Here is a 144,179-nt window from a genome sequence, read left to right as displayed (position 1 = left end):
TCTGATGTGCACGCCCACAAACCTCTGCAAGTATATATATTTGCAGCTGGTCTACTGACCTGGCATTGCAGAGTTCTGCTGTTGGCTTATTTAGGAGTTAAAAAACTGAAGCTCCTTAAAGCTGCATTCCATCTAATGTCCAGCAGGGGGAGACTCCACTGGCTCCAAAAAGAAGTCTGTTTCTATAGAAGTCTATGAGAAAATGAACCTACTTCTCAATTTATTCATTACCCTTAACGTTTTCCTAACAGAAGTTATCTCAAGACTCTTTATAGATAGAGTAGGTCTAGACCACACTATAATTTACAGACCCAACAAGAGCAAGCATTTGGTGCGACAGTGGTGAGGAAAAACTTGGTGGGCGGCCATCTGCCTCGACCATTGGAGGGTGGGGGAGCACAAGGAATCCGGGAAAGAAGAAAGGTTAGTACCATGCATTAATGGGACATGAATGCACACAGATGGAGAGAGAGAGGAAAGAGGAGGTCTGTGTGTCATAGGAAGTATAACAGCATAACTAAGAGCTGCTCCAAGGCAAACCTGAACCAGCCCTAACTATAAGACTTATCAAAGAGGAGGGTGTTAGTGTTACTGTAGCCTTAATACTAATTCACAGGAAAAAGTAAAGCGTGAATGAGGTATTTAAAAGTAATTTGGAGCTGGACACATGATGCGTTTTCATAAGGCTGCTGGAGGTGGACAGAGACCTTTTGCAGAATACATGCCATCTGACCTGAACATCACACACGCACACACACACACACACACACACGCACACACACACACACACACACACACACACACACACACACACACACACACAAACACACACGTGGACAAACAAAGTCACATCTCTCCAAGAAGACACAAACAAGCAAGGCGTGAGGTAACCTTCCTATCTGGTAAATGTTGCTCTATCTGCCAGGAACTGAAGAAACTCATCCTCAACAAATAGACGGCAGCGGGCTGTGGGCTTATCGGGAGAGGATGGACACTTTGCCTCGGGCTAATGAATAGCTTTCTCTTTTGACCTGTGACCATTCACAATATGAATATTTCACACACACATGGAACACAGCCAAAATGTTACAGGCAGCATGCAGCCTGCAGATATCTCTCCCACAGCTTCTTTCTCTCTCTCATTTGTCTGTAAATAAACCAAAACACATACACAAAGTACAGAGAGATATGGAAGCTAGACTAAAATGATGATTTTAGTCCACCGTATTTCTTATAAATATTATTTTTCTTTAGTTGTACTGAGCAATCTGTAGCCTTCAGATGAACCACACAAATCCATTTTGAATTTCTCTGATCAACTCCACTCTGCAACGAATGTAATACAACAGCTGAAAGTAAATGAATCCAGCCTTAAAGGATAGACCTAGAGTCTATCTTAATATTGCAACTATAAATGTGCCCTTTGTTGAAAGAGCGATTGGACGCTGTATTCATTCCCTCTCTCCAGGCTGGCCATGAAGGGAGTCCTTCAGAGACAACTCACTGACGGCTTCAGCAATCTGAAATGGGTACCTTACAAAGTTACAAAGTCCTTACATGTCCTAAAGCTTGTTGTATCATGTTTACATGTGATATGTAAGACTGCAGTGTTGGTGTCCTTTAATGTTCATGACAGATACACTGAGACAGAAACCTGCCTAACACTTCAGTTCAGCTGTATTTACTATAGATTTTATCCTAACCTCATCATAAGAAATGTTTCTTTTCTTTTCTTATTGTAACAGAAATGTACAGCACCCTTTAACAACAGTGTCAATCTGTACACACCTGTACCACCTTCTAAAGTGCCCTATATTATGTGAGTTTCCCCATTGTGGGATTAATAAAGGATTTTGTATCTTGAATCTATATGCCTCTGTGTAGTAGTGCTCTGTTTTCTCTCGTTGTCTCTCTTTGTGTTTTATTTGCAGGGGTTGGAGCCAGGTGTGCAGGAGTCAGGTGTCCAGCTGCTTTTCATCAGCCACAATCAACCTCTGCTTCATATACCCGGTCCTTCTTCCATTCAGCGTCAGATCATGGACAAAACTTCCACAGTTAGTCTCGTTCCAGCCACTTTTTGCTAGTTAGTTCTATGCTCTGTCTCTTTAGTCATTAGCTTGCTGTTTGGACTGGCTCCTGCCACCACTCCACTCCTGCCAAGGTCCCGTTTTGGACTCCCTCAGAAATCCCATTCCCAGGATCCCGCCACCAGCCTGCTCCGCCCCGCTCTTTCTCGGATTACTTCAGATCTTCCCCCTGGAAATCTGGACTTTGCATACTTGAGTACATTCTAATACACCTTGTTATCATTTACTCTCCTGGCTCTGAGTACTGTCTGCATTTGGGTTCTAATAGTCATTCCCATCTAACACTACAAGTACCATGATGTACTCTGTACTTCCTTACAGAATACACAGTAACATCGGCCTTCATTATGTTCCTCACAATCCTCTCTTCCCTCTTTAAGTAGTTAAGTTGTGATTACCCCAAACCTAAGAATATATATTTCTTTAATTTCGAATTGTTTCCCAGATTGTTACGCCTTATATTCCCTAACTTCACATCTTGCTAATAAATAATAATACATGTTTTTGCGGAGCACTTTGTATCATTAAAACCAATCCCAAAGTGCTACAGAGTAAAACAAGATTAAAAACACATTTACATTTACGAGAAGGCTTGCATAAAAAGGTTTATATATAGTATTTTATTCATAATTTATTATGTAATTACCTAATTTAACTGCACTATTATGTCTTTTACTATGTTTTTTTTAATATATAATGAGCATTGTTGAAGGGAGTTTGAGATCTAAGATTGTCATTGCCAATGTTGCTTCTCTGTAACCGCTGTGCACCTGACAATAAAGAACTTGAAACCTGAAACAATCTGACCATGAAGGTGAATTATTTTTCTAGTCATATTTACCTGAGGCGCATAATATTTACTAGCAGGCTAGAATCTTTCAGCTGAGAATTTTTTTCACGTTGGTATGTTGGAGCTGAGCTATCTTTCTCATTTGACCGTAATGATGGTTAGGAGGAGAGAGAGAAGTGTGAGAAGGAAAAGAAAAAGGGAAGATGGAAGTGTGTCTCAAGTGAAATAACCAGAGCTCTCTGTGTCCATGCTTGTTAGTAAGGTAGTAGAATAATCTGGTGAATCAAACAGCAACGTTAAGAGAAACCTCTGCACAGCAGGAGAGAGGAGAGTGTGTTTGTGTGTGTCTGATTAAATGATCTTAGTATGGGCTGTGTTAGTCTTCAAACACACACACACACACACACACACACACACACACACACACATACACACACACACAATTCACACAGACAGACACAGACAGACAGAGAGACAATATATTTGGACTAGCTGGGGTTGGGGCTGTGAAAGTAGGCGAGAGAAGAGAGTCTGAATTTATTAAGCCCACACCAAGCATTCAAAGTACGCCAGCAACAAGCAATGAATCTCCAAAAAGAAATAAATAACTGCTGTGTGTTTGAGTCTCAGGCAGAAATATCAGCAGCGGGGGTGGAAGTATGCTCCGATGAGACAGTGAGGAAGGCAAGGCTTTGGGCAAGATGTTGCAGTAATTCTTAGGAAGCAGCTTTTTTGCTTGGGAGGATATGCAGTGCATTCTGATGACATGGTGGACCAGTGAAGGACAGATGTACAAAATAATCCATTAATTACGCTCTTGCAGATATTGAGTCCTTAACCCATAGTCTGATGTATTCTTCCATTTTAAAGTTCTGTTTTGCTTTAAAACACTTTCACACTAAGAGCTAATTTGCTCACTTAATAATTAACATGCTTAATAAAATCTGTTGAGGGAAATAATTGTCTGACTAGACATTGGTATTCATTGAATCCATGTCTCCTGTCTGCAACTTTCGAGTGATCTACGATCTATGAAAATGGACTGACACAATAACTGCTCTTACCTTTAGCCCAAAAATATGTTTTGGCTTTGGGCCTGGATGGACATCAGAATCAGCTTTATTGGCCAAATATGTGTTTACATACAAGGACTTTGACTCTGGCTTGTTGCTCAGTGTACTGACATAGAAACAGACTAACAGTTGAAACCAGGAGAACCAAGCTGAACAGTGCTAATGTGAGGCTTCATCAGTCTGCGGTACTCAAATCACCAAAGTTTCAGTCTTTTTAGTGCAGAATAGGAGTACTGCTTTTTCTGTCTATGTCCATGGTCCTAAAACATTAGAACCTGGTCTGTCTGTCTGTCTCTCGCCATGGTCCTGAAACATTTAAACATATTCTGCTTGTTTCTCTCCATGGTCCTGAAACATAAAAAAACGCAGAGCGCATGCGCACAAAACAGTGTGTTCAACGCATCCCCCATTTCAGTTTAAAAATACATGTTGCTACGTTTCGTAGGGCTTGAACGTGGCACGTGTCTGTCTCTCTCCATGGTGCTGAAACATTCAAACCCAGTATGTCTGTCTCTCTCCATGGTCCTGAAACATTCAAACCCATTCTGTCTCTCTGTCTGTCTGTCTCTCTCCATGGTCCTGCAACATTTGAACCCAGTCTGTCTGTCTGTCTCTCTCCATGGTCCTGAAACATTCAAACAGTCTGTCTGTCTCTCTCCATGGTCCTGAAACATTAGAACCCAGTCTGTCTGTTCGTCTCTCTCCATGGTCCTGAAACATTCAAACCCAGTCTGTCTGTCTGTCTCTCTCCATGGTCCTGAAAAATTCAAACACAGTCTGTCTGTCTATCTCTCTCCATGGTTCTGAAACATTCAAACTCAGTCTGTCTGTCTGTCTCTCTCCAAGGTCCTGAAACATTCAAACCCAGTCTGTCTGTCTGTCTCTCTCCATGGTCCTGTAACATTAAAAAAGGCAGTGAACTTCCACACACAACAGGGTGTTCAACGCACCCCTGTTTCAGTTTAAAAATATGTGTTGCTATTTTTTGTCGGGGCTGAACGTGGCCCCTGTCTGTCTGTCTGTCTCTCTCCATGGTCCTGAAACATTAGAACTCAGTCTGTGGGATTGAACCGCCAATCTTGTGGTTGAGGGGGGACTACTCTACTTCCGAGCCACAAGCCACCCAATAAGAATATGTAAAATAAAAAAAACGATATCTCTGTTTGTGCTACATTGATTTTGATTCTGTTTTTAAACTGTCCATTGTGAGTCTGACAATGGTACAGGTACTGTTTTATACTTGTTTTTATACCAAATTTTATTTCAATAAATGAGAGAAGGTGCTGTTAGAAACTAATGAAAAATAAATGAACCATAGACCACAGAAATTTTTGAAATGGGACGGACAGCTAGGGGTCTAATTAGGTAGACATCGATAGTTTCACTTGCATGATGCATGATGGGATGGATGCTGACCTCAGATTCTCAGGTCATATCTTCTAGGTAATGAACATGTGTCTCTCCAAGGCATATGTGTGTGTAGGTGCACTTGGGGTATACACATCCCTCCATGTGTGCAAGTGTGTTGTGTGTGTGCCTCCCTTTGCTCTGACCATCGTTACTGCGGCCTGTGTTTTGTATTCAAAGCACATGCACAGACCACAGATCTCTCTTGCCCCGAGGTGCTGGTAGTTTTTTTTCTTCCCTGTTCTATCCTTATTTTTCATTTCAATGTATTTTTGTTGGAGGATTCAGACACAAAAGAATAAATCAGTGTTTTATTTTTCCTCTCCCTCTTGGCTAGAGTTTGTAAGCATAAGGACTGCCCACGCTGGGTTTAGCTTTATATGAACAGCTCAGGACGAAATGCATATATGCATACATTCAAAAAGATCTTGACATGATGATTTTACTCTTACTGTATAAATCTCAAGCATTTCTATTTGGATTTAATTGCAGTCCCATTATGTTTTGCTGCTCTTATTCTGCACACCCTCATGATACTGTGATTCATTCATAATTATCATTCATCATATTCTTTTTTTCCTTTGCTGTATCCTATTATTTTTTAACCTGTGACTGAGTTTCCCAATGAGAACCATTCAAAATTAATCTTATCCACACACACAAACACACAACAGCACAGGCACTGCAGCTAGACACTGCTACTGGTACAGTAGCTACTGAATATGAAGTAGTTTGGGGCAAAAGTGCCTTGCTTTGTTTGAGGGTGTGTAGGCGTGGGTGTGGTCTCCCTTCCTCTTTCTCCTGGCTCCCGGCTCTGCTCATCATGCACACCTGTCTGCAGTCAGCTCATCTTCTCTCCCAGTCTCACCTGCCTCTTATGGGCTAGCAGGTTTTCTACCCCCGCTCTTTGACTATTCCTTACCAGATTGTTTTTTCAACCAGTTTGTTTCCAAGCCAACTTAATTACAGTCAGGTCCATAAATATTGGGACATCGACACAATTCTAATTTTTTTGGCTCTATACACCACCACAATGGAGTTGAAATGAAACGAACAAGATGTGCTTTAACTGCAGACATCCAAATCAGGTGAACGGTATAGGAATTACAACAGTTTGTATATGTGCCTCCCACTTTTTAGGGGAACAAAAGTAATGGGACAATTGGCTGCTCAGCTGTTCCATGGCCAGGTGTGTGTTATTCCCTCATTATCCCATTTACAAGGAGCAGATAAAAGGTCCAGAGTTCATTTCAAGTGTGCTATTTGCATTTGGAATCTGTTGCTGTCAACTCTCAATATGAGATCCAAAGAGCTGTCACTATCAGTGAAGCAAGCCATCATTAGGCTGAAAAATCTAAACAAACCCATCAGAGAGATAGCAAAAACATTAGGTGTGGCCAAATCAACTGTTTGGAACATTCTTAAAAAGAAAGAACGCGCCGGTGAGCTCAGCAACACCAAAAGACCCGGAAGACCACGGAAAACAACTGTGGTGGATGACCGAAGAATACTTTCCCTGGTGAAGAAAACACCCTTCACAACAGTTGGCCAGATCAAGAACACTCTCCAGGAGGTAGGTGTATGTGTGTCAAAGTCAACAATCAAGAGAAGACTTCACCAGAGTGAATACAGAGGGTTCACTACAAGATGTAAACCATTGGTGAGCCTCAAAAACAGGAAGGCCAGATTAGAGTTTGCCAAACAACATCTAAAAAAGCCTTCATATTTCTGGAACAACATCCTATGGACAGATGAGACAAAGATCAACTTGTACCAGAGTGATGGGAAGAGAAGAGTATGGAGAAGGAAAGGAACTGCTCATGATCCAAAGCATACCACCTCATCAGTGAAGTATGGTGGTGGTAGTGTCATGGCGTGGGCATGTATGGCTGCCAATGGAACTGGTTCTCTTGTATTTATTGATGATGTGACTGCTGACAAAAGCAGCAGGATGAATTCTGAAGTGTTTCAGGCAATATTATCTGCTCATATTCAGCCAAATGCTTCAGAACTCATTGGACGGTGCTTCACAGTGCAGATGGACAATGACCCGAAGCATACTGCGAAAGCAACTAAAGAGTCTTTTAAGGGAAAGAAGTGGAATGTTATGCAATGGCCAAGTCAATCACCTGACCTGAATCCGATTGAGCATGCATTTCACTTGCTGAAGACAAAACTGAAGGGAAAATGCCCCAAGAACAAGCAGGAACTGAAGACAGTTGCAGTAGAGGCCTGGCAGAGCATCACCAGGGATGAAACCCAGCGTCTGGTGATGTCTATGCGTTCCAGACTTCAGGCTGGAATTGAATGCAAAGGATTTGCAACCAAGTATTAAAAAGTGAAAGTTTGATTTATGATTGTTAATCTGTCCCATTACTTTTGGTCCCTTAAAAAGTGGGAGGCACATATACAAACTGTTGTAATTCCTACACCGTTCACCTGATTTGGATGTAAATACCCTCAAATTAAAGCTGAAAGTCTGCAGTTAAAGCACATCTTGTTCGTTTCATTTCAACTCCATTGTGGTGGTGTATAGAGCCAAAAAGATTAGAATTGTGTCGATGTCCCAATATTTATGGACCTGACTGTATATCTCTACTGATTTATAATTTATGTGTTTCGTGTGGCTAACGAAACACAAATATGCGTCTCAGGATCATCACCCACCTGCTTGTCTCCCTGCCTTCCTGCAGCTACCTGCTAGCATGCAAGCTAGCCCACTCATTCCCCGCTCACGCCTGCCCTGTCCTCCATTATCTCTATTCTTCCCTGCTGCCACCTGATTCCCATTTCCTGCCATCCACATCCGCCTCTACAATAAAATAACACCACGACCATGTCCGTGTCCTGAGTTTGTATTTATTATACTTCTGTACCTGTGTGGAGTGTAACTACATGAACCACACAACTCTGCATGAGTACACACCAATTATTATGTGTCTTTTTAATTTTATTTCTGTTTGGACTTTGATATAAGGGCACCTCTATTGTAGAAAAAGGAAAAGAAACCATGATTAAACTGAGAATTGAAGGCCATTTGAATTAGTCCACCAAACAGCAGCCATTCCAAGCAGGCGTCGGCTGCTGCATCAGCCAGGCTATCATCTGTTATCTCATCTTAACACACAGATCTGGCAGCAGAACAGCAGGGGCAGGGAGGGGGTGGCAGTGTCCCAGCTGACTGGGGCAAACACCGCCCCCCTCTGAGTAGGACATGGTAGATCACTGTGAGACATTAGACCCACCACAGTTAGACAAGGCCCGGCGGGCGGTGGCTGAGGGTTGCAGACTCTCCTGGCACACAGAGTCATTAATTGTGAGTGATTCATTTGGGGCTCACAACAGAGAGCTGGTGTAGAGACCTTTTTAAAAGAACTGAGGAGGTGGGGAGGGATTATCTACACCATCAAGGGACACAATCATACAGGCACAGGAAATATCACAGTGAATGATTCAGCACAGACAGACAGACACACACACTAACACACACACACACACACACACACACACACACACACACACACACACACACACACACACATCTTATTTCTTATTAGAAATACATTTAGGAAACATATTCTACTTCTTATATGATGAATCAAATGTGGATGTATGTGTGTGTGTGTGTGTGTGTGTGTGTGTGTGTGTGTGTGTGTGTGTGTGTGTGTGTGTGTCGGTCATTCACTGTCCCTCAGGTTGTGCCACGTTGACACATATAAGCAGCAAGATATGCCCTGTCTCCTTCTCCCAGCAGTATTTTGAAATGTGAGAGATCATTCAGCGCTTTGAGATCTGAGGTTAGTGTTGAATGTGTTCCTTCTTTCATTGAATGTTTTACATTGTAAGAGAAAGTGCATCTCTGTCTCACCTGTCCAACAGTGATCACATGTTCTGTCTGTGTAGGTTTCATTGTGAGGAGTGCTGAGCGTTGGTCAGTCAGGTGTTGCTCGGTGAGGCTCCTCTCTGTTCTCAGCATCCTACTTCATGTTGGCTAACTGAGCATGGAGAGCACTGTTCTCCTGTTTCCGTGCCTCTACACTTCCTCTGAGCTTGGATGCTGAGGCCTGGTACTCTCTCTGGAGCTCCTCTTGTGAAAGCAGAGGGAGCTGTGAGGATATGATGAACTACAGTTGATGTGTGTTGTTGTGCTGGCTGTCTCTCAGGCTATGAAATGCACTCATATATCTTGCTGCTTCTACAGCGCTGACATTATTTTCCCCAAGTTCATTTTGCATTCTCTCTCTCTCTCTCTCTCTCTCTCTCTCTCTCTCTCTCGCTCTCTCTCACTAGTCAGAGGGAGTATGGTGGCAATGCTTGCTATAGAATGAGTATTTGACCTCAGTTATACAGGGTTAGGAGTGAACAAACAGAGTCCAAGAGAAATTGGAATTAATAATGTAGACTCTAATATGTTTACTCAACTCAGATGATGGCTTCAATAAAATATGAAGAGTACAGTGTCCATCAGGGTATCTCTATGTTGTGAGAGACATAAAATCCCTCTCTACCCTTCATTGTAACCAAGTAGAGGCAGGAAGATATAGCAGCTCTCCTGTCACCTCAGACCAAATGGAAGAAGGAAGCTGGGGTCACACCATCTATCATTTATATTTGGGAAAGGTTTCACCTTTAGATGGCACTGAGACAAAAGGACAAATGGATTTGACGGCAGTGGCAAATGAATGATGAAACTTAAATGGGATCTTCCGTTGTTACAATCACAATACAGAAGTGGAGAACGTGAGCAGAAGTTTCTGCTGTTATAAAATGGCGGCAGTGGCCTCAGACCCCAGTGGCAGAAATATCAGCATCCAAAATGTGATTCATAGTCACCAAGGGGGATATGATGTAAAAACTGCTCATCTACTGCAACAATATTCTCCATAATATAATGTCAATCAACATCCTAATTGGCAGGAAAGTGTACATTAGTTCCAAAAAAACCTCAGGGTCTTTTTCGCGAGTGAGGGGACAATGAAACTGGTAGAGTGATAAAGTGATAATGGCCGTCCTGTTTTCTTTGTAAAGTACGGTGGCCCTGAAGTGCAAATCACAACAGCAAATAGGAAAACGCAACAGCAAATCATAAAACACAACAGCAAATGGGAAAACACAACGGCAAATAGGAAAACACGACAACAAATAGGAAAACACGACAGCAAATATGAAAACACTTCAACAAATCATAAAACACAACGACAAATATGAAAACACAACGGCAAATAGGAAAACACGACAGCAAATAGGAAAACACGACAGCAAATATGAAAACACGACAGCAAATATGAAAACACGACAGCAAATAGGAAAACACGACAGCAAATATGAAAACACGACAGCAAATATGAAAACACGACAGTAAATATGAAAACATGACAGCAAACATGAAAACATGACAGCAAACATGAAAACACGACAGCAAATACGAAAACACGACAGCAAATATGAAAACACGACAGCAAACATGAAAACACGACAGCAAATACGAAAACACGACAGCAAATATGAAAACATGACAGCAAACATGAAAACACGACAGCAAATACGAAAACACGACAGCAAATATGAAAACACTTCAACAAATATGAAAACACAATGGCATTAACTTCTACCGGAAAAGGTAGGGCCTATCTAGTAGAGGATGGACCCTCCTGATTGGACAGATGGACTGTCTGTCTTTTAACAGGAAGGAGAGGTGAAAAACATGGAAAAGCGCCTACTTTTAACAGAGAGACAGTCCGGCTGTCCTTTCAGGAGGCTCCGTCCTCTGCTAGATAGGCCCTACCTTTTCCGGTAGAAGTTAATGCCGTTTTGTTTTCGGATTTGCTGTCGTGTTTTCCTATTTGCTGTCGTGTTTTCATATTTGCTGTTGTGTTTTCATGTTTGCTGTCGTGTTTTCCTATTTGCTGTCGTGTTTTCATATTTGCTGTTGTGTTTTTCTATTTGCTGTTGTGATTTGCACTTCAGGGCCACCGTAGTAAAGCCCTCTGAGATTACATACTGGGTGTCAAGGAAAAACTTACGATTTAGGAAAACTTAACACCTGACAAAGACGATCAAAAATTATAATTAAAATGGTTGCCATCTGCAAAATAAACAAATTAGTGAAACTGTCTCTTCTTGGTGTAGTCAGTTATTCTGTATATGTGTGTATGTGTGTGTGTATATATATATATATATATATATATATATATATATATATATATATATATATTTTTAATTTTTTTTAATTTTTTTTTAAATTTATATATTAGGGCTGTCAATCGATTAAAAAATTTCATCTAATTAATTACATACTCTGTGATTAATTAATCAAAATTAATCACATACATAATTAACGGTGCCTGAACCGATACTTTTTAAGAAAGTAAAAAAAGGGTACTAAACAACAGTTGGTGGCATTAAAGAACGGCTTGTTTATTGCTAAGGCCATATGGTCAAAATGAAATGATTTAATAATAATGTATAACAATAACAATAACTAATTTCAGTAGTAAATTGCTGTTGAACCATCAGATGGGAAAAGGACATTTACAATAACTTCAAATGCACTACGAGGCTGTAGTTTACCAGTTTCATTGAACGCACCGTTTGTGTTGTTTCTCCGACGGCAGCTGCACATTGTTACGTCCCGGTGTTGAATCCTCTACAGTAAAACACAGTCAAACTTTACACCGTTTAGCGTTAGCTGTCAGCATTTTAATCGTGTTTAATCCAGCTACTAGCTAGAGGTAGGCTAACGTTAGCTGCTGTCGAGTATAGTGTTAACTAGCGTCATGTGCAGCGGTGTTTGTGTTTCAGAGCATCAGAGAGAAGTGCAGACATATCAGTGGCACCAGATTTCGGTAGCCAGGGTTGGCAGGAAGAAGATTTTTACAAGTAAATTAATAATCCAGGCAGAACATTCTCGTCTCCCTCCTTCATTTTACAGTCCAATGGTGGCCAGAATGGCTCCGGGTCAAACGTCAATATGGAATGGATTAATAGTTGGTTATTTTTTTAACGCGTTATTTGTTCTCAGATGAATTAATCGAAATTAACGCATTATTTTGACAGCCCTAATATATTAATATATATATATATTTTTGTATATACATTTATATTTTTATATTTATTATTATTAATAATAATAATTCTCGAAACTAGTAAGATGCACATTGTGGCAGTTTCCTTTGCTGTTGCCTGCTCTTAGTTACTAACCCCAACACACGGAGTCGAGGCAGTTTTATTTGTATAGCCAATTACAGCCACAAGGCAACTCAAAGGGCTTTACATAAAACATTAAATAGCTGTTAAAAACAGTTAAATATATAAACATGGATCAAATCCGACAATAAAAGTTACAGTGCAGTGTAAGGAATGAACAATTACTTTAAAAAAAGCAGCATCAAACAAAAGCCTTCAGCCTTTATTTAAAGAAGTGAGAGTTGCAATGGACCTGCAGTTTTCTGGGAGTTAGTTCCAGATACTATATAGAGCATAAAAAACTGAACCCTGCTTCTCCATGTTTAGTTCTGACTCTGTGGACTTAAAGCAGAACTGACCCAGTCCACCCGAGCGGTCTGCAGGGTTCAGAATGTAGCAGCAGATCAGAAATAAACTGTTCAGTGCTTTATTAACCAACAGTAGTATTTAGAAACCAACTCTCTGAGAGACAGGAAGCCAGTATGAAGACTTTCTTGGTCACAGAGAGCAGCTGTCTGATTTGACTAGTGTTATTTATGTTATTTGAAACAAAGTATATATTTGAAATAGCCTTTGCAGGATTACATGCATAGCATGATTCCCAGAAACTTAATCTAATGGTGTTGTGCCAAAAATCTCCCCCCAAAAGGGGATAGAGTATAGAGCCCTCAGATCCTGGGTCAGACCCAGACAGGCTCCACAGCTGGAGCTTATATACAGAAACGGTTTGGGCTGTAAATGTTTGAATTTTCTGTTTCAGGATGGAGGTGGAGATGCTGGTGGTGGGAGAAGAACTCAGCTGGTCAGTGATCATGATCACATTTTATTACCACAACTGTAGCTCTATCAAAGATTTTCTTTGAACTGAAGTTGGCACATCACACGCTGCACCAACAGTATGAAACCCTCCTCACTTCCTGTCTCCTAAATGGGAGTGGCCTCGTTTGAAAGTGTAGTTAATGTTGTGTGGGTGGATGAATTGTTTGTATAATTCATTTTCTTTTGCCAACATTAGATATTTACAGTTAAAAGTCATATTTAGCACTAGGGACATTAGTTTTGTCAGGGCATTGTGAACGTTAGTTGATGTTAGCTTCTCTGTGTTGCCTGATCTGGAGAGAGTTTGTTCCTGAGACAGAAACGGGCAAAGAAGAGAAAAAAAATTCTCCTGATGTGTCCATCTGAAAAATTCCATTTTAGTGTCAGAATGTTCTGGAGATATGTGGCTTGTGAAGAATGGCTCCAATATTTACTTTGGTGACTACGGGGCGAAAGAATCGCTCATTCACGTTCACTTCTCCCGTTGGAATCGATCCACTCAGGACCTGCTGCTAGTCCCCTAAAGAGTCGTGGACACAGACAGGAAGGTACTGAGACAGAAAGTTACTCTGAGCCGGGCGTCTCGCTTCTAAACTGTCTCTGACTATATATGAACTACACATGGTTAACACTTTTCTCTCTCTGTGTGTATCAGAACATCCTGGCTGGCGTGGAGAAGAGTTTTATTTTTGTTCTTTTAAATAAAATGTATTTTGCTTAACTCTTGAGCTGTGTATCCTGATTGTAAAAGGCTACATGTTTTCTGGACTTGTGTTGGTTGTTTGTAGCAGAGTTAACTGAAGGGGAATAAAAAGGAGCTGAGAGGTGGAGGAAACCCTGCACAGGTTGTTTTCTTAATTTATGGTAACTAACTTCATCTTAAAATGGGTGCTGTTCCTAGTCCTGTAGCCTACCTTCAGCCTTTTTCCAGTGGGGAAAAAAGAAAAGGCAAACAAGCATCTGAGTGAATGCTATAATGCTAACAATTAGGGCTGTCAGCATTAACGCGTTAATCGTGATGTGATTAAGGGCCGAGCATAACACGTTCATTTTTTTTTAATCGCATTAATCGCATGCCGGCATTTATTAATTTATTTTACACTTCACTCGGCTTCACATCGTGCCTAACAGGCTTCTATTTTGACCCTTTCCCGCACCGTTACTTATCATCAAGCTGCAATACTTCCTCCTGCTGCAGGCTGCAGACATGATGGAGAAAGACAGCAGCAACACAATTCTGAATGGTGCTTTTTATTTTCCAAAACTCCCGGACGGCTCGTAGACATGCACATTGTGTAAAGCCGAATTAAAATATCACCGAAGCACGTCAAGCTTGAGCTACCACCTACGAGCTAATTAACATGACTCAGGTTGATGCTACCAGCTAGCATGCTACCCACCCAGGCAAAGCAGTATTTTGGAGAGTGCTACTTGCTGACCTGTGGATGAAACCAAATCCCCAAAAATTACTACAGCTCTTGCGAAACGGGTGGCAACTAACTGCAGACCTGTCAGAATCATAGAGGACTCCGGTCTTAAAGACGTACTACGGCTGGCATGTTCTGACCTGTCTCATTGCCGTCAAGTGGAACAGTAGTTTCACGCATACACAGCCTGTACGACACGGAGAAAGCAGCCACACTGGAACAGCTGCAAAGTGCTGCAAATGCTGTCTCATTAACCGGTTATCACAGTGAGTAATCAACATTATTTAGGAGTTAGGAGTTAGGAGTTACTAAAACTATATTGACTCTAGTAAGGATAGGGATTTTTTGGTTTTTTAGTTAGGTACTTGATTTGTACTTTGGTACTGGAATTGTGCAATAATGACAGATTCACACACTTTTGTTTACAGTAAATAAATAATAAAGAATACAAATCTTAAAGTCAAGTTCATAAAGTAACTTTCTTTGCATTAATTTGATTCCCAATCAAGATACACTGGTAAGAATTGCTTTCGATTGTTAATATGTACTTAAAAACTGTTCTGAAATGCAAAATAATAGAATTTTAATCATGTGATAAAATATGCGATTAATCGTTATTAACTATACAAAAACATTTATTAATCGCGATTAAAAAAAATTAATCGTTTGACAGACCTACTAACAATACATGACAGGCTGATGAAACTAATCTTTTAAAAAAATGTTTTAACGATAGGCCAATATAATGTTTTTAAGCTTATAGTTAATATCAGTGTTGAGATGGCTTTAAAGGTTTTATTCTGCGCCCTAAAGTAGCTACTTTTCTTACCTAAAACATCTTCAATACTACTAAGAATGGGAAGTTAAATTAAACTTACCATAGATTTGTATGCCTTGAATGTCCCTAAATCCGACCCACTGGACCTTTTAAGGTGGGAGGTATTAGTTCTTTCTTTTAGTGTGTTCATGTCAGTTACTAATCAGCGTACTAACACCCTTACCAGTGCATTTTCAACACCCACATATGTCACTACTTTGTGAGTAATGGACTTTCCTGAGCAACTATAAGTAAAGCATTCAGGTTGAGGCTTTGTTTGTTGCTCAGGCCTCAGATTGGGTAAAGTATGGGGGAAGCTGCAGTCAGCTACTTTCTCATCCAGTGTGTGGTAAAAGTTAAGGAAGTGCTGTATCTATGTGGGCGGACAGCTTTCCGATAAGCAGCCAGCCCTAAAATGTTGCCACACTGTGGCTTGATGATCCCCGAGAAACTGAGGGGGAGGAGGAAAAGGAGTGGAGGTGGTGGGTAACTTTCCTTCGTTGCCTAATTGTCTCACCCCCTTTCTGTCTCCCTCTGTGTGCGCTTTTGCTTCCAGACTCATCCAATCTACCAGGAAATGGAGAATTTGTTTAAAAGTGGCAGTAGTTCATAGTCTTGAAGCATCAGGCAACCTGCCAAGAAGAGGGGAAAACCTACTATTGGCAGACTACATGGAAGGAGTTTTGGAGGAACGAAGAAGAATGGGAGAGCAGTGGAGGTATGGTAGCAGAGCCTCACAGTAAGTTGAAAAGAAGTGGATGAATGGATGAGTACATGGCACATTGGCCACCAGAACGCTACCTTTCAGTGGTCTTTTGCTTTGACAACTTAATATTCAGTCTGAATGGCCATTTTGTTTCTTCTCCTTTCATTCAGTCTGGCATTGATTTCTAGTTATTTTCTCTGTGTGTACGACAACAGGTTTTCCACAAACGATTGCAAGCAACTGACTTGCCATGTACATAATTTTCAGCCCACACTGGTGAATTACCAAAGGTCTTGTTGAGTTAACACTAGAACTGCTTGCATTCCATTTACTTCTAGAATTTGTACCCGTTGCCGCAACAGCGTCAGCACTCACAAATATATCATTTCTTGAAGCAGTTAATTTGTTTATCTAATATTAAATTAAGTAATACTTGAAAGTCACTATTTCAAAGTCAGTTTATGGGCTTTACGCTCTTTTGTTACAGATCGAACACACACACACACACACGCACAGATGTTGAGCTGACACTTAAGAATATATATATTTAAAATTAGTTTAGCTAGTGCAGCAACGTTAGCTAGACATTGCTACCTGAGTTATGTCTAACTAGAAGGATGTGTAACATTAGCGCTTGACTGTGGGCCCTTGTCCCGTCAGTGTCTGAGGGCCGCTGTCATGATACAGACGAGGCGGGTGCTCCTCATCCTCAAAAAAAGATTCCGCATCCAATGAAAATGACCTCATTGATCTCTTCCCGATCCAATTGTTAGAAGACGGGTAAACAAAGCATTGCTAGCGCAGCAATATACAGCGTTTTCTATAAGGGGGTAAAAATGACCCGTTGGCAGTTTTATGTATAAATGATCATATTTTCATTTTTCTTTTCATACCACACCCCCTATACTCACTAGGTGATTAATAAACTCATGTTAGGAAAAGTCATGAACTAAGAGATGAAGGGGTTTTATAATAACATTTAGTAATAATAATCAGGGGCATTTCCAGGACTTGAGGAGGTTCAGGGCTTAGCCTGGACCCATTTAAATAAACTGAATGCAATGCAAAACGGCGATTGGCTTGCCCAGCTTGTTAGACAGTGCATGTTCCTTTTAGCTGGCCAGTTTGTAGATGTTAGTTAGATGGCACCAACATTTGGCCTAATCATAACTGGCCTGGCAACCCAAAGGCCAAGGTTATGTTTCTAGATCTGTGTGGTGACTTATGATGTGGGGGGGTCTGGGGGGGTCCACCCCCCAGAAATTTTGAGCATTAAACACTTAATTTCCTGCATTCTGGTGAATTTTTATGCACCTTTTTTCTCATGAATCAATATGCTGGAAATATCTTTATGTAAAGGGAAACAGATTACAATCCAAATATAAAAACATAATAGAATATATTGCAGTAAGGCTCTCAGGCATTCTGTATTGCTTTCATCTATTTATTCTCCTTTGGATTGACTTTTCTAATTATATCTGAGTCAGCACACATGTAGCCTAGGCATAATTTACTCTTTTACTTTTGCATCTTTTGTTGTGGAAGTAACCTCCTTAAATGTGCATATGACAATTATTCACCTCAATAATACATTATTCATTTAAATTTATTAATAAACCCCTGGACTGTAATGTTTCAGATGTTTGAGCAAGTTGCTCATGTCCAAAACTTTGTGCACATTCAAAATATAACTCATCCCATCTCTGTTCTCTGAGGTTTGGAGGAGTTGTGATATTTTGTGAAAAATAAAGTTTGTGAATAAAGTCACTATATTTCAGAAAATAATCTACCTGCACCGTACTCTGCTGTGCATTACGTGATTGCTCTGCTGATACGGTAGATCTCAGACCTCCTGACAGACACAGAGCCCCGTTTGGGTCTCTGGTCTCTGAATGAGACAAAGTTTAGGGTTGTACGCTGCTCTACATCGGAGGTGGAAAACCGAAACTACGACAGAAATACATGGAGCACAAACGCGACACATCTGCTGCAGCATGTCGACAGCAGAGCGCATCCATTATAAACCTGAAGTGCACAGCTTTTTACCGCAAGAGTGGACACTAAGCGACGTCTGGTTTCATATTTGTCAGTCAACTTTTCAAAATACATTCGGGGGTAACACTTTACAATAAGGGTACATTAATTAGCATTACTTAATGCATTAATAAGCATTGATTAACCGTTAATTAAGGTGTCTATTATTAACAATGCTTATTTTTGTTCATGTTAACTAAGGTATTAATTGATGCATTATTTACCATTACTGAATGCTTTAACTAACTGTTAATCTCAGTTAGCTAAGGTGTCTATTTTACCATCAGTTAATGCAGTAAGAAGCCTTGACTAACTGTTAACAACAGATAATTAAGGTGTCTATTATAGCATTAGTAAATGCAATATTAAGCCTTGACTAGCAGTTAATAACCGTTAACTAAGGTGTCTATATTACTATTAGTTCATATAGTAAAAAGCCTGGACAAACTATTAATAACAGTTAACTGAGGTGTCTATTTACCATTTGTTAATGCTTTGACTAACTGTTAATAACAGCTAACTAAGGTGTCTATTTTACCATTAGTTAATGCAGTGACAAGCATCACTTAACAGTTAATCATACAATATTAAACATTAGGTAAATGTTAACAAACGTCTCCTGATAACAAGTAAACCCTTAGTTGATGTTAATAAAGGTATTTCCTAATATTACAAGGTGGCTGATAAAGATGTTTGATAGCATGTATGTCTTAAGGTTCACAGCCAAGCCATTTCATTATGAACTAAACCTGACAAAAAGCCTTGAGGCACACTAGAAAGGTATCCAAATATTGAAAATAAAACCGTACCCAAATCCTATTTCCTCACTCCACACAGAATTGGGAGTTTAGCAGTTTAGTACAATTGCTCAAACAACTTTCTATTGGTCATCACTCACCTGCTTCTTATTTTAATATTTATTAGGGCTGTCAAAATAACGCGTTAATTTCGATTAATTAATCAGAGAAAAATTAACGCGTTAAAAAAAATAACGCAGATTAATCCATTCCATATTGACGTTTGACACGGAGCCGTTCTAGCCACCATTGGACTGTAAAATGAAAGAGGGAGACGAGAATGTGCTGCCTGGATCATTAATCGGAACATTTACTTGTAAAACTATTCTTCCTGCCAACCCTGGCTACCGAAATCTGGTGCCACTGATATGTCTGCACTTCTCTCTGATGCTCTGAAGACGATACAGGCAACACAAACACCGCTGCACGTGACGCTAGTTAACACTATACTCGACAGCAGCTAACGTTAGCCTACCGCTAGCTAGTAGCTGGATTAAACACGATTAAAATGCTGACAGCTAACGCTAAACGGTGTAAAGTGTGACTGTGTTTTACTGTAGAGGATTCAACACCGGTATGTAACAATCTGCAGCTGTCGTAGGAGAAACAACACAGACGGTGCGTTCAATGAAACTGGTAAACTACAGCCTCATGGTGCATTTGAAGTTATTGTAAATGTCCTTTACCATCTGGTGGTTGTTTTTGTCATTCAACAGCAATTTACTAGTGAAATAAGTTATTGTTATTGTTATACATCATTATTAAATCATTTAATTTTGACCATATGGCCTTAGCAATAAACAAGCCATTCTTTAATGTCACCAACTGTTGTTTAGTACCCTATTTTTTTTCTTTTCTTTTTTTACTTTCTTAAAAAGTATCGGTTCAGGCACCGTTAATTATGTATGTGATTAATTTTGATTAATTACAGAGTATGTAATTAATTAGATACAAATTTTTAATCGATTGACAACCCTAATATTTATAAAACCAGAGGGTTTGAAGAACAGCACATCCTTTAAAAGGCTCAACCAGTGAGTGACATCAAGGTCCTATTATGTCTTCCCGCTGCTTATTTTAGATGCTTGATGAACGACAGCAGACGAGATGAGTAGAGAGGAGGAAACTGCTGCTATTCAGAGTCCACCTTCATTGGTTTTGATATATCAAGTCCTCTCATTTACAGCGCCCCAAGCCTGTGCCTGTGCAGTGGAACCACTCAGAGTTAAAGAAAAGTGGAGATCTATAAAAAAGTCCTTTAATAAAGTCATAAGAAAGTCTGAAGCTACCAAATTAGATCTGTAAGATTGGATGGAGACAGAAAGGAGGGACAGAAGGAGAGAGACAGAGAGGGTTTCAGCTTGCAGAGTTGATCAGGAGACAAATTCTCAGTGCTAGCCAGCAATTGGAATCATTACATCTGATGCGTGCAATTCCTAATTTTCTGCTTTAATAGTTAAATTGGTGGTTAGACCAAGCAAACACAAACAAAATATATGAGCAAGTTGCTCTAAGTTTAGGATCTTTCAAACAGAGATGAGTGTCAATAATAACAATCAAATCAATTCTTACAATTGAAAACAATGAGATGTGACCAAATGTATGTAAGCCATGCTGCATCCTCCAACCTTTTTCTTGTCGTATAGTTGATGAAACACTTTGAGTCATTGACCCTATAGATCATTTTGTAAATGAGTATCCTTTTTGGTCATTATGAGCCACCGTACTTGATATTTGCATATATGACAATACCAATGAACGTGCACTAGTTCATTCTGGTTCAGTGTCATTTAAGATTACTTGTTCAATGTTGGATTTGTTCACATGACTTTTATTCTACATAAACTAGTCTCTGTTGAGAGACAATGAATTAATTCTCACCAAAGCCATTGCAGTCTGACGCATTCATGAAATAACGGAGGAGAGTAGCCGCTAGCCACTCAAGCTACCAATGTTGATGCAGTAAGGCCAGTTTCAAACAGAAAGAATAAGTCAAGTCCCAATCATCCTCTCAGACCATCAGAAACTGCAATAATTTTAGAAGTAGTAAACGGGAAAAGCGTCATGCCCTTGGACAACAATGCCATAATTGCAAAAAACTAAATCACTTTAAAATATGCTGCAAGACTAAACCATGTGCCAAAGCAGGTAGTACAGATTGGCCTCAGATCTTTTACAGATGGTAAACACGTCTCCTCTTTCAGGTATCTTCCCACAGGCTCTAAAAAACTGCCATCATCAAGCCACTTTAAAAAACGTGCAATTATTGGCCCATATTGAACCTTAATTAAAATCATTGAAAAGGCTGTTTTTTCCAAAAGCTTAACAGCTTCTTGTCAATAAACAATTGTTTTGATGTCTTCAAGTCAGGTTCTCGACCACGCCACACAACATCGACTGCTCTTGTTAAGGTCTCCAATGCCATCCACTTAAATACAGACAGCGGCAAAATGTCAGTCTTAGTATTACTTGATCTCCATGCTGCATTTGTCACGGTCGACCACAACATAGTACTAGACTAGAAAACTGGGTTGGACTTTCTGGCACAGTACTAATTGGTTTGAATCCTACTTAATGGGACTACTTTGTGAAAAAAGGGACCACTTTATGTCTATAGGTAATTACACATCTGAGTGGACAAATATGACATGCTGCAGGCATGGCTCCAAGGCTCCATTCTGGGGCATCTTCTGTCTAACATCTACATGCTTCCACTGGCTCAGATTATGGAAGACAACAAAATAAGTTACAATAATTATTCAGACCACACACATTTAAATTTGATTTCACCAGGGCACTATGGTCTAATACTCCAATAATCAACTATTATATGTGCCAAAATCTCCAAAACAAAGGTAGTTGTTTTTGGAGCCAAAGAGGAACGATTAAAAGACAGCACTGAGCTTCAAGCGGCAACGTTAAAAACAACGGACATAGCCAGAAATCTTGGCGTAGTCGTAGACTCTGATTGATGTCCAAATAAAGCTTTACGATCCATTAGTTGATAAACCAAAAAAAAAAATCCACCTCCTGGCACTCCACTCAACTCATCGTCTTTACAATTATAACTTCAGGTTTATTTATTATTTTAGCCATTTTTCTTTTTCTGATGTTTGAAAGAATAAAGATTTTAGAAATAGGTGGTTAAATTTATTTGTTTTAACAAACTTTTCAGTTTAACATTGCCTGCATATGAACATGGGGCAAAAAATAACATGGACACTATAACGGAAATGCAAATGTTAATGTAAAAAAAACCTGCAAAATTACATAAAATTATGAATGCTTTTGTTTAGAGAATAGAACATGTTCTGTAGTGTCTGAGACCTGGTTACATCACTTCAGCCATGATATTTATTGAACATGATTGGCCTGACATATTGCATCAATGTTGTCATGTTACAAATCATCATGTCACATGTAGTGCCATAGCTTCAAATTGCAGCAGTTAAAATCGCAAATCTGGCCATATAGGGCTAACAGACATGTTTTATTGTGCTTGGAAGTAGCAGCAGTTATTGCTGGTGTTGAAGAGGGAGAGGTCAGCGTCAATCTGTTGCCTCTTCACAAGCTGCTTTATCTGGGAATCTCATCACAGGGCACAGACAGACGATCAATGGCCACATGGCTGGCCCAGAGAGAGTGGGTGTGTGTGTGTGTGTGTGTGTGTGTGTGTGTGTGTGTGTGTGTGTGTGTGTGTGTGTGTGTGTGTGTGTGTGTGTGTGCGTGGACCAATATGAGACTGATATTGTTTTGGTTCATGGATGTAATTTGATTGACCACATACATTTGGATCATTGCTACACTAAATTGTGGAATTGATCATTGAAATTCTTACCTAAATTGATTCCTATGCCATATTTTATTCAGAACCCACGTACTGTATGTATGAACATTCTTCATAATGCCTTAATGTTAACTGTTTTAGTAGCAGTTAATATTCTCCTAAAAAGACTCTATACCTAAACATCCGTCAAGTAAAGCATAGTGCTCTTTGTAGCAAAGATGCAAAAACAACTGTATGTATTAGAAAGTATTGGGTATCTATAAAGAAAACTAAACATTATATACAACCAATATTATGCAATTTACAATAACCACCTATATCCTCATGTTTTGATGTATATACATGCAGCAAATAGATAACAAATAAAACTGCTGTGAGCTGAAACCTATACACAATTTAAAGGGCATTTCGGCATGTTTCAACCTGTACCCTATTTTTCCATGCATTTGTGTCTAATGTGAACATAAATTGTTGTTTTTGCCATTGACATGTTCAGATTGTCTGACTACATTCAAGCCTGCAATTCAGTATAGCTATTTTTTTTAGCATCCAGCATTCTTCAGAAATTGCATTCTCTAGTTAAATGAGTTATCTGTTGCTGTCAGCTGATATTTCAGTGCAAATCATCGCAAATGTGCAAGGCCACCCACTAATCAATTTATTTGACAGGTGCTTATCTCTGTCTGCACCTATAATTGTATATCAATCTACCGAGATTGTTGCTTCTGGCTTTGCCATGTCTCCGTTAGGCAGATCACAGTTTGAAGTTTGTTTAGTGGGACAGTCTCAACTCAAAACTCCTCAATTTTGTTGTTCCCATAGATCCCACATTTGACACCTCCTGTTGAACCTCTTTTCTTTATTTTTGTTCTTTGTGTTTTTCTGAGTGATTGCTCCGTTATTCTCAAGAATAATATAATAATAATATTGTTATTTTCATACAATATGAAAATGTACAAAAAACCCAGCAAGACTGGATCAGTGTTCTGGAAGCTACAGTATTTTGGCAATCTGAACTATATGCAATTTAGCAGTAGAGGCATTGGTGCTTTGCACATTTTTAGTAACAACGATTATTTGTCAATCTAAGCAAATGCTGTGAGTGTGTCTGTATATAAGTGTTCATTCGCAGTGGATGCATGCTTCTTTACTTGTTCAGCTGCATGTTAGTGATGTGTATGTCTGTGTGTGTACATTACGAGCTCCACAGTGCTGGTTAATCCCCTGCAACTACTTGATCCTGGATGATTGACAGTGAAAGCAGCCTCTAGTGTAGCGTAGAGGGGTTTTTGATCCCAGAACAATATGGGCCAGACCTCAGATGAAGCTGCTTGTTGACTTTACGAGGCCATCTGCCTTTGATTACAATTCCCAACCTATCTGCTATAATTTCAGATGGCAGGCGAAGACATAAAGCTATTGTTCTTACTGCTTTCTGTTGAGGAGACTGCTAATACTTAATGTAAAATATTGCAGGGTTTATAGTGAGGAGAAGCCTGTGTGTGGTCGCTGTAGCTCTTATATATTGTTCCACTTCATCTTTACAAAACATTCAATGAGATCACATTTACCTAAATCCTCAAACTCAATCTGATCAAAAGATATGATAAAAGATGTTTTTGTACATGCTTTAAAAAAAAATAAAACAAGAACAGGAGTACAATGACACAGGTACATTATTATTATTATTATTATTATTATTATTATTAGTAGTAGTAGTAGTAGTAGTAGTAGTAGTAGTAGTGAAACAAAAAGGAGAAATTAGGTAAAGAAAAGACAATAAACAGTGTTTATTCTTTATTATTTTTTTGGATCCCCATTAGTTTCCAAAACGGCAGTTTCCAATCAATCAGGATTTAGAGAGCATCATAGCATAGAGAAAATTACAAATGCTTATTGCTGCAGAGAAAGGACTTGTCTCTGTACTTGTATTATTAGATCTTAGTGCTGCATTTATTGACCATTGCATCCTGTTGTAGAGACTTGAACATTTAATTGGCATTAAAGGAACCACATTAAGATGGTTTAAGTCCTATTTATCAGATTGATTTCAGTTTGTTCATGTTAACGATGAATCCTCCATGCAAGGTAAAGTTATCCATGGTGTTCCGCAAGGCTCGCTGCTTGGACCAATACTATTCACCTTATATATGCTTCCTCGAGGCAATATTATTAGGAATCACTCTATTAACTTTCACTGTTATGCAGATAATACCCAGTTATATTTCTATCGATCAAGCCAGATGAAACCTTTCAGTTAATTAAACTTCAAGCATGCATTAAGGACATAAAATCCTGGATGACCTGCAATTTCCTGATGCTTAACTCAGACACACTGAAGCTATTGTACTTGGCCCCAAACACCACTAAAGCTCATTACTTAAAGACATAGCTACTCTGGCTGGCATTGCCCTGGCCTCCAGCACCACTTTGAGGACTTTCTGTGTTTTGATCATGGTCTTTGATCATGACGTATCCTTAATCGCCCACATAAAATAAACTTTTTTTTTTACATACATAATTATTTTGGCACATACATTAGGCACATCCTGTCTCAAAACAATGCAGGAAAACTAGTCCATGTATTTGTTACTTTGAGGATGGACTATTGTAATTCCTTATTATCAGATTGCACAAGTCCCTTAAGACTTTCCAGTTGATTCTGCAGCACGTGTACTGACAAGAACTAGTAAAAGAGATCACATTTCTCCTGTAATAGCTTCTCTGCATTGGCTTCCTGTAAAATCCAGGATTGAATTAAAAATCCTTCACTATTGGATTGATTGTTATGGCACCCCAGAGGAAGAATCCTACTTTGGTGAATCCCAGGTTTTTCATTTAGCACAACAATGAGGTTGAAATTGTTGGTTCTGACAATTATTACCATGACATTTGGTTCAGTGAAATATGGATTGGCACAGGCTGGTTTCTTCAGATGAATTAGGCAGCTGTGTTTTTTCACTCAGGGCTACTGTGGGTCTGAACAAGGCTTACATCCTGTTATTCCATATAAACATGGAAAAAAGCTTGTCACATTCTCTAAAATGGAAGCCCTCTACTGGAAGTGCAGTGACGGATATTTATTTCAGTTGACTTAAATACGCCGCCCAAATCAATGGCTATTCCAGACGCGTAACTATCGGTAAGCAGGGTAAGCGGTGCTTACGGGCCCGGACCAATCAGGGGCCCGCGTGACTGGAAGATATTGATTGACAGCCGGGGCCCCCTATCGCATTTGGCCACTGACCAAGAGGGAGTGAGAACGAGTCAAATTCATTTCCTTGTTTCAGAGACTGTTCTCTTCACGTGTGTGACTCGAACATCTCACGTTTACCAACAAACCATACAACGAAAGACCGTGCAGAACATTTCAGACCGTCCTGCCAACCTGTAAACATTTTAACATCAATGTACGCTGTAACGTTTTTTCACTCTAAAGTCACTGAAAGCTGCTGCTGTTTACATCCTGTCTGATCTCTGCAGCGGGCGGGGCTGCTGAGTTCCCCCCGCGACTGACACACACACACACACACACACACACAAAATCACACACGGTGGATGCAGGAAAAACCGGAGATGAGACATACAGGATGACCTAAATTGAGGACAGCTACTCTCGTTATTGTAAGTGCAATGCTAAGTTAAAGTCCAATAAGTACTTTATTAAACCGTATGAATGTGTGGCCCAGGCCAGGATAGGAAATTAACTAGCAATGCAGCCTAAAGATCAACAAGCAACTGACACATATGTTCAAATGTGATTCATTCAATAAATTATTACTTTTTGTCTTAAACTCACCAGCCATTTTCATATTATACCAACATTTGCAGCATCCTGAGCCTTTTTGGTAAGGTTACTAGGAAATCTCAGCCCAGAGTAATTCATTAATAGTAATAATTATTATTCTCCCCAAAACAAGTTTCCTTTTTTTTTTTTTTTAAAGGACTATACAAAAAACTTTTTTTGCAGCTTTCGCTGTCTTCTGCAACTTCATTGCAACAAACATACAAAAGACATCGCAACTTTTATCGCAAAATCAGGCATTTTGGGCCACAACAATCTATAAAAAAAAGGCCACGAAATCCTGGAGGGACTGCCCTTGTGTGTTTTTTCATGTGTTATGGTGTTTTTTTGTTGTTGTTGTGGTGCGCGTAGGCTACTCCTGATTTTGTCAGTCATCTCATCTCTTATATGCTGTGTCTCTATGATCCTATCCTGTCCTATTGATGGTAGCCTACTCGTGGACATTGCGCCGTCATCACGTGCTGTAGTAGGGGGGCCCGCCTTGATAATCCTGCTTAGGGGCCCGGTGTTGGCTTGTTACGCCACTGCCCTATTCCATCGTGTTTTTTTATTGATCCACTTATAATTAATACCATACACTCAAGTAACATATATCCAAAACTCCCCTGCAGCTGCAGCACCAACAGCATTTTACTAATTAATATTCTGTCTTTGTTAAATATCACTGATTCAGAGCAGCTGTAAACTGTTAGTTTCTTAAAAAGTTACATTAATTACCACATGCAACTCAGATCTGTTTAAAATGCACGCTCCTTTGGCTATGATTACAGTTTGCTCAGCTGTATAATCTGGCCATACAGCAGACAGCAGAGGTTTTGACTGGTGTGAAACCACCATAAAATGACCCATTTCCACCTCCTCTCTCTGCCATTAATCTGCACTGCTGTAAACGCTGTCTCAACCTTTGAAAGTTATATCACACAATAAAGCAGAAAAAGAGGTCATCTTGAAAGGAATAATATACTGACACAATCATACTGCCTTTTTATTTCATCTATCAAACTGGAATAGCTGCCATATTCATACAGAGATAGAAAAGGTTGAGATATGGGCAGCATAAGATTTGCAGCAGCAGGTGACAGGGGGTTTAGAAATGATTATTATTGTACAGTACTGGCGAATGTAAGTTTTTATCTTCTCTCTGAAAATGTAATTCAATTGATTTAGTGTCCTCTTAAGACTGTCAAATGACAGATGTGCTGTAAGTAGCTAGATGTACACACAGTATGCGTTTGTGGCAATAAAGGCATTCTATGATTACTGCACTATAATGTGAGTTGTGTGTACCGAACAAAACCTTCATTGACAACATATTTAATGTGTTTTCCCTTCAATATCTATCCGTGGCAATGAAGCATGACTAACATCTTGGAAAAAATAATAACTTGGTATGTAGTATTAACAAGAAAAACATTTTGTTATATTATCATATGCCAACTAAAAACTCAATCCGAACAGCGTCTTACTTGAATAATTTGTAAAACTGCAGTCAGAAGAAATAAGCAGACTGAAATAAGGTGACTCATTACTGTGGTTTTATCTTAATGAAGTTGATTGCAAATTACTTTAAAAAAAAAAAGCATGCTGTAATGTTCTGGAATTAAAGAAATATGCTTTGTATACTTTCTCAGGTGACGTTTTCCTTACCACTCATCGAATAGTTGCCTCAGTAATGTATCGTTCCCATTTCTAACACTTTTAAGTGTTTTAATTCATGCATTTTTCTTTTTTCGGCAGAGCTGCTTAAGAAAAGTAAACAAGAGGAAGAAGGCTCATATTAATTTCATTATATTTCCCTTTTTCCAACTGCCAGTGTACTGTTCTTAACCCTGTCTGTTAGAGTCCACAGCATCTCATCCTCCCCCATCACCCTCAGCACCGGGGGAGAACCCTACTGTATACACTGCTGACCTATGACTGCTCAGCGAGGCAGCAGAGGACTTAGCAGAAGACACGGCAGTGGTAGGACTCAACTACAACGATGAGTCCGATTACAGGGAGGAAGTGAAAAATCTGGAGGCCTGGTGCAAGTAAATAACCTCTCCATTAATGTAAAGAAAACAAAGCAGATGATTGCAGACATTAGGAAGATCGGCAGACACATTTTTATATTTTTCGACTCATATTTTTAATTGTGTTTAATTGTGTGCCTTTTTACCTGTTTTTATTACCTGCACCGGGACCTGAGTTCTTCTTTTTGTTCCCTTTCATGTATCACATGTTCTGAAATGACGATACAAATATCATTATACCTATTCCCTTGCCCTTACTCTCACACTCATCCAGGCACTCAGCAGCTGATAAGAAAGATGACCTGCAATCAACAATCTTGGTCCCCACCCAGGCCAGTAGCCCTATTGCTTCTACTTCTCTCTGTCTCACACACACACACACACACACACACACACACACACACACACACACACACACACACACACACACACACACACACACACACACACACACACACACACACACACACACACATAGAAAAGCCTGTGGCCTCTTATCCTGCTCAAACAATCAGAGCATCACCATGTGCTTCAGGGCTGACACTGATTCATTGACGTTTCCCCATTCAGGGGATCTATCTGGGCTGAGTTTGAAGAATGGGCCAGGTGTTATTGGCCTGCTGGCCCGAGCCAAGGTAAATATCAGTGAATAGTAGTGTAATACACAAAATTGAGATAGGCCAGATAAACAAGTGGGAGGATGGTTTTAAGCCCTTCCTGTGTCACAGACACATTAACTTTCCTCTTTAGCTGACCGGTATTGAATGTCCAGGGTATCAGCACCTCCTCAGCTGTGACAAAGTTTGAAATTACCTTACTGTGAGAATATGAAGTGATTAATGAGACAGAACAAAGTACAGTACATCTTTCATCGTTTATTTTTGTGCCTTTTCTTTTCTTTGTTGTTTTTATTTGCATTGGAAAAACTTAAACCTCTTGGGTTTTTTGCACAGATGAAGTAAAAGTGTTTTGGAAAGGTTTACTTGCATTCACATGGGATGAGTTTTCTACACCACCTCTTCACACTGGTCCCATTCTCAGATTTCAGCTCTGCCTGATTTATTAGCGATTGACCTCACATCGCACTAAAGACGGGATCTGCTGCCTCCAAAAGTCTGCTTAACTCATTAAAAAGTACTGGATGTATAATTAATGCACAATTATGCAAATGTTATTACATTTTCATATCTTTTTCTGAGTAGAATTAAATACATCATATTGAAACTTAAATTATTTACAAGGCTGGAGATGTAGTTTCACAGACAGAGAGCCAGGAAGAAAAAGAGATGCATCAAGAGAAAGGAGGAGTGAGATAAAAAGAAAGCGATGCGTATAGAGAGAGAGAGCATGAGAGAGAAGTAGGAGTGGTGGTTCAGCTCGTGGTGACCCTTGGCAGATTTAAATCGCACCTCAAATTCTTTCAGGCCAGCTTGAAAATCAATCTGGTAGCATGGAATTACCAGCAACCAGAACCTTTGGACAGCCCTGCAGAGACATGTAGACATGAATAATTATAAGGAGAATTTTGCGAATATCCAAAATGTATGGAAAATTCAATTTCACACAAAATATGAATGTGTGACTTGGTCCATGTTGTTAATTTATACGACTGTGTTCACACTGATTGGGTCATGATGGTCTGTGTTAGGCCATTTCCATCTACTTAGCACTGGTCTCTGAAAGCCAACTCAGCTGCCAATCACACTGATCATATTATGGGGTTGTACTGGCGGATATCTTACACTTTTGAGATGTAATGTGTCTGTAAAGTATTTCAGTCTACAATATGACATTTAAGCAATTCACTTCCTAAAACGTCGCTCAGGAGCATGTAACACATTGAACATGTGTTTGTGGAAGTGTGTGTAGCATATTATCTTGTTGTTATACTAACCCATATTGAAAATAATCAGTTTTTGCTTTGGATTGAAAATTGAAATAACCGATTGTATTTAACCGAGATAAGAAACTACTACACAGAGAAGGTAACGGAGGGGGTGGGGGGGACTGACTATTTGCAATATTGACTAATTGCACAAGAGACACACTGAAGAAGATTTGTTTCGTTTTTCTCCTGAGCATTTCTGGTGAACGTACCCTATATGGACATGAGCCCCCCTGTTATAAGCGTCATCAGACCTTGTGTCCTTCAGCAGACATGTCTGCAGGCAGATTAAACAGCTCTTGTTAGACATGTTGTCTTTAAAGCCAATGAATGCAATGTGTCTTCTCCCCCAGCCCCACCAGCCCTGGAAGTATCTAACACCTATCACCATGACAACTAGGCAGCCAGAGGGTGTAACATGATCCACCAGATCCAATTAAGAGTATGGGATAGGATTAGATTTGAATAGATGTGATTGCATTAAGGATAGATTAGGTTTATTGCGTTATTAGCTTTAGAAGGGCAGGACGACTGAGCTCCAGATAACGGGTGGGGCGGTGTTGTGCTAGCTTGTGTGATCTGTTGAAAGCAAAGAAAAGGAGGCAGCAGTCAGATTGGTTCTTTATTCATGACAATCAAATAGCATGGGGAAGAGACAAATCATGAATTGCCAGCCTTGTCTCATACAAATTATATTCATACATAGAAAATTTGCAACAGCGATTTACATTGACACAACAATTGCCTTTTAACCTCAACTCTTGAGACTAGTGGTTAACATTTCTTCTCTAACCAAGTAAGTGATGACATTTGCAATATTTAACCATAACCAAAACCTTTTTTCTATCCTTAATCCACTGGTTTTAGTTAACTCACTGTACCCAATCATTTACCTGATCCATACTTTTCCATAATCTTAAAGCTTTAGTGTCCAAATGAGTTGCTACAAAGCTAATTAAGACGATCAGCTCCACACAACTCTCACAGAATTTTTCAGTAGAAAATGGTGTCGGGGGTGTGCGATTACTGAAGGCTTGTGTCATGTGCACAGTGGTTTTCTGTTCCTCATGATGGTGACAGAAACTACGCACTATAGTAAACACTAAAGTAAAAATATCTGGAAAATCTACTTACTGTACTACTTTACTTTACTATTTATTTTTGTGCCGACTTTTTACTTTTACTCCTTACATTTTTAACACGAATATCGGTACTTTCTACTCCTTACATTTTACAAAATTTTTCACGTCATCAATACCAAATTCAATCTAATTGAATGGGAATATAAGTCGCACTTGACGCACCACTACAAGACCACTCGACAGATTCGGCAGCATTCATTCGCGGCAAATCATTGCGGCTTGATGGTGGTAACGTTAGCACATAGTAGTATGGACGACGACATGATTGAAAATGAAGAAAACGGAGATCCCAAAGATTCGGCATATTTTATCCTTTATTTTCTTTCCAGAAACCATATTTGAGCACAAACACATACATGTAGATTTCTTTAAATGTTAAGGGGAAGATTAAAAAAGAGAAAATGGATCTGTGAATTCTCACAGAATCACAACTGAATTCATATCTTGCTACTCAGTCAGGATCGTATTAACCTGGAGTCCCAGTCTCTGTCACAATAATCATATATGTGATGTTTTAGGCCTATTGGCAGACATCCATTTAAAATGTAGACAATGGCATATATATAAAGAGCCTTTTCTCCATGTCTACTGAAGTTTCTCAGCTTGCACTCTAGTAACATTTGTGGTCCAGGTAGCTTTGCATAAAAAGTGGTTATCATTCGCAAGGTTACTTTTACTTTTATACTTTAAGTACATTTCCAAGCCTGTACTTTGTTACTTTTACTTGAGTAAAAAAGTTAAATCAGTACTTCTACTTGAGTACAGGAAGTGAGTACTTTTGCCATCTCTGTCCTAATGTCAGCCAGTCAGTGTCATCTATCTACAGTTTGACAGTTGTTCCACTCCCACTTGAAACACTGATTACGTTTACATGTACATAATATTCCGTTTTTTGCCCTTATTCCGAAAGACGGTATTCCGACTAAGCTGTTTACATGGCTAATGAAAGTGAATATTCCACTAATATTCCCGTTTACATGTAGCTGTGCAAAATACGATTTTTTTAAAAGTTTACCAGCGGTGGTGGAATCCCTCTTTTATTCCTTCAACCAGCTTCTTGAAAAGGTTGACGTAGCGATGTGTGCGCATATCCAAAAACCTATTGATATCCAATGTTTGAAAGTAGCTGTGTTTCTCCTTCTCATCGAGTCTGCAGCCTTGCAAACTGTCGGCTGGTTGGTTTGTGTACAGCAACCGTAGCAACGCACAGAGCTGACCGTAAGCCATAAACAGGCGTGAGGCTGTAAACTGGGTGTAAACTGCGGTAAAAACCCCAATTGAGATGCATATTCCGAATGCATCGAATGCATGTCCGAAGAATGCTTGTAAAACCCGAATACTACCGGAATATCCCACTTGTCTTAATCGGAAACTGCAATATTCAGAAAAAGGTCTCATTCGGAATATCAAACTGGAATTTGCTATTTACATAACCTGTATCATAATAGTGGAATATTGGTGTGCAGGTAAACGTACTCTGTGTCAGTCAACTTGCTATTCTGTTATGTTAATCATCTTGTTACGTATCATCTCATTTTGAGGGGAGTCATTTTTTTTAAAGATAACAATATAAATAACTTATTACCTTGGGAAAACGGATGTTGTTTTCTAAAGATAACAATATAATTCACCTTTTATCTCAGCAAAACAAGATTGTTACCCAGTTTTTTTCTTGAGGCTTGTGTAGTAGCTGATATGGCTGAAATGCAGGGCCGGCTCTGACCAATTTGGTGCCCTAGACAAAATTTTAGTTAGTGCCCTAGTGTTTGAACACTCAGAAAGTGCAGAGTCTTTCAGGTAATTTCTATTTTAGAAACATAACAAAACACTCTTGACGAAAGTAGCTGTACTGAGTTCCCACAAGAATGGTCCTCTGTGAATAAATGTTGTGTGGGCTTTGGGGCACCCCTATGGATGGATGGCGCCCTTAGCATTCACCTATACTGCCTAAGCTACGGGCTGGCCCTGCCGAAATCAATAACCATATACCCATATACTGTGGATGATCTCACTGTATAAACCGCAGTTGAAGGTTTAGAACAGGTCATAGCTACACTGCGTAATTATACAGAGGAATTGAATCAAGTGAGAAGGAATTGATGACATCCGTACAGAAATGCTTAAAGCTCTGGGTGTGGAGGGGTTGTCTTGGTTGACACGCCTCTTCAACATTGCGTGGAAGTCTGGGACGGTGCTTAAGGAGTGGCAGACCGGGGTGGTGGTTCCCCTGTTTAAAAAGGGGGACCAGAGAGTGTGTGCCAATTACAGGGGTATCACACTTCTCAGCCTCCCCGGTAAAGTCTACTCCAAGGTGCTGGAAAGGAGGGTTCGGCCGATAGTCGAACCTCAGGTTGAAGCGGAACAATGCGGATTCCGTCCTGGTCGTGGAACAACGGACCAGATCTTTTCTCTCGCAAGGATACTGGAGGGAGCCTGGGAGTATGCCCAACCGGTCTACATGTGCTTTGTGAATCTGGAGAAGGAGTATGACCGGGTCCCCCGGGAGATACTGTGGGAGGTGCTACGGGTGTACGGGGTGAGGGGTCCCTTCTCAGGGCCATCCAATCTCTGTACGACCAAAGCGAGAGCTGTGTCCGGGTTCTCGGCAGTAAGTCAGACTCGTTTCAGGTGAGGGTTGGCCTTCGCCAGGGCTGCGCTTTGTCACCAATCCTGTTTGTAGTATTTATGGACAGGATATCAAGGCGTAGTCGGGGTGGAGAGGGGTTGCAGTTCGGTGGGCTGGGGATCTCATCGCTGCTTTTTGCAGATGATGTGGTCCTGATGGTATCATCGGCCTGTGACCTTCAGCAGTCACTGGATCGGTTCGGCTGGGATGAGGATCAGCACCTCTAAATCTGAGGCCATGGTTCTCAGCAGGAAACCAATGGAGTGCCTTCTCCAGGTAGGGAATGAGTTCTTACCCCAAGTGAAGGAGTTCAGTACCTTGGGGTCTTGTTCGCGAGTGAGGGGACAATGGCGCGTGGGATTGGTCGGAGAATCGGCGCAGCGGGTGCGGTATTACATTCAATTTATCGCACCGTTGTGACGAAAAGAGAGCTGAGCCAGAAGGCAAAGCTCAAGCTAACGGTCAGTTTTCGTTCCTACCCTCACCTATGGTCATGAAGGCTGGGTCATGACCAAAAGAACAAGATCACATATCTTGGGTAACAGAGTATGTTTAAATCTTTCACTCAAGTTGAAATTCAACTTGTGTGGAGGTCTGCTCGCCTACATTTTTGCTGCCTGGAGCACACTTGGAGTGTTTGTCCAGGTCATCTTGTGTCTTTCTATTGTCTTCATATCCAATCATGCCCCCACCTCAAGTTAACATCATCTTAGATCTAAATACTGTCAAACAGCTGCATTCGAGGTTTGGATAAATACAAGGTGAAATGATTCGGAGGGGAAGCAGGCCTCAGTGTCAGAGGCCCCATGTAGGCTGAGTCCTTGGCAGCGGCCCGGGTTTGAATACGACCCATTGGCCCTTTGCTGCATGTCGTCCCCATTTCTATCCCCTTTCCTATGTTCAAGCTGTTCTGTCAAGTAAAGGCCACAAAAGCCCAAAAACATCCTCCTGATTTACAGTGAGGACAAATGTCTGCCTGACATGTTTTCAGTGTTTATCAGCTACGGATTACTGTCTCTCTAACAAAATCATATCTCTCCTGCCCCAGCAGTGCTGCTGCTCTCACTGCCTGCTGCCTCCACTTGTGTACTGAACCTCCACCTTTCACCTCACAGCCTCCATGATGGTGCTCACAGACACCCATTAAGACAGAGCTGTAATAGTCTAATGTACACACACACAGACCCACACACACACACACCATTTACTGGCCCCAACGAGCCACTAAATGGTTCAGATGGATGGGTGTGGGAGAGCCGCCTCATTTTCTCTCCTGGACCATAAAGGGCTGCCCGGCCATTTTCAGCGGCCCACTGGTCAAACAGCCATCTATCTCACTTTCACACTGCCATAAATCTGACTGCTCCTTCACACGGCTCCTCTCCCAGTCACTGGCTCTCTTTCTCTCTTTAACCTGGAGATTTTAACAGGAAGCCTCAGAATAGAACTGGTCCATTGACACCAATGTCTTAATGATTCTGGGTATTTGGAGTTTTACGCATTGAGATATTTCATGAAAGCAGGGCAGCTCTGGAGATTACAGTTATCTTTTTGGCTGAATTAAATCTCATTGTGCAGCTCGGAAAAGCAGTTTTTCTAATATAACTGGTTCATTGAAGCTCTGTTTTCATAGTTTTGGCCCTCATCCGTGTCTGTAGTCATAGCATTGTTCTAACCACATTAATTGCTGAGATCTGTGAGGACAGCAACATCGCTACGAAGTCAGACAGGTCATGAAATGCCGCAGTGGGGTTCAGGGGTTGTTCCAAAGTCTCCAGTTCAGATTTGGCAGGGTACCTTAGTTGCATCTCTCTCTCTCTTTCTTATTTATTGTCATCTCTCCACTGTTGCAGCAGTCAGACAATCAGACAGGTTGTAAACAAACCACAATGTTCGCCCAACTTCTATGAAAGAGAAAGCGAAGGCGAAAGGTAAAAGAATTACCCAAATTCACTTGTTAATATCCACCTTCCACACACAGAAGTAGGAAAACCTCATTCAACATCACATTGTCACTGACTGTTATAAAAGCAGGACAAATAGCACTGAAAGCTGTAAAAGGTTTTAGACCGCATGACTGCAATCTTCTCACCCTTTTCTTTATGTTCGTTTGATATGGCACAGTCAAGCTATAATGTGGCTGCTTCCTTAACAAACAACAGAGATTACATCTCAGCAATGGAAGCGCACAGCACACAGCCAACTGCTAACAGGAAAATAAGCCAAATAGAGCAGTCCATGGACAAAAGGGAGGGGAGGAAATGACCAGTCCGATTTATAGGCATCCCGCTTATACGGCTGAATGGATACAGCACTTTATGATGCGAGGAGGAATACAAAGATGGATTCCTTTCTTTTCTTAGCTACGCCTTTTGTCTTCACATGCTGTATGTCACAGTGTCTACCCACAAGGTGGACACTGCTACAACAATGTTGCCATGCCTCGTTTACTAAACCAGCTTCATTATCAAGTCCCTGATCCTGAAACAGCTTTCATCAAATGTTTCTGAGTGACTTAGAAACAAGAATGTAAACAGTTTATTAACTATTATTAATTTGATAAAGAGATACAATTGGGGCACACTGTTTAACTGTACGCACTGTAACTTCAAAATGTTTCTAAGTAACTCCACATAGTATTAATAATGGTATTACCATTCTTTTATAGTTATTACAAAACATGTTGGTCAGTATGAGTAGAGTCAGTGGTGGGGAACAGCACATTAACACCGGCAATACAAATAAAGTCCCCTATGTACAAATATCTAGTCTTATATATTGAACAGACATATAACATAAGGGCTATTTCACAAAAACCTATTTCACAAAAACCTAGATAGCAGATTAAACCAGGATTGCCAGGGCAGTGTGGGTGAGGTGATGTATCGCATCGTCCATGGATCTGTTGGGTGTTGGGGGTAGTGCGGAGGTCAGAGTTACCGGCTGATAGTCATTCATTACAGAAAGTAATTCAAATTAAATCCCACAACCAACATCATTTAACTTTCCTTAACATGCTGTACAGCAGTATCATCAATAAAACACTGGTTTAGTGTAAGAGATTAAAAAGTACACCGGTTGATTGGGTTGCTACAGCAACTCAAGTCCACCTACAATATAATTTCCAGGACAGTTTGTTGATCAGAGTTCATCCTTTGACAGTCCTTGACCGTTAATTTGTGTATGATTAACCTTAATGATTTTATAATTGAATTGTCAAAGTGAGTGACAAGACGGACACTAATATGGAAGATAAATAATGCACTATTCTATTACTAAATATTTACTATTCAGCATGTCTATAACATACAGAGTACGTCAAACAGACCGGACCTCAATGTTCATTTAACTTGTTCAATCAAAATGTAAAGAATAAAATATAACAAACTATAAATATAATTAAAACAGATTGTGTTGACATGGACATGATGGATGGCAGCTCGGGCTTTGGTCATTTTGCGGGTTTTCATCAGGCACTTGACCATGTATAACAGTGTGTGGGGGGTGGGGGACTCAAAATGAGGACTGACTGTGACTCTTATACAGTATACTCTGCAGAGTGACATACTATATTCTATTTTCTATATTTTTTCGGCACTGGTTGCACTAGAATCATTTAGCTTAGAATTTTTGGTAAATCCAAAGTTTAGAAGTAAGCTGTATGCTGACTACAAAGCAAAGAAATGAATCATGACGATTTGCCACGCAGAGTGGGACTAAGAAAGTTTGTTTTTTTTCTGATCTTTGAGTTAAAGTGAGTAAATTGTTTGATACCTTCAATGGTGATGGCAAGAATAGATTTCGGGGGAGCTCAGGTCCGCTGGCTCAGCTGTAGGTCACTCCCTAATGTACAGTAGCTACTCTTGCTGTGAACTCGGCTGCATGTAAGATGGCCACCTTCTCCAAAGAATTTCATTCACATTAAACGATTTAGTATAATCCAGTTTTTTTTAAAGCATTGCACACTTAACACTGGTACTTGAGACACAATGACCAGAACATGTAACTCATTTCCCAAACCCCCTGAACCAATTCTGCTAAAACACAGCACATTTCCTGCTTTACACTCAGATTGTAGTTCTAAACCATACTTTTTTCAAACCACTACACACAATTCATTACATTTGGCACAATCTCCTTAAACAAAATCTCTTGTGTTGACATGCAACAAATACACTGCCATTCAAAATGCTAGACTTTTGGCCAACAGGAGAAAGAGGCAAGAGGAGTGCGAGTACAGTAAGAGGAGGAGGAAGATGAAGACCAAGATGAGTCATCATCTCTGATGAGAGTCGGTCACTTAGGTCTGACACTGAGAGATGCTGGTCAGAGAGAACAACCAAACCTGAGCAGCTTCACATTAACGTCTATAACCACAGAACACATACTGTGCGCCTTCACCTCTTCTGCAAGTTTTAGAAGATGTGCAGATATAGCTGTAGAAGTGTGTCAGGGCTTGATTCCCCATGCTAGACTAAACTTTCCCAGCTGCTTGGCCAGGGAGAGCAGTGGTGCTGTAACCAGACCCAAACAGGAGACAGTGATGTATACAATATTACTTGGGGGGGAAATAAAAACATATAGTAGTTTATACAACAGTGTAGGTTTTTAGTTTTGTTATCCATTCTTAACAGTTGGTTCTTAGAAATGTCTATGCGTGTGTGTGTGTGTGTGTGTGTGTGTGTGTGTGCGCGCGCGCAGCAGCAACTAATTATAAATACCTTTCAGTTGTCATGGCATCATACAAATATAGTCTGTTTCAGGTGTTTACATTTTCTTAAATTAAATGAAGGAAAAATTGAGGTGTTTGTTTTTTGAGCAAAGGACGAATGATTAAAGGTCAGCGCTCAGCTTCATGCGGCAATGTTGAAAACAACAGACAAAGCCAAAAATCTAGGTGTAGTCATGGACCCAGACCTGAATTTCAACAGCCACATTAAGACAATAACAAAATTATTACCATCTTAAGAATATATCAAGGGTTAGAGGACTTATGTCGCAGCAGGACTTGGAAAAATTTGTCCATGCTTTTATCTTTAGTAGACTTGACTATTGTAACAGTGTCCTTACAGGTCTCCCTAAAAAATCAATCAGACAGCTGCATCTGATTCAGAATGCTGTTGCCCGAGTTCTCACTAAGACCAAGAAAGTGGATCACATCACTACAGTTCTGAAGTCTTTACACTGGCTTCCTGTGCCTCAAATAATAGACTTCAAAATACTTCTGCAGGTTTATAAATCCTTAAATGGCTTAGGGCCAAAATATATTTCTGATCTGTTATTGCATCAACCACCCAGACATCTCAGGTCGTCTGGGTCTGCCTATTCTTAATTTTTATATTGAACTGTTAATTCTATTCTTGTATTTTACCTTGTAATATATTTGTATTTGTCAATATTTTTATTAATTTTTTTAATTTCCTATTTTGCTCTTTGCTTTTTAATGTTTAATGTTTTATGTAAAGCAGTTGCCCTGTGCTGAAATGTGCTATATAAATAAAGTTGGCTTACAGCATTGCTGTGTGCTTAAGTTTAGGAATCTTAAAGAACTTGATTGAGTTTCAGTCACATTTATTTTCCAAATGGCCTGCCACAGCACATGTTCGCCAATTCCCTTTAAATCCTCTTCAACAGCTTGACATCTACCGAGCTTGCTAAGCAGCGATCTTGCTTACTCTTACGCTGTAGCTAACCGGACAGTTGATTGATTTTGCCTGAGGGGGAACATACAGTGTCAGATTTTGAAGACTGCTCCAAAAGAACATGGTTATATAAAATTATTTAACACAACTAATACAATAACTTTCTCTCTTTTGGACTCCCTGTCTCTCTGTTCCCTCAACATTCAGCACTGTCAGGATAGTATCGCCTGACATCGTCAACTTTTTCACTAATTTTGCAATTGTCTTTTCCACACCTGCTTTTGCACTCTCTGCCTTCCGAGGAGATCCTGTGTTTGCTTTGGTTTCCTTCAATCTGTCTTATTGATCAGTCGTCTGATTATTTCTTAAGCCCTTTGTTGTGTTATTATGCTTTTCCGTTCTGTTCTATAAGCTTGAAATCCTAAGAATTTCTCCATAACATAACAAGAGTTTAATAGAGAAATTAATGCTGATTTACGCACAGAAGTAAATCACAGACATCCCCTTTTTCCAACTGGCTCTGCAAACCTACAGAGCCCCGGAAGGGTCACAGCTCGATTTTTTCAGGGGACTACTTTTGCGTTACCTCGCAATAAGTTTTGCGTTTCCCTCCCAATATTTTGCGTTCCCTGACAATGTTTTGTGTTACCTCTATTTCTACTCAGCTGCCCAGCGCAATGAATCAGCTTGTTTTACTTTGAGCTGGAAATTATGCTGATATACTGCTCAATGGGCACATTCATATCTCATATAGGCTGTAATCAATAGCCTATTTTTTAAATGTATAAAAAAGAGAATGTGTGATGTCAGAGATTGAGCATGATGTGGCGATGAACAAACACTGAATGATCAGAGAATCTGCAGCTCCTAGTAGCGTTACAAAGAGAGAACGTTAGTTCAGGGACAAAAACGTGAAAATACAGCTTGCACTGTGGTTACAATCAACTATGGCTACAACCCTTCCAGTCGCCTAAATGTTCATTTTCTACCTGTAGTGGTCTATATTCCTGTACTGTGTGGGACAAATCCGTTTAATCACATCAGATTTACATCAACAATTACATCACGGTCTGGTGTCTGCATATGGACTGTAATGGAGTGTGAAGTAGCGACCAGATGTGACCTGATGTGGTTTGACTTAGTTTACGGCCGTTTTCTTCTAATGAGCCACAAATGAGCCATAATAAAGTAAAACTTAAATGAAGGCCAAATCAATGTATTGTCTTGACTGAAGGCTATGCCCGATATGGCGTTACAGTTTTATAATAACAGCCTGCTGTCTAATTAAGCTTCATGTCCAGGTTGGTAAAAGTGTCAAAGTCTACAATTTGGTAGAATGGCATCTACTGTAACACATTTGAGATCTTGTACATTGTATTTGTTTTTTTTGGTCATCTCATTTGTAGCTTTGGTAGCTGCACACTTTCTAAACATCCTTTTAGTCAGGGATACTTTTCCCTCTTCTACAGCTTTAATTATGTTGTCTGGCCCTCTCAGTCCGCTTGTTGTCCTCCAGTTTTCACAGGCTTTTGGTTATGCATGACTACAGCCTCTGGGAGTGTGAACGTCTTCCCCTCTCTCGCTCTCCCACCCAGAAAATAAATCCTCTTCCCAGAATAAGACAGCAAGGCTGGGTTCTGACCCCGTGGGCTATTTGTAATCAACACGGTGTGGCAGCAGAGACGCCATGAGATGCCATGAAGCCGTCCTGACGCAGCATCACACTGGAAGACACAGCCGCCCTCCCTCTCTGTTGCTCAATTTAGTCTGGGCTCGTTTCAACTTTAAGCACTAGTAGAATTTATGTTTTTTTAAAGTGTCCCCAACATTTTGTAAATGCCTCAGTAAAAGTTATTTCTTCTTTTACCATTCTTTTTTCTTGATTGATTGATTGGTTGATTGATTGGTTGATTTGAGCCTTTGACTTGTGAGTAATGCTTCAGACGGACAGTTAAGCCTCCTGATGTCTTTGCATGTGTTTTTCATGTGTGTATATATATTATATATATGTGTGTATATATATATATATATATATATATATATATATATATATATATATATTATAGAAAAAGTTGTGAAGAAGGTTCGGGAGATTTTGATGAATTAATAACCTTGTGTTGTCCTGCGGGTCACCGGGACCCATCCAGTTTATTTGACGTTTTGTATTAGCCTGGCGTTGAGCTTCGGGGTAGACAGTTTAACCACAATGTGTTATCGTGCTGTCCCAACTCCCTGAAGTTCCTGTCCTCCTGTATTTAAACTCATGCTGGAGGCGTTAGGGTTAGCTGACCCTTCAATGGAAACAAACGTATTACGGGCACTGTAAACACAGATGGCTAAACTTAAGTCTAGAATTCACCAGCCTCCAAAAGCAGACAGTCCTGGAACCAAACATTTCCTTATCATGCAGCTGTCTAGATTCCCTGAATATGTAGCGACACAAACATATTTATTTATTTATGATTATATATATATATATATATATATATTCATTCAATTCATTCATTCATTATGCATTATGCCATTTAAATCAAACGTCTCAGTACTGTATGACTGGCAGTGAAAAATGAAACCACGGCATTCTCCATATCCTGAATCTACTGGATGATAAATTTCAGCTCTGTTTTCACATTATTGCAGCTCCTGTTGTCACTTTTTTTTTATCAATTAAATGCCCAATCTCTTTAATGTAAGCCTGGCTGGATATCCAAGCATCTGCTGAATGTCTGAAATGTAAAACTCAGGGCTTAGGCTGAAGTTTGCTGCAGCCGGCGTGATGTCGCTCAGGGTTTGACCATGTGTCTTGTGTTGTTCCACAACTGTGCCGGATAATGTATGATCGGCATCAGGAGCCAAAGTGATTACATTTAATGAACAGTTCCCTCATCTGGCCTGATTACTGACCAGACGTGCAGTTACTGTCACTGCCAGGTGTGTATACAGTGTGTGTGTGTGTGTGTGTGTGTGTGTGAGCTCATTCATGTGTTATGTCAGTGTGAGCAGGTTTCTTGTATTATGACTCCGTGTGGCCGTTTCTGAGATATTGTGCAGAAATGTGAATGGATTTTATTTTTGTCTTCCTCTCCGTCTCTTCACACTTACAGCACACCTTCATATCACAAAGACTTCAGATATAGAACCTATTCTGGAAATCCACATTTCTGTGGCAGATTGTAGGGAATCTTCTCATTTATAAATAGAGAATCCATACATGTGTCAGCATGAATCTCAATGTTGTTCCATGACTCCTTAATGCAGCATACATACTACATATTGATATGGCAACAAGTAATACTGTAAGCTGTTTACATGTAATTATCAAGGCAGTAGCACAACATTAAAATATTTTCTACATAAGTTAAAGATGTAATCATTGTATTTCTCTTTAAACTGTAGAGGAGTGACTTATGTTAGTAATTGCTCAGAATTGTTTCTAAACACAGAGAGAAAATGTGTCTAATTAGATGGCACCACTGGTGTCATGTTACTTTCTCACTGTGAGTGGAAACAACTTTTGTCTGTGTGAAGGTTAAATTAGGAAGGTTAAGGTTAAGGTTAAAATCATTTGGACAACGATGTTGATGATGATGATGATGATGGTCGCAGTTATACTCGTCACCAGCAGAGGAAGCTCTGCCTTTGTATTCACAGCAAGAGTGGGCGAGGGGTGTGTGTGTGTGTGTGCTCATGTGTGTGTACGTGTGTGTGTGTATGTGTGTTTGTTTGTGTGTGTGTGTGTGTGTGTGTGTGTGTGTGTGTGTGTGTGTGTGTGTGTGTGTGTGTGTGTGTGTGTGTGTGTGTGTGTGTGTGAGTGTGAGAGAGAAGGATGGAGAAGTGAATGCTTGGAACCAGTCCAACACAGTAATGCCTTTACTTTCAGCTGATTCTCCCAGCAGTCCAGAGAGAGAGAGAGAAAGAGAGGTTGTTTTATGTTCGCCGTCAGATGGTTTCCATGACGATAATAACCATAACTAGATTTCCATTCCTGTTCGCTTGGCTCCATGTGTGTGTGTGTGTGTGTGTGTGTGTGTGTGTGTGTGTGTGTGTGTGTGTGTGTGTGTGTGTGTGTGTGTAGGTTATCTTAATTAGCTCCAATGTATAGCTGGGCCTTTGAATCTTAATGCTAATCTAGTAATAATTAGTGGTACTAATCTTAATATGGTCAGAATGAAGTGTGTGGGGATGGAAATGAAGCGAGTGAAATGACGTGTTATAAAGCTCCATCACTGTGTGGTTCAAAGTCAAAATAATTACTGCCTGATGATTTGACATGCAAACCATGCACACGATTTAACAAACAAAACAAATAAGACTGATGGAAAATATGTGACAAATATGGACGAACATTATATCATATATTTTCTCAATCATTCAGAAACAAATGATTTGTGTTGCTGCTTATTAAAATGCATCACACATCATTCAACAGGATGTAAAGTGTCACAACAAAGGACTTTTAAAAAGCCTTAAAATGGGACAAACTAGATTCTGTCCTCCCACTGTGAGTTATTTTGTTTGGACATTTTTTTATTTTTTACATCTTCAATGCAAGACATACGTAGTCTCTAATTTTAGAATACATTTCCCAGACGTTAGCTGAAATTAACTCTGTTATTGGTTAATAATTATAGGGCAAATAGAGACCATGTGTCCAATTAGTACACTTCCAATTAAGAATTACAATTAATTGCTTTTTTTAAGATTGTTTTACTTCTTTAATGATAGGACAGCTCAGACATGAAAGGGGGAAGACATGCAGGAAACCGTTAGCCTGGCTCCGACCTCCTACATCATTCCGTTAAATTTTCATTTTCCTTCAGTACTACGTCTGGGTTTGCGGAATATTCTTGGGTTTTCTCCGGCCAAATATTTGGTGGTTCAATCAGCGAACAGAGGGAGTGGCTGAGAACGATGATGTTGTATGTATGTGTGCCTGCTCAACTGAGCTAACCGGCCACTACAATTAATGCTTGATAGTCGTAGCAGTCAGAAAACATGAACACATACAAGTGTGAAATTTGTCTGCAGGAAAGAATGCAATTCAACATATATGAAAATGAAAGTTTTCAATAATTCACATTATGAATACAAATTTTAAATGGAGTTTTTCTTTCCCTATAATTAGTACTAAAGGGCAGTTCTTTCCAGGAAACGTCCTAAAGTATTAGCAAATTATGGAGGCATAAAATAAAGCGTTAGCAGAATGTCTGTAGTTACCAAACTGTATTAGCGGTGGCCATATAGACGAAATCCTCTATCACTGTATATTTCACTTAATATCCTGATATACTGTGAGATAAATGATAAATGATCACACAGGACGGTCTGCTTTACTTTCAGACATCATACAAAACTCCAAATATAATCTTGCCACAAAGCAGTCCTGCTCATTGGAAGAGATCTTAAAGGAGTAGCTTCCATGTTATAACAGTATGGCAACATTTATATACTGTATAGGTGTATGTCAATTCACCCATCCCAAAAAGATATTAAGAATATAACAAAGCGAAGGCTTTGAAATGGCTTTTAGGAAGATAAAATCTACAAAAAAAGAAACGAAACAGTCCATGGTGGAAGTTATATTTCATATTGTGATGCCGCATATGTTATATATGTTAATCTTGCCACCCTGGCCACGACGCGGCTGCTCCACTGGACATAAGCATGGTTTGGTTCAATGACAAATTCAATAAAGTTTATTTAAATGTGATGACTGTGTCCTCAACAATTTTGACAAAAATGAGAGAGAGGCAGCGTCTGTTACGAATGGAACGTAAGAAGAAAAACTGTGATATAACAGCTTCCACTGCTGACAGCAGCTGATCACGTATCCGACCTGCCAGATAACCAACCAATCATCAGAGTCAGCTTGTTAAACGTTTAGGTAATAAACCCGCCCTTCCAGTGTTAATGTCATCAACGAAAACTATGCCGAAATATATTTGTGTGTGGCCTTTTTTTCCTGATGAAAACTGGATTTGAACTAAATAAAAAGTGACCATTGAAAATGAGAACTATGTATTCAATCTCACAGTGTAGCTACTGAAATGTATCCTCACCACCCCAAAACATACGTTGTTCAAAAGTTGATGCACTGCATGCTGTCAAAAAAGAAGCATCTTGCTCTCAGTAACGTTCTGTTTCTGTAGTAATGTAACGTATGCTCTAAGAAGAAACAGATTTATAGTGAAATGTAGTTTTTGTTGACTACAATTAACAAAATGTAGACTGAAACTGATATAAACGTCAATTGACAATCAAAGTGGCAGATATTCCAGTTAGATCAGCCTTTATCCACAGTGTCTGCTCGGCTAATACATTACTTTTGATGATGCAACCTGATTTAATGAATCAGAATTGGTAGTTAATGAAACTACCAATTTAGGGCGACCATATTTTCAAATCCTCAAACCGAGGGTGGACTATCTGTCTATCTGGTCACTGTAAACTAATTTCTAAGAACTTAGTAACTCAACACACAAACGTATCAAAGCTGTCTCATATTGTCATGATTGTGAGTTTCTGTTATGTTCTGTTTCCTGTTTTATTTTGTAATCTGTTGTCTCCCTTGTCTTGTTTACTTCCTGTCTTTAGTTTTCCCGCCCCCTTGTGATTGTCTTATGTGTTTCACCTGTTTGCCCAGTCTAGTGTCACCTGTCCCTTGTTAGTCCTCGTTACCTGGTTTATTTAGTCTCTGTTCTGTCTTTGTCTCTTGTCGGTTCATTGTTTTCTGTTGCTGTGTTTTCTGTTGGATGCTGTCGCTGTGCTGTTGTGGATTCTGTTTTTTTGTGCTGTTCTTTCCTGTTGTGGATTCTGTTTTTTGTTTGTTCCTGTCTGGCTACCTTCCTGAGGACACTTTGTGTAAGACTCTTTTTGTTTAATAAATTACCTCTAACTGCATTTGGGTCCAAGCCTAGTCTTTCCTGACAAACCGTGACAATATTCTGTGTTAATATACATATAGCCTGGTTAGTTATGGTTTGTTAAACATATCTACTGTAACTACACTTTAGTTTCCATATTTAAATACTGAAGGAGGATCGAGTTAATTGGTGCATGTTTTGCAGGTACATGAAAACATATACAGTATTACAAATGCAAAAGCTCCATGTGAGATAGGACTGCAGCAAACGGATGTATTTCACTGACTGGAGTGGTGTCCTCGTTCCCTGTGGTGGACGGAGCCACGTGTTCAAGATGACGGGAAGATCTCCGTGTGTGTGAGCAGTGCTGAATGCATAGCCTCACACTACTCATATTGGTAATCAAAGGCCAGCTCCCAAACATCCTGGATGATTGAAGTAGCATATGCATCGCCCTGTTCGCCTGATAAGCAACACTAAAAAGAAGCCGTACATCAGAATGCACAGACGAACACACACACACAAATATCACAGGGTCAGCGGCACACATCGGCATGGATTATCACATTGTCACACTCCAAGAGATAACAAGCTGCAGACAGATGTCCACTGGGTGAGGAAAGGGGGGTTGGGAGGCAGTAAGCAGGAGAGGGAGAAGCCACAAACAAGACACATATTGCTCTCTCCAGTGTGGACTTTGTAGGCAGTACCCATGTGTTTTTTTTTTTTTGTTTTTTTTTTTCTCTCTCTCTGTGTGTTGGAACATTAGCATGTAACATCATGCCTTGCACCTTCAATGCATCTTTCATCATGCTTGTGTACTTGCTCATTGTGAATGGAAGTGAATATAAAGCTTATGGTCTGTGCTGCTGATCCCGTACAGGCTCTGAATATTGCATGAAACCTGCCTTCAGTTTTTAACAGCTTACACCATGAGACGCATGTAATATTCAACACAGCCTGTCAAAGGGGGTAAAACACACTTTGCCCACCTGTATGTAGCATCTCTATTGATACTCTGACACGTCAACACACACCGATGCAGACACGGGGGAATGCCTGCGCACACACTAACCGTACACCACACCCTACAGCCCCTTTATCAACTGTGTTTCCAGATGTGGAGCTGTCTCTAATATGGAGCAGAGGGGCCCCAGCAGCGCCTGACATAAATACTACTGTAGCCAGGATTACACTGACAAATTGGACACCACACTGTCACTGTCTGCTGGGAACTCTTAAAGCAACAAGAGAAAACAGTCTTCATCTGAGATAGGCCTGTATCTGTTTTACAAAGCTAGCTGACTATATTCTGCTACTAATTTGCCGTGCTAACGCAAACTTTACATTTCCTGGCTCTGTTTCGGATTACAGGAAAACGGCGTTTATTTTGGTCGTGGTAACAGTGTTCTCAGTAACATTCATCAGATATCCTTTAGAATGGAGAGATCACCAGAGAGATCTACAGAGGGTGTTGCATTTTCCGTTCGTAGCCTTATTGTTGCTAGGATATGGAATGCAGTGATGTGAGGGAAAATGTGGGAAATGCTCAAAAAATAAAGATAATGCTTCATGAAGCTTAATTTGGACATCACATCTTAATATTATCTATTAATACTATCAAACTTCCTATTATCAGTCAAAGAAACACTATTCTGTATACTGCTACTCCAAACCTGCTGGTCCATCAGAACAGCAGCATCACACACCATCAGTCTGTCCTCTTTCTGTCTTGTCTTGTAATTGTTTAATTTTAAAATGCTGTATAGATGAGAGAAAGAGACTGGGGGCATATCTCAATGTCTCTCTCTCTCTCTCTCCCTCTCTTTCGTTCTTCGTTAGCAGAGCAGATGGTGTGAGTGAGCAGGCCGGTCATTTCTAAATCAATAGCCGGGCACATGGGAGTCACTGTGTGTATATGGAAAAACCCTGTAACACGTACACTGTAGCACACACACACCAACTGACGGTAGAAGAAGAAGCGAGGGACGGATATGGAGAGTAAACCAATAGCCCTGCAGCTTATTTCTGCAGACAAGCTGTTGTTTAATATGAGTGCAGCAGACGTCTGCCCCATGACAATCATTTCAACCTCCAGAGCATGCTCTACTGGAGGATATGCTAGTATCTCTCTTTTTCTCGTCATGTGTTACAGCTTTTCTCTCTTCATCCTTCTTACCTTCCTCTCTCTCTCTCTCTCTCTCTCTCTCTCTCTCTCTGAAGCCGGAGGAGGTGGAGACATATTAATTAAAGTCATATTCCACAACCTGTTTTTGTTGCCTGATGACTGTCAGAGAAGCATGAGGTAGAAGAACAGACAATGACCACTCTAAAGCCTTCTGTGGTTTATTCTGCGCTCCAGATGCTGCTGACTTGTTGGCAACATGTCTTGCAGCTACCACAGGGAGTGCTGCACACACTTTGTTGTGTGGCTGATTCAGATTTAAAGGACAATGCAGGTTGGTTTGATGTGCATATAGAGTCCCAGCGCTGTTTGACACTAGGTCATACCAAAAAGAAGATAGCTGTGTGCTGCTCCTTATTGATAACAGGGAAGTTTACGTAGCATATATTTACCAAACCAATCACAGAGAACTCCGCCTTAAAGTGTCTGGTTCTCAAATGCTTCCAATGAAGCATGAATCTTACCTTTGTGTGGCCTGGTCATGTTGGTTTTAAAATGAGGAATCTACTGCTGAAATGGGTTTAACACTGTTACTGCCCTGGTACCAACTGAGAACCATAGTTGCAGGGGTTGTTTCCCACCCATCAGCCACAAGGGGCAGCACAGAGCCTATTTCAGCAGTGTGTACAAGCATCACAAAGATGAAATGTTCTGACAATGTTCCAAACAGATGCAAATTTCATACCATCGTTTTAGCACACAGTTTGTTGACTAATAGTAGGCTGCTATTCTTATGAGTTACAAGGTTGTTCTACAGTATTAGTAGGCAAACTTAGTAGGGGATTTGCCCTCCTAAAGGCAGAGCACAAGGATGGTCTGTGCATGTGTTCAACACTCCAGAGTGTTAAACATTGAACTGGACAGATTGTCATGAAATGTAATGTGGATATGGTCCTTGTCATACACAGTCTATAAGTCTACTGGAGGGAGGGAGAACATTCTCTAAAGACATTCCTGATGATGTATGCCCTCAGGAACACACCGTGCTTTAGACAAGGACAAGCAATGGCTCCTGTTGTCTTGTTTAGAGTATTCAGTACAATATTATTCTATGCAAACAGTTTAATAATAACAAGAGAGCAAATTTCTCTAACATTCCCTCCTTTTCTTAAACTTTTGCATCAATAATACAACATTAAATGAGTATATGAATAAGAATTCTGCAATTTCTCAGTACATTACTCATACTGTACATCATTAAGCATTCACGTCAATACTAAACATTTTTAATCAAATGTTGATCTCAATCATTGTCAATTGTTCGTGAATATACATTATATATACATACAATACATGAACAGATAAATTATACACTGCAAACTGTTTCTGTTGTTCGCCCCTGTTCCCCCCCCCCCCCTCTCAGTCCGTCTGCTGGCCGGTGGTCCGTACCTCCAGATAGGATTGAGTGTCTTTTTATTTGGTGAAGCAGGCCTTGGGGTCATATAGTTGACCCCTCCGAAGCCTTCTCATTTCAGCGTCATCAGTTCATCACAGAATGTTCATCAAGGCTTTGGGTAGGGCATGTGGACCTTGCTGCTGGCTCTTTGGTTTGGCACAGTGCATCTCCAGATGCTGAAGTCACAACTAGACGGCCAGCACTGGTCCACTATCCCTTTCCCTCTGGGCTGAGAACCGTAGCCAGACCACAAACCTTTATCGTGTCTAGCTGTGCTGTGGCCTGAGGTGCTGTGATGGTGGTTGTTGTTATTGTCTTCTGGTACAGTTTGTCACCGGTCCTGCAGCTGGAGGGGGAGTGAGATGGACCTGACTCTGACACAACAGAGGCACCGCGTGGCACAAAACAGAACTCCGAGAAGCATTATTTGTTCTTTTATCAATATTATCACTTGGAAAAACTTCAACTCGTTTTAGTGAACATCAATAATTATATTTCAGTGCAGCCAACGTTAGATACTTTGGGTGAAACACACAAACGACCCTAAACAGCGGATTCCTACAAGATTAATGTTCATTTATAATGTATGTGATGTATGTTGCTGACATGGTTACTAGACATTTGTTGTTTCAGCATGTTCATGTTCAGCAAGTTACTAGCATGTGTGTGTGTGTGTGTGTGTGTGTGTGTGTGTGTGTGTGTGTGTGTGTGTGTGTGTCAGCCTGGCCTGTTTTCATTTCTGGTTAGATAACGTTATATCTTATTGTTGCATGCCATGATAGCTTTTGTTAATAAAACAAACAGCTAATTTGCCATGGGAATCATGTAGGCTAAGTAAGGCCTTACTCAATGGAGCTGTATTAATTATGGTCTTCTCTATGTAGAACAATGAAACATTATGGGACCTGCAGGACCCCGAACAGAGCTACAATGCTGTCCCAGGTAGGTCAGTAACGTAAGCAGTGCTTAATTTGTAAAGTGGGAGGTCCCGGAGCGCAGAGGGGGGGGTGGATCCGGCGACTCAAAACGGGGCTTGGAGGTAAAGAAAAAAAAAATTCTCTGACTAAAGAAACCTAAACAGCGCTGTGTGTACATCAGGGTAATGTTTATTTTTATTTCAGAACATGCACTGCATGGGTACGAAATGTAAAAAAAAAAACAACAATTGTTGTCACAAGCAGCAATTATCCATCGGACTATTAAATTAACCAAAAAACCCACCGTGGTCTCCACATTCTTGATCGGCTGAAACGGTTTTTGCTTGTTTGGGATCCGACTGGCCAGCGTATTTGAAAAAGTTAAGCAAACTTTGTTGTCTTTTTGACATTTTTCCCGAGTGAAACGAGGCTAACAGCAATCTCAACCAGCACAACCGCCTGTGTCACGTGAAATGCAGCGCCGCGCTGTTGAAGTGCCTCCCCTCCCTCCGTCCCTCTCCCCCCTCTGTCTTACCCTGAAAATTCACCTCAAAACGCATCGAAAATGCAAACACAAGATCTTTGTGGAACTTCAATGGGGAATAAAGACTAACAAGACAGATAACAACATTGAACGCTACACAAACAGTAATTTATTTTTTTCATTTATTTATTCATTCATTTTTCATGGTGACACAGGAGGTGCCGGATCCAATAAAAAAAGGTTCCGGATCCAACGTCGGAGGTGCCGGAACATGTTCCGGTGTGTTCCGGCTCAAATTAAGCCCTGAACGTAGGAATATGTTTTATTATTATCCATCCATCCATCCATCCATCTTCATCCGCTTATCCGGGGTCGGGTCGCGGGGGTAGCAGCTCCAGCAGGGGACCCCAAACTTCCCTTTCCCGGGCCACATTAACCAGCTCCGACTGGGGGATTCCGAGGCGTTCCCAGGCCAGGTTAGAGATATAATCCCTCCACCTAGTCCTGGGTCTCCCCCGAGGCCTCCTCCCAGCTGGACGTGCCTGGAACACCTCCCTAGGGAGGCGCCCAGGGGGCATCCTTACCAGATGCCCGAACCACCTCAACTGGCTCCTTTCGACGCAAAGGAGCAGCGGCTCTACTCCGAGCTCCTCACGGATAACTGAGCTTCTCACCCTATCTCTAAGGGAGACGCCAGCTACCCTCCTGAGGAAACCCATTTCGGCCGCTTGTACCCTGGATCTTGTTCTTTCGGTCATGACCAAGCCTTCATGACCATAGGTGAGGGTAGGAACAAAAACTGACCGGTAGATTGAGAGCTTTGCCTTCTGGCTCAGCTCTCTTTTCGTCTAACGGTGCGATAAATTGAATGTAATACCGCACCTGCTGTGCCGATTCTCCGACCAATCTCCCGCTCCATTGTCCCCTCACTCGCGAACAAGACCCCAAGGTACTTGAACTCCTTCACTTGGGGGTAAGGACTCATTCCCTACCTGGAGAAGGCACTCCATCGGTTTCCTGCTGAGAACCATGGCCTCCGATTTAGAGGTGCTGATCCTCATCCCAGCCGCTTCACACTCGGCTGCGAACCGATCCAGTGAGTGCTGAAGGTCACAGGCCGATGATGCCATCAGGACCACATCATCTGCAAAAAAGCAGCGATGAGATCCCCAGCCCACCGAACTGCAACCCCTCTCCACCCGACTACGCCTCGATATCCTGTCCATAAATACTACAAACAGGATTGGTATCAAAGCGCAGCCCTGGCGGAGGCCAACTCTCACCTGAAAGCGAGTCCGACTTACTGCCGAGAACCCGGACACAGCTCTCGCTTTGGTCGTACAGAGATTGGATGGCCCTGAGAAGGGACCCCCTCACCCCGTACTCCGCAGCACCTCCCACAGTATCTCCCGGGGGCACCCGGTCATACGCCTTCTCAGATCCACAAAACACATGTAGACTGGTTGGGCATACTCCCAGGCTCCCTCCAGGATCCTTGCGAGAGTAAAGATCTGGTCCGTTGTTCCACAACCAGGACGGAATCCGCATTGTTCCTCTTCAACCTGAGATTCGACTATCGACCGAACCCTCCTTTCCAGCACCTTGGAGTAGACTTTACCGGGGAGGCTGAGAAGTGTGATACCCCTGTAATTGGCACACACCCTCTGGTCCCCCTTTTTAAAAAGGGGAACCACCACCCCGGTCTGCCACTCCTTAGGCACCGTCCCAGACTTCCACGCAATGTTGAAGAGGCGTGTCAACCAAGACAACCCCTCCACACCCAGAGCTTTAAGCATTTCTGGACGGATCTCATCAATTCCTGGGGCTTTGCCACTGTGGAGTTGTTTAACTACCTCAGCAACCTCCACCAGGGAAATTGATGCCAATCCCCCCTCATCCTCCAGCTCTGCCTCTACCATAGAGGGCGTATTAGTCGGATATTATTATCCAGCTAACTACAAATTGTTTTGGTTGCTATTGGTCTGATAATACACAATGCTAGGGTATTGGTTAAGTTGTACAATGTAGAAGCTGTGAATATAATGTATTATATCTAGAGGTTGACACATACAGTACATATGCAGTGTTAGCACTGCTTAACTGGTTAATCTTTATAGTTATGTGCTTTATTATAGCATAGCATAAAAACAAACTCAGTAATGATATTTAAAGTCAAGAGGATGACATTAGACAAGAAGGTTCATCTGTACTTTCCTAGTTATGACAAACACTGTCTATCCTAACTTCTGATTACTTGTCTTCTGTTGCATTTGCAAGCAGGTCAGCAGAAGGGAAGTGTTCATAGTGTTTTTAAAGCCTAAACATTCACTAATGGCAACTCGAAAGCAAGTCATTTGAATCACCCAAGCTACGAAGCTGCAGTAGTCAATAATAACTTTGTCACCATTTGATTTGTGTAAGGAACTTTGTTCTAATTTTCTATCACAGCTCACATCAGGCAGCATGCAGACCAACCAAGAGGACGTATTTATAATGTCATTCTTCGTTTAGGTTCCGCAGAGCAGCACCACTGGGGTTTTGATGCGATCCCTGACATTTTAACGTTTTATCACCCCCTAACCCTAACCCTGTGTCCTGCACCTCCTGATTTACAAACGAAGCACTGCCTGTAACAAGCAATATAATTGTGCTTAATCTCCAGCTCATCTGTCACATCTATCACATACTACAAAATAAGCAACGGCCCCGCACTCATTCTTTTTCGTTTTCCAGATGGCCCACTTCTATTGGGTTGGGCCTTTATCCAGCTGATGTTGCAGTCTGAAGTCTCTATACAAATCATTAATCACAGTTGACTCGACATGTTCAACTTCGATGTTAGTCTTTGTGTTGACAAAACATGTTTCAGTCACATTTTATGTCCAATAGTTGCAGATTGTCTTGGTGTTTAAGTAGTAATTAAGTGACAACATTGTAACACAATCCATTGTCACAGTGACAAAAAACAAGAACGGTTGTTCTTCTTTAAATGCTTCCATGTCAGTAGTCTTTACTCTCTCAGACAGAAGTGAAACAAAGACTAAAGCATGTGAAGCCCAGAGGAGTTATCACATCCCCTCTGACTGAGTAGAATCCCTGACATGATCAGCCGTCTGAATTCAAATTAGGAAATAATAATTACAAATAATGAATCTTCAGTAATCCCCTCTGATCGGAGCTTTGCTTTCCTCCAACCAACCTCTCTGAGAGTATTGTACCCAAAATCTCCAGCTTAACCTGAGCTTGAGCCCTTTCCCAATTCCCACTTTGTGCATCCTCGATTCCTCTCCCCAATTCCTCTCCTTGATTCCTTTCCTCAATTCCTCTCCTAGTGTCTTAGTCCAGCCCACAGGAGATCAGAGCCGAGGAGTCGAGGAAGAGGCTCGAGGAGAGAAGAGTTGAGCCAACAGGCGTCTGAGCTGTCGTTTAAAAGCGACGGCAATTAAATATGACGTGCTGCATCAGCTGTTTATTGTTTTGTCATATACGGCATGGCTATGGTTCATTGAATGTTTATATTAAATGTTATGTTTGGAACTGAAATAATCCTCCTGATTTAGTTTAAGTTGAATTTATTTACAAGCATTCCCTGGTTGGTGATGGTGCAGTGGGTATGACACATACCTTTGGTGTGGGGGATCTGGGTTCAAGTCCCACGGTTGATGTTGATACATCAACCAATGTGTCTCTGAGCAAGACACTTAACCCCTAGTTGCTCCAGAAGTGTGTGGCCTCTGACATATATAGCAATTATAAGTTGCTTTGGATAAAAGTGACAAATCTTTAAAAACAGTGTTTGAAATGTTCCTGATGTTTAAAATAAAGATAGTTTACCAAAGTTGCCAGAGGATGAAATGCTGGGCAGCAAGCAAGACAAAGTCACAATGATGGTTTGTGGCAGCCCTGAGTTAAGTACATGACAAGTACCTCGGAATGGTACTAGTCTACCTGTGTAAATGGACTTGGTTTCCTTTCACCACATCTGATTGTAAACCACTGATGAATCCAGAATATTTACACATAATTTGAATCTGACCATATTGTTTGGATTAATACTTTAACATCTTCCCCATGTATTGATCTAAGCCATGATGAAAGCTTGTGTAGCAGAAGCTGTTTTTATTAGAAAAGCACTTTGCTTAGTATTTGACTCATCATCTTCCAATAGAGCCACCAAATGCATTTCCCTCAGGTGAGTGTAGACAAAGGTGAAAATTGTGGAGCCTTAACGCTCACCTTTGATAGCAGATCAACACCTCTGCGCATTTCATCTTCCAGTCGCAGGATAATGAGATTTCACTCCATAACCACATCATTTAGGAGAGCTCTATTCCTCTGCTGCAGTGCTCTGTCTTCTGTGCTGAAGTACAGACAATTTGAAGATGCAACACATATCTGCCCGTAAATCTCTCCAGTGTGCATATATTGTAATGTCTCAATATTCAACAAATAAAAGGTCAGAAAGAAGAGAGCTAGCTAATAGTCTGATAAATAAAAGTGTCCTCTACATATAGCAAGCCAACCACGCAGCCATGTATAAATGTCAGGGTACCACTTCTAATATTAGATCATAAGCTAAATAAATAGCCCTATACACAGTATATACACAGTGACTTACTTGAATGGTTATGCAACAGTTTTCTATGTTTATTAAACCAAACACAAAATGAATGGATAAAAACAATATAAAAGCTTTATTAGTTCACCGAAATTACAGAATAAAATGGATTTGTCCGTGTTTCAAATACTGTAAACAGGGGCGCCGCCAGGAATTTTGGGCCCCATGACAAAAAATCTAATTGGGCCCCCTCTGCGCAGCTGTTGTCACCACATCTCTAGGACCTAACTGTCCCATCAAAAGCTTTACATAACTCTAATTAAAGGCTTGCAACTGTCTTGCTTCTTGTAGTTCAATACAGTTAATATTGTCTGTATCTTACATGCAGGCTCAGGTAAGCTACTCACTGTTTCCAACTGTCCAGCATCCAGTACAGACAGTACGTTGTTGTTTTTTTATTTTATTTCATAATGATCATTATGTGAGAAAATAATTGTTATTAATGTGTTTGAATTTCTGTCATTAATAAATATTTCATTTTCTTTTTTGTAATGGTAAAAAGAGCAAGAGAGACAGAGAAATCCCCACAGACTCCCTGCAATGATGCTAACTGGCATGTCATTGAACACAATGTTGCTCACCTTCTTCACTGGGACAGGGAGGGGCACAGTTAGGGGGAGACTGGGGTGCTGCTGACTCATCTGTTGTTAAGCCTGCTAAAAGGGGCAGGGACAATGATTTAATATGAATATCTTGCTAAACGTTTCCCTGCACTGATTAAATGGTGATTAAATGTAGGCTAACACTAGTCTGTAGCTAGCTAGCTTATTTCACTATGGACATTAAGCCAACAGGTTAATACCGCTCACAGACTATAGGCTACCCACCTTTCTTGGTGAAAAACTGGGTTACAGTTTGACACCCTTTCCTTTGTCTTTCATCTCTCTCTCTCTTCTCTCTTTCCTTTTTTGAAAACCAGATTTGGATTTAACATTACTTGGTAACATTGTGGTCACTGTAGTTCAGCACTGTAGTAGCATCTATTGACTGCAACTAAAGGCAGGACCAAACCATTTCAAGCAGATACAGGGGTGGTTGTTCAATATGGATGTTTACTTTTTGGTCAATGGGGATATTTAACTTTTACTGCCAAAAACAAGTAAGAAAACAAAGAGATCATTAATTGTATTATTATATTTGAAATATATATACTGAATGATGATGGTTTAATAATTTTCTATTAGTTTTTACCTATTTTTTGGGGCCCCTGTCAGTCATGGGCCCTTGGAATTGTCCTAACTTTTCCCCCCTATACAGCGCCCCTGACTGTAAACACAATTCTACACTGTTCTGGTGTGGAAGCAGAGATATCCTGGACATAAAACCCAAACTATGTACGAGACTATATACCAGACATATGATAAATATGATGTCTGTTTTTGTAATTTGGGTGAACTTTAATACTGTTTTTGTTTGTTTTTATTAATCTCACTTCACATACAGCCATGAAATGTAATGCTTTCCTCACCTAAGATCATTTCATTCCTCCTTTCTTTAATTTCCCTCTGCATGTGCTCTGTGTTTCTTTAACACATGCATCACTCGGATTGTTCTGTTGGAGCTGCTGCAGTGAAGGATTGCAGAATAAAGCAAAGACGGGTTTACTGTTGCCAGAGGCGCTGTGTGTGTGTGTGTGTGTTTGGGGGGGGGGGATCTAAATGGGAATGCTTCTGTGCAAATGTATGTGTAAGCATGTGAGTGTTCATCTCCAAGAGATAGCAGCTATGCTGCCAGGAGAGAGAGAGAGAGAGAGAGAGAGAGAGAGAGAGAGAGAGAGAGAGAGCGGAGGAGGAGAGAGAAAGGGGTAGAGAAAGAGAGAGAGAGAAGACTCCCACAGGTGCCTCTGGGTGCCTAATAGTCTGAGAGATTCTGTCACAAAATATTGCCTCCACTGTTCTGCAGGGGAGCTTTAGGGAGATTGCACGGGTGGAGGAAGATGAGGCGGGGCGAGGATGAGGAGACAGAGGTTTGAGTCTCACTCTTTCTTTGTGGCTCTGTCTCCTCCTGGACCAATGAGACGCTGAGGCTGTGGCGAGCTTAACATTCCATGTAAGGCTCTGTGTAATAAGACTGAGTCCCTGCTGGTACACCAGGCCTTTCTTAGGGACACTTTGAGGAGTCGTACACAAACTGTCTTCCCTGCTTGCTGCCACCATTAGGCCAACGATTGTTTCATTTATCTCTGCTGTGTGAAGCTTTCAAAAACATTCCCTTTTCAATCATGGAAGACACAGTGCTCAGGTGCCCACATCATATTTCTTTTTAGTGTGGAAAATTTTGACTTTATTATATCCCATCACACAAAGTATAAATCACAACCCAAACAACAGAAAACAGTAATGACTTTTGATTGATTTTGTCTTCATCGTTGGTACTAAGCTGTCGTTGCTACAATGTTTTTGTGCTGTACTGTTTCAGGTGTCATGATTTAATCCAGCTGTTAGTTTATTGGCCGCCGGGCTGGGGTGGGTGTGGCTTACATTCACACAGCGGAAGTGAAGCAGAGGGAGCGGGTGCTCAGAATGAGAACACCTGTTGCGGTGCAGCTCAGTAAGAGACTGCTGAAGAGGATTGTATTTTCTGACTTGTCGTGACGTTTCCCCACAGAGTTTGTGTTACTTTTATATCCACGTTTTGAATGTCAAACAAATGAACTGTCAACTGAGTGTGAAGGCTGTTCACTGCTGCACCGACTGCTGATTTAATGAGGAGCGAGCTGGCCTGCAGAACGGAGGGGGACGCAGTGCCCAGAGACATGGACGAAGGTAGACCTCAAATCCTCAACTCCAGTCTGGCTGTCTAGAGTTGCTCCAAACTTGTCATCTTGGTTTATGACCAAATACCTAGGCTACTTTATGTTTAGTGTCACTTAGCAAATGTAAGCATAATGATGTTAGCATTTAGCTACAGCTTCATTGAGATAGAGCTGCTAACGTAGGAATAGGAGTTGGTCCAAAGAAATAAACCGTTGATGCCGTGAGCTCTCCCTTTGGGTGCCATTAAACCACTGCAGAAGAGGAACGCCCAATGAGAGGAGGTCATTAGAGGAGCTCCAGTCAAAGTTCAATGATAAAAACATGATGGAAACATGACAGTTCTGTTTGTTTCATGTATTATGTTTTCTTCTCTTTAGTGGAAGCTTGAGAGACATTTAAGTCACATATATACATATATATGCTACCATTTATTCGCTACTTCTGTGTCACATTTTGCTTTTACCAACACACCAATGTTTCCAAATCTTTTTTGCGATATTTTAAGTAGCATTTTCGGCATTTCAAACCTTGGGCTTTTTTATGCACAATTTCAAAATTAAAACAAAGCAATGCTGGACTAAGCAAAAATATTTTTCCAAAAATGTTATATTTTCTTGGGGTTGTAAGATCTTCTTGGAGTTGTCTGACCAATTGTTTCCTGTTTTTTTTCTGCAGCTGTGAGCAGGGACAGTACATTAGTATACAAGGCTGTATTAGGGCACGGACACATGCTGCATTTTTTGCGCCCTCAATTCTATTGTTGTCAATGTAGTTTGGAAGGCGCGCTACGGATAGACAGAGGTGAAGAGATGGGTCTTGAGGCGGGACTGGAAGATGGTCAGGGACTCAGAGGTGCAGATCTTTTGGGGGAGGGAGTTCCAGAGCCTGGGAGCTGCCCTGGAGAAGGCTCTGTCCTTGAAACTGCGGAGGTTGGTCTTGTGGATGGAGAGGAGACCGGCTGAGGTGGATCATAGACCGTGAGGGTTAGTAGGGGGAGAGGATGAGGGGGCCAGATGGTGGAGGGCTTTGTAGGTGAGGACCAGGATTTTGTAGGTGATCCGGTGGGAGATGGGAAGCCAGTGGAGTTGTTTTAGGACTGGAGTGATGTGGTGCCAGGATTTGGTGCGGGTGATGAGTCGGGAGGCTGCGTTCTGGACCAGTTAGAGTCGGTTGATGTAGGTAGAGCTGATGCCAAGGAGAAGTGAGTTGCAGTAGTCCAGTTGGGAGGAGATGAAGGCGTGAATGAGTCTTTCAGCAGCGGGGGGTGTGAGAGAGGGTCTGATTTTGGCAATGTTGCAGAGGTGAAAGAAGGAGGTTTTAATGACATGGCGGATGTGGGGCTCAATGGTGAGAGTGGGGTTATTGATTTTGCTGAGTGTGGATTTGGAGCCTATGAGGAAGAATTCTGTTTTATCGCTGTTGAGTTTGAGGAAGTTGTGTTGCATCCAGGTTTTAATAGCTGACAGACAGGAGTTGATGTGGGAGAGGGGAGGATTGTGGGGGGATTTGGTGCTGAGGTAGATCTGGGTGTCATCGGCGTAACAGTGGAAGTCCAGGTTGAAGTGGCGGAGTATCTGACCAAGGGGGAGGATGTAGATGATGAAGAGGAGGGGGCCGAGTACGGAGCCCTGGGGAAAGCCTTGAGTGACTGTGGCTGTCGCAGAGGTGTGGTTATGGAGAGAGATGAAGTGGGATCTGTTGGAAAGGTAGGAACGGAGCCAGCTGAGTGCAGTACCTTTGATACCGAGGTCTTTGAGTCTGGTGAGCAGGATGTTATTGCTCACGGTATCGAAGGCTGCACTCAGGTCGAGGAGGATAAGGATGTTGAGGGAACCGGTGTCAGCAGAGGTGAGGAGGTCATTGAGGACTTTGAGGAGAGCGGTTTCTGTGCTGTGGAGGGGGCGAAAACCAGATTGGAGGGGTTTGAATTGGTTATTGGCATGAAGATGGGTTTGGAGTTGTGAGGCGACGATACGTTCCAGGGTTTTAGACAGAAAGGGGAGGTTGGATGGTAGTTGTTGAGGGAGGAGGGATCCAGACCATCTTTAAATATACACTCAAAAAACAACACCTAGAAAAAGATCAGCCCCGAACATGGGGTTTCTGGTAAGCAGGCTGCTATTTTATGTTGGATGGAGATGTTATATGTCAACAATACGGTAATGGTTGCTTAGCAACATCAGGTGTGGTCTGCCTCTGTGCCCTTGAAAGTTGGCACCAGAGTAATCACGCAGCGCCCGACCTCGGGTTTTCCAGGCGGTAAAAGACGACATGTTTTTGTCTTTAGCAACAGGTCTGATGGTCCCTGAAAGCCCCACATTACTGTCAACTGTTTTGCACCAGTTTATTAGAAAATGATGTCATGATAAGTCTTGTCTTGGAGATGGTCCCAGTGTCATTATTTCCAGTGTTCTTATATGTTGCCTATTCTTAAGTTATTGCTTTGACTTCTCATATATATCTTGAGATATGAGCGATGTCGAATTATTACAACTAACTTTGTTTATATTTTTGGTATTGAGTATAATTGGGGTTTTGATAACATATACAAAGGAGCAGCGGATCTACTCCGAGCTCCTCACGGATGAATGAGCTTCTCACCCTATCTCTAAGGGAGACACCAGCCACTCTCCTGAGAAAACCCATTTCGGCCGCTTGTTTTAGATTTGTAATTTTTTTTAATTTTATACCTGCACTGTTTCTTTTTTCTTTTACTCTTTCCTACTTTGTAGGGTTAGGGTTACAACAATTTTTTTTCACTTATCTTAAAATAATAAAATCAGCAAACATTAAAGTTCGGCCATTTTTTTACTGCATGTCAGTCAAATGCTGCTAAACCCCTGTGTTGTCCCTCCTATAGAGGAAAGCCTCTACACTGTGCTGAGGTGAAGCAGGGTGTGGGTAATGAAAAGCTCCGGACTGCTGCTGACTTCCACCTACATCCAGCGTGGCAACATCAACCATTCCTATCTCTCTTTCAGTCTGTGCCTCTCCCTCCCTCTAGCCTTCAGATGGATCAATGAGTGCAAATGAGATGAACAACAGCAATTTCCTTCTATCTAGCCTGGATAGCAGGTATCAATCACCCAGCAGGCAGCACACTTCATATCTCGTCACGTTGCATCCACAGTGCAGCCTGCTGATGCCCAATAAGCTGCAGTGATCACAGCTAATGGAGGCAGTTAGAGACTATGCAGCATCTCTATGTTCACTAAAATATTCAACAACTGGATTTTCCTCTGAAGCCTTAAATCAGCTGTGTAGCTGAAGCCAAAAAATGTCTCTAGGCTCTTTGGTTATGAAATTGGTTCCATTTAGAAACACAATGGCTGAAAAACTCTTTAAGGATGTGCTGGTAGAATTTAGGTAAAATAGATCTGAGGTCTGTTTGATAAAACAATAAAAATACCATCTGGCAGCAGCAACAGAAACACTGGTGAATTCTCTGAACAGATAATATGGCCGGCAATTTAACATTAAAAATTGAATGTTTACAATATACCGGAAAGGTTTGGTGTTAGTGTCTGTAAAGTAAATCCTACTATGCCAGCAGTGTGCTAGGTTGTAGTGATGGCCAAATAAAACTTCATGAAGCATTGTTTTTATTTTCTAAGCCCCGCTTTCTCTAATGGGCTCAACAAATACAACTACTATCTACTACAACTATCTCTGCATGCAAATCTTGGGCTCAGAAGCTTGTCATCTTTAAATAACAGTATCTATAGTATAGATTACAGCGTAGTTTACTAAGTACATTTTAATGACATAATATATAACATATATATATTTTAACAAAGTCAAGCTCAAGTCAAGTCATTAAAGGGCTTCACAATCTCTACAACAAATGACAGCCTCTATCCTTAGACCCTCGAATCGGATGAGGAACAAGCTGCCAATCTGCCACAGCTCATTGTAGAGAGGACGAGGAGGATTATCCAAGACGGCTTTGGTTGTTTTCCCTGGTCTTCCTCTCTACCACTATCGGGACACTGTCCAGTTCCAACCTGGATCACCTAGCTGGCCTCCCTTAACAGCTTGTTGAGACTGGTGACCAAGCCTGGATACCAATACCCCAGCACACCACTCTTTACTCTTTCAGCTAAAGCTAATCTAAGGCCTCAATAAAAGATGGACTTGACAAATGTGAACTTATCCTTTAAGGAGGTAGAGAAACGTCCTGTTTCCCAGCTCTGTTGATCCTTCACAAAAGCAGCAATGTTACCACGTTAGCTCAACTGATCACACATACTGTTCCTGGACTTGTTCTGTTTCTACAGTGTGTTGTGTTTCACAGTTGCATTTCAAAACTCCAACAGTGAGATACAAGGACATTTTGGGACCATGGCACAGCTATTTTGACTGTCATGAGTGGGAATAAATGTGTGCATGTGACGTGTTTTGGCTTGATAGCAGTGTTTCTGCACTGAAGCTGCTGACAGACTAGCGTGCTAGCATTTAACATTATTATGTTTGCCAAAAAAAACATTCCACATTTTATTCAGAGAGGGAAAGCCTTGAAAACTTTCTCACAAACATGACATAGTACTTGATTACTATTTCTAAAAACTGTCCAGGATGGCAGACATCCCAGATCTGGCTCCTGACCAAATGTAAATAAAGTGATCTTTGCACTGTGAGCTTCGTCCACCACATATCAGCCAAATCTCTTCCAACTTTCTGAGATATCGTGTTAATAAGCAAACAGACAGACACAAAACCCAACATCCTTCCAACTTCAGTGTTGAAGATTGAATTGAATTAAAATGAATAAAAATGTATTCTGGAAAACTGCATACTTTTCATTATGTCGGAAGGAGATCAAACCACCAGGACTGGGTCTGAGTTTTAATATAATATCGGCCCTATATAAATCTGCAAACCACTTTATCAGTGTAACACAGAGTGGACTGGCTGTTCTTCCTTCCACCTCCCTCCCAGCATCAGAAACAGCTTTCAGTGGCAGTAGTGGGTAGAGAGCAGTCTGTATATATGTATATATGACAGATCACAGGCATTGCTAAATAGGAAACAGAAGGCCCATTTGGGGTTCACCCAAAGGTCTGCCGCATCCCGCTGCCACAGCAATGCATTTATTCTAAAATGGCTGCCGGTTATTTGTGCATTACTGGCCTACTTTGAGCGATACCATCCTCAGTTTATGTGGAAGAGGCGGGAGGCGGCGAACCATCCGTCATAAGCTCCTAAAAGTCACAGAGTGAGAAATGACAGAGTGTTCCCAGAACATTGTTCAAACCCCCAAAAAGGCCAACCTCTCCATAACTGCTCTATAAAAAAGCGGTGAAGCTGGTAACCCATCTGTCTCTCTCTGTGACAGGAATTAGATGTTAAGATAAACAGCTTGCAGAGGACAGCTGACATTTCAGAAAACTGAGAAAATTGTAAAAAATAAGGGCACTGAGCCCCCTGCAAAAGGCCACTCGGTTAAACTAAGCATTTGTTTATTTGGCTGTATGAAAACCTATTTGTTTTCCCTTCAAAAGCTACCTTGAAAGCGGATGCAGGTCAGCGTGTGCAGCATAGACACAATACCCTGGTAGGGATATAATCTCCAAGGCACAAACAGCTCTGGTATACTTCTACTAAAGTGAGTCTCTGGACTCCATATGAAGCTGCTCCAAACTCTGCTGTTCATGAAAACAGACTATACTGTATGTGAAATTGATCGTAGGCAATGTTAATTCTTCAAATGTTGAACTTTTCTTCTTCCCACTTTTAATTTGTAGGATGATTACAGGAACCTCTGCAAAAAAAAGGAAAGAAAACCGAGTCCAAAGACTTCAGTTCCCAGGTAATCCAATATTTGAGTGATCCGGATGTCAAGCTTGGAAAAATAAAAAAAGTAGGTAGCACTTCAAATTACGCCGTAATTAAATAAGATCGTAATAGTGAGGTAATAGTGTGATAATAAAGAGGTAATATATAGGTAATAACATGTAATTACCAAAGTAATAACTGGGTAATATATCACAGTATATATATATATATACACACCATGAAATGTGTCTTAATTATGAAATTATCATTGTATAATGTTTGTGATCAATATGTAAATAACTGGTCATTGTGTTTCATTTCCCAGTTTCACCCTTTCTAAGTCAAATAAACTGAGTTACGACAATCTCCAGTGCTTGATGGTGGAAGGTGTTTAGCTGCTGGTCAGATTGCACATGCATGCAGTACAAGACACAAGTCATGGTAATATTAGAATAACAGAGGGGCAGAGATTACCAACTACCAGAAGCATTTCCAGGTAATCTCTGCACCTCTGTTATTCTATTATTACCATGTAGAAACAGGTAGTTTTGCATTTTTCACCACTGATTCATAGTTGTTACACAGAAACTACCAGAAGCATTTTCAGGCACTCTCTGCACCTTTGGATGATTTGTTTAATCTAATATTACCATCAGTGGCGGTTTGGCACAGGCGAAGCGGGCAGCCGCCCGGGGCACATTTTTTTATGACTCATGGGGGGCGGCACGAGCACTCGAAATCCTCGAAGCGGTTTTCTACTGTATTATCTATCATTTCACTGTGTGGGGAATTGGCAAATTTGCGCCCCTGCTTGCTGAGAAGGTGCCGTGCGCACACTGCACAGAGAAGCTGTATGAGAAGGGGAAAAGGGAGGGGGGAGCAGGGGACAGTTCACCTCTGGGTTGCTGAGCATAGGCGCCGATACCGTTGGTGCTCCGCAAATACTGAGCACCCACGAAGCTGATCGCGGTTATGTGTCAGTTAAACTTTTCATCTCAATCCTTGTTGAAAGAGCCTTGCCGACTTTACGGCTTTATTATCGAGTTGATAGGCGTTTGTGTTCGTGTCGGCCGTCTGAAATGCAAACATTTTTAGACTACTTTATTTTTTTAAAGGGCGTGTGCCCGTGAGCATTCAATAGGGGAGCAGATTTCATACGATAACATCATTGATGAGTTTGCATCAAGGAAGGCCAGAAAGGTCAGGTTTTAGTTTTAGTTTGTGTTTTCTGTTCTTAGTGCAATAGTGTAACAGTTAGATTCTCTTTAATGTGTTTTCACATTTGTGTGATGAAGGATTTGTGCTATTTAGAATAGGCCTATTTCTTCTATATTTTATTTGTATATTATTCTTAATATTTTATATTATTGTTGCTCTCTGCTATTATTGTACAACTTTTATTTATCTGATTGTATATATTTTTGGCACATTTATTTATATATATATATATATATATATATATATATATATACACACACACATTTGAAAAACACTTAAGAGAATCCAGTTTTTAACTATTGCAATTACAACTTTTTAAGTTGCACAATCTTCACCTCCAACATTTTCAAAAGACAATGAACACAATTCTGCACAAAATATGACAGTATAAGTTATAATATATTATAATATTATATAAATATAATATAGTAATTTTGCAAAATTCTGCAATTTTGTGTTTGTTTTTTTTTGGGGGGGGAGGGGGCGCTCGAAGGGGGTCTCGCCCTGGGTGTAATTCAATGTAGAACCACCCCTGATTACCATGTAATGAAATAGAAACAGGCAGTTTTGCATGTTGCACCACTGATTCATGGTTGTTACACAGAAACTACCAGAAGCATTTCCAGGTAATCTCTACACCTCTGTTATTCTAATATTACCATGTAATACAATAGAAACAGGCAGTTTTGCATTTTGCGGCACTGATTCATGGAAATTACACAGAAACTACCAGAAGCATTTCCAGGTAATCGCTACACCTCTGTTATTCTAATATTACCATGTAATACAATAGAAGTAATGTGGATGTCCTAGATATATACGCGGCCTAACATATTATATAAATTGTGATTTACAAAACAAAGAAAAAAGCAGACCATTTAAAGCTGCACTGATCAAATCTTTATATAAACAATAGTCTATAGCCACGATGTTCCACTTCCAGGATTGCTCTGGTGCCGTTCGAAATTCCGCCGGATGTCCCTCTTTTCGGCCGGATGTCCGTTACCTTCCTCTTTCTTTATGTTGGCGTTCTAAACTCTGGTGGATTTGTGAGGACTATGGTTATCTGCTCCTCAGATCTCTGCAGGGTAAAATCAGACAGCTAGCTAGACTATCTGTCCAATCTGAGTTTTCTGTTGCACGACTAAAACAACTTTTGAACGTACACATGTTCCACCAAAACAAGTTCCTTCCAGAGGCTATTTAGCAGTGGCACCATGCGTAGCTTAGCGCCTCCCATGACGATTGTGATTGGTTTAAAGAAATGCCAATAAACCAGAGCACGTTTTTCTCCCATCCCAGAATGCTGTGTAGCCTAGCCAGACCTTCCTCCGCAGCGTCTGGAGGATGGTCTGGTGAAGCGAGACTATATAAACAATGGCATCACATACTATTGGTATATAGTAAAGGTGTGGCAAACCCAAAGGTAATTATCACAGACTTTGCAACTCTGTAGCAGCAGCAGACCCAGTCAGAGACGAGCTGGGGAACACAGCGGAGCATTCAGCAGCTAAAGAGAAAAATATTTCCTCAGGAGCTGCTGGAGACATTAAACAACTTAAAGAGAGAGAATATTGGACTGACATTAATCAGGAGGACCCAAACACCACTTCAAATAAATGCTAATGTTGCTCTGTGACATAATATCACCATATCAAGTTTATATGCTGTCATTATGTCATTGTTGAGTTTACCGCTTGTTGCTGCTTGGTAAAGCTGAAGTAAACAGACAATGTTGTTGACCAGTGCTGAGAGAGGATTCAGGATTGTTAATTGTATAACTGTGTTGTAGAAAGACAGAAAATTAAACTTGATGTTGTATAATTATCAAATGCATTGTCAATTCTGTCAGTAGGCTGTACTTGTAGAACAATCTCAAAAAATAGAAAAACAAAGTGAAAAGTTTATGTGGTCTTTCATATGTCAACTCAGTTTATAATTACATTCAACACTTGTTTTCACTGACTTGTCACCGTCGATTCCTCCTAAACAGTTCCAGGCTGTAGATACAAATTATCATGGGTCAGCAACTATCACTATCACATCAGCCAGGATGAGAGCGTGTCGAGACATGGTCAGTGTCTGGAACCAGCTAACTGCACAGTCCAAGGAGCTATAGTTTAGTCGAGTAATAATCAGTCAGGTGAGACAGGGAGGACAGCCAATAAGGCTCTTCCATCTGCCAGCTGATTAGGTGTTGCTGCCTCATTAATCACAAACAGCAGCTTTGGCGCACAGTAATTAATGAATGTATTTTAATCAAATCAAAACAAAATGGTCTGTTGTTTGGAGAGGAGTGTGGCTGCTACTTATGGGCTTCAGTGTGAGACCGGTCTTGGAAAGCTTTAATTGAGATATTGGCGGTGTCTGACTGAACCAGATGGGTTGAAAGAAGTTAGAGATGACTGGCGTCACACAGAGCTGGCTCACTGACTTCTTCATTAACACACTTCCACTCACAGAGGAAGTTAGGCCTGAGTGGCAGTGTTTACCAGAGGCTACTAATGTGCACTAATCCAACCCACATGGTTCTGCTGGAAACATGGCAAGTATATAATCCAAGCATATTTCATATGTTAGTTTATCCAGTGAAAATAATTTGGCAGCTCCGAAAACACACAAAGGTTTCCAGTCTGTCTGCAGTCCAGCAAAGGACAACATCCTTTCTGTCAAACATCACATAGGCTTCGTCAGGCAGTGTGTGTGTGCGTGCGTGCGTGTGTGTTTTCACCGGCAGAGTGATATGTTTCCCTCCCTCCAATACAACCTTTATCTTCCTCTTAAAATTGCACATAAACAGCGCTCTCTGAAAAGCAGTGGAACTGTCTCTCAATATGCAAAACTGTGTTCACAGGCCCCTTTATGGCTGCTCTGTGATGTATTTTTGAGATATGCAAATATGACATTTCGCTTCTGTGATTGCTCTTCAATCCCTGCTCTCCCTCCCTTCTCTCTCAGTCAGTGAGAGGTGAGACATCACCTGTTACAGCCGATTGCAGCATCTGTTGGTACAACAAAAAATAAATGTACTGTCACTGTCCCTTTTTCATTTGCTGACGCCTTCGGTTTTCATTTTCATTGAACAAATTGAAAAAATACTCTTTTCACTAAAGTACCAGGATTATAGAGGAGTAGATTGGTTAAAACAGATGTTCACTCAAATTTGATGTTCTTACGCGTCACATGAGATTGTATTATAGTTATAGTGGTGCTATCTACTATTCACAAAAAAAACGGGGTGCCCCTGTGGTGAGGACAGCAAAACATGACACATGACACGCTAAAAGAGTGCCGTTCATTGAACGGGCTGACATTTTTGGTGAACTGAATAATTCAGTTTTCAACTTATGAACTTTGTTCGCTCTTGCAACAGTCAACGACACTCAGGCAGTGCTTCAGGGCACCCAAAGTGATAATAAACACAGTAGATGCTAGATTGCACCCGATAGCACAAGCATACTGTGCTGGTGTCAACACTTGGGTTTCAACACCATTAAAAAGAGTTTGAACATTTTAGTGTTTGAGTATTTTAGCAGCACTGTCTACCCACATGCCTATCTGGTGGGATTTAGCATCGACCACACAACGTTGGGCATGGCTAGTGCTAATGGAAATCCAGACGACAACACAGCCACCAGTTGCCGTTCATATGGATATTTGAAGGACTTTTGAAGAAATCAGTACAGATTCAAATGGAAAATATCTCACACAGCGTTTTAAGAAACGGAAGAAATTGACTTAAACTAGTCGATCTTTTGGGACTGTAAACTTTAAAAAAAATTCTAATTGTTAACTATGAATGCGAAACTGAACTGAACTTTGAGCTTGCTCTTGTGAAGTGTGAATTTGCACAACACTACTGCCTATGATGTAAGGAAAAACCTTTCCTGCAAACCTCAGATTCAGGAGGAGCAAAGCAGAGTCAACAGTGATGCAGGCGTTGTAATAGAGACCATTGTGGTGAAGAGGAAGCTGACCCAGAGGACAAAGCTTTCAATTTACCAGTCAATCTATGTTCCGAGCCTCACCTATGGTCATGAGCTGTGGATACAAGCGGCAGACATGAGTTTCCTTTTTAGGGCGACTGGGGCTCAGCCTTAAAGATAGGCTGAAGAGCTCAGAGTAAAGATGCAGCTCCACGTTAAAGGCAGCCAGTTGATCTGGTTAAGTCATTTGATCAGGATGCATCCTGGGGCCTTCCTTTGGAGGTTTTGGGTATGTCCAATCTGTAGGAGACCCTGAGGTAGTCCCAGAACACGCTGGAGGGATGATATAGCTCAACTGGCCTGGGAACGCCTCAGGATTCCCAAGGAGTAACTGGAAAATGTTGCTGATGAGAGGGGCACCTGGACTACTTAGTCTGCTGCCACTGCGACCCGGCCTTGGATAAGCAGCAGAAAATTGATAGAGGGATTATTACTTTATCATTTTTATTATAATGTAGTTTACATTATACCCACTTTTACATTACATTATGAGTTTCTACATACCCTATAGTGTAGTATGATATAGTATACTGTACTATAGAACTGTAGAATACTGTATAATAAGTATAGTAAAGTACAATATTGTCTTTCTTCTATACTGAACACAGAGCAACATATGGACGTCTGCTTTGGCGGAGACAGAGGGGGAAACAGGATGAGGAAATGAACAGATATATAATAGACACTGTGACAAAAGATTGGAGGAAGTGAAAAACAAGCCCAAACAGCAGCAGTGGCGTGGCTATGTTCCGGTTCGCCTTCCTCCGCTCTCTCTCACACTCACACACATAAATCACAGGCAGGACTGTCCTTGCATGATAGAGCCAAATTATTATGGCTAAACACACAAGTATATGGGATGATTAAAGTGTCTGGAGCCTTCTAAGAGGAGATGGAGACATGATTTATTACCATCCACAGCAGCAGACTGAAATGTAAAATACTCAGAGCGTTGCCTCTCTGAGTGTTTCAATGAAAACACAGCACAATAGGTGGACAGTTGTAAGGACAGGTGCTGTCTATTTTATTACCATTCATGTCATTTCTCTAAACGTTTGTCTTTGGTCTTTCTGGGTAGAATAGCCAAAACTGCCCTCAAGTACTGTGACTATGTACAAACGAGTACTCAAATAGTAGTTAAAGTAGTCATCAAAATGACTACTAAGGTAAAGAGTAACTTCAAGAGCTTCTTCCCCAGAGTTCTTGAGCATTTTCGCCTTGCGGTTTTGGCACCTGGATTGTGTTTGCAGCTTCTGCTGTGGACTTGCTCGACGCACTACTACTATTATTATTATCAATCATTGTTTTATTATCTTTAATGTTACTATAATTGCCACTGTTCTTACTTTGTACTTTGAATTTTTTCGACATACTATTTTATGACTGTTTCCGACATAGTTTATTCAGTGGCATGGTTAGCCCTCCTCCAAATAGCACCAGCAATTAGGAACTGCACACTCTGACCCTTGGTTCCAATCTGGGCTGGACCTTTTTGTGTGGAGTCTCAAAGTATTTATTAGAAGGATGACCCCTTGGGATGAATCATCTCATTTTTGAGGGGGTACCTAAAAACAGTTAGCATGTTCTTCCAGACTTTCTTTGACGTACTATACCATACATTTTTCATCACTTTTCTAACATACTATACTATGACTTTTTTCGACATACTAGACTATGACTATTTTTTCAATACTATACTTAGCCTTTTTTTTTTTACTTTTTTCTCTGACTTCTAAGACTTTTTTATCACTTTTTTTCAACACGCTATACTATGACTTCTTTATCACTTTTTTTCGACATGATAAACTATGACTTTTTTATCACTTTTTTTCAACATGCTAAACTATGACTTTTTCATCACTTTTTTCGACCTACAATACTATAATAATGATAACATGACGATTTATCTGACTTCTAAGACTTTTTTATCACTTTTTTCGACATGCTATACTATTACTTTTTTCGACATAATATACTATGACTTCTTTCGACATACTAGACTATGACTTTTTTCTGACATTTTTCGACTTACTATACTATAATAATGACAACATGACCAGTTCTCTGGGAGAAACTGATATCATGTTTGAGTTTTTGAACGCAGTCAGTTATATTGTCGATAAGTAAATGCTGGAGAGTAACAAATTCTGGTACGACGAGGATGGGATTCAAACCCACACGTGCAAAGCACAATGGATTAGCAGTCCATCGCCTCAACCACTCGGCCACCTCGTCTACAGTCAACTAAAAGTCTGACCATTTATTTTTTTTTACTTTTATCAACAGCGACATACTATAGTCGACCTACTATACTATAATAAAGACAACATGACCATCATGTTCAGTTCTCTGGGAGAAACTGATATCATGTTTGAGTGTTTGAATGGAGTCAGTTATATTGTCCATAAGTAAATGCTGGAGAGTAACAAATATTTTTTTATATATATAATATATTTTTAATAACTTTTTATGCGATATACTATACTATACGAATTTTTCATCACTTTTTTCGACCTACTATACTATGACTATTTTTTAAATACTATACTTTACTTTTTTCAACATACTACACCATGACTTTTTAATCATTTTTTCGACACACTATACTATGACTTTTACATCACTTTTTTCGACCTACAATACTATACTAATGATAACATGACAATTTCTCTGACTTCTACGACTTTTTTATCACTTTTTTTCGACATAGTATACAATGACTTTTTTGTCACTTTTTTCGACATGCTATACTATTACTTTTTTATGACATTTTTCGACCTAGTATACTATAATAAAGACAACATGACCATCATGTTCAGTTCTCTGGGAGAAACTGATATCATGTTTGAGTGTTTGAATGGAGTCAGTTATATTGTCCATAAGTAAATGCTGGAGAGTAACAAATATTTTATTATATATATATTTTTAATAACTTTTTAGGCGATATACTATACTATACGAATTTTTCATCACTTTTTTCGACCTACTATACTATGACTATTTTTTAAATACTATACTTTACTTTTTTCAACATACTACACCATGACTTTTTAATAATTTTTTCAACACACTATACTATGACTTTTACATCACTTTTTTCGACCTACAATACTATACTAATGATAACATGACAATTTCTCTGACTTCTACGACTTTTTTATCACTTTTTTTCGAAATGCTATACTATGACTTTTTTCGACATAGTATACTATGACTTTTTTGTCACTTTTTTCGACATAGTATACTATGACTTTTTTGTCACTTTTTTCGACATGCTATCCTATGACTTTTTTCGACATAGTATACTATGACTTTTTTCGACATAGTATACTATGACTTTTTCATCACTTTTTTCGACCTACAATACTATACTAATGATAACATGACAATTTCTCTGACTTCTAAGACTTTTTTATCACTTTTTTTCGACATAGTATACAATGACTTTTTTCGACATAGTATACTATGACTTTTTTGTCACTTTTTTCGACACACTATACTATGACTTTTACATCACTTTTTTCGACCTACAATACTATACTAATGATAACATGACAATTTCTCTGACTTCTACGACTTTTTTATCACTTTTTTTTCGACATGCTATAATATGACTTTTTTCGACATAGTATACTATGACTTTTTCATCACTTTTTTCGACCTACAATACTATACTAATAACATGACAATTTCTCTGACTTCTACGACTTTTTTATCACTTTTTTTCGACATAGTATACTATGACTTTTTTGTCACTTTTTTCGACATGCTATACTATTACTTTTTTATGACATTTTTCGACCTAGTATACTATAATAAAGACAACATGACCATCATGTTCAGTTCTCTGGGAGAAACTGATATCATGTTTGAGTGTTTGAATGGAGTCAGTTATATTGTCCATAAGTAAATGCTGGAGAGTAACAAATATTTTTAATAACTTTTTAGGCGATATACTATACTATACGAATTTTTCATCACTTTTTTCGACCTACTATACTATGACTATTTTTTAAATACTATACTTTACTTTTTTCAACATAGTACACCATGACTTTTTAATCATTTTTTCGACACACTATACTATGACTTTTACATCACTTTTTTCGACCTACAATACTATACTAATGATAACATGACAATTTCTCTGACTTCTACGACTTTTTTATCACTTTTTTTCGAAATGCTATACTATGACTTTTTTCGACATAGTATGCTATGACTTTTTTGTCACTTTTTTCGACATGCTATGCTATGACTTTTTTCGACATAGTATACTATGACTTTTTTCGACATAGTATAATATGACTTTTTCATCACTTTTTTCGACCTACAATACTATACTAATGATAACATGACAATTTCTCTGACTTCTACGACTTTTTTTATCACTTTTTTTCGACATAGTATACTATGACTTTTTTCGACATAGTATACAATGACTTTTTTGTCACTTTTGTCGACATGCTATGCTATTACTTTTTTCGACAACATAAATGTTGTATACACAATAATGACAACATAACCATCATGTTCAGTTCTCTAGCAGAAACTGATATGATGTTTGAGTGTCTGAATGCAGTCAGTTATATTGTCGATAACTAAATGCTGCAGAGTAACAAATTCTGGTACGACAAGGATGGGATTCAAACCCACGCATGCAGAGCACAATGGATTAGCAGTCCATCGCCTTAACCACTCGGCCACCTCATTTCGACGTACAATACTATAATAATGATAACATGACGATTTCTCTGACTTCTAAGACTTTTTTATCTTGATGATTTAAAATGATGAAAAAGTAATAGTATAGTATGTTGAAAAAAGTAAACGTAAATGCTGGGGAGTGACAAATTTTGGTACGACGAGGATGGGATTCGAACCCACGCGTGCAGATCACAATGGATTAGCAGTCCATCGCCTTAACCACTCGGCCACCTCATCTACAGTCAAATAAAGGTCTGACCATTTTTTTTTTTTTTTACTTTTATCAACAGCAACATACTATAGTATGACTTTTTCATCACTTTTTTCGACCTACAATACTATAATAATGATAACATGACCATTTCTCTGACTTCTAAGACTTTTTTATCACTTTTTTTCGACATGCTATACTATGACTATTTTTCGACATAGTATACTATGACTTTTTTGTCATTTTATTTGACATGCTATACTATTACTGTTTTTCGACATAATATACTATGACTTCTGTTGACATACTAGACTATGACTTTTTTATCACTTTTTTCAACATGCTATACTATGACTTTTTTCGACATAGTATACAATGACTTTTTTGTCACTTTTGTCGACATGCTATGCTATTACTTTTTTCGACAACATAAATGTTGTATACACAATAATGACAACATAACCATCATGTTCAGTTCTCTAGGAGAAACTGATATGATGTTTGAGTGTCTGAATGCAGTCAGTTATATTGTCGATAACTAAATGCTGCAGAGTAACAAATTCTGGTACGACGAGGATGGGATTCGAACCCACGCGTGCAGAGCACAATGGATTAGCAGTCCATCGCCTTAACCACTCGGCCACCTCATCTACAGTCAAATAAAGGTCTGACCATACTTTTATCAACAGCAACATACTATAGTATGACTTTTTTCATCACTTTTTTTCGACCTACAATACTATAATAATGATAACATGACCATTTCTCTGACTTCTAAGACTTTTTTATCACTTTTTTTTCGACATGCTATACTATGACTATTTTTCGACATAGTATACTATGACTTTTTTGTCATTTTATTTGACATGCTATACTATTACTGTTTTTCGACATAATATACTATGACTTCTGTTGACATACTAGACTATGACTTTTTTATCACTTTTTTCAACATGCTATACTATGACTTTTTTCGACATAGTATACAATGACTTTTTGTCACTTTTGTCGACATGCTATGCTATTACTTTTTTTCGACAACATAAATGTTGTATACACAATAATGACATCATAACCATCATGTTCAGTTCTCTAGGAGAAACTGATATGATGTTTGAGTGTCTGAATGCAGTCAGTTATATTGTCGATAACTAAATGCTGCAGAGTAACAAATTCTGGTACGACGAGGATGGGATTCGAACCCACGCGTGCAGAGCACAATGGATTAGCAGTCCATCGCCTTAACCACTCGGCCACCTCATCTACAGTCAAATAAAGGTCTGACCATTTTTTTTTTTTTTTACTTTTATCAACAGCAACATACTATAGTATGACTTTTTCATCACTTTTTTTCGACCTACAATACTATAATAATGATAACATGACCATTTCTCTGACTTCTAAGACTTTTATCACTTTTTTCGACATGCTATACTATGACTATTTTTTCGACATAGTATACTATGACTTTTGTCATTTTATTTGACATGCTATACTATTACTGTTTTTCGACATAATATACTATGACTTCTGTTGACATACTAGACTATGACTTTTTATCACTTTTTTTCAACATGCTATACTATGACTTTTTCGACATAGTATACAATGACTTTTGTCACTTTTGTCGACATGCTATGCTATTACTTTTTTGACAACATAAATGTTGTATACACAATAATGACAACATAACCATCATGTTCAGCTCTCTAGGAGAAACTGATATGATGTTTGAGTGTCTGAATGCAGTCAGTTATATTGTCGATAACTAAATGCTGCAGAGTAACAAATTCTGGTACGACGAGGATGGGATTCGAACCCACGCGTGCAGAGCACAATGGATTAGCAGTCCATCGCCTTAACCACTCGGCCACCTCATCTACAGTCAAATAAAGGTCTGACCATACTTTTATCAGCAGCAACATACTATAGTATGACTTTTTCATCACTTTTTCGACCTACAATACTATAATAATGATAACATGACCATTTCTCTGACTTCTAAGACTTTTTATCACTTTTTTTCGACATGCTATACTATGACTATTTTTCGACATAGTATACTATGACTTTTGTCATTTTATTTGACATGCTATACTATTACTGTTTTTTCGACATAATATACTATGACTTCTGTTGACATACTAGACTATGACTTTTTATCACTTTTTTCAACATGCTATACTATGACTTTTTTTCGACATAGTATACAATGACTTTTGTCACTTTTGTCGACATGCTATGCTATTACTTTTTTCGACAACATAAATGTTGTATACACAATAATGACATCATAACCATCATGTTCAGTTCTCTAGGAGAAACTGATATGATGTTTGAGTGTCTGAATGCAGTCAGTTATATTGTCGATAACTAAATGCTGCAGAGTAACAAATTCTGGTACGACAAGGATGGGATTCGAACCCACGCATGCAGAGCACAATGGATTAGCAGTCCATCGCCTTAACCACTCGGCCACCTCATCTACAGTCAAATGAAGGTCTGACCATTTTTTTTTTTTTTTACTTTTATCAACAGCAACATACTATAGTATGACTTTTTCATCACTTTTTTCGACCTACAATACTATAATAATGATAACATGACCATTTCTCTGACTTCTAAGACTTTTTTATCACTTTTTTTCGACATGCTATACTATGACTATTTTTTGACATAGTATACTATGACTTTTTTGTCATTTTATTTGACATGCTATACTATTACTGTTTTTCGACATAATATACTATGACTTCTGTTGACATACTAGACTATGACTTTTTTATCACTTTTTTCAACATGCTATACTATGACTTTTTTCGACATAGTATACAATGACTTTTTTGTCACTTTTGTCGACATGCTATGCTATTACTTTTTTCGACAACATAAATGTTGTATACACAATAATGACAACATAACCATCATGTTCAGTTCTCTAGGAGAAACTGATATGATGTTTGAGTGTCTGAATGCAGTCAGTTATATTGTCGATAACTAAATGCTGGGGAGTAACAAATTTTGGTACGACGAGGATGGGATTCGAACCCACGCGTGCAGAGCACAATAGATTAGCAGTCCATCGCCTTAACCACTCGGCCACCTCATCTACAGTCAAATAAAGGTCTGACCATTTTTTTTTTTTTTTACTTTTATCAACAGCAACATACTATAGTAAGACTTTTTTATCACTTTTTTTCGACATAGTATACAATTACTTTTTTGTCACTTTTTTCGACATGCTATACTGTTACTTTTTTCGACATAATATACTATGACTTCTTTCGACATACTAGACCATGACTTTTTAATCACTTTTTTCGACATACTATACTATGACTTTTGCATCACTTTGTTCAACCTACTATACTATAATAATGATAACATGACAATTTCTCTGACTTCTAAGACTTTTTTATCACTTTTTTTCGACATAGTATACTATGACTTTTTTGTCACTTTTTTCGACATGCTATACTGTTACTTTTTTCGACATAATATACTATGACTTCTTTTGACATACTAAACCATGACTTTTTAATCACTTTTTTCGACCTACTATACTATGACTATTTTTTAAATACTATACTTTACTTTTTTCAACATACTACACCATGAATTTTTAATAATTTTTTCGACCTACAATACTATACTAATGATAACATGACCATTTCTCTGACTTCTACGACTTTTTTATCACTTTTTTTCGAAATGCTATGCTATGACTTTTTTCGACATAGTATACTATGACTTTTTTGTCACTTTTTTCGACATGCTATACTATTACTTTTTTCGACATACTAGACTATGACTTTTTTATGACATTTTTCGACCTACTATACTATAATGATGACAACATAACAATCATGTTCAGTTCTCTAGGAGAAACTGATATGATGTTTGAGTGTTTGAATGCAGTCAGTTATATTGTCGATTTTGGTACGACAAGGATGGGATTCGAACCCACGCATGCAGAGCACAATGGATTAGCAGTCCATCGCCTTAACCACTCGGCCACCTCGTCTACATCAACTAAAGGACTGACCATTTCTTTTTTCTTTTTACTTTTTTCAACATACTACACCATGACTTTTTAATCACTTTTTTTCGACATACTATAGTATGACTTTTTCATCACTGTTTTCGACGTACAATACTATAATAATGATAACATGACGATTTCTCTGACTTCTAAGACTTTTTTATCACTTTTTTTCGACATGCTATACTATGACTATTTTTCGACATAGTATACTATGACTTTTTTGTCATTTTATTTGACATGCTATACTATTACTGTTTTTCGACATAATATACTATGACTTCTGTTGACATACTAGACTATGACTTTTTTATCACTTTTTTCAACATGCTATACTATGACTTTTTTCGACATAGTATACAATGACTTTTTTGTCACTTTTGTCGACATGCTATGCTATTACTTTTTTCGACAACATAAATGTTGTATACACAATAATGACAACATAACCATCATGTTCAGTTCTCTAGGAGAAACTGATATGATGTTTGAGTGTCTGAATGCAGTCAGTTATATTGTCGATAACTAAATGCTGCAGAGTAACAAATTCTGGTACGACGAGGATGGGATTCAAACCCACGCGTGCAGAGCACAATGGATTAGCAGTCCATCGCCTTAACCACTCGGCCACCTCATCTACAGTCAAATAAAGGTCTGACCATTTTTACTTTTATCAACAGCAACATACTATAGTATGACTTTTTCATCACTTTTTTCGACCTACAATACTATAATAATGATAACATGACCATTTCTCTGACTTCTAAGACTTTTTTTATCACTTTTTTTTCGACATGCTATACTATGACTATTTTTTCGACATAGTATACTATGACTTTTTTGTCATTTTATTTGACATGCTATACTATTACTGTTTTTTCGACATAATATACTATGACTTCTGTTGACATACTAGACTATGACTTTTTTATCACTTTTTTCAACATGCTATACTATGACTTTTTTTCGACATAGTATACAATGACTTTTGTCACTTTTGTCGACATGCTATGCTATTACTTTTTTTCGACAACATAAATGTTGTATACACAATAATGACAACATAACCATCATGTTCAGTTCTCTAGGAGAAACTGATATGATGTTTGAGTGTCTGAATGCAGTCAGTTATATTGTCGATAACTAAATGCTGCAGAGTAACAAATTCTGGTACGACGAGGATGGGATTCGAACCCACGCCTGCAGAGCACAATGGATTAGCAATCCATCGCCTTAACCACTCGGCCACCTCATCTACAGTCAAATAAAGGTCTGACCATTACTTTTATCAACAGCAACATACTATAGTATGACTTTTTCATCACTTTTTTTCGACCTACAATACTATAATAATGATAACATGACCATTTCTCTGACTTCTAAGACTTTTTTATCACTTTTTTTTCGACATGCTATACTATGACTATTTTTTCGACATAGTATACTATGACTTTTTTGTCATTTTATTTGACATGCTATACTATTACTGTTTTTCGACATAATATACTATGACTTCTGTTGACATACTAGACTATGACTTTTTTTATCACTTTTTTTCAACATGCTATACTATGACTTTTTTTCGACATAGTATACAATGACTTTTTTGTCACTTTTGTCGACATGCTATGCTATTACTTTTTTCGACAACATAAATGTTGTATACACAATAATGACAACATAACCATCATGTTCAGTTCTCTAGGAGAAACTGATATGATGTTTGAGTGTCTGAATGCAGTCAGTTATATTGTCGATAACTAAATGCTGCAGAGTAACAAATTCTGGTACGACAAGGATGGGATTCGAACCCACGCGTGCAGAGCACAATGGATTAGCAGTCCATCGCCTTAACCACTCGGCCACCTCATCTACAGTCAAATAAAGGTCTGACCATTTTTTTTTTTTTTTACTTTTATCAACTGCAACATACTATAGTATGACTTTTTCATCACTTTTTTCGACCTACAATACTATAATAATGATAACATGACCATTTCTCTGACTTCTAAGACTTTTTTATCACTTTTTTTCGACATGCTATACTATGACTATTTTTTGACATAGTATACTATGACTTTTTTGTCATTTTATTTGACATGCTATACTATTACTGTTTTTCGACATAATATACTATGACTTCTGTTGACATACTAGACTATGACTTTTTATCACTTTTTTTCAACATGCTATACTATGACTTTTTTTCGACATAGTATACAATGACTTTTTGTCACTTTTGTCGACATGCTATGCTATTACTTTTTTTCGACAACATAAATGTTGTATACACAATAATGACAACATAACCATCATGTTCAGTTCTCTAGGAGAAACTGATATGATGTTTGAGTGTCTGAATGCAGTCAGTTATATTGTCGATAACTAAATGCTGCAGAGTAACAAATTCTGGTACGACGAGGATGGGATTCGAACCCACGCGTGCAAAGCCCAATGGATTAGCAGTCCATCGCCTTAACCACTCGGCCACCTCATCTACAGTCAAATAAGGGTCTGACCATTTACTTTTTATCAACAGCAACATACTATACTATGACTTTTACATCACTTTTTTCGACCTACAATACTATACTAATGAAAACATGACAATTTCTCTGACTTCTAAGACTTTTTTATCACTTTTTTTCGACATGCTATACTATGACTTTTTTCGACATAGTATACTATGACTTTTTTGTCACTTTTTTCGACATACTAGACTATGACTTTTTTATGACATTTTTCGACCTACTATACTATAATAAAGACAACAAGACCATCATGTTCAGTTCTCTAGGAGAAACTGATATGATGTTTGAGTGTTTGAATGCAGTCAGTTATATTGTCGATTTTGGTACGACGAGGATGGGATTCGAACCCACGCGTGCAGAGCACAATAGATTAGCAGTCCATCACCTTAACCACTCGGCCACCTCATCTACAGTCAAATAAGGGTCTGACCATTTTTTTTTTTTTTTACTTTTATCAACAGCAACATACTATAGTATGACTTTTTCATCACTTTTTTCGACCTACAATACTATAATAATGATAACATGACCATTTCTCTGACTTCTAAGACTTTTTTATCACTTTTTTTCGACATGCTATACTATGACTATTTTTCGACATAGTATACTATGACTTTTTTGTCATTTTATTTGACATGCTATACTATTACTGTTTTTCGACATAATATACTATGACTTCTGTTGACATACTAGACTATGACTTTTTTATCACTTTTTTTCAACATGCTATACTATGACTTTTTTTCGACATAGTATACAATGACTTTTTTGTCACTTTTGTCGACATGCTATGCTATTACTTTTTTTCGACAACATAAATGTTGTATACACAATAATGACAACATAACCATCATGTTCAGTTCTCTAGGAGAAACTGATATGATGTTTGAGTGTCTGAATGCAGTCAGTTATATTGTCGATAACTAAATGCTGCAGAGTAACAAATTCTGGTACGACGAGGATGGGATTCGAACCCACGCGTGCAGAGCACAATGGATTAGCAGTCCATCGCCTTAACCACTCGGCCACCTCATCTACAGTCAAATAAAGGTCTGACCATACTTTTATCAACAGCAACATACTATAGTATGACTTTTTTCATCACTTTTTTCGACCTACAATACTATAATAATGATAACATGACCATTTCTCTGACTTCTAAGACTTTTTTATCACTTTTTTTTCGACATGCTATACTATGACTATTTTTTCGACATAGTATACTATGACTTTTTTGTCATTTTATTTGACATGCTATACTATTACTGTTTTTTCGACATAATATACTATGACTTCTGTTGACATACTAGACTATGACTTTTTTATCACTTTTTTTCAACATGCTATACTATGACTTTTTTTCGACATAGTATACAATGACTTTTTTGTCACTTTTGTCGACATGCTATGCTATTACTTTTTTTCGACAACATAAATGTTGTATACACAATAATGACAACATAACCATCATGTTCAGTTCTCTAGGAGAAACTGATATGATGTTTGAGTGTCTGAATGCAGTCAGTTATATTGTCGATAACTAAATGCTGCAGAGTAACAAATTCTGGTACGACGAGGATGGGATTCGAACCCACGCGTGCAGAGCACAATGGATTAGCAGTCCATCGCCTTAACCACTCGGCCACCTCATCTACAGTCAAATAAAGGTCTGACCATTTTACTTTTATCAACAGCAACATACTATAGTATGACTTTTTTCATCACTTTTTTTCGACCTACAATACTATAATAATGATAACATGACCATTTCTCTGACTTCTGACTTCTAAGACTTTTTTATCACTTTTTTTCGACATGCTATACTATGACTATTTTTTCGACATAGTATACTATGACTTTTTTGTCATTTTATTTGACATGCTATACTATTACTGTTTTTTCGACATAATATACTATGACTTCTGTTGACATACTAGACTATGACTTTTTTATCACTTTTTTTCAACATGCTATACTATGACTTTTTTTCGACATAGTATACAATGACTTTTTGTCACTTTTGTCGACATGCTATGCTATTACTTTTTTTCGACAACATAAATGTTGTATACACAATAATGACAACATAACCATCATGTTCAGTTCTCTAGGAGAAACTGATATGATGTTTGAGTGTCTGAATGCAGTCAGTTATATTGTCGATAACTAAATGCTGCAGAGTAACAAATTCTGGTACGACAAGGATGGGATTCGAACCCACGCGTGCAGAGCACAATGGATTAGCAGTCCATCGCCTTAACCACTCGGCCACCTCATCTACAGTCAAATAAAGGTCTGACCATACTTTTATCAACAGCAACATACTATAGTATGACTTTTTTCATCACTTTTTTTCGACCTACAATACTATAATAATGATAACATGACCATTTCTCTGACTTCTAAGACTTTTTTATCACTTTTTTTTCGACATGCTATACTATGACTATTTTTTCGACATAGTATACTATGACTTTTTTGTCATTTTATTTGACATGCTATACTATTACTGTTTTTCGACATAATATACTATGACTTCTGTTGACATACTAGACTATGACTTTTTTATCACTTTTTTCAACATGCTATACTATGACTTTTTTTCGACATAGTATACAATGACTTTTTTGTCACTTTTGTCGACATGCTATGCTATTACTTTTTTCGACAACATAAATGTTGTATACACAATAATGACAACATAACCATCATGTTCAGTTCTCTGGGAGAAACTGATATCATGTTTGAGTGTTTGAATGCAGTCATTTATATTGTTGATAAGTAAATGCTGCAGAGTAACAAATTCTGGTACGACGAAGATGAGATTCGAACCCACGCGTGCAAAGCACAATGGATTAGCAGTCCATCGCCTTAACCACTCGGCCACCTCATCTACAGTCAAATAAAGGTCTGACCTTTTTTTTTTTTTTTTTACTTTTATCAACAGCAACATACTATAGTATGACTTTTTCATCACTTTTTTCGACCTACAATACTATAATAATGATAACATGACCATTTCTCTGACTTCTAAGACTTTTTTATCACTTTTTTTCGACATGCTATACTATGACTGTTTTTCGACATGATATACTATGACTTCTTTTGACATACTAGACTATGACTTTTTTATGACATTTTTCAACCTACTATACTATAATAATGACAACATGACCATCATGTTCAGTTCTCTAGGAGAAACTGATATCACGTTTGAGTGTTTGAATGCAGTCAGTTATATTGTTGATAAGTAAATGCTGGAGAGTAACAAATTCTGGTATGACGAGAACGGGATTCGAACCCACGCATGCAGAGCACAATGGATGAGCTTATAATAGCTTAGTAATAATCACTTATTACAACATGCTATACTATGACTTTTATCGACATGCTAAATAATGACTTTCTTACAACTTTTTATGCAACATACTATACTATGCCTTTTTTCGTCACTTTTTACAACATGTTATACCATGACTTTTTACAAAATACTAGACTATGACTTTTTATCACTTTTTCGACATACAATATTATGGCTTTTTTAATAACTTTTTATGCGATATACTATACTATGACTTTTTCATCACTTTTTTCGACCTACAATACTATGACTATTTTTTAAATACTATACTTTACTTTTTTCAACATACTACACCATGACTTTTTAATCACTTTTTTCAACATACTATACTATAACTTTTTAATCACTTTTTTCAACATACTATACTATGACTTTTTCATCACTTTTTTCGACCTACAATACTATAATAATGATAACATGACCATTTATCTGACTTCTAAGACTTTTTCATCACTTTTTTCGACCTACTATACTATAATAATGATAACATGACAATTTCTCTGACTTCTAAGACTTTTTTATCACTTTTTTCGACATGCTATAGACTTTTTTCGACATAATATACTATGACTTCTTTCGACATACTAGACCATGACTTTTTAATCACTTTTATCGACATACTATACTATGACTTTTTCAGCACTTTTTTCAACCTACTATACTATAATAATGATAACATGACCATTTCTCTGACTTCTAAGACTTTTTTATCACTTTTTTTCGAAATGCTATACTATGACTTTTTTCGACATAGTATACTATGACTTTTTTGTCACTTTTTTCGACATGCTATACTATTACTTTTTTCGACATAATATACTATGACTTCTTTCGACATACTAGACCATGACTTTTTAATCACTTTTTTCGACATACTATACTATGACTTTTATCGACATGCTAAATTATCACTTTTTTATCACTTTTCATGCGACATTACTATACTATGCCTTTTTTGTCACTTTTTATAACATGTTATACCATGACTTTTTTCAAAATACTAGACTATGACTTTTTATCACTTTTTCGACATACAATATTATGGCTTTTTTAATAACTTTTTATGCGATATACTATACTATACGAATTTTTCATCACTTTTTTCAACCTACTATACTATGACTATTTTTTAAATACTATACTTTACTTTTTTCAACATACTACACCATGACTTTTTAATCACTTTTTTTCGACACACTATACTATGACTTTTACATCACTTTTTTCGACCTACAATACTATACTAATGATAACATGACAATTTCTCTGACTTCTACGACTTTTTTATCAATTTTTTTCGACATGCTATACTATGACTTTTTTCGACATAGTATACTATGACTTTTTTGTCACTTTTTGTGCCAACAATATATACAATAATAAAAAATGTAACAAGATTAATAAATTAATAAAATGGTATACTCCTCATAAATCATAAAACAAGCTCTCTCTCTCTCTCTCTCTCTATATATATATATATATATATATATATATATATATATATATATTTTTATCATTTCAAGAGGTCCTGTGCTTTAATTTGAAGAGGTCTATCATGATGCATGATGTGCAACGTTTATATAGGCTACTAATGCAATCATACAGTAAAGAATGCCTACGTCTTTTATTGTTGTAGTGTTTTGTAAACCACTCAGTTTTTGGCTCAGTTTTATCAAGGGGCAAAGTGTTTTAAGGGGAGTTGTGCTTACCGCAGGTTCTAGCCTCACTCCCTCATCTCTGTCTCTCTCCTCCTGAGTCTCCTCCTCACTGTTCATGCCAGTGCCACTGCCGCCGACACCACCACCACTATCATCAGCCACGGAAGCTGATGAAGGTCCTGCTACTGCCGAAAACTTTTCGCTTTTTTCTTTTATTTGAGCCGCTTTGTTTCATTTTTGCGTTTAGACCATTGACCTAAAAGAAAGGTTTAGACTCGTCTTGATCCGTCTCTGTGTACTTCCGAGTTCTCCTGTCACCGTGTGTTTATCTTTGGCGCCGGGCCCCACACCGTTACGGACTAGTCCATTTCATTGTGAAAGTAGGGGGTTCAAGCAGGGCGCCTGCAGCTGCAAGGAGGGCGCCAATTTGCCAATTCCCCACACAGTGAACAAGTGTTTCTTTCTAAAGAAACACGACAATGTATAAAAGGCTCCATTACCTTGTATCTCACGTTATGGCTATGTAGCAGATGTTTTTGTAAAAATAGGCTAACGATTGTGTCATAGCCACAGGACTTACTGTCGCATAGTAGAGGAATTACCGTATAGTACAGGAGAAGCTCGCAGGCAGTTTCGACTTACATTAGCTGTTTAATTACTAATGTTAACTAGCATTTTAGTTAGCAATAATTAGCCTCTGTCCATGTTATCTCCTTACATATACCTACGCTCTCCGTCTCTGCAATATTCAGAATGACTGAGATTTCTCTTGGCACAGCTACCAGAAGACTTACAACTTCCAGACAGGTTGTTCATGTCACATCTACGTCGTCGCTCTCAGTTGGAGGCTGAGCAGTAACGCTCGGCGCTCACCGGAAAAGTGATTCTAATATCCTTCACTGGTCTCCGTCCAGAGCAACGGGATCTGTTGGTCCATTATATATACTGTCTATGACAGTGAAATGGTAGATAACAGAAAACCGCTTCGCGGCACAGATTATTATTATTATTTTTTTTATTCTCGTGCCGCCCACCATGTGACATGAAAAAATGCCGCCCCGGGCGACTGCCCGGTTCGCCCGTGCGTCTGCCCGGTTCGCCCGTGCCAAAAACCGCCAGTGGAACTCGCGTTGGGAGTTTCATTAAAGTTGGATGTAGTCCAGTTTGTTGTCTAATGAGCGGACACTTGCAAGCAGGATTGATGGAACAGGTGGCCGGCTAGCGTTAGCTTTCCACCTAGCTCGCCTCAAACTCCTGCACACCGCTGTCGAGGTCCCTTTCCCCGGCTAGGCGGCGACACCGCAGGCTGAGGTGCTGGTCTCCGTAGCAGGCGAAGCTCGCGTAGTGTGTCGATAAAGTGTGCAATGAAGTGTCCTGCATATTCTCCGATCTGTACCAATGTATCCCGGTGGTACACGTGCGGTAGTTTGAATGCACATAATTGTTGTAAAAGTTTTCTGCTGAAAAGACGGAGCCAGTTTAGCGAAGCTTCAAGATGGCTGACACTCATTTTGCTTCAGCAAGCTTCGGGTAAAGACAACAGTCCAACCCCCTATGGGCGGGTTGAAAACATGCGGAACTAGCTGGCTATAGTCTATAGCATCTGGCCGACAAAGCCTCCGATGACGCAAAATGACGATTTTTGCGTCATCAGAGGTTTTTTTCCAGACACACAATACAGAGAAGTCTCGTCTCAGGGGGACATGAGGGAGGGAAGGGTCATTTGAAAATACTACCGTGTTTCTACTGATACAAAGCTTAATGCTAAATCGGTGAAGTATCCCTTTAAGCACTTTTTTCGACATACTATCCTGTGACTTTTTTCAAACCTACTATACTAAAAAAATGATAACATGAGCATTTCCCAGTTTTTTATCACTTTTTTTGACATACTATACTATGACTTTTTTCAACAGGCTACTATGACTTTTTCATGACTTTTTTCAACATACTATACTATATTATACCATTATAGTATGACGTTTTTACCTTTTTTTCAATATGCTATACAGTTGACATACTATACTGACTTTTTTATCATTTTATTTTTAAATAATATACTATAAAAAAAACTTTTAAAACATTTGTATTCATATAAGTAATGCAGGAACCACAGTGGAACACACAAAACCTCTCCAACTAGTATATAAAGTGATTAATCGGATTAAACACCTTATTTGTTACCGGTCACATGACAGTTAAGTTTAGCGCTCTAGCCGAAAAAAGGTGAGTGTGAGCCAGGTGCAAAGCACCGTGACAGTGTCATACAGTGACCACAGTTAAGTCCAGGCCCCAAAAACGACTAGTTAAGATAATAGCAGATGTATTAAAACATTTCTTCTATAATGATGTGATGTTTATCAGAAAGTGTATATTATATGCAGCTGTGTTCACTTCATTACTTTTACCAGAAGATGATTTGTGGGTGTCAGGAAGTACAAGTCCGATTTATTGATTTCTGTAAAAAAGTATGCTGCAATAAAACTACAACCAGTACAATTTACCCAGATAACTTACTGGGGACTTGGAACCAAGTAAATGCAGCTAATTACTTGCAAGCTCTGGTCCTCTCTACAGCGGTAAATCACAATCAGAAAGCAGCACAAACACAAATTTTCCCCTCGTTTCTGTTGATAGAGACATTTTTCTTCATCCTGTACTGTCAGTGTCCTGATGGCCTGCCCTTTTAAGGCCATCAGTTGTGATTACTCTTCGCACTGCTAATCTGAGCACAATGCTTTTTCCAAATAAATTATCAATAAGTGAAATGTCACAGGACAATCAGAGGAATGTTGTCTGGTTAACCCATCTCTGTGGCCTATGGGATAAACACTCCCTGAGTTGTAAATAATCCATGCTGCCTGTAAAGATTTAATACTTATTCTGACTGCAGTAGACAGCGTCCTGCATCACCACCGACACATCATCATGGAGGAGCAGACATGGAGCTTTTGTGTGTTGCTTTCAAACAATCATTTTTGAAATGGTGACAATTGTACCAAACAGTTTCCCAGGACAAAAGACAAGGACATTATAGGATTAAACAAAAGCACAATGTTATAGATAAAAATAATGACAATAAGATAAAAACCTCAAAATATATCAACGTTTACAAGATTCACAATGTCAATTGTTTTCCAGAGAGCCAGAGTCTTAAGAGACAGTTTATTGGTGTTTTAAGCCCCCAACGTCTCCTTAGGCAATTAGGATTAGGCAATGGTTAGGGTTAGGGTTAGGGTTAAGGTTAAGGTTAGGGTTAGGGTTAGGTGCCTTGAAGTCAACGGTCGCAGCGCTGCCTTGAAGTCGATTAGGCAATGGTTATGGTAAGGGTTAAGGTTAGGGTCAGTTGCCTTGAAGTCAACGGTTGCAGCTCTGCCTGGAAGGAGACGTTGGGGGCTTAAAACACCATCGAGCTAAGAGACATGCTGCACAAATGAATCTTCCATCTGAACACAGAAAGCCTTACTGAAGTCGTGTTCACAGAGGACCATTGTAACCAGAGATAATCTGGGTTCTTATGAAACCCTATATACATAATTTGTAAAGATTCCACGGCAAATTACCTTCCATATTTCACCTGAGGGAGGAGGTCATCTGATAATATCTGTCGTGTGGGAATTTGCACCTCAGTAATTTAGGATAGTATTTCTTTTCTGCCCCCTGCAAGGAACTATTTCTTTTCTGTGTGCTTTTGTGCTTTTAAATGACCACTATTGATGGTGTAGAGTTGATTGACATGTTTAACACTTAAAGAATCAAAATAAAAGTTTTAAGGAGATAGCAATTCAACACTTTGGGAAATATGTATGCTAGGTAGTTTGGGTTTTAGACCTCGGATGAAGAGCCTTCCTAAACTTATTCTCATCCAGAGACCCAAACAAGGCTCTGTGTCTGTCAGGCGGTCTGTCTGAATGAGATACTGCCATATAATACAGCAGAGCAATAATATCATGCACAGCAGACTATATAGCAGGTGGATTTCTTATGAAATATTGTGACTTTATTCTCGTAAATCAAAAAGATTTTGTTAAAATATTACAACTCTCTTAATGTCAGAGAACACGTTTTGAATATGCGGAATGTTTTGAACATGAGCAGTAATCTTGATGAAACACATCTGAGCTGGTACAGTCCAGGTATAAATGAATGAAAATGAATGAATGTCATTGAGGTGAACAGGTGCCACATGCTGGTTACTTCCCCAACAAAAGAAACTAAGAGGAGGAAGAGTAAATAATGCCTACATGTGTGCTGACTCAACAGAGATAACATTAAATGAGTAAAGTTGATCTACAGGATAATTCATATTTGAAAGAAATACACAATGCCTGAGAGCCTTACTGCATTATATCCCATTGTGTTTTATATTTTCAATTGTCCCCTGTGTTTTCCTTAAACATAAATAAGACATTTCCACCATAAAGTGATGCAGGAAATTAAGTGTTTAGTGCTCAAAATGTTCTGTGGATGGACCCTCGGACCCCCCACATCAAATGCGTCCCCACGAATGTTGAAACCAAACCTCTGCCTTCGGGTTGCCCGGCCAGCTGTGATTAGGCCAAATGTGTGTGCCATCTCACCAGGGGGTTGGGACTAGCAACCTCTGGGCCACTAGCGTGATTCTCTAACCTCTACCAACCGCCAAGGTTGCCCACCTGTTTTTTCTCCTCTATCAGCCCACCCTGATAAAGCAGGCTAGAATCGGCCCTGTTGTGTTACAGACGTACAGATCAAACTATTGGCATACGACTCATGGCCATGGACCAAAGGCATAGCTTTTAGTGTCAAAGAAACATTTCCAAGGCACTGTTTAGTGTACAATTTATACCCTGACACACAGCGACATATAATGGGCTGCAGGTGATGAGTGTTAGCCTTGGGCGTCGGTAAATGAAAGTAAGAGTGTTTGCAGTACAAGAAAAGATTAGTTTTGCTCAGAGCGCTTAATGGGACCAGCTAGAGGAACACAAACAGTGCTGGTGGCACCTTGCCATTAGGGTGCTTCACATCGCTGGGCTGGGATTTAGATGTGCTTCCTTCAGATTCAGATGCAGCATCCTTAACAGCACCAGGCAGAATAACAAAAGGCATCACTCTCGGGTAGAGATGCAAATTGCACTTTAGAAAGCTTATGCTGTGCAGGCTCACTAGCTTCTTAACAGATTGCCCTTATGTCCTTAATTTTCTTTATGGGAAAATAAAGCAGACAGCACTACACTATCACTGTAGCCCGTATTTACACTGTGCTCATTATTTAAATATATTACTAATTGTGCTGAGGGTGCGCAGGATGGTACCCTGCGGATGGTACCCCCCCTCTTCACTTGAATTCTTTTTGGCATTTTTCAATTTTCCCCATCACCTTTCATTAACAAATGGCTCCCTGTAAATTGAAGAATTTAAACCTCCAATTAGCAGTTGCACTGATTATTTCTCAATTGACATTTGGATGCACCTGCATAGAAAACACATGCAAATAAGCCTAATGATGTGTGTGTGTGTGTGTGTGTGTGTGTGTGTGTGTGTGTGTGTGTGCGCGTGTGTGTGTGTGTGCGCGCGCGTGTGTGTGTGTGTTTGTGAGACAGTCATCCCCAGACTGATATGGTTAAGAGACTGATGGGTTAGAAGAGGAGAGAAATATGGAGGTATATTAAATCTCAGTCAACTCTCCATTTTATTACTGTACTTATTGAAAGAAGATAAAATGAAGAATGTGGTGAGGTAAAAGTGCGCTGACACACAGGCAGAGTACTCAAGATGAAAACCCACTCAAAGTAGATCATAAGGTAAAGACAGAACATGTCAGTCTGTTATCCCAGGAAACACAAACACAAGAGACAGAGTTAGATTTAATATTGGATTGTCAATAAGCTCAACTGCTAATAAAAATCATACATGAGAGAGTTGGTGACATCCACCTCTAATATGATGGATATGATGATATTTGCTTAATAATATTGCATATTTAGTAAATAGTTATCAATACTACAATACTGTTATCTGTTGTAAGTGATCAAATAAACTTTTTTTTTCTTCAACTATATGTGCATTAATTGAATTATATGGAGCTCAGCATAAATTCTTACTGGCAGACTTCTAAACGTAATCACTTTTCTCTCTCTTCTAATCTGAACAGCTGTTAGAGGCATTCACTTTTATTTTAACCAATCAGAAGCGGTCATGAATTTCACGAGCCAATCACAGCATGACATCCCTGTTTTAAACCTGTCTCTCTCTGCTGCTCAGTGTCATTTCAGGCTAAGAGCACAACCCTCCTCCTCCCCTTGCTCCTCCGGTCTTCATCATGCATGGCTCCCTGGGTCCTCCTCCGGCAGGCACTGCTGTTGGCTCCTCGGTTCGGTCGTCGGGCTCCTCATACGACCACCAGTGTCTAGACTCCATCGGGGGATCATCTTCTGGCTTTCTACCCCTCTAAAAAATATAATTTCATAATGATGGAGTCTAATCTAATCTAGTCTAATTTCACCTCTAAGTCCACTTAGTAGCAAACACACGTGAAACTTGTATCTTTTTTGGCATGAAAGTACTTTTTAATACTGAAAGTATCACACAAGTTCCTTCTGAGTATTGACTGTTGGCAGTGTGCATCAGTTATTCTTTTAGAGGCTTAAAACAATATGAGAGGAAAATGTAATATTTGGTTGAAGAGGTCAAAACTCATGTCATAATGAGAGGTCACACAATATAAAGGGTAACAATCCAAAAGGCTTGGGAACCAGTGGTCGATCCCAGCTGGAAGTGCATCAAAAACAAAAACACTGAAACAAGCCAAAAAAATCATCAGCTAGATAACCGTGTGCGGCCAAAGTTGAAGACGTTTAAGCAGAAATGTGGAGCTACATTGACTGGTCACACTGGTCCTGAGGGTAATCAGCTTTTTAAAATGTCAGTTGGATTGATTCTGAATAACATTACTGTTGGACACATGGAGGGTCCATCGCTGCAAATGCCCTAATCATCGATGATCATTTATTCAAACATTATTTGCTAAAATATGGGTTTCGCATAAAGTTGTGCTGGAGGATTTATGTTGTATTCCACTTGCTCTCAGACATGAAAACCGATCATTTACATGTCAAAGAGAGAGTTGTGGTAGTGAATAGGCCTCAGGTCACACAGACAATTGGTTATTTTAGTGCAGGACTTGCTATGATTGCAGCGTTGAGTGAAGCTTATGAAGGTCAGTGGCCCCATCTCGCCTCCATCACTGCCTGACGGCTCCTCTATAGTACCTGCTGCTCTGCCTCTGGCTCAGCTGGTATGTCAGAGGTTAGAACACTGAGGACAATTCAGCAGATGGAATTACACAGTCAACACTGCTGCAAACAGCTTGAACAATGTGACACAGGAAAACTGGTACGAGTTGGGTTCATTGAAAAATATTCTTTATCTTGTTTATTCATTAGTTTTTGCCTGTTGTTTTTCTACTCTGTATTTTACCAATGGGATCATTGGTCTCTGTCATAGGTCCCATCTTACTGCAACAATAGTTAGTTCAGAAAGATGTATCTCACAAAAGTCAACAGAACATCATGTTAAAAGACACAATAAAGAGTGGTTTAGATACAGAGTTGAATAACCTGCTGGGGGCCTCTATCCCACTAAGGCTTTTTTTTTTACATTGAAACAAACACATTTGCAATCAGTCAAATAAGCCCAAATTACCACACAGTGAACATGATGACCTTTGACCACTTGCTTGGTTGTTGCCATGTGACCAGATTTAAGCTATTACTTCATATCACCACTGATATAAATGATGGCCAAAACTAAGAAAAAGTGGAATATGATCTTTTAAAAGGCAGGAATGCAGTGAAATAAACTGCAAACAACTACAAACCACAAGCAATATCATTTCAATGGAACAAGACAAAAGATGTTCATCCACATTGAAAATGTTCTCGTTGACTGAGACTTGGTGGGTAGTCAGACACATCCTTGGCTATTGTTGTAACTGCCTTACATAAGATCTGTGAAACCCCAGGATGCCAGGGACAGTTACATCACAAGCTGTGCCTTGGAAAGACACATTCAATTTATGTTGGATGTCGAATAGCTCCTGCAAAACCCTGTCTGCACCCTGTCACCAGGTTACAGGGACCCTCAGCAGGAGCTGTGTGTGTGTATGTGTGTGTGTGTGTGTGTGTGTGTGTGTGTGTGTGTGTGTGTGTGTGTGTGTGTGTGTGTGTGTGTGTGTGTGTGTGTGTGTGTGTGCGTGTGACAAGATTTAACTTACTGGAGTCTGAGCCCGGTTGCATAAACTACCTTAAGTTTCAAACTTAAGTTTGATTTGAGTTTCATTTAGCAGTGTTGCATAAAGCCTATTGGTTGTCTCATGAAAGTGTTGGCTTTCACTGTACTTTTAAAATACAGAACATGTGCAAAAAACCTTGAGGCAACAACTTGCTGGGCGGCTGGAGAGGCATGGTTCCTCCGAGTTGGTGGTTGGTGTTCAAGGTCTGGTTCAAGTTTTGAAGAGATTTTGAAGATAGACTGGTGGTCAAATCGAGTTATAATCTAACAAGTTGCTCAGTGTCCAATGGGTTTTCCCTGTAATCTCCTCCGCCTCAGCTTTTGCTGATTTAAATCCAGCTCTGTGTCGTCTTTGTGTGGACAGTGTGTTCAGATGAACAGTGTTTTGGCTTCCCTGATTTCATGCAACTCATTTCTTTCTAAGGCATCCTTAGATTGAAGGGCAACTTTAACCTAACCGGTTTAATGTAACAGGGTACTGTATTTTACTTCGTAAAAGAAATGAAATACTTCTGAGGGGTTAATTAGGAATGTCCTGTACCAATCCTAAGTTTTGGTATCGGGACTGATCCAGGCATTGATTGTATCAGCTAAAATAAAGGCAGTAATAATACAGAGTGTAGAGAACATTGTGAACATCGCTTGCAGCAGTAATGACACATCACTCTTTGTGAATTTTGAATAGAGGCCACATGTAGGCATTGCTTTGCGGTAAAGGCTTACAAGCCAAAAGTTTAAAATCCAACTCTAGATCTACAGCATCATCAGCGTCCATCGCTTCATTGTCCCATTCTGTGCATCAAGTTTCTTTGTGTTACTGACAAGTTAGTTCTTTACCAGTCGGACTGGAAATGTCTTACCATCTGACAGCCTACACAAGATCAGCGCTAAAACCACAAGGGAGGACGGAGAGCAAAGCGCAGTGCAGATTTACCTCATCATCGCTTTAGGCTACCTCCTTATCTCATCTCATCTCGGTTGCACTTAAAAAAAATTCAGAGGCAACAAGGTCAAGGTTGAAATAATTTGAACTTTGAGCGCAGCACTCGTTGGCCCTTTTGTGCGCCACACCACGCCAATGGTAGCGCTTCCTCTGAGTTGTCTCCACCGCTCTCCCCACAGGAGAACCATGGCACAGCCAGCGCGGAGTAGTCATGACCAAATGAAGCTTCATGAAGCATCTTCTTTATTCTCTGGGCCCACTAGATGGCGCTCTCTGTTCAACAAAGGGTTGAAAGCACACTGAGTTGCCATTCCTCGGGCATTTTTCTTTAAACCGAGAGCGCCATCTAGTGGGCTTAGAAAATAAAGAAAATGGTTTACAAAGTTTGAGGTGGCAGTAGTGATGGATAAAATGAGGCTTTATTTTAGCCATCACTATTGCTGAGTTACCTACATCAGCATGCAGGCGGCTTAAGTGTTTCGTCCATACCCGAACCCCAGCTAGTGTCTGCAGGACAGGCTGTGTCTCTGAAAACAACATGGAGATGTACTAAAAATACACCAATTCGTAGAAAAAAACAATCATTGTGCATCAGGTGAAACAGCTGAGATTCACCTGCATGTCAGAGAGAGAGAGAGAGAGGGGGAGGGTTATGGGCCCCTGGAGACAGCAGACAGCTTGCAGCTCTGTGTTCCTCCTCATCTTCATAATCATAAGGCACCCTGGGTGCTGCAGCTGTGCCAATATTGTGCGAATGGGCCCTGCGTCAGTGTGTGAGGGCCGCATTCGCCAGGGTGGCTGATTATATTACTCTGTAAGCCTCGGCGCTCACGCTTCTCTGCCTGACACACTGGAAAGGAGAGGAAAGGGACCTTTGAAAAAAGGAGGCCTGAGAATTACATAAATTGGATACAACTTTGAAAAATGCCTCTAAATTCTAACGCCAATTCACCCTCCCTTACGTTTCATTCACTACCCCCAACTGCTCGGTATTCAGCTCCACTGGTAAACAACCTAATAAAAAAGACAGGAGGAATATGAAATGCAGAGACCTCTGCACAGACACTTGTTCACATACTGACGCTGATGCATCATCACACACTGTACGCTCTGAAAATAAGGGATGGAACTGGAGGCTACAGCATTTCTTAAGATTTCTTGATAAGATAAGCTAGTCTTCTTCTTGCTTCATTTTGTGTAATCTGTTTTCGCCATTATTCTATTAGGGCATGAACATCAGAACAATCGTGACCTAAAAGAATAAGGTTATTCTATGTTACCATACCCCATGAAAAGACCTAAACTAACAATGCATTAGTCTGTCTCTCATACTTTCTGATTCCCTACCCTGTCTGTGGCTCTTATGACTAAATCATCACAACTTTCACAACACAATTTTTAACCTGCCCAATTACATAAAAAGTAGCCCGACTGGGCTGGATAGCCAAGAAAGCAATAATGTGGAGGGATTCACAAAAGTGTTTCTAATCATTGAATTTAACAACAACAAAAAAGGTCATGACAGCCATATGAACAACTGTTTGATTTCCTTTTGCACAGTCACACACTCACAGGAGATGCTGTTGTTGTGATGCATACTAATTGACTGTCAGGTTAACACCTTTGTGTTTCAATTCCACCCACCGCCTTAACAGCGACAGGCATTTATGATATATGAGGCTGTGGGACAATGAGGCTTTCCTCTGAGAGGCTTTTTATTTTTATAAAGTGGCATGAGAAGCTGCAGCAACATTTTATTTGAAGTGCACTGTGATGTCTAACCAGCAGATTATAAAAGCATTAGGAGCAGAGATCAACTTTCATCACACATCGGGGAGAACATCATCAGCAACAGTCACTTTAATATTGTGTCATTAACTAAACAGCTTCCCCATAAACTATGCAGCTTTTTTTGTGTTTGTTATATGAATGAATTACTTCTTTATTATTGGTTCATGCATATTACTATGCCCACCCTGCATGGGCCCACAGGACACCATCGGTTCTTACAAGCTAGGACCAGAGTGTGGCATATTCGTGTACAGACCGAAAGAAACAGCTATTCCTAATGTTTTTTTGGCTGGACTGCAGCAGAGCGGGTACCTTGCATGGCAGCAAGCAACCAGCGGTTTGGTTTAGGTGTGCGTGACGACATGGAAAGGCGACTGTTCGTTCAAAACAACAATGGTGGCTCCTAAAGAGGTTAGCGTAGATGCTGCAATAGCATCAGTTCTATCTGAACTGAAGAGGATTTATTCATTGGAAGAAGTTAAAAGAACGGTGCTGAAGGCAGTTACACCATTGGTCGGTCGAGCTGAAGTTTATGAATATGAATAAATAGGCTCGGCAGTGTTTTCTCTATTCACATCTTTGCCTCTCCAAATCTCATTTGGAGTCTTTGGGCCCTATCTTGCACCCAGCGCAATTGACTTTGTACACCGACGCATGTATCATTCGTATTTTGCACCTGACCCACAGCAGACTTTTCCCTCAATAGACTCACATCGGTAAATTAGGGAATGAACTTGCGCTCCCGGGGCCGGTTCAGCAAAAAGAGGAGGCGTGTTCCGGCGCAAACGTTCCCTAGTGCTATTTTGCAGTTTCAAGAAAACAGTTCCGCCACAGACCAGGAAAAACCTAGTCTAAAGTCAGTGGCACGTTATTCAGATGCTATTTTAAGTGTGCATGCTTGGCCGTAATGTAGAGTGTGCACACCACGCATACACTTTGCTTCTCTCATCTCACGGACCCAGCAGTTCCCATTTTTGCGAACCGTACATAAATACAAGGAAAAATATGACCTTGTTTTACACATTTCCATGAATCATGGATGTGTTGATGACATAAATGAGGAAATATTAGAGGACTTAAGGAGATGTGATGTTGAACTGCATGTACCGATGCCACTTAACCCAAAAGCCCCAGCAGCAGCACGGGAGAGGAGAGACAGAAAAGCTGCATCGTCTATAGTGAGGTAATCTCGGTCTAACCATGCATTCATAACCTCGTGATTCAGTGAGAGTGAGCCCAAAACATCGGCAAGTATGTTTTTGTGACATTTCTTTATTTACATTTTGACAAAAAAAAAAAAAAAATCAATAGCAAACATTGGTCTCCTCGGCTGTAAACCGCTCCTGGCGTGCGCCCATGGATGTATTAAGAGCGTGCGCCTAGCAAATTCGCCATCATAATAGCAATCCTGCGCGCCTGCTTTTAAAGGCAATGTGAGATAATGCTCCGATTGGTTTATTGCACGTTATGCCCAAACCACACCTATGAGTAATGTAGCTACTTCAGACCAACCCGTTTTAGATTTGAGGAGTCATTTATCCCACCGGTATAATAGCAATAGCGCCCGAGATCCGCCCACAAAGCTACTTGAGTTTGGCGTTTGATACTTGCGTCTCAGATCGTTAAAATAGGGCCCTTTGTGTTTGTGTCCAGATGATGAATATCAATCATGTTCTCTCTCTCTTCTAGCTCTGGGTTTGGTCTCCACCAACTCCTGAGGAAATCTGTCTCTTTAGCTGCTGAATGCTCCGCTGTGTTCCCAGCTCCTCTCTGAATGGCTGCTGAGCAGGTAGAGGACACAGGCTTCAGCAGAGTGTCTTGTTGAACACAGCTGCTGCTATCTGATGAGAGCTCGGAGACAAACAAAACCGTAAAGTTGAGGGCCAAAAAACCAAACCAATGAGCTGGAAGATGCTACAATATTGCGCTGAGGGGAACTGCTGGATCGGGTGAAAATTCCACTTGGGTTCAACATTATGCTCCTGTCACATCGTCACACGGCGTCATTTGATCCATTGCTAATATAAAAAATAGTGACTACTGCAGCTTTAAATTCAGTAGCTGTAGCATCTAACCTGGACCTCCAGCTCCGCCCATACCTTTCTCAATGTGAACAACAAAAGAAATGTGCATGATGTGATGTCATTTTGTACAGCTGTACATTTGAACGATAGAAATCAATTGGCGTGTGATGACAGTGAATACAGAACCAACTGTAAGGACAACACCAGTCTTCAGTACCCAGAGGCCCTGTGTGCACTCACAAAACAAATGCAGCGTCCCCACTGACAGCCACTCTCTCAGAAGACAACTGAAGAATGATGTCTCCAATCGAGCACCAAATTGGAACCAGAGTGGGGGAGAATATTGAGACTGTTGCCTGGATAGCGACACATTGATTCAGTACAGCTCTCTCAGAGTCTCTGTCCCAATGGAGAGACATGGCAACAGTGAGCTAACATTGGAAATCAATACGTGTTTATAATCACACGCGGAATGTGAAGTTGGTTTAATATGGGAGTCTGGGTGGATGTTTCTGCGTGAGCATGTGATGTTGCCACAATACATTATCATAACTAATAATGACATAATCACATGGTATCTCATTGTCATGATCTCTTTCTTAATGAGATTCATATATTTTATTAACCTTGAAGTGATTCGAAAATACTTAGATTCCATATTAGTATTGTCATAATGATGAGGATAATTAGATTCAGTCAAGCCCTACGGTTCTCCAACTATTCTTATCTTGTTTCTCCTCAACCTCACTCATCACACATAAGTCGCAACAGCGATGTGAGTCTGTATCTACGTATATATGTGTGTGTTTATTTGAAAAGCGTCCATTGAACAAGCTCATATTTTTGTTGAACGGTGAAATGAACGTTCAGTTTGTTGAAACTAATGAATGGGAGAGGTGAACGGAGCGCCGTTCACACTCAAGACAGTTAACGGCGCCCACGCTCTGCAGCAGCCGGCATGATGGTGATATGTTGAAAACGGTTTCCCTGTCGATATTTCCCCATACTTAAATCTGAACCAAACCCTAACCATGGAGAGGGTGCCATGGGAAACGTAATTTTATTGTTTAGGAGGCAAATTATTCCACCGGGGAACAGACTACGGTACAACAGCTACTCTTAAAAAACAAGGCCGAACCGGACCCAACGTCAGCCACATCAGAAACCAATTCAAAACGACAGAGCAGTTTAGTTACCACAAAGCCCCGGAAGAAATGAACATGAACTAGTTTAGTTTAACCTGTGAGCTTGCACTTGTTAAGTGTGAACTTGCAAAACACTGGTAATAGGAATACTGTTGTCATCCTTTGATTCAAACAATGACGCCTTGTTCCTCTAGAGCAGATATGTACAGGTGTTCAGATTCGTTTGTTTTTTAATGCAGGACTGAATATTGGTAAAGATCCGTCATTAATATTCCTACGGACCAAAGCGGTGTCCCAAACACTGAAGGTTGTAAACAGTATTGTGTGCTCCATGGCATTGTGCAGCACTACACTGTGACTTTAATTGGCTCAGCATACATTGGGTTTGTGTATGAAGCAATTTTACTCAGACGCTCAAAAGCTGGCAGTGGCGTAAAATGCAAAAAGCTTGGAAAAATGACAATTTATGTAATTGATAAAAGGTGTGAGAACAAGTAGATAGATCAGACAGACTGTCAGGAGAGCCAGGCCCTCAGAGACTGATTAGAAAATAGGCAACTACTAGAAGAGAGAGGAGCAAGACATCAAAAGGAATAGATTGTGTCAGTTGGCAGGGTGGGAAACGCATCCACAAAATGTACTTCTTGTCCTGTAAATTAGTACCATCAGAGGGCTCAATCTGGCTTATAAGAGCGAGTTTTCAAGTGGCTCCAAAATGAGTTTTGGCTTCTTTCCCACCCTGGGACTGAAGATGGTTTCAGAAGTGAGCAGAGCAGACAGAACAGAGAAGAAGAGAGACAGAGGTGAATGCAGAGCTACAGAATAGTTTTATTAAGCATGCTACAGACGTAATGCAGAATACATGAGAGAGACCATGAGAGGGAAAACTCAAAAAGCAGGAAACCAAGGCGCACCTCTCCTTGTTAGAAAATAATTCATCCTTTAATTGTGCCTCTTCAGAACTATACCAAATCCTTACATTTTGAGCTGTATAAAAATCAGACTTTGAAGAAAAAAATACACATTACTATTTTTATTTCTGAGCAAGAGGTCCTGTTGGGTCGTTAAAGGAATTAACTCACCACTTATAATTCTGGCCGTCAGTGTGTTCTAATGCTTTTAGTTCAAATGAATTCAAGGAACACTAAAAGGCACAGAAACTTTGGTCCAACTGAGTAGCCCTCTCTAGTAAACGGTCACTTAACAATAAAATCACAGTGGACTCCTCTTCTAACTGCTTCCACAGCATGCAACACTTTCTGATGGGAGATCCTATCATAACTAAAAAATGCTTAGAAAACCATTGTCACTGACGATTACACCTCACTGCCAAGAAGAAAAGCATGGAAGGCTTCAAAACACAGATAAAGAAATCACACCGTGATATGTGGTGTTATGTGAATTCAAAACTGGGGAGAACAGTCTCTCACTGAGTGTACTCGTGGAATAATGGAATTCAAGTGAAGCTGCCAGGCACAGGATGCTGGAAAACTCTTATTCTCTTCTGTTGATAAACTAAAAGGGAAACTGTAACAATGTCTAGAGGATGACAACACAGCTTGCACTCTCACTAACCCCCAAAAATATCCAATACCAATGTGCCTCAGAAGCATAGCAGAGTAAAGAGTGACCATGTCCAGCTGTAGAAATGGTTGATATTGTCAAGTAAGGCACATAAGTACTGTATCTTTCCAACTAAATAAAGAATTAAACACTGATCTACATCAAACTATCTTCCAGGGGGACAATCAATCATGTAATATTGTGTTTGACATAAAAATACAGAGGTACAGTTAAGAATAGCTGGGAGGATCCAGTATCTGAAACATACTCAATTCTTCTCTTTAAAAAAAGGATGCAAGTCAAAAATGTCAGTCTCTCTCTAGGAATGACAGGATCAACAAAACCCCAACAACAAAACTGCCCCCCACCCGCCCCCCCAGTGTCCAGACACAGTCTGTAAGGTTTCTGACACGCTGTGTGTCAGATCTTTAGATGGTGGACTTGGAGAAGGAGACTCTCAGGTGCTGACTGCCTCCCATGTTGTAGTTGTGCAGGTCAATCAGGGCCTGGATGGCCTCCTCCACTGTTGACATCTGGATCAGAGCCATTTTGCGATCCCTAAAACAAATATGACACCGCAGTAAGTACCAGTGCACAAACGCTGAACCACAGCGAGAATCATTCATTGTTCAAAGATGGAGCCCATCCTGGATCCTTCAGTGGGATAGGTCTACTTACTGGAAAAACTTGAATGCTTTCACAGTGCCTCCAGCGTTGGAGAAGAGCAGCCGCAGGTCATCCTCCGTCACATCTTGTCTGTTGAAATAAAGGCCAAAAGTCAGAGTAATAAGGACTCGGTTTTTTTTAGCACGAAGTAGCTCTAATGAAGAGTTCTAATGAGCATCACAAGGACAATGTTTCTAATGTTTGTGTGTGCCCCATGTGGGCACCTTGAGTCAGTCGTGAGTCCTTGGCAGCGGCCCTTTGCTACCTGACACTTAGTATTTCTTGCTATGGTCTTTTTCACGTTGGCATGTCATATCAGGGGAAAAGTGTAAGTGATAACTATTTTTTATTTATTTTAATTTACATAGGTGAACTAGTTCCAGGGTTCCTACTGTTGTGCATTCTGGCTCTCTGGGACACTCCATGGACCTGAGCCATCATTTACGTTGTCTGCTGTGAAAAGGTCTATACAGTGCTGAGATTGAGAGTGCAGTCAAATGTGATTAAAAAAGAACTACAGTGATTCCCAGTGGAATTCAAGGGATGTTGGAGACAGAGCACTGTCCAGTATCTAACAGAACCGATTGGCCTGGTACTTACGGGACGTTGGAGAGGTGAAGGGTGGCAGATGGCGGGAAGATGTTCTGGAAATTCTTGGAGCCAGGTTTCTTGAAGCGGTGAAGTGGGGAGTTGGCGTAGTCCTTGGTCAGGCCCTGGTCGTCTAGGCCGTCACGGGGCAGCGCCACCGTCTGGTGCTTGGACAGCGTCACCCGGATGATCTTCCCGTACATCTTTTGGCCATTCAGGTGGCTCATTGCTGTGGCCGCGGCAAAAGAGAGGACGGTCAGTGGTGAAATTGCTACAGCCTGTGTTGTGGTATTCACTGGCTGTACTAACTGAACCCAATTCAAAGAAAGCATGTAAATCACTACACAACTGTGTAGTGTAAACAAATCCATATGCATAAAAGGGTTAAAAGTGAACGTCTTTGTATGCAGTCACACTGAGTGATGAGTGTCAACTACTAACGGCAGCAGTGAACTGACCATGCTCAAAAACATGCTCCAAAACTCTGTTTTCCAACATACTGAAGGACAGCTCTGTCTCTTAAGGGTTCCTTCCACATCGTCCATTTCAAATTGCCAGACTTCTCGGTAGATTATTCAGACAATATTTGACATACGAGGACAAATAGCTAGAGGTTATGTTTTCGGTTTGGTTTGTCAGCAGGGCTACACAAAAACTACTGGCCCGATTGTCATGAAACGTGGTTAAAGGGTGCAGCATGGGCCAAGGAAAAAACCGTTACATTTTGGAGCAGACACTCAAATTATTTTTCACTTTCCTGAACATTGCGAGACAGGGAATAGCCTTGGCGGAGGTCTGTGCTGCAGTCGGCCTTGGTTTCTCTCAGACCGCAGTGCCTTTGCCCTTGCATATGTCTTACAATTGCTGCCTTCTTTTGAGATGTCCAACGATTTTACAGACAGAATAATCATTAAGTAATGCAAAGTAACCCAAAAATGTAGGTATTATCACAAAGTGTGAACTACAGTGATACAGAGCACCTCTGAGGTTGGCTTCTAAGTAAATTACGTAGGTAGATTAGATATTAATCAAAATATTTGTCAGAGACGACGCAACGGGGTGTACTTTCTTGACTGTCTCGTTTCATCCATTTAGAAAACTTGAAAATGGTGTTGGTTAGTCTAATATGACGTCCAACATCTGTAATAACATTATTTAACATTTTTTAGTGGCACTCAGTATGGTTTATGCCTCCCAACACGATGATCCATGAGGGACTGAGTTGGAGCTTGTGACGTCTGCTCACCTAGCTGGGCCTGGTTGCCATCGGACATCTGAATGAGAGCGCTGTCCTTCTTATTGTAAAGGATCTTCACCCTCTGGACATCGCCGTACACTCCTGCATTAGAGCCACAGGCGGGCACGAGGAGAAGCGGTGAGGTGGAGAGAAAGCAGACAGTTAGAAAAACACTGAAAGTTAGCATCGGAGACAAGGACATTTAAAAGACAAGAAACACAGAAGAGAGACTAGCAGAGTACACACAAGAACTTCACAGTAGAGTGAGAGGTGTGTAGAGAGAACAGGTAAAGAGAAGAGACACCCTCGAAACAGATAAGTTATCAAGCTGGCTAGAACAGCATGCAAAAATAATCACTTAAGCGTGCATTAACAGATTACGAAGTAGCAGATTTTAGGGCAAAAGTAATCAACGTTAACCCAAACCAATAAACAGGGGGCCAAAATGTATTACAAATTACCAAGCAAGCTACTGTGCGCAAATAAATATACATAAGCTTGTAATAATAATAATAATACTAATAATGACAAATGTCTCAAATAAAGAATGAAATAGAACAAAAAGAGGGAGAGAGAGAGAGAACGAGAGAGAGAGAGAGAGAACGAGAGAGAGAACGAGAGAGAGAGAGAACGAGAGAGAGAGAGAACGAGAGAGAGAGAACGAGAGAGAGAGAGAGAGAGAGAGAGAGCTAACGATAACATACCGAAGAGGGTAAACAGACTTTGGGGCGTAACCATCTTTAGAGGGAGAGAAGAGCAACAAGCAGCGTGAGACAGGTAGAGAGGTAGAAGAGTCGGAGCGGAGCGGAGGTAGAGATGGACAGATCGATCCAGAACGGAGGTAGGTAGGAGGAATGGTGGTTTTTGTTTTCCCCCCGGAGAGTGATGGAGGTGGTGGGTCATGTAGGAGGGGAACAGGCGGCGAGAGAGAAGTCATGGAGGAGGAGGGGGGGGGGGGGGGGGGGTGGGTGTGTTAATGTGGGAGGAGGTGGAGCAATAGGAAGGGGTGATTAAAAGTCCCGCACCCGCACATGGAGTGGGGGGCAGAATGAATGGAGGAGAGGAAGGGGGGGGGGTAGAGAGGGAGGGATGGGGGGGGGAGTGAATAGGGAAGCAAATGCAAATTGGGGGGAGGGGGAATACAAAAAAATAAAAAAGTGAGGAGGGGGGGAAGGGACAAAAAATAAAATATAGGTCAGTACACTGGAATAATGCAGGTAGTTTGGTCAGAGATAATGGCTTGGATCAATGTTTTCTTTAGTCAAAATACAGCAAATAGCTTCACCCTGGACAAGCATGAGGTAAAGTTACATTCATGTCAAAATCATAATAAAATCAGCAATATAAAGTCATAACCATGGGATAAACAACAACATGCAGCAGGTCGGAAATCTGAAGATGTACAATCTTTCAGCGAGGGAGAGAAGGGTACTACAAGGGTGTGAGAAGCTGAAGGGGGGGGGGGGAAATAGTTAAGAGACCATGCAGTATAATTTGGCATGCAAGAGTTGAAGTGAAGGCCACCTGAGTAAAACATGGCGTTCACACAAGTCTGAGAGGCTAAAAGAAGGATTAAGCACAGTATCTTAACATCAGGTGTTTGAGTGGTTGAGATACTGTCAGAAGCTCATTCACAGCCAGAGAAAAACAGACGATGATGAGGAAAGAGACAAGAGACATTAGGTGAGACAAATTAGATGCTGCTTAGGTCACAGTTAAAAAGGCAAAACGCAGAGGAAGAGGGAGAAAAGTCAGTGAGCGAGCGTTTCAGAGAGGCAGGTATTTGTTCCCAGGACTGAGACACAGCTTAGGAGACCACAGAATGATTTCATATGAGCTTTCATATGAGCTGAGGAGAGGTGAGCAGAGCTTAGAGAGAAAAACAGAGAGAGACAGTTAGACAGTTAGCGGAGTTAGATACAGTTTGACAAGAGAAGGGAGGGCAGAACATCAGAGGTGGAAAGAGGGAGGGTTCTGGTGCGGTGACAGAAACAGCAAATCCCCCTCTCTCTTATAGGGACATAAAGCTTGACCACAAGTTTTTAAAAAATAACAGCAAGGCTCTGGGTGTGTAAAGGACACTAAAGAAGCAAAGAAAAGGTTAGACATTTATATTTTTTTTTAAATACTTCATATCAAAACTAACTCGAATAATAACAAGAGGTCCAGTGCATCTATTCTGAAGAGGTTTGGACTCTCTGAGCCAGATGTACAGACATTTGCGAATGTAGCGTTATCAGCGCCATGTCCAACCCGCAGAAAGCGCACGCTGTGATACACGCTGTGTTTACCAAACCTGCAGTTCAGCAGGTAATCAGTGCCTTTCTCCGCCCACTATACCGTAAATTGTGCTGCCCACTATACCGTAAATTGTGCTGCCCACTATACCGTAAATTGTGCTGTAGCAAAGCGTTAAGTACTGGTGCTATGATACGGCTGAGTGCAGACTGCGACATTCCCACTGCTGATGCTACGACTGTTTAAAATGATCCTGGTGCCAATATTTGTAATGTAGCGAGGAGTTTAACAACTGCTGGAACGGAATGTGAACGCTTAGTCGGAGATTTAATATCATCTTTGATTTCTTCCAGTAATATTGCATGGCTGCTTAATCTGGAACGCTTGATGATTTTGTGTTCACTCAACTGAAAAAGTGTGATCCTTGTGGCAAAAATCCTTTCAGCTTGTCTCCTTGGCCTATGTCTTCGTCTTGCTCGGATTACTGCTGCCATTTCACCTGGAGGCATATGCGAGGAAACCCGCTTGTGGCCGGTTTACACCTGCTTTTAAGAGGCAGACAATTTTCACCGCAAAATAGAGGCGCGCTTTCACGGGCGTTTTTGTACATACTGCGGAATACATAATTAGGCGCACTTTACGTTTCCCCTCAAATCTCTTTATGGGAAACTCCCACTTTCCCCTTCACCCTCCCATGAATGCATATGCATGACATGGAAAAGCGCAATTGGCCATTTTCCGTCCCCGCGACAGGCAGTCTGCTCTTTTACCTCAGTGCGGCCCGTTTGTACATACCTCACCATGCTTTTACGCGCACGTTGCCAAACAAATACGCCTGAAGTGGGCGCAAAAGCATTAGTACATCTGGCTCAGTGTAATGTTGAGTGTCCCCTGGGACAGTTCAGTGATCAGTGTCCATCAGAACAGACATCATCACAGCTCTGAGTGGCTGAACGTTCTATAATATATATCTAATAAATATCTAGAAAAAGATATGGACTACTTTTCCGCCTTATCAGCCCGACTACAGAAAAGCATTCTGTAGAATAAAAAGCTCAAACAAAACCACGCTCGTGTTCTCACAGAAGAGTTCTAAATCTGAGAGTATCTAATATTTGCATGAAAATAGAATTGACCAAGATCACAGCAATGTTGCCGCTAAATACACCACATTATGTAACGTAAACATCCCAGCATGGACCTTCTTAAGGTCTCCGCTATGACAGACTCAAGACATGACAAAAGTAGCACGGGGAAACTACTGGCCCTAACCAGCAAAAAACAAAACTACAGAGGGATGAAGTTGGGGGGTAGATGGTCCATCTGACAGGTGTGTGTGTGTGCAGGTGTGTTACTAACCTCCTCGTTGAGGTTGCTGACCAGCAGGACTCCGCTGGAGCCCGTCTGTCCAGCGAGGGCCACCCTCCCTGCAGCAGCAGCCGCCGCAGCCGCCGCGCTCAGAGGGTTCAGCGCTCCTGTCAGGAAGCAGACCAGGCAATCATGGAATGGAGAGCAGCACTTCCACTAAACCATAGCATAACAACACCAAGCAGGGTATGGACGCAAGCCATAAACCAGCCAAAATGACTGATAAACAGCCACCACTCAGCTTTGATTAATTCACACAGCTTTTACAAATTATTCAACCTGATAAAAATGTTCCATGAGACTAAATTAAAACAGTTGGTACAAACATCAACAACAGGACAAAAGGAAGAAAAAGAAAAGTGTGATGTACCTGGGATCTTACCGAGGAGGGAGTTGGAGTCTTTGCTGAAGGCAGCGGCCACCGAGGGGTCGATGCTGGGCTGGCCGTCACCAGCGGGCAGCTCGGGCCGCGTGTAGTCGCGACTCTTATCGTTGTTGTACTTGACATTCAGGTTGACCAGCTTGGAGAAGTCGATACGCAGCGTGCAACATGAGTTGTAGATGTTCTGGCCATCCAGTGCCTGGCAGGAGAAAAAGAGTCATCATATACGTGCAACTATTAAATGTGGCATTGCAAAGCACTAACACATTAATACTAGAGCTGCAGGTAAACAAGCTCTTACCAGTTTGGCCTGCTGTGCATTGACAGGATCACTGAACTGCAGAAGGGCCTGGAACTGATTATTCTTGGTGAATGTGATTATCTTCATGACTGTGCCAAACTTGGAGAAAATCTGCAAACAAATCAAACAATACAAGAGTGAGTATTATGTCACAAGCGAACTGAACCGTTCCTGTGTGGGCTGCATACCTGTTGCAGCACATCCAGCGTTACAGGGTAGAACATGTTGTCGATGATGATCCGCAGCACAGGACTGGAGGCTGCAGCCAGAGCCTCCTGTACGTCTGAGCTGGGTGAGCCGCCGGACTGGACCGCCGACACTGCCTGAAGCACCGCCTGGGTCCGCTACGGACAAACACAAGCTGTCAGTCACTCGCTTTAACAATGGTGCTCAATAGAAAACATGGTTAAATAATAATTTAAAAGAAATCTCTCTCTCTCTCTCACACACACACACACACAACGGTTGAACATCATTATCTTCATATGTTTTTCACCTCCAGTTACTTCAGAACATCAAGTATTAAGACAAAAAGCTCTTCTTCTCAACCAATTACAGATGAGGCACAGGAGCTGTAGCTGATGAATGATGAAACAATGGTTGTGGTGTTTGGTTTGTTAGTCTGGCTCTACCAACCTGATTGCCAGCATCAGTTTTGAGTTCTTTGTGATTGGAGTACTGAATAAAGACAGGGACATTGCGGATATGAGGAGTTACAGTGGAGTAGTAGTTAACCATAGTGATGGCCGTCTCCTCCGTCCCCATCTCCAAGAACGCCTGGAAGAAGAGAAAAGAAGAACTAGAAGTAATTATGTGCTACTTAGTTTCCACTAAATTTGGACAAACCTTCCACCCATTTTCATTGAACTATGCAAAGTTATTTCCGATATCCTGCAAGTAACAGACAAATAAATGAACAGGCCGGACTAAAGAACCTCTGTCCTCTAGACCAAAACAGATGAAGTTGTGTGAACATCGAGGGGTGTCGATCAATCGAGAATAGGCGACACACTGACATCCGTACTGCGAGGAGAACAATGCAGCTGTGCTTGACAGAAATCTCAGGCCCAAATGCCAAATATCTCCTACGGCCCTCGTCAGCAGACACACAATAGGCTTTTGGTCCGGTTCGTATGGAGCTGTGGGCATGTTTCAGATGCGGTTCAAGATCGCAAGACCCAATGAGTCCAAAGTCCTCATGTGATACAGTCAGATGTTAGCAGACACTGTCCCCCAGAGAAGAAAAACACATCTAAAACTGAAGCCCAACCGAATTAAGTCGGTACTTCCAAGGAGTGAATCACATAAATCAATCCGCGCCAAATTTCGGTACCTAATTTTTTATATATATTCGCTGCGATATGATATTAATGGCGAGGCGAAATTGACATTACACTTCCTCTGAGACAAGCAGGCACAACAGACTTCTCTATGCTCTAGTCACTGACTAGCAGGCTGGAGGTTGTAGGGCAAAGCAAGGCAACTTCATGTCTGTAGCACATTTCAGCAACAAGGCAATTCAATGTGCTTTACATAAAACAAAGAGCAATTAAAAAAGGTCATGGAAATAAAACATGCTAAAAAATAAGATACAAATACAAGAATAAAAGTTACAGTGCAGCGTAAGAAATTAATAATATTAGATTGAATAGGTTGCAGGGACAGGTTGGGGAGGAGAGAGGGAGGTGTGCTATTTTTTGTTTATTTTATTTTCAGTGTAAAATGTTATAAAGAAATAAAATGGTCTAAGTAAACAGGATGAATAGGTTTGGAATTATTTTTACAACTGACATTTGTTTTTATTACGAGGGAAAGTACTGTTGTGTAGCGGAACCGGATTTCAGGTACCGGTAAAAATGTGAACGGTATCCAACCCTAACACTTATGTGGTTCTTACAAATACACCATGTCCACGGCGTCCTCCACTCACCTGGTTCTTCCCCTTCAGTGTGAGGATATTGGTAACTTTGCCAAAAGGCAAGCCGAGGGCGATGACTTCGGTCTCTGAGGCCTCGTTGGGCAGTTTCCTGATGTGGAGCACACGAGATGGTGGGGCCTCCTCCACCCTCAGCTTTTTACTGTCACTGCCATTGGAAGCCCCGTCTGCAAGTGTAGCATACACATCCATTACCTGGGCCAATCGATGCAATGGTATTCTGTATTTTTGTCACCGTCAACACATCTCAAGAAAAGGTAAGTAGCAACAATGTGTCAGTCTGTCCCTTAAGCCCATTGGTTCCTACCGAAGAGATCATTCTTTGAAACCGTGTCATTATTATAAACTACTAAAAGCTCAGTCATTTCCTAAAACAGCTGGCCACTGTCATTTTTAGCAAATGTTTCTCAAACAGGACAAAATGGTACATTTGTTGGGGACTATTTATATTTTCAGATGACTTTTTCTGATACATCAGGCTGGGATACACACAGTAATTGTTAGAAAGATCATTTCATTAGCCTAGAAATCTAGACGCACCCTCTCGGCAGCAAATTTAATTTGCAGCCAGAGTCAGTCTAGCAACTCTCCGTTGGCTTGCGAGCTGGAAAAACCAAACTCTAGTCAGGCCAATCACATCGTGTCTTCTGGAAGACTTGGAGTTAAGCTTTTCTTTGAGAAAAAAAAAAACAAAGAACGGCACTGAAATAATTCTTAAAAAAGGAAGATGTGTTCGGAGTTTTGCCGACCGGATACGGCAAAAGTTTAATCTATCAACTAGCTCCGCTACCTTCTTCGTTGCTCTGCCTGTTTGTAGCGCTATCCTATTGCGTGCAGAGGGAATTTGAAAGACAACCGTTTATCCCGATGTGGGTCTGGCTATCATTTCATAGTTTGGGTCTGCACATCAGATTTGTTCTGAAAAGAAAATGATTTTGAGAAGGTACACAGTAGCCTGTGCCAGTCAAACTACCCCAAGATGAATAATAATTTAATAATTCCGTTTTGTAGCACAACACCCGACTAGGCTGGGACCCTGAAATGAAAGAACTGTCAATCCTCAGGTGCCTAAATAAAGGCAGTCTGAGAATCATCTCAGGGCACATTGGGGCGGGGTGACATTAGCTTGGAAGGGGGGCGTTGTGTAGCAATGGTAGATTAGGACTTTGATTAAAGACACTAGATGTTGTTTAATAGGCAAACTTTGTCCGTCTTTTCTTTGTAGTGCCATTACCAGCTCTTGCTTAGTTCTGCTGCCGATAGCAGGAGGAGGAATTAAAATGCAGAGGTATCCACCATGTCTCCTTCAGTCACATGTTGTGGTGTGTGGGTGCCCTCCTACAGAGGAGCGTGATGTTATTCACACACCAAACAGCTCCCATGGGGTTCAACGCAGCCCGTTTCACTTTTCAAACACCATTTAACTCCTTTTAATGCCGTCTGTCACTACCGATCAAATGGTTGTCTGCAATCCCCCCACCCCGCCCCTGTCCAAGGGTGGTGGGAACAAACTCACCACTGATACTGCTCATGCCCGAGTTGGGACTGTTGTACATACTCAGCTCGTCTGATCCTCTCTGCAGAAAGAAAAACATAGACAAACAGTCAGGAACAGTTGTGAAATAATGGGGGAAACTAGGAAACTATTTCCATTTTCCAGACAGGCCCTCAAAGGCAACAATAAGGCAGACGTCTCTGAAGACAGTTTAAAGGAACAAAAAGGGGTAGGTGGAAAGGGACATAAAACAGAAGAAGAGTGGTCTGCTCCTCCTCTTCTGGTGTGGGTTTAATCTTGCTGAATTTAAGATGTCAAGACTTGTCATTTCATCCTGAGCTGTGCTCGGTCCCAGAAGGCTTGCTGGGGCGGTTGCTCTTAAACCTGACTGATGGGATGAAGCAGAACCTGGCTGGGGACCCATTACACACACAACGCTATAATAGCTTCACACAGCCCTCGTGGTTTCTGTCCAACTACATTTGAACCAATTGTTCTTTTGTCACTAACATTCTTTATGGTAACGATAAACTAGATTTTGCAGGCTCTGCTACGGCGACAGGACACAAATAAATTGGAAGGGTAATAAAGTTGTCCGACTTGGGCCAGAATGTGAGCACACAGTGCACGAGCTACAAGAATCCAAGAAAAGATTTCTGTCCCAACAGCTGGCGCCCCTCTGTTCTGTCCTCGACACTGAAATATTGATGAAATAAACAGGATGACAAAGACCCAACATATTAGAGTTTTATGACTGTTCCATTTCCTTTCCAGAGAGGACTTTAACTTTGTTTTGTGCAGACGGAAACGCAGCAGGCACTCAACAAATCAGGTTAGGCAGCCACAACAATGCGCTTACCCTAAGAAATGTTTGCGTTTTGGTGATCAGCTGGGACACAAGCCTGAGCCGTTTCATTAAAGCCATTCTAATGCTATCAAAATTCAAAACGAATGTGTTTGGTGAAAGATACAAAACTAAAATGAGGTAAGGGGACCCGGAAGGAAATGTGACTAATTTTATTACGCAAATATTACACACTATACCAAAGCCTTATGGAGCATTTTGAGATTAGAAGACAAGAGAACATCTTGTTTTGATAAACAAATACGTTTTACTGCATTTTGATTCTTTTAATCACAATGTCTAACAACAGGTAAGATGGACCACAGGATTAAGTGGCACTTCTCCTTACTTATCCTGGAGGTAAATTCAATACCATTTTTAATACCTTCTCAATATTTTTTTAAAACCAACATGCCATTGAGTTGCAGGTTTATACGTATACTACGTTTCTACCGTAGTCGATGCGGTAGCCGTAACGTTGGTTTGGACGGTGACACTGGTTTGCGGTGGTGTCGGCCTAACGGTAGCATCAGCACAGAAACTGGAGATTGATTAGGGCTGTTTTGCAGTCGCTGCAGCAGAGCACGCCAATGTGACGTCAAAATGACGTAGACCGCGCTGGCGCGCCAGGATTTTGAGGGCGCGAGCAGAGGGCACGCACCACCCTATTTTTTTTCAGCGGCGCGCGACAAAGCAGAAACAAGAAGCATGGACGAGTTTGCGGACAACCGGATGCCAGGACTCTCAGAGTGACTGCAAGTCTCTCTTGTAAACTTACTGAGTTAAGATGAGTTCTTTTATGGTTAATGATCCGACAAAATCGAAGCATTGACGTCAATGCTGCTGCCAGTTCTGACATTGTTTACCTTTTTCTTCTAGTCCGTAGAAATAGCAAAGTCGGTAGCCTTTGCTCATTTGCGCCACCTCTGTTCAGGACTGCAACTAGTGTTGCGACCACCACGCGCGAGTATAAATAGTTACGGCGCTCCCATGACGTCACATTTGCGTGTAACAGGTCGGCTGCGCACGTTTAACTGTTCTCTGCGTTAAAATTCCAGATTTATGGCTGGTACATTGCATAAGCAACTGAAGAGTGTCCAAGTTATACTGATGTTTTTTTGGTTTTTTTTTTACAAACCGAACAGTAAGTCTGCCGGTCTTTCTCCTCTACAGGCCTGAGCCAGTCTTTAAACGCCGGGTCCTCTAGCCATTTATCGGAAAATGTGCATTTGCCCATGTTTGTCTCGGCAGCCTAGCTGTCAGAGCGGTTAAGGAGCTTGACGTTCAGCAGCCACTAGTCATCCAGTTTCCAGACCCAACGTCTTGATGTGGGTCTGGCTTGTCAGGCTAAGATAGGCCATCAGCCAATGCGGGATAGGATATAATATCACACGAAATTTACAAGATCAACTTAAACAGAGATAATAAAACAAATGGACAACTCATAGTTTGCAAAAAAATACAAAAAATGAATACCTTTTAATGGCCTTGATTTACTACCTTGTAATACTTTTTAAAACCCTGCAGACACCCTGTACATACAGTCTATGATAAAAGTAAAAAGTGTAAGCATCAGAACATGCTTAAAAAGCAAAAGTGCTCATCATGCAGATTGGCCCATTTCAGAATAGTAAATATATGTATTAGGATTATAATTATTGATGCATTAATGTCTGTTGCTTTTAAGTTGAAGCTGGTAAAAGGTGGAGCTCATTTTAATTTTAATGACTTATGGTTCAGCTAACATTACATATCAGGACGGTGGCGTTAAACGTTGTTCTGTTGTGATCCAACTCTCGCATTAAATCACTTCAGCCTGAGCACATAAAGGGCTGCACTGCAGCCTCCCAACAAGACTAACAACACAAAGCAGTTTTTATATATATATACACACACACATATATATATATACACATATATATATATACACATATATATATATGTGTATATATATATACATATACACATATATACACACATATATATATATATACACACATATATATATATATATATATATATATACACACACATATATATATATATATATATATACATACATATATATATACATACATATACATACATATATATATACATACATATACATACATACATATATATACATACATATACATACATATATATATACATACATATACATACATATATATATATATATACACATATACACATACATATACATACACATATACACATATATATACATACACATATATATACATATACACATACATATACACATACATATACATATATATATATATATATATATATAGCCCCTTGGAAATCGACAATGAACTAAAAGGTTCCACACTGACTCGCATTTGTGAATTGGTCTGGCAGTGTCAGACTACAGGTATGTAGGAATATTTGAAAAAACAAGCAGAAAATTCAGTTTCTCGACATCCGTCTCTCTAATCTCGAGCGGTTTGTTTTTTGTTGTGTATGTTGTGTGTTTCGGGCCTGTGTGTAATTTGTGTAATTGTAACAACAGAGGAGGAAAAAATTAATTTCTCCTTGTGGGATTAATTAAGTATGTCTTCTTCTTGTTCAACAGCAGCAGCATACAAGTTATAAGAATGTGCATGTTCCTTGTTAATGCAGCAAAAAACACACATACAGCATCCAAGGCAGGCACACATGATGTGTGTAGTGAACACTAAGCAAAGATTAAAGCAGAAAACCCACCTTCACTCCAACTGCAACATCGCTGATGCTGAAAGAGAAGAAAAAAAATTTCAAAATGAAGGAAAACAATATAGAAAAACAAGATACTGTCAGATACACAACTTGTTACAGGTCTATAACCAAGTCTAAATTGCTGGCTGACAATTGTATTTTCTAGTGTTGTAGTACTGGAGACCGGTCTTAGTCTCGTCTCAGATGAAGAGGACTGGGGATTTTATTTCAAGACCACAACTGCAGGGATATCACTAATTTGCCTGTGTATTTATTTGTAAGGGTGTCACGATTTCGATTTGAAAACGAAATTGACCGAAATTAAGTCACAATCTCGAATTAAAAAATGGAATCGTCGATGCTGCCACGCCCCCATGTCACGTCCGGTGACACACAAAAACATGTGTTGCGTGCTGAAGTGCTGCAAGTCAACCTCCTCTAACTTAGCTACAGCCAGTAAAAAGTTAGCATGGCAACTGCAGATGCAGGAGACCCATCGACAGAACTTGATCCCCCCTCCTCTTTCACTGAAGTATACTGGAAGTATTTGACAATATTCGCGTTGTCGACAAAAAGGCCACAGTTCGCAAGCTCTGCTATGTGTGTGTACCATATTCTGTGTTTACCATTGCACATTAGCCTAGCAGCTAGCAGAGTTTCCTTCTGCTTATAGCTTAATCCCGACAAAAATGCACGGTTGAATTTCAGCCTGCACGTTTTGTAGCCTAAACAGAGCAGCTTATATTGGTTCTATTAGAGAGAGCAACAAGTTAGCAGACTGCTGAGTCGCCCTCTCTGCTGTCTGTCTGCTCAGCTGCTAAGACCGCTGGTGTTTTAAGCCCCCAACTAAAGCCCTGTTTACACGATGACGCTCGCGGGTGAAAACGAAAAAATATTTTATTGGATGTGCCTTTCGTTTATACGGCGACGGCAATTTGGGGCTTAAAAATGCAAAAAAAAGTGAAACCACCCTCCAGAGAGGAAATCTTAAAAATGCTCCACCGTCGCATTACCGTCTAAAGGGTAAAACCGCAAAAGTCTGAAGACGGCGCTGTGGAGAGAGATGAGAAAAAGGCGTCCAGGTAGTCTGTTGTTACGGAGTAGGCTACAGAAATGATCGGCTCCTGTTATCTAAACGATTTTCAATGTAATGGCTCAATATTTAAATGCTTTCGACAATGTGGATGAGGTTGTTATAGTTTGATGACCATATGTAGGCTATTCATTTGAGCCAGAGTAGGCTACAACGTTGCGGATGAAGAGAAAGAGAGAAAGCGAGTGCCAGCGGGCAGAGGAGGGTCTGCTTCAGCCTCCTCTGCCCGCTGGCCGCTGCACCTAAAGGACTGCGAGGCTCAGGATATTGGTAGTGCTCCCGTGGGTGCTGTGCTGTGGTTTATCACGGTCGACTGTGCCGGTCATCAGACAAACATGCAACTCCACCTCCTTGTCTTTCCAGACAAGGTTTTGTTGTTCGCTTCGACATGTTTTGGTTTCGCCCTACTAAGGAGAGAAGTAGAACGTAGGCGCGGCCTTGGTGGCGTTGTGTGGCAGTGCCACCTAGCTGCCTGGCGTGCATACTACATTGAATTTCACACACTTGCGTCACCATATGCACGCAGATTTCCCCCCCAAAACTCGCGTCTAAACGCGGAATAAAAAGTGAGAACGCAACGCCAGTTTTGCGTTTTCTCTTCAGATCGTTCCGTCTAAACATAGCCTAAGCCTTCAAGGCAGCGCTGCGACCGCCGTCTTCAAGGCACCGAACCATTGCCTTCCAGGCAGCGCTGCCTGGAAGACGACGTTGGGGGCTTAAAACACCAAACACCGCTGTGGTGCGAAGAGTCTGCTCTCAGCATTGTTGGCAAACTTTTTTTTTCTTTTTACTTTGACAAATTGTCAAGTCTCCAACTGACTGAAGATATAAGTCATTGTTACATTACGTTGTTAATAAACGTTTTAAATTTGACAATGCAATGTGGTACATTGCGAACAAAGGTCAGATATTATATTGCATAAAAGTCTAGTCTAACAATGACATCACAACCTGTGTTAATAAAAAAAAAAAAAAAAGTAAAAATCGAGAAATGATTTGAATCGTGACCTTAGAATCGAAAATGTAATCGAATCGAGGATTTGGAGAATAGTGACACCCCTATTTATTTGTTAACATCATTACTGTGAGTGGATGTAAAAGTTCCTGTTTCAAATGCAACCAATAACTCGACTCATTCTAGTCAGAAATGTGTTACTGGTAACCCCCGTTCCCCGCCCTTTTAACACACAAACCCAAAGTGAAATTAGGTGACAGGAGAAGCAGCTCTGGCTGTCTGGGAGATGTCAGCCAAATCCTCAGTAATAACATTTTATTCATTACATTTTATGTATTATATATATTTTTTTAAAGAGTTTATTTGCTAAACAACATCTAAAAGAAAACACACAGCAGTGTGTAAATTCTGCAATATAACGCTAACCGACATATCTGGGACTATTAGCTAGTTGTGTATATACTGTATGTTTCAGTTACTTGGTCTTGTCTCCGTCTCAAACCCTCAAAGTCTCGGTCTCAATACACTATGTTCTTGGTAATGACTTGGTCTCGGTTTAGGTGGTCTTCACTACGGGAGCGTGCCTATGTTCCCACAGTCCTATGTTCCCACATTTCTAAGATTATTTTTTTTCCCCAGTGAATTTTTTCAAAATTAGGCCTTATGTTCCCACATTTCAGATTTTATCCCCCTAACGGTAACCCTAAAAAATGTTGTGGGATGATAGGGCTTAAATTGAACGGAAATGTAGGAACACAAGACCTAATTTTAAAAATGTCCTAGAAATGTGGGAACACAGGGCTGACCCCCTTGACTACAACACTGGTATGTTCACGTTTAACAAATGGCAAAGTAGTGTGGCATCTTAACAGATCTTTGTTACAGTAAGTCATAGAAATGTTATGAACGAACACCAGTTACTTCAGTCCACCTACAAGCCCAACTCCCACTGCGACCAAAGCTGTTCAGTTATTTGTTGTCTGCAGATTGAAAACCTACTGATACATTCCCAGGCCTTCATTCTGAAGAGAGACTGCCTCCTGATACCAATGCATGTTAGTTCACACTTCCCCCTCCCAACATGTAGGTTGAAACCGCATTATGTTTGTGTATACATATATGTCCGTACAACGACATCAACACGATCTGGCCCCATGCTGTCCTAATCTACAAGTGTTGAGGTCACGCTCCATGGTCCACCCCCGGACTCTGACTGACACACCCGACTACACTTCATGTAACCTAGCTACATCGAACATACACTTTATAGAAAGTGCAACGTTAACACTGCTGCAGTCACGTATATCAACGGTGTTTATCATTTAGCTCCTTGCAGCTTTGCTACATCATACAAGTGTCTGATGTAAAAAAGCAGCATGCAGTGACAAGGAGATCCTGTAGAGTCAGCTAAGACAGTTAGCTTCAACACAAAGGACCGACGTTACTGGAACGTTAGGCTACGTTAGTTAGCATGGCGGTGGCTAAACTCCACTAGCTGCTGCAGAATGCTAACGTTACTGTGGAGCACTAACATTATTAACACGTCTACCTGAACATGTTTATCAAAGAGGTAGCAAAGCTGCCGATAAAGCTAAGTTATTAAGGCATGCTAACACGAGACACTTCCTTAATGGCAGAGAGCGCGTGGCTATGGAAACCCGTTAACAGCAGCAGCACGCGACTCCTCCTCGGCTTTTCCTAAACATGACGCATTATTTGACACACTCATGTAACACATTAATATAAGTCAAACGACATGTAGTGATGAAACATTACCCGTCCATGTCTGCAGGTATTTCTCTTTCTTTTCGTCCTGTTGTCTTTCCAGCTTCCACCGACACTGCGCACGCACACATACACACCAGAGTAAAATGGAGGCAAATAGCAAGACGATGCAATGGCGGAAATGGGCGGAAAGTCTCGAAGCTGTTGAGCGCGCTGCCTTCAGCTACAATGACCGAAAACACATGTGTAGATACTATTTAGTCAATGTAACCCGGGACAGCTGATGATAACGATTCTGTAACACTTGTATTCTGACAGGGAGAGAAAATAAATCTGCTGTCAAAAATAGGCCTACAATAAATTGTCAGAAATAAAAGGATGGATTTCGACAATTAGATTTTTTTTTTTGTCCCACACAAAAACAAGGGGAGAGAAACCGAACAACCCAAACAATATGTCACTGTCAATAGACATGTATAGGCCTACTGTTGGCCTGAAAATAAAGAATAAATGGAATAACACATTCTTTGAACGAATTATTGGTTTTTCATTTTATGGAATTGTTACTTTTATGATAAGTTAATGTGACATGTAATTCTCAGATAATCTATAACTGGGGTGGAGCCAGATGTTGTAAACTGTGGTATCTGACGATTTACACTTTGACTTGGGATTTGGTGTGAGGAGATGCGTGAACTTTGCCCCACTTGTGTTGAAGCCATTTGGAGGCTGTTAACATGAACAGATGGCCCCCAGAACAGAGGAGTCCGGTTTTTGGGGTTGTGCCAAAGAAAAGGTATCGATTGGTCAGTTCCCTACTCCAATCATACACTTACACATATCACGCTGTATGTTATTACAATGTAAAGGATATATACTGAATTCACACAAAGAAAGGCAGAGCGACACATTTTGAAGATTGGGTCGGTTGTCTCTCCAGATGTCCATGGAGTCTGTAAATTGATGCTGGAATCTTTGATGTAATAAACCTTTTTATAATCAAGAACAGTGTCAACGAAGTTCCTTCTCCACACATCGGCAACGCAGTCCTGCAACTAAATATACAACAAAACATTGGGGGCTCAGCCCATACCTGGGGGGGGGTTTCCTTGGGCATGCTCCCTCAGGAAGATTCTTTTCCCATTTGCAGCAGCTGTATGCACTATTTTTCAAGCCATTTTCACAATGATGTACATCATTTGTGAAAAACATAATAGTTGCCAAGGAAAATAATACATTTTTACTATTTTATGTATGTCAGTCCAGTGCTCTCTCTCTTCTAGCTCTGTGTTTGGTCTCCACCAGCTCCTCGCTTTAGCTGCTCAATGCTCCGCTGTGTTCCCCAGCTCGTATCTGACTGTTGCTATGTTTCCATCCACTTTTCAATGGAATTATCTGATGTTTGCTAAAAACATTCATGTGAATCAAGCCGGTGAAAGTGTGTTTCCATCCAACGGCTTTAAAGCGAATAGAAACCTGTGCGTAATGACATCACATGCTGTTTTGCGGTCAAATTGGTATATTGAATAGATTTGAGACATTGTAAGGTGTTTCCATTCATTTTCGCATCGAACATTCAAGCTAACATTTGCGAACAAAGTTTGGTAGCCAAAATGGATTGTGCTTTCTACCTACAAATGATTCATATTGCTCAAGTTGTAATAGTGCTTATGTGCCAGCTGATAGCGACGAATCAAGATGTAATAAGACAACAGCGACGTTATCAAAACATCGCTATGATGATGCAGATAAATGTCAGATAACAGTGGGAACGACAGCGCTCACAATTACATTGAAAAAGTCTCCTCCTTGTACGTCCGATTATGTCTGTTGTCGTTCACACCCCACCATGTCTGCAAAAAAAGCGGAAATGTTTTATGGCAGATTGAAACCATAAAATTACCTAAAACTTAATCGCAATTCATGATTTATTAATCAGCGTTTATCACATAAGCCGTTTACCGATTAAGAGAAAATCCGATGAGATCGAACATACAAACTTCGTGTCAATATTCATGAAATTCAATCAAATTTTACTGTTTCCATAAGGCATTTTTCATTCGATATTACTTAATTTGCATAAAAATGTGTGGATGGAAACATGGCTTGTGTCTATTTGCTGCTGAGCCGGTAGAGCACAGAGGCTTCATCAGAGCTTTCTCACTGAAAACAGCTGCTGCTGGTTGATTGACATTAGGACATACTGTACTTGTTTTCAGGATATTAGAGGAACCCTACACCTAACATAGAGTATATTTATTTTTAATGTCCATCACCACTTCACAAGATGTCTCCTGGACATTTCAAACTTCCTAAAAATGTCTGATTGACATTATGAAAACCATTTCAAAAATGTCAAGGGAACCATACACAACAGCACCAAGGGACTGTTAATCTCGACCATTCAGACAAGGTTGGTTTTTGGCAGGGCAGTCTGCATGTGTGTGTGTGTGTGTGTGTGTGTGTGTGTGTGTATGTGTGTGTGTGTGTGTGTGTGGGGGGGGGGGACTGGAAGGAGAGGAGAGGGGGAAAAAACAGGGCAGCTTTTTGACAGACATGCGGGCTCCTGACAACGTCACGCCCTAGGTGAAATTAACGCCTAACTGCTTATCTTAAAGAACCTGGGATTTAATTAAAAATGACATTTCCCCAAAGACTTGCGCCTCTGAGGCTGCCATGTTGAAATTAGTTGATGAGGGGCCCTCTGAGCAAAAGGAAAATAAGCAAACTGTCAAACGCTCAGCAAATCACTGCCGTTTATCAGTCCTGCTCGCTGCTCAGGAAATAACAGTGGACTGACATCCTGCACAGCGCCCGCTGCACCATGGATACGAGTCATATTGTTATTAAAAGAAAGAGGGGGGCACAAAACAAGGCTGTCAAATGTGATATGGCGACAAACAATGCGGTTGGGCTAAGTAGGGGAATAGGTTGCTGAAATGAGCTCTTAAGTCACCACAGACATATTTTGCCATTGACAAAGGCGTACTTTATGACTTGAAATTTCTGTATTTTGTAATGAGTGCAACTCCTTAACAGAGATTAACGAAAACAGGCAAGGGAAATGAAATGCTACTGAACTGGAATCAAAAAGGTTAAACTCAGACCACAAACACTGAGAGCAGGACCAAAGTTGTTACTGATAAAGCTCTACATATCTACATCATGTATAGAAAGCAACCTGTTACATTAAGTATTCAGGATTTATTCCTGCAGATTTACACTCTGCACTACTGATGTTCACAATCTACACGCACAGTTTGACACATAGACATTTTATGTTGTTGTTCATTGGTGTATTGTTTATATACTGTATATTCATCTTCTTTCACTTATATGAACATAAAAGCTACATGTTTATGTTCACCATATTCAGCTTTGTTGCCATGGTTTCAGCTGTGTGTCTGTTTCTGTGTGAGTATACACTGACAGTAACCAGAACCAGTCAAATTCTTTCTACAGTATGTGAACACATATTGGCCCAAAAAGCTGATTCTCATTCTGAGTAGGACCAAAAATGAGATACTGAGTATTTTCGGCCAGATAGGACTTTGTTCTTGATCTTAATACAGGCCCAGAACCCTCAGCAATATTTGGGCCAAAGTTAATAAACTATATACTAACTGTCTAAAAATAGGGAGACAGACTTTGTGTGTGTTTGTGCGTGTGGGTGTGTTTGTGGGTGTGTGTGTGTGTGTGTGTGTGTGTGTGTTGACAGAGGTGCCACAATGAAGACATCAGTAGGAGGTGAGTTGTGACCATTGACTAGTAAATATTAATGGACAATGCATCCGGTTCGGCGAAGTGCTGCAAATGCGGAAGTGCCTTAAACCTGCATTCTATCTGAATTCCAGCAGGGGGCGACACATGCGGTTGCAAAAGGAGGTCGGTTTCTGTAGAAGTCTATGAGAAAGTGACCCACCACCAATTTATTACCTCAGTAAACATTTTCATAATGAGTTTATGGTCTCAATCGCTAGTTTTAAGAATGATGTTCATTTTTTGAATCATGATCTCGTTGATTTTAAAATCAGTGATAAAGTAGGGGGTGTTTTAGGGCGTGGCTATGATGTGATTGCCAGTGAAAGTGTGTAACGTAACGTGGCTCCTCCCTCACTCCTCCCTCTCGTCTAAAATCGTCACATCCGCAACCAGGATGGCTGCGCCCGTAACGGCAAACTCGACGACTCATAGCAGATCTCCACAAACCAATGGGTGACGTCACACATGCTCTGTCCGTTAATATTAACAGTCTATGGTTGTGACACGCTCAGTCAGAGGTGATGTCATCATAGCGCGACCTGTGAGGGCAGTCTGATGGAGGGGGGGCTGGGCGTGGCCAAGGGGCTAGATGTGCTGCCGGAGGAGTGAGGTGTGTGTCAGTGAGTATCGCCTCCATTATCTCCCTCAGCTTCAATCAGCCACATCTGAGTGTGAGTCGATATGCACGCTTCCACGTGACAGGAAACACACACACACACTCTATAGGCTACAGTGGACATTCTGGTTGGTAATTTAGCCCCACACTTTGAAATTGAAACATTTAAACAGTAATATCATCAAATGTCATGTGTGTCATGGCAACCGGCAGGAAGATAAAATGTCATCTTGTCTGAGAATGAATATTTCTGCAGGGTCAGAGAACCCATTTATTAAAATCCCCTCGGTGCTAAAGAGACAGTATTCCCTGTCATGTTTCACAGTGACCCTCCAGCCTGACATTTGGATTTCTCTCATTCTGTCTTTTCTAGTTTTTTACTTTAGAGTGACAGCATGCATGCATGCCTGTGCGTGTGTGTGTGTTCAGTGTTCCATAGACTAAAAGCCGCCCGTTCTAAAAGGCAACAGAAAGTGAATGTCAGAAATGTCAGGATGCCAACATGGCCGCTGGTTACATGGGGGATTGGCAGCTGTGCCAGGCATCCTGTCCCTGCTGCCACAGTGTGTGATATCTTTTCTCGCTGCTTCTCAGTGAGGTTTGGAAGCTGAGACTTCTTGAAGATGGCACCAGTGAGATGGAAAATATTGACTCCAAAAGTTCTTTTCAAAGCGCATTTCTCCATGTCTACATGCTTTTCAGCGATCCATCATTTGCAGACAACAGCTGTTGGAAGAATGACAATGTGATATTATGCAAAATGTATTCAACAGAATATCACAAACATTCATGGGCTGCAGTGTATTGCGGAATGTGAATTTGATGTGCTTTGAAACAGTCCTTAATAACTAATGATGTGAGACTAACCTGTTTGCTTGAATGGCTGCCACAACAAAACTGCACCAAGCTGCAGAATGAGAGGAGAGAGCAGCGCACACTTCCCCACTTTATTTGATCAGACCTGTAACTTACTTTCAGAGCAAACTCATTCATGTTGACAGGGAAGGCAAAGAGGCTTTCAGACCAGTTGTGACTGAGATGGCTATGTGCAGGGCTGACACAGACTATTCTTTATTCTTTAAGGCCTGGAGCTGCTGATGCTTTATCATTTCTCCTGATATTGACTTTCTCGAAATTAGATTATATTTGACCTAATCTAATGAAAGACTACGTAACGCTTGAAGGTTGTAACGAACCTTCCTCTTACACTGATTGATTTGTTTATGTGAGTGGCCAGCCCATACTAGACAACTAGGACGACCATGGGAACAATAGCAGTTCCACAAATTCAAAAAGAACATTTCACAACATTCAGTTTCCATAACAAGAAAAGTCTTATTATGTTGGACACAGTGTACCCGGCCTTAGCTTCCATGCATTTTTTTTTTTATTATATTTTTTATTTCACATGACAGTGTAAAGATATTTCAAACATACATCTCATTATTCATATTCCAGATCCTTCACACTAGGACACAGACACAAAATTCCATAATCATAAACAAACATATTAAACTAAAACAAACTAAATAACACAAAACTACAAAACACACAAATCAAACAACTTTTATCGTAATCCCTAACATTAATGTAAAAATGTATAAAATCAAAATCTCTATGAGACTGCCATATCTTCAAAAAGTCTGAGGTTCTGTCTTTACTAATATAATAAATTCTGTCCAAAACAAAGTAGCTTGAGAGTTCATTCCACCAATGGACTATTGCTGGGGGTTTGGACGCCTTCCATTTTAAAGCTATACATTTCCTAGCTGCCATCAAAGCAAGATCTATGTACATACTTTCATATATATTCCACTTGTCAGACATATTGGTTCCCAAAAGACAAACGAGGTGAAAGGGGAACAGATGCATTTAAACACTGAGATATCAACTTGGTAACAAATTTCCAAAATAACAAAAGTTGACCAAAGCATATGAAAAAAAAGCACCTTTGTATTGCTTACAACGCCAACAAAGGAATGATATTTCACTGTTCATTTTATTTAATTTCTCTGGGGTATAATAGACCCTGTGCATTATCTTAAATAATGCTAATGTATGCCTTAAATTATAAGAGCATTTATGTACTTTCCTGCAAATAAAAGACCAATCTTCTTGCTGTATTTCAATCTGAAGGTCTTGTTCCCACTTTTGTCTTAAATAGTCTGTATTTACCCTTGAGCTTGTAGTAAGAACACTATAAATCTTTGAGATAAGTTTATCCTTATTTTTCTCCATATTGTTCATTATAAAATAATTTTTTGATGGTTCAGGTTCTTTCAAAGAACCATGCTCCAAGTTGACTACATGCCTTATTTGAAGATATCTAAACAAATGGGAAGAAGGAACTCCATATTTCTGCTGAAGCTCAAATGAAAGAAAAATCCCCATTTCAAACAAATGTGAAATTTATCTTATACCTTTATCATACCAAAGTTTAAAAGTATCATCCCCACAACAAGAAATACCTGGATTTCTCCAAATTGGGGAAAACAGGGAGAGAGTATTTTTATATCCTAACAATTTATGAGACCATTTCCAAATATGGAGGCTATTCAGTATAACAGGATTTCTAATGATTTTTAACCACTTCTTTATATGGACCAATGTGCAAGGATTCTATTCTTTTCCATGAACATGTTGTATCTAAAAACCATGACTTTATCTGTTTGAGCTGAGATGACAAAAAATAATAATAAAAATTGGGATGCTTCAGGCCACCAGAGTCATACGGTAAGTGCAAAACAGACAAACGGACACATGGGGATTTGTTATTCCAAATAAAGAAGAGATAAGACTTTGTAGTCTTTTAAAAAAAATGTTGTGGTGGGGTAATCGGGAGATTTTGAAGTAAATATAAAAATATAGGCAAAACAGACATTTTAACTATATTTACTCTCCCCATAAGTGAAATGGGTAGTTGGCCAATTCTTTTTAACTCCTCTGATACTTTATTAATTACTGGAAGGTAATTCAAACTAAATGTATCTTTCCATTCTTCTAGGGATGAACAAACCCAAGTATTTAATAAACTGTTTAGACCAATTCCAATTGAATTGATTCTTAAGAAGAGTACAATCAAAATTGGAAATTGGCATTACCTCAGTTTTATCCCAGTTAACTTTGTAGCCTGATAACTTTCCAAAGTTTTCAAACAATAACAAAAATGGAATTGAATTCAATGGGCCATGAATATACAACAAAAAATCGTCTGCATACAAAGATATGAGGTGCTCCTCCATCCCAATTTCCACACCTTTGATATGATCATGAGCTCTAATTAATGCAGCTAAAGGTTTGATAACAATAGTGAACAATGCAGGTGACAGTGGGCAACCCTGTCTCATGCCTCTTGAAAGTACAAAGGGTTTAGAGTAGTTAGCATTAGTTTTAACCACCGCCATATGGGCACTGTACAAAATATGTATCCAATGACAGAACTTAAGACCAAAATTAAATCTTCTGAGAACAGACTTAAGATAATCCCATTCAACCCTGTTGAATGCTTTCTCTGCATCAACAGAGAGTATAACATTTGGAGAATTGATATTGTTAGTATGATAAAGAATATCAAAGTACCTGCGTAAATTATCAATAGAAGTACGACCAGGAACAAAACCTGTTTGATCTAAATGAATAAGACTAGATAAAACTTTTTCAAGGCGCAGTGCTAAAAATTTGGCAATAATTTTGTAGTCAACATTTAGAATTGAGATTGGCCTATATGAAGAACATTGAAGAGGATCCTTACCCTTTTTTTAGAGTAAGATTATGGAGGCCAGGTATAAGGACTGCAGGGAAGTGACCTTTACTAAAGCAAGCATCAATCATAGCAAGAAACAGGGGCATTAAATAACTTGAAAAATGTCTATAAAACTCAATTGGCAGTCCATCCAAACCCGGAGCTTTACCACTTTTATGTGTGGCCATGGCAGTCTGCAGCTCCTCTAAAGACACATCCCCACCAATAATCTATCTTCTTGTGCTAAGGTAGGTAATAAAGTTTTCTCCAAAAAAGATCCACATCTGCCCAGGTCACACTGTGAAGTAGATGTATATAGTTCACTATAGTATGATTTAAAAGTGTCATTCATCTGAAGAGGGTCCATGGTAGTGCCGCCATCTTGTTTTTTGATTTTAAGAATTGTTCTATCTTCTGACTCTTTTTTGATCTGCCTAGCTAATAGTTTGCCTCCCATTTCACCCTGTTCTACATAGGATAATTTGGATTTTATGAATGCTATTTCACATGCATGAGTATTAATAGAATTATACTTCAACTTAAGTTCATCTATCAGCAATAAAATATTGGAGTCATTACTTACATAGTGTTGCTTCTCCAAATTAATTATATCATTTTCAATACATTTCAACTCATTTATTTTCTTTTTAAATGATGATGAAAAGGATATCACACACCCTCTTATATAGGCCTTAAACGTGTCCCATATTATCAATGGACACTATTTTGATGTGCCTCAATGAACATTTCCAAATATGCATTCGTATACGATGTAAATTCCTCTTTTAAGAGTAACATAGTATTAAATCTCCATGGCTTGAAGTTTGATGCTAGCTTTCCAAATTCTATTTCACAAATCAAAGCAGAGTGGTCTGAAAGAATCCAAGCATAGTAAGAGCAGTTTATAATTTTCGAAAGATAATCAGCTGGGATAAATAAAAAATCTAATCGTGAATATGAATCATGCACATGGGAGTAGAAAGAGAACGCTTTCTCCTCTGGGTGAAGTGTTCTCCATGCTTCATAGAGCCCTAAATTTCGTGTATTATTTACCAAAGCTCTTGACATATTAGATAATACATATTTTGAGATGATCTATCCAATTTTGCATCCAGTACACAACTAAAATCTCCACCCCAAAATATTGGAATATCATAATGGAGTAACATAATATAAAGATCATTAATAAATTTAGGATCATCATTATTAGGACTATATGAATTCAATAGAATGACCTTTTCATGGGCTAAAAAACCTCTTACAAATATATATCTACCACATGGGTCCGATTTAACTTCTTCTAGGGAAAAAGGTATATTTTTACAAATAAGAATAGCCACCCCTCTCGAATTAGATGTAAATGACGAATAATACACTTTCCCAAACCACCTAGAGTTAAGATGATCATGAGCAGATGATATGAGGTGAGTCTCTTGTAAATAAGCTATGTCTATTTTATTTCGTTCAAGGTACATCAAGACTTTCCTCTTTTTAGCAGAACTCCCCAACCCTTTAACATTCCAACTCAGAAATGTATATTTCAGCATTGCATAGAAACATAATGAGTCCATATGAAACCGAGATGCATTACAAAAAACACACAAAAACGAAATACATACTTTACAAACGACACCCCCTAGACCTTACTCCCACCCCACTAACATTATATACTCCCTGTACATGTCCCCCTCTAAGCAAAGAAAGAGGTGGTGCATGGTATACAGTCAGCTCCGCCTCAATTACATAAAACTTAAATATCCGTATTGAAGTTGGAACATATCCTTTAACTATTGTCCATTAAGAGACACAACTAAACAAAAACACTATCCATACTCCATGTAACCCCCAGTCTACTCATTTAAATTCTTTACGCCATCTGGCCAAAAATTTGGATGACGAGAAAAAAAAGAAAAAGAAGAAAAAGGCAAGAGCAGGCGTAAATAGTGATAATAGAAAATCAAACCAAACCGCCCTATAGACTACCTGGCCCGTTTATCTAACAAAACATAAAAATACTCAATATCAAAAAAAGTGAGCCAAAAAACAACCAGCAAAAAAATAAATAATAATAAAAAAAAAAGACAAAAAAAAATATCTGGCGGTGCTTACAGTAGTCAAAACTCGAGAAAGAGATCCATATATGGACCTTTCACACTTGTGGATCCCGGAGGGATGGTTTGATAATAGATCAGTGCCTCTTTAGCGTCAGTAAATGTCACCGTGGTCTCTTGATGAGTAACTATCAGTTTGCATGGATGCAGGAGGCCGTATTTCACTCTTGCTTCTCTCAATCAAACTTTTATGTCCTTAAATGCGCCTCTCTTCTTCAATAAGTCAGGGGAAAGATCGGGGAAGATATGTATTTTCTTCCCCTGAAACTTCAGATTTCCAGCTGCTTCCCCAGCAAGTTTCATAATGATACTTTTAGTTTCCCAGCTAAACAGCCGGGCAATCATTGTGCGTGCCTGGGATTGAGGACCGGTGCGGTGCGCAATATTCACACATGGCTGCGGCCCAAGTTTGTCCTCACCAAACATTTCCCTCAGAAAGTTGTTCATGAAGGCAGTCAGTTGTCCTCCTTCTGCGCTGCTAGGGATCCTGATGATGCGAATATTAAATTTACGGCTGTGATCTTCGATTTGTTGGATCTTTTCTCTCACTGAGATGTTTTCTACATGTAGATTGGCATATTTCTTCTCCATTTCAGTCAGCCGATGGTCATTATTAGCTTCCATGCATTTTCTATGAATCCTGCTAAGACAAACATCTCATTAAAGAGCTGACTCAGTAGTCATACCTTTAGACAACTAAACAGATGATTCCTCAAGTCCCTGTACATAGGGCATTAAAAACATGGAATTCACCCTCAGCAACACCAAGATCACAGAAAAGACGTGCACACTGCTCTTCAGGAACTGTATCAGGCAGCAGTTCTTCACCAGCCACTCTGTAGATGACATGTGATGGAAGTATTTGAACATGTTTCTGAGCTTTGGCTTATTCTAAATCTCACCCTTCCATTGGTCCTTATCATTGGCATAGATTTTGGAGGGATGCAGGGGATATGTCCCCCCCAATATTTAGAAAAGGTATATTTGTCCCTGTCATGAAATATGAACGACAAACCACTCCGCAAAAGAGGTAAAAATAACCAGAGGGCTCAAAACATGTTTGGAAAACAATAACTGTCTCTACTTGTGCTGCATCGGGGAGGGTTAAAGAAAAACAGGAGCATGAAAAAAAGAGATTTAAACTTTGCAGCTTCTGGCTTTAAAAAGGTCTCATTCTCCAACAGATTTGTTGTTGAGATGGACATTCCTAAAAAACAAAAAACACTATCCCCAAACACGTGATGTTTTAAATATGCAGAAAGTTTTGAACAATACAGGAGAATGATTATTTCCTTTACACAAAGATGTTTGCGTCACAAGATTGCATTAAATGAAGTTTTGACAGAGGGGACCCCCAGACCCCCCAGTTAAAAATGTAAATCAGAAATGAAAGCGAGCAATCAGCTGGGCAGAGTTCTGGAAACTGCCACAGGCTCGGCTCAGTTTCCTCATTAGGGCAACATATGACACCCTCCCGAGCCCTAAAAACCTCCATCAATGGCTTGGAACAGAGCAATCCTGTGACCTCTGCAGAACCATCAATGCCTCACTCCAGCATGTTATGTCAGGCTGCAAAAGAGCATTGACACAGGGTCAGTTCAGATGGCAGCACGACCAAGTGCTCAGGAAGCTGGCAGAGGTGCTGGAGAAAATTCGGCAGGAAGCAAATAACCAGAGTCCATCAGACAGCCGATGCAGGATCCACTTCCTCAGGCAGGGGGAACCCGCAAGGCATACCAGCAAGAGACCACCCGCCAAGCTATTAACACCAGGGGTGGTGTGGAAGATGGAAGTGTACCTGGTTAAGCAGCTCCAGTTCCCACAGAAGATATGCAGCACCACCTTAAGAACAGACGTGGTGCTGTGGTCTGCAGCTGTGAAGTCAGCAATACTGATCGAGCTGACAGTGCCATGGGAGGAGGGACTGGAAAGAGAAAGAAGGCGAAGTATGCAGATCTGGTCGTGGATTGCAGAGAAAGTGGATGGAGTGTGAGGCTGTACCCAGTGGAGGTGGGAGCCAGAGGCTTTGTGGGCAGATCGACATTGTGTCTGCTCAAGGACCTGGACTACGTGGAACCACACTGAGCAGATCCACCAAAGAGCTCTCTGAGGAAACTGAGAAAGCAAGCCAATGGCTCTGGCTGAAACAACGAGACAAGGCTTGGGGAGTAACATCCAATTAGGTTTTGCTGCAGGGGCTGTCAGGGAGACGTCCCTGTTCACTGCCCTGCCACCAGGAGATGTTCTGGGTTAAGGGGCGAAACGTCAATGAGTGGTGGTCCCCAGCTCAAGACCCTGCAGCAAAACCATGTGGTATGCGATCAGGTTTAGGCCGGACTCAGGGAAGAGGACGCCCTTGCTATGCACAGTCCACCACAGGCACCGTTGGAGGTGCGACAGGCCTAAAGCCCAGCAGAAAGACCACCTTGCTGTAACGAATAAAGTATTGCAGAAACCTCTCTTGCCCAAGGGGAACGGTGTGCTCTGTCCCAGTTAAGGGGGACAGATTAAGCAAAATGTACTTTTTCCATGGCATTTCAACATAAATCCAGTGTGTGTCCAGAGACCCACAGAGTGTGACAAAAGACCATTCACTCTCGTCTCCTCCATCAACAGAAATCGTGTAACAGTGAGTAACTCAGACTTGCTGCTGGATATGTCGTCTTATGTATGAGGTTCATGTGCCAGAGAAGCCCCTCCCGCCCACAGAGTAACTGCTGAATCTAGAAAATACAAGAAATCTACTAGAAATAATGAATAAGATACAATAAAATAAGATAGCAAGAATAACTACTGAAAATAATACACTTAGACCGATGAAAAAGAATGTCGATGTATATACAAGGGTAAATGCACAGTTTGTGTCTGCACTACCAGCTGACCGAACCAATCAGCATCCAGTGAGGAGCTACAGGCGTGGTTTAGGTGTGTGTAGTCTCGCATTGCCAGACCTTCCTCCACAGCGCTGCGGAGGAAGGTCTGGCTAGTCCACACAGCATTCCTGTATGGGAGAAAAACGTGCTCTGGTTTATTGGCATTTCTTTAAACCATTCACAATCATCCTTGTCACAGTAAGTCAGGAAAGACTAGGCTTGGAGCCAAATGCAGTTAGGTGATTTATTTAAACAAAAAGAGTCTTACACAAAGTGTCCTCAGGAAGGTAGTCAGGCTGGAACAATCGAAAAAACAGAATCCACAACAGCACAGAGAAACATCCAACAGGAAACACGGCAACAGAATACACAGCAAACTGAATGAACAGCAACAGAAACATAATGCTCCCACACAAGACAAAGACAACACAGACTTAATACACAGGTTAACAAGGACTAACAAGAAACAGGTGACACAACAGGTGAAACAAATCAGGGCCGAACAATCAAACAGGCGGGAAAACAAAAAGACAGGAAGTAAACTAGACAGGACAAGGGAGACAATACAGACTTCAAAATAAAACAGGAAACAGAACAGAACTAACAATCGTGACATAACCCCCCTTAAGGGACGGCTCCCAGACGACCCAAAGAACAAGGAAAGTAAAAAATGTCCACAAAAAGCAAAACGGCCCAGGGAGGGCGGAGGGGGACCGGAGGAAGGGCGAGTAACAATTCAATCCAGGAGGGTAAAGGGAAAACAAAAAACAACAAAGTCACTGGACAGGCGACAGCAAAGTTCAGGAACAGAGGACAGTGGGAACTGGGGACCATGGGTACTCAAACTGGGGACAGAGCTGCTAGGCACTAAGGCACGGGGAACTAGTGGGCAAAGAGGCCTGGGGGAAACCGAGGGCCACTTGGGGAAGCAGAGGGGCCACTCGGGACAGGGAACAGAGAGGCGCAGCACAGATGGGACCCCTCTGGCGGCCGACGGCAAAGGCAGAGTCCCTCAGGTGGACGAGCAGGACAGCGAAGGTGAAAACCCTCTGGAGGCCGAGCAGGTTCTCGAGGACTTACAGGAGGCCAGCGACAAAGGCGAAACCCCATCAGGAGGCCAGCGACAAAGGCGAAACCCCATCTGGAGGCCGTCGGCGAAGGCAAAACCCCATCTGGAGGCCGTCGGCGAAGGCGAAACCCCATCTGGAGGCCGTCGGCGAAGGCAGCATCCCTCAGGCGGACAAGCAGGACGGCTAAGAGCGGTCAGCAACGACTCTGGTAGAACGGTCAGCTCAGGAACTCTGGTCCACTCTGGCACCAGTCCACTCTGGCACCGGGGCACCGGTCCACTATGGCACTGGAAGAGTGGTCATCGAAGACTCTGGACAACTGGAAGACTCTTGAAGAGCTGTCATCGGAGACTCTGGAAGGCTGGACGTCTGCTGAGGTTCTGGAAGGATGGACGTCTGCTGAGGTTCTGGACCGCTGCTCGGTTCGGAACTGCCGCACCCCTTGGGACCGCTGGACAACACGTGCGTCAGTCCACTGGACAACCTGGGCTCCGGTCCACTGGAGAGCGGTTGAAGCAGTGCATGGCGTCGGGGACCATGTCGACAACGTCCTCTCTTGCGGCCTCCATGGTTCCCAGAAAATATGGCCAGACGGGTCCCTTCAAAGGACTGCTCAGGGGAGCTGCATGAAGGCGAACTGGACCGTAGATCACCAGCTAGTAATCTAGCGGCTTCGGCCTCCTCAGTCCGTCTAGCACATTTAGCTAGGTACTGGAACAAAGTTATACAAGTCTCTGGTTTTCCTCCAGGTGGAGAAACTTCCTGACTGGGAGAAGCAGGCAAAGGAGTAGGCGGGGTCAAAAACAGAGAACCTATAGCCACAATGCTAGCAGGCAGGCTAGTGGGTGGTAGCTGGCTTGGAATCTGATGAGGAGCTGGTACGTGACTGAGTGAAGTATTGGTGGAGTTAACAGGTTTGACTGAACACAATCATTTAGTAAGTGGAGGAGCTGGAGCAAAAATGAAGCTTGTAACCCAGTTAGGAATAGAGTCCTTTAACCAAGGTTTTTCCAAAACCTTCTTACAAGCCAATGCCAAAATTGCCTCCTTCTGGCAATTATCGTTAGCCTTCCTCCACCAGGCTTTGAGTTCCATAAGTTCACACAAAAGGTCATAAAATTCATCAGAAATCATCTCTGCTGGGTCCATGTTTGTTGGGAGCGTTCTGTCACAGTAAGTCAGGAAAGACTAGGCTTGGACCCAAATGCAGTTAGAGGTGATTTATTTAAGCCACGATGCCTCTGCAAATTAGCCTCAGGAAGGAACTTGTTTTGGCGGAACATGTGTATGTTCAAAAGTTGTGCAACGGAAAACTCAGACTAGACACACAGTCTAGCTAGCTGTCTGGATTTACCCTGCAGAGATCTGAGGAGCAGTTAACCATAGTCCTCATAAATCCAAGGGAGTTTAAAATGCTAACACCAAGAAAGAGGAAGGTAACGGACATCCGACCAAAAAGAAGGACATCCGGCGGAATATCTGGCGGCACTCTGGCAATCCCAGAAGTAGAACGTCATGGATATAGACTATGTGTGTGACGGCCGTGACTGTTCGTTCAAATACAACGGCGGACGTGATGGTTCTTCCTGCCAGGTATTTTTTTGTACCTGCCCTTTTCCAAACGGCTTCGCAGATGGTTCTGTGTAAAAAAACATCTGGCTCGTCAGGTTAGTACATTCAGGAAGTCATTGACGTTTTATCATTTTTCTGCCCATTCAGGGCCAACAAATATATTGATATTAAAAATAGAATCTAAAGACATGGATGCAATAGGAAGCTCCTTCCTGTCAGTATGAAACTATGTAAGCACCTGAACACAGTGTGAGTGCAGATAAAGACATTATACATCAGTCAAATATGAACTCAAATAATTTCCATCATTAATTGCACAGGACAGCAGCCGATGCACGTGTTTCTGTGAAATGAAGCTAATCATTCAGCCGTGTGATGTTGACAGTCTTATTCATTGTACGTGGCATGCCTTGCAGCACTGAAATAAAATGAATCAATAAATAATTAATACAAATGTAATCGCAGTGTAATGAAAAATGACCTTTCACCTTGTTAGCTACAGCATAATGTTACACAGCAAAGTAGGTCAGAATATTGGATTTGCTTGTGCATTAATATCCCATATAAGTTTATGTCCTGAAAAATAGTGGATTTTGAATCTGAAGTTGAACAATTTAAACCCCAAATTCACACCAAATGTACAAAGAAATGAGAATGTAAAGAAAGAAGCTGTAGTCTACAGTCAGTGTCTCAGAGCTCACCTTTATTAATATCAACATCCTGTCACAAAAACAAATACCTGTTTTTTACGTAACGAATACATAAGTAGGATCAACATTACAGCTTTCCATCAAACGCCAGAAACACAAGCAGTGCATTGAGGAGTAAAACAAGTATTAACACGAAATGGAAAATATGAAATGGAGTTAGGCCTACTGTCCATAAAAGATGTAACATGAGATATATATATATATATATATATATATATATATATATATATATATATTATATTATATATATTATATTATATTATATTATTATTATATATATATTTTCCTTCAGTACACCGTCTGGGTTTGCAAATATTTGGCGGTCCAATCAGCAAACAGAGGGAGTGGCTGAGAACGATGACGTTGAGGTCGTGCGCTAGAGTTGTAGTTCCGTAATGGCGGCGGAGAAAGATGCGAGCAAAGTCATTCGGTCCATTGTGGCAACGCTGCCGAATATCCAGAAGTTAAAGCCCGACCAAGAACAATCTTTGCTGAGTTTAGTTGGTGGCCATGATGTTGTGGCTCTCCTCCCCTCTGGGGTTCGGGAAAAGTTAGATTTTTCAGCTCGCTCCGTTAGTGGTGAAGGAGTTAGCTAAGGTGAACGCTAGCGATGCTAAGCCAACGTCACGTTAGCGATTGGTTATGGCAAATCCAGAGTGGCTCTGGGCATATCCAATAGTTTTAAACTCAACAGAGTACCCGCCTTCAAGGAAGTTACCACTTGTCAATGGAGACTCTCTGTACAAATGAAATAAAACTGTTTCAAATGTCCATTTCATTGGTTTATTTATAAAGACAGTGCACATTAATCAACACTGCTGTAAATGTACCAGTGTTAGCCAGCTGGCGGATTTTCAACTGTAGTCCTTTGGCCAGATGTTTTGAGAGCAGAGTGACAGGAAGCAGCGAGACATTAATACGAGTTCAAATGTACAGACAGAAGACAACAGTACGCCATTAAAACAGCAACAATGTAAGCATCTCACGAAGCCATGCAGAGCAACAGGAAGCAGTATTAGTACGGAAATACATCAACAGTATCCACATTCAGTACATGAAGCCATGCAAGCAACACAAAGTAACGGAACGCAGCCGAGCACGCAGACACGCAGAGCATCAAAAAGCAAGGAGGAGACAATCATGGTGGAGAGCTTGATAAAATGTTAAGACGTTAAGTGGTGATATGACACGACATAAACATGAGCCCTGCCCCAGATTTGGAAGCAGGGTCCGATTTGTAAAAAAAGCAGAGGGGGGGGGGATGTTTTTTGATCATGCACAACAAAACAATCAGCTAAATATGCAATTCAATATTCAATGGAAAATAATCTCAAAATGAAATAGCACAACGTGGTGTCAACTAAAGCTTAGATCAGGCCCAAAAAAAATCAAGGCCGACCCTACCCGAGCCCGTGCACGTTGTGTCTGAGCCGACACATTAACTGGAATTGACCCTTTGCTAAGCCCCGCCCTCCTTAGTTACTGTTACTACACCTGACAAGCTTTCATGCCTGGCACGTCTATTACAGTATGTATGCACCGGTGTCAGACATTCCCAAGGAGATAATTAGTAATTTTTGGCGAACAGGTGAAATATCTGAGAGAGCAAGACAAAAGGGACTGCAGTATGCATTTGAGGGATATATCCACGACATAATATGCAACCGATTAGAGAATAATTTCATCAAAATTTAAGCTAAAGCCTATAGGTCCCAGCGCAAGCAGCAGCCGCCTCATACGCTGACCATTCAAATGGTAAACACACAAATTGAGGAACAGCTATGTTCATGCACAGCAGGGTAAGTGACACTTGAAAATAAACTAATAATTATAAATCAAACAGCTTATCCATAAGTCTTGTGGAAAAAACACAAGACATTAGCCTGACCACTTTGCAATGATAACATTCTCCTGCTTATATTTTTAGCGATTAACAAAATGCTGAAATATATTTTAAAGTATGTCAGTGAGCCTCCGTCTTGCCTTTAATCATCTTATATTACGTTCAAATATATACATTATGAACAAAAAAACATCATTATTTCCAAGCAATGCTGTGCTCAGTTAGCTAGCTAGCTAACATTAGCGTGGTCTCGCCTTGGAGCAAATGTAGGTGTTTTTGTTAATCCTGTCGACATTTAGTTGTGAATGGGGCCTCCCACACTGCTTGATCCACGCCTGGCATTTCTCCCCTTGGGTTTTAGGTTTCGGGAAGGGAAAAAATTCCACCACCCTGTCCAAACTTTTAGGATACCGGGTATCAGATTTGCACAATACATACGCACAGCGCTTCGGCATGTTTCCCTCACTCGAAAGCTTGACAGACCTCCCGTGCCTAGTTACGGTTGCTAAGCCACGATTGGCCTGTGGCGGTTTTCGGGCGTGACTTAGCGAAGGGTCAATGATGAGCCCGAGCCTGATTTAAACCCGACAATTTTTGAATACATGGGCCGTTATAACTGACGCTCTCAACTACAATTCCTTTTACCTGTGGGTAGTAGATCAAAGCAGCAACATAATCAAAGCCCTGGAACCATATAGGAGACTTTCTTGTCTCAGTCACCTAATTAATACTGTCCTTCGGCACGGTCTGCATGCCAAAGCACTGGCCGACAACCCACCGAATATAGGAGAGACCATATCTGCTGCGAAAGGACTCGTGAGATATATGAAACAATCTGGCCTGGTTGCGCAATTATCGAAGACAGTGCTACAGATGGGGGAGACACAATTTAGCACAGTTTACCTCACACTCAAGTCAGTGCAGAGAGAAGCTGGAGAGGCATAGCTTTCTCCCCACCCAATTACGCTAATAAAGTAATGATTAAAAAAACACAAGGATAGTGGCCGAGTTCGGGCTTGGGCTTGGGCAGAGAATCTAAACTCTAGTGTCAACATAAAACTCAGCGCTCTCAAGCCGGAGAGCGGAGTTCCCTTTGCAGCAAGAACAAAATACTTTCACCCAGGAAATACTTCTTTGTTCCTCGGTAGTGTTTTAACCACAATCTTTTTCGTAAACTGAACAAGTCGTTTTGGTGCCTAAACTTAACTGTCATCACAGCATGACTCTCACTTTTTCTGGCTAAACTCCACTACCGCGGCCCCTGAAAGGGCCGTCATCTGGTGGTGCTCGTAGCCGGCTCACCTATTGGTAGCTAAACAACTGCTTACCAAACAAACAGCTGCATCCTGGAGCTCTGTAGAGGCTAAATACAACCAGTAACTGCTGCTCAGATTTTATCCTTCTATGGCACTATTAGTCTGTTCAGGTTACAGTGCTTTAGTTTAAAATACTTTTATTTTAGGTATATAATGATCTATTGGTGAAGTAGCATTGATCACTTTGAGTGGGGGGTACATTTTGTCCCCACCGGGGATAAAAATAATTGAGCAGAGGCAGGGATATGTAGACCAGAAAAGGGGGAAATCCCACACATCCCCCCCCCAAAAAAAATCGCACCCTGATTATAAGACACAATTTTACAAGAGCGTACCACATCGTTGAAGGACAAGTGACTATTTTACAGTAGACATGCAGAGTGACTATCTGACAGACCAATTAGCCAGTAATAACAACAGTAATAATAAAATTACTATTTGATTAAAAATGTTGCCTTGAGGCATTAGGTTTGGTTGTGGTAGGTGGTGCAGTTTCTTATTTCAGTAGGTAAGCTGTTTAGATTTTGTTTTAAATGTCCTAACATGACTACTGACATCCATGTTTGCTGTCTTCCAGTCTTCTTCCCTGGAACATGGCTGTGTTTTGGCACTATACTTTATCTTTACGGCAGCCATACTAATGTCCTGACCATTGTCTATGAAATTAGATTACAATGTGCATTCCTTAAATGTCAGGCTGACTGTCAGCAGGTGGTATGTGACACTGAGAAGACTACAGTAATAAACAGCAGTTGGCCCCTGCAGGCCTGAACCCCTGATGATTACAGTCAACCACTGAGGTTCAATTTGTTTCCAGCTCTAAATGAGTGAAGATGATGAAGTCGCTGCCGATGTGTTGATGCAAGCAGGCGTTGCTCCAGCAGGGACCGGGCCCATCGGCGTGTTTTTGTGATGATGGACGTCCTGTCAGCCGTGTGATGAAGATGACGCTCCACAGTCCGGCCCAGGGACCGGCAGATGGCCTGATCCATCATCACACAGACACACAGCTGCTTACAACAATGCAAGGGGCTTTTATTTTCAAGCTTTCAATGGAAGTGCTCGCGTCCTGGATCCACCTCTCTAAACAAAGATGACATGATGTATCAAGTCAGAAGGGCATAGCCAATCAATAGCCAGTCCGGCCAATGAATCAGCAGGGCAGGCCACTGTGATACTGCTCTCCATCACTCTGCTTACAGACCAGTGGAACTCCCTCATGGCTTCTCACCAGCTTCCTCACTATTAGAACCATCACTGGCCTTTAAGTGATCAATACTGGTGTTTGCATTCACACCTAAACAGTGTGTTATAGAAAACAACACAAGTACCATGTTCATCTTCTGCATTCTGCTACATTTAATGATATGACACATGCAAGTGACCGTGCCTACCATTGGAGACTCTATCAGCTGGCACACAGCTGCGCTCAGACGCAGGACCATTTAAAGCAGGTCAGATATTATCAGGTCTTCTATTCGCCCTAGACTTAGAACATTAAGAGTTAGCAAGAGCTTAGCAAGCATAAGAAAGTTAAAGGGATCGCTCGGATTTATGATATTTAGAAATTCATTTATTCAGAATCAAAGAAGTAACTTCTTTGACTGTCAAACGTCACAGATAAGAAATGAGTTCAGGGTTGGGGGTGTGCTGAGCTTACTCTCGCTAGGAAAGAGTTCAGAATATGTTCAACACATATGGAAAAATGACTTTAACTTTACAATAGATGACACAACAATAACCTACTGATTGGTGAAAATGACTGATTTTGGGGTTATATGGTGGGATATTTATGTATATATAGTTTAATTTATTTCATGTTTTCTCTCAAAAGGGTTATTGTCTTAAATGGCTTTCTCTCCAGATGTTTGTGTTGTTACTATCGACTGTAACGGGACTGAGCGTTTCCTTATATATGTGTACATAGATATGATATCTTCCCGTTTATACTTCCACAACCAGAGATGGGAAGTACTGTACTTACTGTACTTAAGTAGATTTTTCAGGTATTTTTACTTTACTATTTATTTTTGTGCCGACTTTTTACTTTTACTCCTTACATTTTTAACACAAATATCAGTACTTTCTACTCCTTACATTTTACAAATGTGGCTCGTTAATTTAGTTTAAAATAATTTCAGTGGAGTTACCATTATTATTTTTCGCGTCATCAATACCAAATTCAATCTAATTGGATGGGAATATACGTTGCATTTGACGCACCACTACAAGACGAATCGACAGATTCGGCGGCATTCATTCGCGGCAAATCATTGCGGCTTGATGGCGGTAACGTTAGCATAGTATTAATTTGTACGGCGACATGATTGAAAATGAACAAAACGGAGATCCCAGAGATTCGGCAGACAAGCAGCAAGACATTCCCAATCATCCATGGCCTTATCTGAGAGAGATGTTTGACATAGTAGGCATGAAAAATGACTCCTGGCGAATGTGCTGCAAATTGTGCCAACCAAAACACCATGAACTGCTGGCTTTCAAGAATTCACCATCGAATTTGAAAAAGCACATAGAGGTAAATGCATCTTTTTGTTGTTATCAAGAGCTATTTGTTGGTTGTTTCAGTAACTGTATTAAGTTTACGTTAATGGTCGGTTACATTTGTTCTCCTGCTAGCAATGACAATGTCTTAGTTGGCTAGCATTTAGTTAAGTAACCCAAGTAACGTTAAGGTTAGCGAGCATTCAGGTTATTTAAAAATAAAATCTAATACTAGCTAGCTGATACAATATCTGCATGTATAGCTTCATATTAAAAATGAATTCAGTAACTTGACTTAGTGTAACAGTGCTGTAGTAACGTTTTAACTGTGTAATAGACGTTAAAAAAGCAACTCCACAATGATATTAATTGTTGGTTCAACCGACAAAACTTCAACGATAATGTTTCCACACAAAAGTCTGAGCCGGATAGTTAAGCTAGCTGCTTCTTTACGAACCGCTTTTTACTCTTCAGAAACATGTTGACCTGCTCAAAATGAACACTAACATTTTTACACAACTTTAAATGCCGAGATAAGAACGTTGAGGAATGAAGAAGAAGCCCCGGTTAAACACAATAAAACAAGCCTCATCACTTCTACAATCCACCATGTTTGTTTGTGGCTAAGTTGTACACAGGGAAAAGAAGGAAAGGAAGCTTACTTGTTTATCGCTTAGGGCTGTTATTCTCCTGTCGTGTAGCTGTCTCTGTTTTCGAGACCACTTAAGTTAACGTTACTCATTCTTGTCTCAAATCGACTTTATTTTGGGCTAATGTTAACGTTAATGTCTCAAACCTCTCAGATGTAAGTTAGAGGACTTGTTTTTTTATTATTATCATCAAGACCACTGTACGTGTTTTCTTTCCAACTGTGTGAGCTGGTTAAGGGATGTGGGGAGCACAAGTTAAGACTGGCAAGAAATGTTACATTTGTATCTTTTCTTAACGGCCCTTGCTTGCACTCCCCAGATCAGTCAGTCAGTCCCTAGAATCAAGGATGACAGCAATCCAAAGTTCGACTTTACTAGCCATAAATAATTTGGAAGTTCACACAAAAGAAAAAAGCAGTAATAGCTGTCATACAGTTGCTATACCAGTGCTTTACCCATTCAGAGGTAGAGGCTGCATTTACAATGTATTGCAATGTTAAGAAATAAGTATGGGCTATGTATACTGTGTATGTTGCTAGTTAAAATATACCAAGATATAGGTTTTAGGCCATGGTGCCTAATGTTTCACATTTCATAGTAAGTTATGTCAGAGGGTCTTGGCTACATCACTGAACAATTTTTTGTGTGTGTTTGTCTATATTTTCACTCACAGAGAAAGCATATCAATCATATGGAGAGATACAGAAATCTCACTTCAGTTGTTCAGAAAAGAAAGTCAACCCCGAATGCAGACCCAACACCCAAACAACCAAAGTTATGGGAAGCCAAGAGAGTGTCACAGGTCAGTGTGGATAAAGGAATCATTGACTTTGTCATTCAAGGTCTACACCCACTCAGTGTAGTTGAGCAGCAGGGATTTAGAGACCTTCTGCTTCTCCTCCAGCCCAATCTAGCAGTGATGTCTCGTGGCACACTTAAAAACAAAGTGGAGAAAGCAACACAAGAAATTAAAAATAATCTGAAATTGGCCTTGAAGAAAGTTGAGGTTATTGCAACCACCACAGATTGCTGGACTGCACACAGACAGGGGTTTATAGGTGTCACTGCGCATTGGATAGATAGTGCAACTCTGCAGAGGTGCTGTGCTGCCCTAGCGTGCAAACAGCTAAAAGGGTCACATACCTTTGCTCTCAACGATATACACATGGAGTACAACATCCCGAAAAAATCGTTTGCACAACAACTGACAATGGTTCAAATTTTATAAAGGCCTTTAGAGTCTATGGTCCAGATACTGCACTTCAGGGTGTGAGGGCAAGTACGGGAGAAGGAGAAAGTGATGAAGAAGAAGAGGGGGGAGATATCACAGGTGTTGAGTTTGTTGAAGCCGGGACAATATTGGATGAAGATAATGGCTTGGAATACCAGCTG

General features: G+C 40.4%; 1 protein-coding gene and 17 non-coding genes across 20 annotated transcripts; all 18 read right to left on the bottom strand.

Annotated features, from left to right (window-relative positions):
• Nucleotides 1–72,392: 72,392 nt before the first annotated feature.
• trnas-gcu (transfer RNA serine (anticodon GCU)) lies at nucleotides 72,393–72,474 on the bottom strand. Its single transcript has one exon. It is a non-coding gene; the product is annotated as a tRNA-Ser (tRNA).
• A 2,627-nt stretch (nucleotides 72,475–75,101) lies between these two features.
• On the bottom strand, nucleotides 75,102–75,183 carry trnas-gcu (transfer RNA serine (anticodon GCU)). Its single transcript has one exon. It is a non-coding gene; the product is annotated as a tRNA-Ser (tRNA).
• A 542-nt stretch (nucleotides 75,184–75,725) lies between these two features.
• Nucleotides 75,726–75,807, bottom strand: trnas-gcu (transfer RNA serine (anticodon GCU)). The gene has a single exon. It is a non-coding gene; the product is annotated as a tRNA-Ser (tRNA).
• Nucleotides 75,808–76,338: 531 nt separating this feature from the next.
• Nucleotides 76,339–76,420, bottom strand: trnas-gcu (transfer RNA serine (anticodon GCU)). The gene has a single exon. It is a non-coding gene; the product is annotated as a tRNA-Ser (tRNA).
• Nucleotides 76,421–76,955: 535 nt separating this feature from the next.
• On the bottom strand, nucleotides 76,956–77,037 carry trnas-gcu (transfer RNA serine (anticodon GCU)). Its single transcript has one exon. It is a non-coding gene; the product is annotated as a tRNA-Ser (tRNA).
• A 523-nt stretch (nucleotides 77,038–77,560) lies between these two features.
• On the bottom strand, nucleotides 77,561–77,642 carry trnas-gcu (transfer RNA serine (anticodon GCU)). The gene has a single exon. It is a non-coding gene; the product is annotated as a tRNA-Ser (tRNA).
• A 542-nt stretch (nucleotides 77,643–78,184) lies between these two features.
• trnas-gcu (transfer RNA serine (anticodon GCU)) lies at nucleotides 78,185–78,266 on the bottom strand. The gene has a single exon. It is a non-coding gene; the product is annotated as a tRNA-Ser (tRNA).
• An 833-nt stretch (nucleotides 78,267–79,099) lies between these two features.
• Nucleotides 79,100–79,181, bottom strand: trnas-gcu (transfer RNA serine (anticodon GCU)). Its single transcript has one exon. It is a non-coding gene; the product is annotated as a tRNA-Ser (tRNA).
• A 573-nt stretch (nucleotides 79,182–79,754) lies between these two features.
• On the bottom strand, nucleotides 79,755–79,836 carry trnas-gcu (transfer RNA serine (anticodon GCU)). The gene has a single exon. It is a non-coding gene; the product is annotated as a tRNA-Ser (tRNA).
• Nucleotides 79,837–80,372: 536 nt separating this feature from the next.
• On the bottom strand, nucleotides 80,373–80,454 carry trnas-gcu (transfer RNA serine (anticodon GCU)). Its single transcript has one exon. It is a non-coding gene; the product is annotated as a tRNA-Ser (tRNA).
• Nucleotides 80,455–80,989: 535 nt separating this feature from the next.
• Nucleotides 80,990–81,071, bottom strand: trnas-gcu (transfer RNA serine (anticodon GCU)). The gene has a single exon. It is a non-coding gene; the product is annotated as a tRNA-Ser (tRNA).
• Nucleotides 81,072–81,614: 543 nt separating this feature from the next.
• Nucleotides 81,615–81,696, bottom strand: trnas-gcu (transfer RNA serine (anticodon GCU)). The gene has a single exon. It is a non-coding gene; the product is annotated as a tRNA-Ser (tRNA).
• A 360-nt stretch (nucleotides 81,697–82,056) lies between these two features.
• trnas-gcu (transfer RNA serine (anticodon GCU)) lies at nucleotides 82,057–82,138 on the bottom strand. The gene has a single exon. It is a non-coding gene; the product is annotated as a tRNA-Ser (tRNA).
• A 545-nt stretch (nucleotides 82,139–82,683) lies between these two features.
• trnas-gcu (transfer RNA serine (anticodon GCU)) lies at nucleotides 82,684–82,765 on the bottom strand. The gene has a single exon. It is a non-coding gene; the product is annotated as a tRNA-Ser (tRNA).
• A 535-nt stretch (nucleotides 82,766–83,300) lies between these two features.
• trnas-gcu (transfer RNA serine (anticodon GCU)) lies at nucleotides 83,301–83,382 on the bottom strand. The gene has a single exon. It is a non-coding gene; the product is annotated as a tRNA-Ser (tRNA).
• Nucleotides 83,383–83,926: 544 nt separating this feature from the next.
• On the bottom strand, nucleotides 83,927–84,008 carry trnas-gcu (transfer RNA serine (anticodon GCU)). Its single transcript has one exon. It is a non-coding gene; the product is annotated as a tRNA-Ser (tRNA).
• Nucleotides 84,009–84,541: 533 nt separating this feature from the next.
• Nucleotides 84,542–84,623, bottom strand: trnas-gcu (transfer RNA serine (anticodon GCU)). Its single transcript has one exon. It is a non-coding gene; the product is annotated as a tRNA-Ser (tRNA).
• Nucleotides 84,624–101,998: 17,375 nt separating this feature from the next.
• Nucleotides 101,999–120,182, bottom strand: LOC144536982 (polypyrimidine tract-binding protein 2-like). 3 transcript variants are annotated; one of them, XM_078280358.1, is made up of 14 exons: nucleotides 120,072–120,182; nucleotides 116,257–116,284; nucleotides 112,722–112,782; nucleotides 111,200–111,372; nucleotides 109,906–110,046; nucleotides 109,458–109,613; nucleotides 109,270–109,380; nucleotides 108,969–109,167; nucleotides 108,578–108,693; nucleotides 105,685–105,718; nucleotides 104,990–105,082; nucleotides 103,756–103,972; nucleotides 103,168–103,245; nucleotides 101,999–103,047 (listed from the first exon to the last, which is right to left on the bottom strand). In XM_078280358.1, exons 1-14 carry the CDS (start codon nucleotides 120,149–120,151, stop codon nucleotides 102,918–102,920), a joined length of 1,617 nt encoding a protein of 538 aa, XP_078136484.1. In that variant the 5' UTR covers nucleotides 120,152–120,182; the 3' UTR covers nucleotides 101,999–102,917. The 3 variants fall into 3 exon arrangements, with proteins under 3 accessions (XP_078136484.1, XP_078136485.1, XP_078136483.1); XM_078280359.1 differs by having other exon boundaries at nucleotides 108,957–109,167; nucleotides 112,764–112,782; XM_078280357.1 differs by having other exon boundaries at nucleotides 108,957–109,167; nucleotides 120,072–120,181.
• Nucleotides 120,183–144,179: the final 23,997 nt, after the last annotated feature.

The sequence above is a fragment of the Sander vitreus genome, chromosome 22 (genome assembly GCF_031162955.1).
Source record: "Sander vitreus isolate 19-12246 chromosome 22, sanVit1, whole genome shotgun sequence".
Classification (NCBI taxonomy): Eukaryota; Metazoa; Chordata; class Actinopteri; order Perciformes; family Percidae; genus Sander; species Sander vitreus.
Note: the sequence above shows the minus strand (reverse complement) of the source record. Positions and strands in the feature narration are given on the sequence as shown.

Coding starts and splice junctions, on each gene's coding strand:
- LOC144536982 (XM_078280357.1), bottom strand. CDS start 120,151: ATGTGTGCGTGCGCAGTGTCGGTGGAAGCTGGAAAGACAACAGGACGA. Junction 111,373..112,721: donor GGGCATGAGCAGTATCAGTG/GTGAGTTTGTTC, acceptor CTACACTTGCAG/ACGGGGCTTCCAATGGCAGT. Junction 105,083..105,684: donor AAGTCTGTTTACCCTCTTCG/GTATGTTATCGT, acceptor GCTCTAATGCAG/GAGTGTACGGCGATGTCCAG.